Source organism: Hippoglossus hippoglossus, chromosome 19 (assembly GCF_009819705.1).
Source record: "Hippoglossus hippoglossus isolate fHipHip1 chromosome 19, fHipHip1.pri, whole genome shotgun sequence".
In the NCBI taxonomy this organism is placed as follows: domain Eukaryota; kingdom Metazoa; phylum Chordata; class Actinopteri; order Pleuronectiformes; family Pleuronectidae; genus Hippoglossus; species Hippoglossus hippoglossus.
Window position 1 is genome coordinate 7261038 of NC_047169.1, and position 121896 is coordinate 7382933.

A 121896-nucleotide genomic window follows, 5' to 3' on the forward strand; every position below is an offset into this window, starting at 1 on the left:
ACATCGGAACCCTCCCGGGTGGACGTTGCCGATTAGCGCAGCCAAAATGGCTCCCCCGGATCCACCTCAAGAAACAATACCACATGTGCAAGCTTATTTACGAAGTGCTGACACGAGGCCCTGAAAGAATTAGTATTCTGCTAGGTAAATGTTTTCCTCTGGGCCTTGTCTCTGCAACAGCTTACAGATGTTCCAGCCATGCAGAGAACGCACGGCTTCTCCCACCGCGGCGGGAATGAAAAAAGCATGTTGAAGGCTCTGCCCCGGCCAAGCTCGGAAGAGTGATCTACAACTTATACTCGGGTGCACTTTGCCGAGCGCTTGCCTCCTGCACCGGCCCCGGGTCTCCTCCGACACAGACGCTATTTAGTGCTGCTCCCGTGAACTCCAGTGCGTATTGTTCGGTGACTCTTTGGCGACTCTCCAGCGACAGATGTACTGGCAGCGGCACAATAAAAACAGGTCTGAGATTACACTGCACGGGAGCGTGAAGAAACACATTTAATGCATTTTAACAAGTACGTTCGCAACTTGTATATCCTGACTTATGAGTTTGGTTGTAGAGGAAGTGTTGACTGTTAAAAAGGCTACATTTGTTCCTCTGTCTCTCTATCACTGAGGAGTCGTATAAAAGCAAACAGAGGCGCTGTTGTTTACAAGGAGCAGCGTACGACCAGCTGACCGCGGCGGATGCTCGGGCCCAGCTTTGACTCCCATTTACCAGTGTAACAAACCGTCGGGGAGGGGAGGGAGGCAGGCGGGGGAAAACATTGTTATCAGCAGGCCAGATAAACCCCCTCCAGAGGTAGCGCTGATAGAGAGGCAGCCCCGCCGCTGGGCAAATAGAAAGATCCTATCTGGTCCTTGCACTGAGCCGGCCAATCAGCCCAGCAGAAGCACTGAGGCTTTCTCCAAACCGGTGGAGATGTGTGGAGAGAGGAGAACGGAGCACCGCCGGGTCGGCTTCTCCTTTTGAGATGGACGTTCAGAGGAGGCGCATGGAGTAGAGGTGGAGAGAGGCAGCTGCAGGCCTCTGGTGTGGGTCAGGGTGGGGTTGAAGGAGGGTGCATTTACAGTAAGAATGAAGTTTGAGTTATTTGAAATCCTCTCGTGGTCGTCATCTCGAGCTCTGGAGCCGCTTTGCAGAACGAAAATGGTCATTTGAACTTTTCCCGTTAGGTCTTATTGACTTGATACTGGACCTGGAGCCTAAGATCAATAATAATTGCGGATCAGCAAGATTTGATATTGATTCTTTGTATTTTTAAAATCTCTCATATTAAATATAGACATCAGTGGCGACGAAGGAGAAGTGCTCACATGCGATTATACTTCAATTATGACAAATATTAGAGAAGAATCTTGACCTTTGACCCCTCAGACGCAACCAAAACTAATATTTGATGGAATCCGTTTTGAGATCAATACTCCAGCTTCAGTCTGGGACCTGCAGTTCACTGTCGCCGCCGCAGCCCCCTCCTGTTATAGTACTTCGAAGGCAAGACTTTTTCTTGTTTGTATTTTTTGATAGAATATGGAAAACACAGGTTTTGATGCTGGAAATTTACTGCCCTGAAAAATTTACGATGTTATTCCGCCCGTCCGTGCTGTAATTGTCATTTCCCAAACTTGCTCGATGGAATTTCTAGCATTTCTTCTTTTTTTCTGAGTAATGGCTTTTGCGGGCGTCCCGATGTCTTTTAACTTAAAACATCTTTCTGGCTGTAGACTTCTGGTATTGTGACTGAGCTAGAAGACACAAAACAAGTATTTGATTACCTCACTTTAAAACAAACCAACAGGAAATTTTTCACGTGTTTCCTTTTACATTCTCCTCCAAGATTTCTCGCTTCTCTGCTTTTCCTTTTGCTCAAAATTTTCATAAACACTCGTCCTCTCCTCCTCACCCACGAGTGGCGTTAGCTTTCCTTTGGAGGAAGCATCACCCTCACACACCTCACTTCCCCTCTTATCCATGAGATACACTCAACACCAGAGGTATATATTAACCAGGTTTCATCTTGTTATTGCGTTTGAGAGGATATTTTTTGAGAGTAGCACAACCTTCTCTTTTTTTTCTGAGGGCCCTTTACCTCCCTGTGATTTATTTTAAAAGCAGTTTTCTCTCGTTTCATTCAGCTCTCACTGAAATCGTCTTTTTTTGCGACGACACCGTCAGAGAGGGGGGCACTTAGTGAAGTTGCAGTGATTGTACTTGAGTCAAATATTTCTGCTCTCCTACCACCTCTATTCAGCATTTTTGATATATGGTGGTGCTGAGAGGCCAAGTCTCGGCTGTGACGAGCGGGAGGCGCATTTCTAGAGGCAGAAAGGAAGGGCTGCGGGGTGAAGAGGCTACAGCTGTCATTGCTCATCTTAATGGCATGTACACACAATACACACATTCACACACACATGCACACGCAAAAAAACCTTACACACAAACCTACAAACATGGGGTAAATGACGACGCTTTGGATGTATTTTTGAAAAAGCACTTGGGTCGGCCTTGCACACACTCACACACAAAATGTACAGGAAATGAGGAGAGGAGGCTTTGGATGTACATAGAGAAACGTAAGTATTCATTCACGTGAATGCCTTCTCCCGCAGACATTCAAATGGAATCACATGCACACGCACATCCGCGTTGAGATTTTGTACACAGATGTACACGCTCTCACACAACATGAATATGTATTCCTTCACATTCAGGAGTGAGTACACAGCCGTACACGGGGGTAGCACAGAGTGTACGGCGTGCAGACACACCTTCACACACCAAGCATTGCCTGTGACAGATGTTGGCAGGAATATTGCCAGGAAGAAAGCTCTTTCATTTCTTTTTATTCCCTCTGTATTTTGGCATGCCTATCTCCGTACACAGTGTGGCCATGTCACCGGAGCTGTTTATTTCTTCCTCTCCCAGTTCCTCTGTAGCACGCTCCTTTTTCCCCCCTTATGTTATCGTCATGAAATTGAAGTCATTTGTGCCAAGAGAGATTAGAGGAGAACCGGGAAAGCGAGGGGGACATTAGCAGAGATATTTTTGTCAGTAATGAGCTAACTCTTTGTTATGCACTGGGCTAAGGAGGTCTAATGATGACGTTTGTACCAAGAGGAAGAAACTGAGTCTCCAGAGTCCACACAGCCAGAAACCACAGGCTTTGGTGCGACTCTTAACTCTATTCAATTATGCAGATGAGCCCGTTGGGCTAGTGTTGGCCGTCACTTTAATGATGACGTGGGTAAACAGACTGTAGCTTCCTTTTTCTGTCTTTAAAAGTCCCGCCCCACCCCCTCTGCAAACCCCTTATTTCTTATTTTGCACCCAGGAGAAAGTTAATTGTCTTAGTCATTAAAGAAGTATCAGCTGTCACGGCACTGACAAAGACATGAAGAGGAGGGAAGGCAGAGGGATGTGAGGAAGAGAGAGTTGAGAGAGGTTTATTTTTTGCCTTCCGGGCTGATGGCAAAGAATCTCCTAAGATGCAATCATGATATTTTGATACAGCGTGAGGACTGATCAACCTCTCCAGGCAAGGGCTCTTTGGAGATGTTCCCTCTGTTCTCCCCAGTGGCCACCGGGTGGCAGAAGAGCACAAGGAACACGGCTCAGCTTCGCTCACCAGAGACGGAGAGTTGAGGCTTTTTTTGCCTGCGAACAAACCAAACTACTGAAAACTACCCCAGCAGCCCTGGAAATGATTGTTAAACTCACAGTCAAGTGTGCAGATTGGCTTCAGGATAACACGGCTGCGGTCGCATTGGAAGCGAGGGCATTAGCATGCGAGGCCTTAATCCAACTTAAAAGAGCCTTTTGTGAAAAATGATATTTTTTGAATTGCAATAATGAACTCAAATGCAAACAGAGTCAATTAAAAGTGTTTGGGGCTGAGATAATGAAAGGCATAATCAAAAGCATTTACAACAATGAATCACACAGAGTATTTAGTATGGAGCTACCTATGATGCAGTGCTTTAAGGGCATAAGCAAAGTACATGCAAACTGCAGGAGAGAGCAAAGATAAAGATAAAATATATAATTGTTTGCATGAATAGCTCAACAATAATAATTGTCTTTTATATATATTAAAACAATTCATTACATCCACTGCACAATATGCAATAAAGCGTTTTGTACACTCTTTCAGTTTTAAAATAATAAAACTGATTCGGACATATTCCCATTGAAATATTTTACTTTGAAATATATTTAGAATGTGTGTGTACATTTACTACAATTATTTACAAGGCCAATAGATGCAAAAACTGACACGATAACTCGTCCTCTCTGTTCCCTTACAGATATTCTTGATATATTCTATAACATTTTGTGTGTGTGTGTGTGTGTGTGTGTGTGTGTGTGTGTGTGTGTGTGTGTGTGTGTGTGTGTGTGTGTGTGTGTGTGTGTGTCTGTCCAGTAGTGAAAGCTAACTAAAGAAATTGAGTCAATGTGAAGATATTGCATAACAACAGCCTCAGACTGATGCGTTGTCGTTGCGGATCTGAACGTACAGTCTCGCCTTTAGTTGAGCACTAATCAACCGTCGTATCAAAGCAACAACGTTATTCAGAAAGCAATTTTTTTTCTTTGTCTCTGTTCTGATTGCTCACTGGATGCCCTGAGCCCTTATGACTGAAGACAAATTAACTTGGGAATGATTGTCACATCAAAGTCTATCTCTCCGTGCCATTTGTTTAAGACTCTGGGCGCTGAGACCAAAGTTGTGTCCTCAAAGTAATAAAAAAAAAAAGAAATATGGCTTTGGCATAAGCTCCATATTATTGCTTGTTCCAGTTGTGTGTCCACTTGTATTTTTCTGGATTGCCCAGAGATTCTCAGGTCGCTGAACGCCAACGGTCAACACGGGTCACCTCCTCGAGACGTCCTTCCTCAAGTGGCCAAAGATCAAATGCTGCGTTTTTTTTTGTGCTTAGCAGTAATTGTTGCTGAAGGAGATATTAAGCGTTTTACACGAGGATCAGCTCCTTGAAAAATCTCGTGTTGCACTGAGATACACGCACACAGGGACATTAAATCCCACTCTATTTTTAGTTTGGACTTGTAGCGTCATGCCTTGCACCCAGATTTGCATCGCGCCACTCGCCACACAACAAAACAAACCTGCGTTCAGGTGACATCTTCCAAATCAGAACAACCTCCCTCCCCGACTCCCTTTCATAAAACAAGCCTCTGGGGAACAAATACTAAGTGAAAGCATGTAGGTAAGCGAGACAAACTGTGCAGGAGAGATGTGGCCGTTGCAGAGTGTTTATTGGACGCCATCTTCTTGTGATGTGACAGGGGGTCCGAGCCTCGTCTCTACACCGTGCATCTCGGCGCACTCAGCGGGAGGCTCGTGCTCCCCATCTCGCCGGCGCCACTGCCAGCCGTCTCTGCCGAGGTGGTGTGCTAATCATTTAAACAGCCCAATCAAAGGCAATGTGATGTTTCACACAAGGGAGAAAAAAGGAAAGGAGGAAAGTGATTATTAGTGTTTGCGAGAGGCAGCCAGAGTGATTGAGCTGAAGGGGACTTTGATTTTGGGGCCTCTCGTTGTTTTTCAGAATGGCATCGGGTTTAGCCGCCAGGCTTCAGGAGCTGTCAGCATATGACGGTTAACTTTTATTTTTTTTCACTCAAAGCCGCACACACAAAGAGATCCACTCTTAACAGTTTATTGTAGTGAGCCAGTATCAAGTCCATTCCTCTGAAGGGAAGAAATTAGGTTTTGTCTTTAAGGATTTTTTGTTGAAATTATTATTTTGTTGTTGTTATTGTTGTTGTTATTGTTTTTCATTCTCCGCTGCTCAAAAGGAAACAGAAAATTTGGGGACAAGTTTGAAAGAAAGAAAAAAAGACACTTTGACAGTCACTTCTAGCGAGTTGTTAAAACAGTAAAAATGTTGGTTTGGTTTGTTGTTAAGCTACATTTAAATCACTATCTGGAATGAAAACACACACACACTCACTCACACACACACACACATGCTGCACAGTCGAGATGAATCACCGTGGCTTGTCAAGAGGTTGGCTAATAGACACATTTGATGTCACGCAAAGCCCAATGGTGTTGAAAGAGGTTTTTGTTAGTGTGTTGATATCACCTCCTGTGCGTAAAGCTCCACTTAAAACAATAAATAGCAATGAGCGCATCCAAAGCCCCTGCAGTTTAAACTATATCCCTTTGATATGGGATACCTATTACTGTTGGCTTTATCTAATGGATTGGATTCCCACACCTCATCCCTCTGCTGTTTCAAAGCACGGAAACCTTCAAATGTAATGTGTTATCAGCACATGAGCTGCTCCGGAGCCTCTATCAGTGGCTAGTGCTTCTGCAGGGGACCATGTAGCACAGTTTGAAAAAGGGGAGCGACCTTTGAACTCCGCGTGCAAAGGAATCATGTATTTTCTTTCATTATTGCTTGGAACCTCGCTCACCTAATTATCAGAGTGGTCATTTTGTTGCTTCTGCTCGTTTTTGCTAAATGAATCTGTTCCGTTCTTTGTGAGTCAGAAGATAAATAAACTCCGTAAACGACAGTCTGACACATAAACACGCATCTGACGTGTTTCAGTGCTCAGATGCTTAACATACTTGTTTACTCAATTGGAAAATGACAGGAGTACAATATTAGTTAACCAGAAGCTGCAGCATGGGGAAATAATCAAATCCAGCTACGTTTCTAAAATCACATTTTGTCTGATTAGCCAAACTAATAATATGTCACCAAGAAAACTTTTTTGGATGACGGCAGCGTTAAGAATTCACATCTGCACCGTCTATCTCCCCAAAGAGAGTTTCCACCGAGTTTCAGCGGAAGCATCTGGACTAACTGAGCCGCAGCAGCTTCCTTCACGGACAGTTGTGTCTCCGCTGCTCCGACAGCTTTGATTGGTCATGTCCGCTTGTTATTAAATGCACTGTTTGAATAGTAATTCTCATTTAAAGGGCTTTTATTTTCTTAACTGTTGACATGACACAACACATTGTTGATTCAGACTAATTCCCTAATGGGACAAACTTGTAGTGAGCTAATTGATGAGTGGCTGTGGGGTTATTAACAACAATCATGTAACATCATTGTCAATTTATTGCTAAGTTTATACCGTGAACTTAAATGTGCCTGTATCATGATTTTGAGGACATTAGAAATAATAAACTATAGAAACAATAAACTAAATTTATGTAGCACCTTTCAAAACACAGTTACACGGTGCTTTACAAGTTCAAAATGAAAAATTTAAAGCAAACAATAGGAAACAGTTATAGGAATAAAGGAAAAGTACATTATCTCCCATTTGAAATTTTTGTTTTTAAGTATTTTTGTAGATCGAACTGACCTTTACATTTTTTGAAATTAAAACCATAATCATTTCCATCAGGGAGTCGCGCACTTAAATGTGAGGGGAAAAACTGTTCAACCTAAATCTTAACATCCAACATCTCACTTTTTTCTAGATTAACATACAGAAAGGAGCACTTCTCATCCGATATCTCGGGAGCGTTTTTATATTTGGAGATGACACGCTGACTTATCTTATTACCCCAGATTCCAGCTGTTTAAGTATTGAGCCAATTCAAACAGAGGCAGCTGTTAATGACCATCTAACCCCATGTCATCTGCTGGCTGCAAACTCACTGAAGTGCACAGCGGACACAGATTAAATTGTCCACCACCTGTAATTTTCCCCGGAGTGAGGCACATGTTTCGTATCTCGTCTGGTTTTGTAGCGGTGAACCACAAATATGTTTAGCGGAGGTGGCACAGTGGTTCTCTGTTGAAATTCCCTGTGTAACGTAGAGCACGGTTCTCTTTCTAACTTTTTCCTGACTTCTGTATTTTCCTTTCTGTCCGTTGTTTTTTTTTTCTAAATAGCAGTGGCGAACAAAAGGCCCATGCACGCTCCAAGTTTAGCACCACTCGGTAGCTTTGGTTAGCGACTCACTGATTCACTTTGAAATGCTCCAATTAAAAAAAGGGGCTAATTGTTAGTTTAGCTTCACAGCTTTTCCGTATTTGTGCCGTCGCCTTTCCCATCAGAAGAAAAAAAACAATCCTCTCTTCTTCATCCATAGGCCGTCGCTGCTAAAATTACACGCGTGACTGAATGCATGGGCTACGTATGTTTATCCTCTCACTAGAGTTGTCATTAGGAAGTATGCAGTGCATGTGAGGTCTTGCATGATAACAGGGTTAGTTGTTGTGCTGTCTGCGTAGCGCACTCTATATAGATCATGTCTCTGTGTGTGTGTGTGTGTGTGTGTATGTGTGTGCATTCTCCTGTGATTGTGCCTGAGCGCTGCAGCGAAGCGGGCGCACGTCTCCAGCAGCCGCCGCCAAACGGCTCCTGAAGGGGCCGGTCAGGCAGCAGCTGTTTGTTTATTTAGATCTAACTTGTAATTACGTCTGCGAGAGTCTGCACCACGTAGAAGAGACGTATTTGGCTCCGTTCAGCAGCCAATCGTCAAAGGCCGCTCGCTGTCCCCCTTGATTACAGCTGTGCACTGCGGCCGTGCCATCCCAATGAAGTGAGCCACCAGGATCTCACTTTAGAGGCAATTGTAAGTGACTCAACTGTTTGTGTATTTCTACATGACAGAGGAGCACTTTTATATTTCTGACCGTTGAATAACGAGGCTGTTTGTTAGCCGAAACGAAGCAGCAGGAAGAAACTGGAGCGAGTCGGCACACGGTGCTAAGACTTGTCCCCAAAATGGCAGAAGAGTCCGGTGATGTAACAACTCTTTGTCCAGGTCGAGGAGGATTTTTTTGCTTGTGATACAAACTGTATGTAAATGTCCCTTTTCTTGCTGCGGATGCTCGCTGTGTTCCCTCATTTGGCATTCATAAGCAGTTGTGACGACCTCATCAGTTAGATAGAGCTGACTCCAAGACAGACACGACAAAACCACAGACCTCAAAATGAGAGGAGCGGGAAGACAGAGACTCCACTTCACAGGAAGCATGAAAAACTCAACCAAATTCTGCCTCTCTCTCTCTCCCTCTCTTCACCCCGTCTCGCTTTTCTTCCCTCGCTAGTTTAAAGTTGTCCTGGCTTTTATTTTGAGAAATATTAATTTGGTAGAAGAGTGGTGTCGTATCTGAAACACAACACAAAGGAAGAAAAAAGAGAGAGGGAGAGTGAGAAAAGGGGGGGAGAGAGCGAGCGGAGGGGGGGAAAAAAGAGGCGCAATGCGTGCACATTTCTCTCGCTTGACGTTTTGCTGAAGTTTGTACGCCACTTGAGCCCGCCGTTTCCCTCGCTAATGATACCAGCGGAGCCTCTCTGGGGAATGGCGTCCGTCGTGCGCCTGGCTTTCACATTTCCAGCACCAGGTATTTTGGGATACGCAAGCGGGGACTATGAGGCACATCATTCCAAGAGCTCATCTGGTTCTTTCTCTCTCTCCCTCTCTCTTGCTTCCCCTCTCCTCTCCAATCGGCTTCACTCCTCTCCTCTTTCTTGTTGTTGTTGTACTTCTGCATACGCAGACATTCTCTGTCTCACTCTAGTTCTTTCTCTTTCTTTCTTCCTCCCTCCCTTCTTTTTTTTTCTCTCTCTTACTTTTTGATTTGGTGAGGATGAGTTCAAGTGTGGAGGGGAAAAAAAAACGCGAGCACAGGAGAGGGGAAAAATCTTTTTATTAACTTATTCATTGTATGTGAAATCAAGAGGTTTTTTCCTTTCTAGCCTCCGCTCCCTCCCCCCCCCTTCCTCTTGGTTAAGGCAAATGAATGTTTAAAGAGGTAATTTACTGGGCCCTGGCAGGATCCACATTGTGTATTACACAAACAGGCGGCAACAAAAGGAAATTCTAATCTAGACAGTAACACGACTGCACAGAGGATTCTCAGCGGGGGGTCCAGATGAATTATACAACAATCTGTGTTCTCCCTCGTTTAATTTAAAGGTCTGTTTTCAAGGCTATTGCCAGCTCCCACTTCAGAGGAGAGACTTGGCCTGCTTAGGTCAAGCCCATATTGACAAATATCAAGAGGCAAGAAAGGAGCGCCCAAAACGCAGATATGAATAAGTAAAGGCAAACTGATAAGCAAACATAAAGCAATAAGGGAGAGGGGAGGCAGGCAGACACAAGCATACACACAACATCTCATCGGCCATGAAACGTCGGGGCCCAGACGAGGTTTTTAAAGGAAAACATGAAAACTAAGCATGTGGAGGCGCTTGTTTAAAAAAAATAAAAAAGAAGAGAAATAAGCGTTTGTTTGATGGTGCCTGCGTTGGCTGTCAGGGTCTCGCTTTTCACACAGATATCACAGCGGAGAAGTCGTCGTCACTGACACTCCACCGTGCTCCTTGCACTTTGCCCCCGAGGTTTCGTCAGCAGAGGTGGAAACAGCGCTCGTGCATAAATTTGGTGAGACGGCGCTTCCAGAAACGGTCCGAGGCGTTTAATGATTTATTTTGTGTGTGTGTGTGTGTGTTACATAACGGATACGTGATTGTGCCAGGTACCTCGCTGGGCTTTTATTTTTAACTTCCACTGATGTGTTTTCAAATAGCTCTGAATGATGTCTGACTAAGTCTTTGAACTGAAATATTCCTGGAAGAACGGCCCCCTGCTGGACACATCCCCCCCCCTCTCTCCTCTCCGCTTTTCAACCTTCTAGTTTCAGAGAAGAAACGTCAGGTGGCGATGGAAGCGCGCGGCCGCCCCGAGTCACCTCGTGTCGCCACTGATTTCCTTTATAGTTCATGTTAGCCACACACTGCAGCCTCCCAGCCCCCCCCCCCCCTCCTCACAGTCCATAATACTTTGGTCAATCAACAGGTCACAGCCCCCTAACCCCTCCCTGCGGCTCAGCACCAGGCTGCTTCTGACAGGATGGGTTTGACCTCTGACCCCTCGAGCAGACAGCTCAATCAGCTTTTTACGGAGGAGTCATAGCGGAGAAAGAGCGAGCGCGGCCGGCTCTGAGGGAAAAGGACACCGACTGCCTCTTTGGAGTTTCCTTTTCTCATCTCAAGTCTCTGCACTCAGTCACGCAGCGGCTGTTACTGTGACACGGCAAATCACTTTGGGCATTTACACCGTTCCTCGCCTGTTACTCACTTCCTTTATTTTCCCGATTTCGTAATAAGTGTTCTTTAATAATCTGAGGCCGCTGCAGCTTTTATTACCCCTGCTCACGCCTCAAAAGTCATAGCACGGTGTCGAAGAATAACAATTTGATTGAGTGCGTGTTTTTTTATTAAATCACAAAAAGGGAGAACTCTGACGCAAATCTGGCCCCTCGTTCACAGCGGAACCTGCCAGTGATGTTTTGCTCCCTTACGTCCTCTTGAGCTCCACCACTGATTTAACCTCCAGAGATGAGCAGCCAGTGATCACAACGCTCAGAGGAAGTTAGCGGCCTCCACTCTCCAGAGGCCAGCACTTCCTCTTGATTTCGCCTGTTCTGTCAAGAAAGAAAAGGAAGGTAAAGATAAAAAAAAAACACCCCTGCTATGCTGTGTGTGTGGGCTTCACACAACTGTAAAACTGCGTCATCAGCACAAAGATGAAACTCTGAGTGTGTGTGTGTGTGTGTGTGAGTCGGTGTGTGTGCGTGCGCGCGTGTGTGTGTGTGTGTGAGCGTGTGTGTATTTTAGGCAAGGTGCCTGCCCTGGAGCTAGATAATGTGAACAGAAGCAGATGGGGAAACTTAAACGCACACCCACTAGGGTATAGCAGAGCTGGCACAAAGTAAGAAGAGGTCTTAGAACATCTCCCAGCCGGAGTGGATGCCAGCACTCTTGCTAGCACTGAGACTGGATGACAAAGAGAGTGAAAAAGAGAGAGCGAGAAAGAGACAATCTGTGTCGATGCTACTGTGTGTGTGTGTGTGTCTGTCTCTGCGTGTGTGTGTGTGTTTTGTACAGTACCTCCACTGTTTTGTTCTTTTTTGCATATTTATTCTTTCACGGAACTGTCGGCCTTCTGTTTTGTATCTCATCTGTTGTGCACCGGTACCGAGCTTGTCTGAGTTTGAGAAACACCATTCCAGTCAACATAAAAACACTCGGTGGGTATTTGTTTAAAACCGTAAAGAATGTTGGATTAAATGAAAACATGATGAAGTTCGATTCAGATTTTCACCCAAATACAACAAAGTATTTATCTAAAGGCCATTTTCCATTATACCGCGCAGTTCATTATGACAAAACCAAAGAGAGACATGACTTTCCTGCACTGTACATGTTTGTCCCACGAAAGTCTGGATCAAATGCATTTCCACTTTTTAATACTCACTTGCAGAAAACTAACAACATTTCAAATCGTCTCCATCATGCAAACAAAAAATAAAGGACAACACATTTAAGCCTCACTGTCTTGTCATTTTTCACAATTAATATGCTTTAAAAATATTTCCTTACACACCAAATGAGGGAAGAAAATGAAGATTTTATAAGGGAATTCACAGGTCTGGTTATATTTTTTGCACATTGCAACTTTCCAAAAGCTTAAACTTTTACTACTCCAGGGTTCACTGAAAATGTCTTGTTCCTGCAGAAAATGGCAAGAGTAATATTTTTATACACTGTTTAGTTAAACTATGTCAAATGATTTGTGTGTCCAATAAAGGTGATGATGTCTGAGGGTCTTTTTTTTTATTTAAGAATTTCAGCTGCTGCTTCACTTGGGACATAAAACACGACTCAACATTGAATTTTTCACATTTTCTAGAATGGTGACATCCCCGGTCTGAATAAAAACACAGGAGGCGTAAATCACTCCGACTCTGCCTCCTCAGCAAATCATGCAAAAAGCACTTGTGCCAGCCCTTGTTCATGTGTCACATTTTGCAAAGCATCCGGAGCCACTGGGGACCCATCTGTTAGGCCCATAAATCAGCACTGGATCTCCACGCGAGCCAGCCGAGGCAGGCCGGGGGTAAGAGGGGGCCAATGAGTCCTCCCACAATGAGATGCACATGTTGCTGCCTGGTGGGTGGGTGCTGGAGAGGTCAGAGGGGGTGTGTAGGTTAATAATGAGGTGAACTTGATCTTCTCCAGTCCCGGAGAAGACGGGTCGCTCTTCTCTCGCTCCCCCAGAGGGGATGAGACCATTATCTGAACAATGTAAGCAGAGGAAAGTGATGAGGGAGAGATTGGTGGTTGTTCTGGGCTATTGGGTCAGATAATGGCCGTGAGATTCTAGACAAATGGATTATTAGTGACGGTAGAAATAACAACAGTAGTGAAAACAGTCGTTGAACTAATAATAATCAGAAGGAAAAAACAGGCTGTGAGTTATTGCAAATGTTTTGATACTGAAAATATTTAATTTTGTAACACAAGCATAATAATTAAATCAACTTGAACAATAAAGCTGCTCCAAACTGCACACACTCAGATATCAGTCCTTTGAATTTGCCTGATTTTACTCATCAAGATCCATTAAATGTTCCCTGGGAAATCTCAGTACCTCACAATGTTAAAGAAAGTGACAAAGAAAATATTGTACCCACCCCCTGATCCAGATCTGCACCCAAATTGAATGGGTTCCTCCCTGATCCATATCGTGTTCTTCCACCAAGTTCTGTTGTAATCCGTCCAATAGTTTTTCCGTAATCTTGTTCACAACAAACAAACAAACAAACAAATAGAGAGGGGTTAAAACATCACCTCCTTGGCGGTGGGAATAAATTGAATGTACATACAGCTGCATTGTTTGAACTCTGGTACTATGACATGCAAGTTTTTGTATGTAATCGTAAGAAAAAGTTATTTACAGTAAAAGTCCATTGTCAGTGATTGTACTTGGCAAATCAAACTGAAGCAATTCTAATTCAAATATCAAGTAAAAGTTAAGTAAACGTTTTCCTCTGTGATTTCATTCCACCTGCCGGTCTTTCTGTTGTCTGCTGAGATTCCCAGCGGCGTCTCTCTGCCGTGATCAGCGTGGTTCCGTTGTGAGCCACCGGGCAAAGGTTGATCCCGGTGCCGGGGATGCTTTTGGGGAGAGCTCACCCCCGATCTCCTCAGGCACATTGTTCCAAAGCTTAAGGGTCCTGACAGAAGTGACTCCTGACACCCCTGACCTCCAAGTCTAGACTCCGGAATGACCAAAAGGGTCTTAGACTGAGGTTTGTATTCACGCATAGGAAAAAGTCTTCCTGCATTTCTCAGATCAAATATGTAATCTGTGATCTAGGGAGAAAAAAACACAGTTGCTGTAAACCACATGTCTGGCTTAATACATAAAATATTAAATGTTCAAATTATTATCAAACACTTCATATCTTCGGGAATTTCCATTTGGCAGAAGTTCCGTTTTTCCAATATCTGCTTCCTCCGATAAGACTGAAAATGTGCTGAGAATTATACTGAATCCAACAGAGAAATATTGTTAATCAGCAATTTCCGCGATCAGACAGGGAGAAATCCTCCAGCACCGTTTATGAAGTGATTACTTATCACCTGTTTTTTCTTCCTCCAGAATGTTTCCACTGAAGTTACTGAAGTTAGTTTCATGATAAGCAATCCCTCTAAAATCTTATATTTCAAAATTGAAGCTTGTACTTACTGAGACTAACAGGATTCAGTCCAAATACTGCGTTTTTGAACGTGAATGCAAATGTGGCGGCCGCTAAATAGTTGTTGATAATTGATTTTTAAAAGTTGGGATTAAAAGTATTTAAGGAAGTCTTAGCAGGCATAATATGTAGTGGTCAGTTACAGGATGTTATATGAGATATAAGTATTTTAAAAGAGCTGAAGGCACATTGAATCTAAAGCAGCTCTGGAGTTACTGATAGCAGAGGAAGAGAGGAGAGAGAGGAGGCTCCATGTAGGAAGTTTTGAAAAAAGATAAAAACCAAAAGCATTAGGGACACAAAATAAAAATAAAAAAATCTGAGTTTAAGAGAATAAAATTGGAATGTCACGAGAATTAAATTGTAATTTAAGCTACGTGTCATTTGGCTCATCAGTACCACACTATCATACATATCAGGACTTTGAAAAGAAAGTACAAAAACTGTGACTATTCTGTAGAAAGATCCACAGTTGCCTCTTGAAGGAAATGTTTAGTACACTCTTAGAAATAAAAGTGAGCAGTAGAACCATAATATAAATACAATACTAATAAAATAATAATAATAAAATGGTTCTTAGTGACACCCTTAGTCTTAAAAAGGAACCCTTGCAAAATGATTCTTTGCAAAACAGGTTTCATCAGAAGCAAATGGTTCTGGATAGAACCCATGTCCTCCAGGAACCCTTTTGTGACCCTTATTTCTAAGAGTGTCGTGGTTGACTCTGGTTACATCTGAGTGACATTTAAAGGGGTTTCGTAAGTTCCTGAAGAAACAGTGGGATTGGTTCAAGATGTTTAATGCAGGGGTCTTCTTGCTGGTTATTTCCCCCCCCAAAAAAATGTTCTTCTTTATTCTTGTAATGACTTTTTTCTAGTTAAATTACAACTTTATTCTCGTAATATTATGACTTTCTTTTCTATAAGTTTACAGCTTTATTCTTGTAATATTACAAAACTATCCTCAATCTCAGAATTTTTTCTAACGTCTGGCCCCAATACTCAATTGTATCTTCTGACTTCTTCAGGAAGGTTTAAATTTAAGTACAGTGTTTAGTATATCAGGGGGAAAAAACTCAGCATTATATACATAAAAAGTAATTCAAAAGTAACACATAGTGAATCTCTCTCATGGATAAAGGAGTAAGTCGGGTGAAGCCACTTAATGCTCTGCAGGTAAGAGCCAAACGTCTCTGTCTCCAGAAGACACACATACATAAACATGTCCCACCCCCTTGTACGAATGCTCAAGTTTGATTGATGAGGAAATAGATGGCAAATTGCAGTGTCCATCCTGATGGATGACATCATTTGGCCCGATGTGCTGATGGTGTATGCCAAACCGAACCCCCCCCCCCCTTCTCCTTCATTTACAATTGATCAGTGGTAGTTTTTGTACACCAGCCTCGTTTGAATTTAATGCATGAGGAGGGAGAGCAGTTGACGCGGCTCTTTGCTGCCTGTCCCGGTCTATCTGCCCCCCCCCCCCTCCTTTCTGCCGACCCATCCGTCTTTATCTCGAGGGGTCAGAGCCCTGACAGATCCGGTGGAGCTCCTGTTTGTTTACCCTCATGCGCAGACAATCACTCTGTGTTAAACGGCCCTTCTGCTCCTAAATGGATTATTGTTTACACAAGCTCAATTATAGAGGCTGTCTGAGTGGAGAGTTATCGAAGGGGAGACTAAGAAAGATGGGCAGTGATTGTCAGGCCTTGATATTTTCTGTCAGTGTTTGTTCTCATCATCAAAACCAGAGCAAACATCGTGGAGGCTTTCATCCTGAGCCACCGTGTTTGCCAAGGAATTTTGTAAAAGCCCTTTCAAACGAACGGAGTCAACAATAGAGACTGAAATTCATATTCAACCTTGACTTTTTGCCACAGGTTGACGCGCGGTACCTATAATTTGTAAATAAGACTGAAGAGGCTGGGGCGAGAGGGGTCGTCCCATCCACTGGCACAGGAGAGCTCCTCGGATTCCTCAATCAAATCTCCTACATGTGTAAACAGCTTTGCCAGGCCTTGTTCTCCCAGAGGCGGATTTTTTTCACGGAAGCCATCCAAGCGCCACCTCGTATTCAAATGGGGTGACAGGTGAAGAAGAGTCGGAGGGGACAGGGGAGGGGGTGGAGATGTCTTGATTGATGGGCCGACGGCGCGGTGGCAGCCGGGTTTATGAGCCAGAGCAAATCTGAATATTGAGAATGCGGCCATCGTGTCACACTCGCCATATTAAGAATTATTTGACAATGCGTTATGTTGGAGATCTGTCAGGCAAAAAAGATGAGCCTGCCCTCCCCCGGGGCTGAAATTACAACCTGTGGTGGCGAGAGGAGTCGCTCCCGGCTCCATTTGGTGAATTCTCTGTGGACCCACTGACAGAGGCCCTGCTTTACTTACTCAAGAGTTACTGGCTGACAAAATAAATCATAAAAAGCATCAGCATGCATGGATGCAACTGTTGTTTTGGGTCTTATTCTTGACCATCTACCCACTAATTCCACAAATCTGTCTGTATGTGGAACGCATATCTATCTTCACACTAAACTGGCAATAATATCTGACCCGTCTAATCATTTAAAACATTTTATTATTTTTATTTCACCATATCAGACATTCACCAGAGTCCTGATCTCCGTCATGGCAGCAACATTCATATATTCACTTCCTCTTCAGCAATTTATCTTCAAAGTAAAATCTCAATGTTTGTTTTGTTGCTGCACTGCTTTTTATTGGGCTGAATCACAGAGCGTTTATTTTGAAAAGCTCTTGTGAACTTTGTCCTGAAGATTGTGCCGACTGTGTGACTTCTGCGATGTATTAAAAAACAGATAATTAAATCTTTCAAGAATAGTATCAAGAATACATAAAGAATAAATAAATAAAGTATAAAGAATAAAGCCAATTCCATTTTATTTTATGAAATCTGGTTGTTCGTGGACTGCAAAGTCTTCACTCTGGCCCATACACGTTATATAAAAAGCTCTGCACACAACGTCCAGCACAAAACCAATAAAAAGTGACAGTATATTGTAGAACATCCCATGATTGTTCGCCGAGTGGCCGCAGAAAAACTGTCGTGAACTCTGAATCTGAGAGGAAACTCTCGTCTTGTGCCTGCTGATCTTTTAAAGAGTTCACAGCTCTGTCCCATGCTGCGGTTTACTATTCCATGGAAATGATTTGGCCTGTAAACATGCCACCACGGGTCCATCACAGGCTATTTTACGCTGTAAACGACATGGTGCTAACAAATGGCTTCCACCTGGGCCTGCTGCGTCAGACTCGTCCTCCTTGACTTTCCGCTGCGGCTAATCTTAGCTTCTCGAAGCAGCATGTGACCGTTTTTGTGACCATTAAAAGAAGCTTCATCTGGTTACAAGAGGCCCGGCTACACTGCTGAAATGTGACTGATGCCCAGGCTGGTGTGTGTGTCTGTGTGTGTTTATCAAATTACAAGGTGTCAACCTGTTTTGTATTTGGACATTTTAACGAGGGAATCGAACCCCGGGGCTGTTTGTCCTCGGTCCAACAGACACACACATGAAAGAAACATCTTCTGTTTTTTTATGAGTAACTCACCTCGCGGTGCGCGAACTGAACATGACAAAATCAAGAGGGAGCGCCGTAATGACTTCAAGGTGTTAATCTGATATTCATTCAGATGTGAGCCGCGTTCCTCCAAACGGTGGAGGAAACAAATCATTGGCCCTTTAATGATAATCAATGCCTGATCCCCCACCACCAGCTCCACCAGCACCACCCTCCTGCTTTCCCCGCGCATCATCTGGTGTGCTGTCTGTGTGTACGTGTATGCGGTGCGGTGTGTGGTGTTTGTAGGTGTACTCTGTGAGCCGTGTTTTTTCCTCTGGGGGTCTCTTTGGCTGACCCCCCGACCCCGCTTTCTCTGAGGACAGCCAGCTAAGAACCAAGCAACATATCAAAGAGTGGGGGGGCACAGCCAGGCCACTGGGTTTCTGGCAAAATCATCTCAATAAATAAATATCACAAGACACCGCTGGAGGGGAGAGCTTTGATGTGGGGGGGTTGAGCCCCATTCTCTCTTTTCTCGCTCACTCTTTCTCAACCTCAACGCAGGCGCTGCTCCTCTAGTGTCTTCACTCAGCACCAAACCTTCACCGCTTGCTCTGACAAAATGGCTCATGTGTGCGCCGCGATGCACATCTCAGCAGCACCAAACGTTCAGGGGCTCGCAGTTTTCCTCTCTGAGGAGGTGAGTCGGAGAAGCACAGGAGCTGTTATCAATAGATCCAGGGCGCTGGATTGGTTGGTGAGCCGTTGGTGCTAAAAGAGTTGGAGTGAAGCTTTTTCTTTTCTTCCCCAACGCAGAGAAGCTCGGGTGAAAAAACAAGTGTTTTCACTTTGAAGGGATATTTACCGATGTCTGCTTCAATTCAGTTTTAATCGTTTCCACAAAGTAAAACTAGAATAGCACTCGTATCCTCCGCCAATGCCCGACAGTCCCCTTGAATTAAAACAAATCTTCTAGCTGAGGCCACATTATGTTTCTCAGCTATACTTTGGTGGTTACAGGTTTTTAGCTCTATCTGTTATACAGCGGCTGAAAAAAAAATCCACTACGTATTTGGAGCTGCAGGAAAGTGCACACACTCGTCAAAATGAATCTTTTCACAAATTTAGAGTAAATGAAAAGTAGCGAGAAACGGTAAAGCCACGTCCTTATATCGACAAACATCCTCCACAATATAATAATCTTCATTATGTTATGATCCATATGAATTAAGTGTAATCTGCTTTTACATTTGACACATGACTGTCAGGGCCTTTGTCACCGGGATCATTTCAGTCTTGGGGAAGATAATAGCTGAAGAAAATGTCCTGATGTAAGCGTCCCAAATTTGTTCAAGGGGATTGCAACACTTTAACTGGCGGTTGCCTCAGTCTGTCACTAGACGGAGATGTGTGTGTTTTTTAGGGTGACCCTTAGGGGTGAATCACAATGTCTACTTCATGGAGGAGTAAATACACACACTGGACAGCATATATACGCTATTGTGTTCTTCCTCGGCAGAATTGCCTCATCCCCGTGTCTGCAAACACTGAACTTGAGCACTGAAAATAGCTGACTACCACTAAAACATCTCTGGGTGCACTTTCCAGAAAGAGATGTAGGGGGGGAAATTCTGTAATGTCAAACGCTGTCTGGAGTGAACGGTGGAATACAAAGCTGACAGCAGCATTGTCAGGTACATTGTGTGATGTAAAATGAACATACAGCAGTATAACAAGTGGTCGTCAGGACTTTGGGTCAGTGCACTGTTACTTTTCTCTGCTTTTTATTTCTGTAAGGATGAATCCTCCTCAACAAAACTACTACCAATTACACGCATCATTTAAAAGACAATAAATGAAATGATGATAATAATATCTCACGTTGAAGACATTTAAAAAGGTTAAGAACAACACTTTGAATAAACAAGACAAAAATTCATTGTAATGATTTATCTACTTTAAGTGGATTTAAATTATGATGGTTTGGTCACAATGTGCAATTATTCACAAAAATCCTGTTGTTTAAATCCATGTTTGTGAGTTTGTTAGAATGAAACAAAAACCGAATAACTATTGTACGCAACAGAGATTTATCTGATGTTAGACTGTGGCACACGGCATCAAACATTAATGTTACTGTACAACACTGAACCCTGCTCTGAAGGAACTCGAATGATAGGGTCAGAAATTATATCAAGTTAAAATCGGTCAATATTAATATTTACACTGAAAAATATAAAAATGTGTCAACTTTAAACAAAAAATTACATTGATTTGTTCAGATTAAAGTTAAGTTGTATTAAGATAATTGCTAACTTTCATTTCACAAAAATGTTATCCATTTCTATGCCACCAATTGAAGTATTTTCTATGTCGGTGAACTGTTTTATTTTTTCAGTGTGTCTCATTATTATTTATTTTACTATTTAAAGAGAAAAGTTTACAAATCTGAGATAGATTAATAATGTGTTATACCATTCATATGTTTACACAAGCATTATATACATATATATTCAAATTTTGTTATATTGCTAATAATGAAAATGATATTGTGATAATCATTGATTTTCTCTCTCAGCCCTACGTGATATAAACCCATTATTCACATGTTAGTATCTCACTCTCCCATCATGTCGGTCTCATAACTTTCCTGCCACCGTCCTCATCATTGTCTCGTGTAAAAAACGGGACGTGAATAAAAGACGTCATTTCAACACGATGAAAGCCGAGTGGAGGAGGTGAGAGCCGATCGCCTGAAGGGTGAAACCAAGCAACATTAACCCCAGAAATTGGTCAATAATAATTTCCTTTTAGTATTGAGAGGCGGCTGAGTGGAATGTGTGAGTGTGTGTGTGTGTGTGTGTGTGTGTGTGTGTGTGTGTGTGTGTGTGTGTGTGTGTGTGTGTGTGTGTGTGGGCTCTGATACACTGAGCTGTATGGGGGTTAAACTGTGTCTCTCTGGGGAACATGTTATTGACTGTTGACCAGCCCAAATTAATTTTCAACAAGCCTCTTCAGGGGAAGAATGGAGATGGATTATCATTGCAAAAGGACGGCCTCACGTGCTTTATACTCCAAGGTCCTCTGAGTGGGTGACTGGCCTCTTAATAAGCCTCCACCTTAACTGAACCCCACTGCCTCTGTTACCAACTGTTGTCTGTCACAGTTTTCATCCACTTTATATTTTAGCATCGGCGGCGTGTTGACAGAAAGATGCTTTTGTTACCTCCGTTTCCTTCCAAACGCTTTTTTTTTCCCGATGACACTGAGTGCAGTCATTATTTCCAAAGTCTGGTCCTCGCACGGATTTAAATGTGCCTGTGTAGTCGCTGTGCCTCTGCTGAGGAAGTCAAGCAGCCGAGTTAAACAAGAGGCCTCATTGTTAATTTGAGCATCCTGGCTTATTAGTTTGGTTTTGATCTGTCGGAGGCGTCTGGGTGTCATCCCATCGCTTGTTTTCCCTCTCCCACTTTGAATGGTACAAGTGACAAAAGGCCTCCCACACACAGTAGCTGGCGCAGTGTGATCACTGCACGCTGAGACACAGGGAGGTGTCAGCACTAATCTCCTTTAAAATGGCTCTCTTGTCTTACATCCGATGCTCGCAGCGTATCCTCTGCACTGTAATTGCGTCTCCTCGATGAGACTTTGCCGTCCCACTTTTACACCACTTTTCTTTCATACGGTGAGTGCGCGCCACTGAAGTTATATATGATACATTGCACTTGACTGAGGAGCTGAAAATCTTTTTTTTTTTTTTTACCTGCTATTCTCAGCCACATCTTTTTAATCTCCCATCACTAACAGAGGTAATAAGAAGTAATCTGCAGTACAAACACACAGCCTGCTCCCATTGTCAGCCCTACCATGAAACCAACTTGTTAAGTGTATACTCAGGCAAAGTGATTGAGACTTGAGTTCCACGCAGGAATACTAGCTGACGACTGTTTGTCTCCAGGGTTTATATATTCGGCACCTTAGAGGGAAATTGGAGCAGGATCTGTGGCTTTATCTAAAGGGCAAGTTCCTCAAGTGATTAAAGTGATATTTTAAATCCAGGTCTCTACTCTGTTCCAATACAAGCATCAGAAATACTTCGAGCCTGCCGAAAATGACGGGTTGAGCATCGCCAAGTACGTGGATCTATGTAACGATCCGATACCGTGTGTAAAGTGAAGTATATCATAACTCTTTTACTGCAAACTTAGCATGTGGACGCCGTTTTAAAAAATGTGGATAAACCTGCTAAAAAAGTCAGATTTTGTGTTTCTCTTTTTTTTTCTTTTTTCTGATGCGCCATGTTCAACATCACAAATGCCAAATGACTGCAGTTACCCAGGGAAACAAATCGGTGTCTACTGCGGAGTCAGTGGGTGTTGGTGGTTTTTTTGACCAGAGGAATTGGGGCTTTAGTTTCACCCCGGATAAAACCGCAATTTTCTTTTTCTATAAAATCTTCTTCTTTTCTTCGTTGTCTCCAAAAACAGCAGTTTCGCTGAACCGCCACTGGTAAGTTCTGCTTTTAGAGCAGCGAGGGAGAAGGGATCTCTGGTAACTGCAGCTTTAGCCTGAAATGGCTTCAGTTTTTGCACTTTGGCAAAATGTCACACTGAAAAGTCTCACAAGTACGAGTGAATGGACAAAAGGACGAAAACATTGTAAACCACATTCAAACTAAGCAACAAGTTCGACAAAGAAGGATAAATAAACTGATAATAATAAACTGTTGAATTCATTGTTGATCCTAGATATATTCACGTGTGATCTTTGTCAGTTATCACTATAAAACTAGATAATAAAAGAACTTCTATGACATTAGTCCTCTGTAGGTATTTGTTTTTCTAAGGGTTTAACCTGAGCCAGACTATTTAACAATGATATCACTCATCACTTCCATACAGGGTTAGTAACACACAGCTGTTCAAATATGTTATATAAGTTGTTATTTAACTGCAACGGTGTTGGATCGGTACTCGGAATCGTTCAGTAAGTCCAGGTATCAGAGTCGTTATGGGAAAAATGGCTTCAGCATATTTCTAGTCCTCGTATCACTGTTTTATCTGCTGTGGTCTCTTTCCTTCCTCCAGTTCAATGGCAAGTGGTTTTGTGTGAGGCCATTGGTTCCACTCAGCATGTTTGGAATCAGTGTTCATAATATAATCTCATTTCTATTTAATGTTGAATCGTGGTCCTGCTCTGTCTCAGTGGAGCTGTCTGGTTAAATACAGGTGATTAGAAAAGATAAATTTTTTTGTCCCCTCGCAACCGAGCGCACACAAAGTGGATCTTTGTGTGTCGCCTTCCTGGTGTGTTGTTACACAAGACGGTTCAGGGCCGGCTCGACAGCGGCGCGTCTCATGCAGGAAGGAGACTGTTAGAGAGAGGAGGACAGACGCCACGCCATTAATTCAACAGTGGACAGAGCTGCAGCCATTTGACGTTTGGAGAAGACCTTTCTCTGGAATTTGTCTGCTCCTAATCCCCTGGCTGTGAGCTTTAGGTTGCTGTGTCTCTGCACTAATATGAGAAAGAGGCTCATGCACAGCTGAGGTATAGTTTTCCCAAGGTCACAGCCAGTGATGATGAGGAGCAGAGCTGACTTTCTGCATCTGGACTTCATTACAGGAGGCTGGAACGCACCTCGCTATCATTCCTGCTATCTGCTGAGGGAGATGGAAGACAGGATCCAACTTAGCAGGGGTTGTCTTCCATCTTTCCTCGTGTTCGGGGGGGTTTTTCGCCTTCCACCCTCCTCTCGTTTCCCCCCCTTTTGTTATTTCGAATAACTTCATCTTCATCTCCACGTCTGCCTCTTGAAGTGCTTGTGTGCTTATGCAAAAACCCATGTTTGGTGCACTTGTCGAGACTGAAGTGAATATTGAAGTGCTTGTCAGTGCTTTCACTTCAAGTCTGCCTCGCTTGGATGATCCCCCTCCCCCCCTGCCTTTCACTTTGCCGAGAAAGTTTCCTCTTCCTCTCCCGTGCCTCGGTGGTGCCCCGGAAAAGTCAGAGCGAAGTCAGAGCTCTCCCTGTCTCGCCCCCAGGACAGAGAGCACCTAGCCACATGCCTCGTAGGCTCGCCAGGAGCTCAGCGCCTCTGAACTGACTGATTGCCTCTCAGAAAAAAAAGAAAGAAAAACCTCCCACACTGTTGCCGATCTGCCATTTGCTGCCATGTGAGCAAAACATGAAGCGCATCAAACGAGCATATTCACGTACCCTCATCAAGACACAATACACCCCGATCCCTGGATTTCCCCCATCGCACGCCACCGTCTCCTCCTGACTTCCTACCCACAATGCCTCTGTCTTCGCCTGTTTTAAATTTTGCAGAAATCAAATCAAACTGACTAATCTTCATTTGGGTTTCGGCGGCGGTGAACTGGACGATGTGGCTGAGAGGGAAAATCAATGTGGCCATAAGTGGGAGATCAAACTCAATATGTGGGTTTGGATTGAGCCGTGTTGTGTCGTCATTACACCAAATAAATCTATCATTGTGTGTGTGTGTGTGTTTGCGTCCACGTGTTATTTACGTCCATTAGTTTGTGTTTCGTACAGAATGAAATGTCCTCGTCCTGAAATGGCGAGACTTTTATTTACTCTTGAGCTGCCACTTCCTCTGGTCACCTTGCCAGAAAGGTGAAGGCTCTGGTTATTGTGTTATTCTGGGGACATAAATAATAGATAAATATATGCAGCCATGACAGCAAACTCATAAACACACCTTGCTTTTTAAAATGTTTGTGATTTAATTAATGTGAAGACCCGTAATCGAGCCGACGCTTCGTCCCCCGTCCTTGTCACATTGTCTCCCCCGTCGGCCGTAATGTACCGAAACGGTGAAAGCAGCGATTTCTCCAATGAGAGTGACACAAGTAACCGCGTCTCTGTCATTTCATTTGATATGTCATTGCTGGACCTTGTTCCACATCAAGAAACAACAGGGATCCATTATTGATATCTGGCAGCTAAAGTTGCGTCACCTTGAGAGTTCCGAAGGTGAAAAGCAACACAGCACAACTGGGTGTTCTTTTTTTTATTTCTTTATTTCTTTCTGTTTCCCTCTAGTGAGATGTCACATCAAAAAGAGCCCCGACCAAGGAATGTTATTATGCTGAGAGAATGTCAGCCGGTTACAATAGGCTGCTTAATGAGGTAGTGTGGCAAACTTTCAGGCCGGCCATAATATGAATTATTTGTCATTGACTCCGTGTGTGTGTGTGTGTGTGTGTGTGTGTGTGTGTGTCTTTGGAAGGGGCCAGTGTAAAGCAGGATGAAGGCAGGCCTTGATGGAGAGATGTGGCACTAGCCTGGGGGCTCGCTCCACTGTGAGGGTAGTTAGCTCGCTGCACACCGCCATCATTAGGGACTAGGGCACTTGTGCTGGGAAGGTGACACACAAGCCCACATACCAGACAGTGGCACACACACATAACACCTGTATATGTGCAGCACTTCTTCTCTCTCTCTCTCTCTCTCTGTGTGTGTGTCTGTGTGTGTGTGTTGGCCTCACACCGGGTCTCAAGGTAGTTTGGTTTTATTGTGACTGAGTCGCCACATGACTATTTAGCTGACGTGCAAATCTTAACGACACATTTGACGAGAATCGGGCTGTAAGTGAACTTTAAAAGTGAAATGACTGATACGATGAACGTCCGAGCAAAGAAGAGCAGCACAGTTCTAAATACCAGAGACCTAATGGCAGGGGCGGATACAGGGGCGAGGCCAAGGGGGGCACTGGCCCCTTTGCTGAAATGCGATTGGGCCCTGAATTGCCCCCGTCCTGTCAGGAATCATTTCTTTTAAATAAACCAATCAAATACTAACAATAAATATGACAAAGACCCCTGGTTTATACAAATCCTCGCTCCGCCACTGGCCACTGATGGTGCCTTTAAGAGCTTTCTGGATTTTCAAACACATTTCTCAGGCTCACACTTTGCAGGCTGATTGTTTCATGCTGAGTCGTCAGTATTGATTGTTGGGAGGAGGTCAACTGAATCGGCAACAGGGGTGAGCTGAGACAAGCTGGAAACACCAACATGAACATATGATTACAGAGTTCAGTTGATCTGATGAAGTCCAGTATTTACTTTGTCTCTTCAGCTGCTGAAAGCTTCATGGTGTTCAGCAGCTAAACTTTTTTCTCTCCGTTGTTTGGCTCAGTGACTTCAAGGTGATGATTACTATTTAAATAAGAGACCATGATCTTATTCGGGGTTTCAACTTATGAATATTTTCATTATTGATTCATCTTGATTATTTCATTCTGTTTTTTTCATCCCTGTCCATTTGTTTGTTGCTTTGTTTGTTTGTAAGCAAGATTACACAAAAAAACTACTACACTGATTATCAAGAAACTTGGTGGAACAATGCGGTTTGGGTCAGGGAAGACCACATGAAATTTTGGTATGGATCCAAATCAGGGGGTGGATCCAGGAATCATTTTTGGGGAGGGGGTGGGGGGGTTTTGGACATTTTCGCTGATTTCCCAGAGAATAATTCACGGATCTATATTTTTCAAAAAATCTGACCTATTTATGTCACTAATATCTATAAGTATTCCTTGTGTTGTCCAAATCCATATTTAAAATGACTTAAAACACACTGTTTACCTCAGCAGTCGTGCGAGCTGATTGGATGGCTGCTGTTTGAGTAGATGCGGCTGAACTAACACTTTAGAGTCTTTTGTACTTTATTCTAGTTATTGGTGTCGTTGTCCCGTTGGCTCACGAAGATCCGTCTCTTCTCTCAGTTCTCGGCGTCGTGGCCCAGCTGTTGCCTTTCCTCGTCCGTTTGGTTTCATCCATCAGACGCGGTGACGTTCATTCCGAAGGCGGAGCGCAGGTTGATGACTCTGTTCTGGATGTTCTCTCTCTCTGATGGAGCATCCCCGCGCTCCCTGTCGCTCGTCCCTCCCGTCTGTGCACTTGATCGCTGCTTTCATTGTCCCTCTCATCAGAATCTATTGTAGTGCAATACACACAATATGGCCTCAATGGGTCCAAAATCGTTCTGATTAAAGATGGCCTTGTTACTGGCACACCGTGGGATCGTCCTTTAGGGAACGCATTGTGGAACCAAATTGTACCAAATATTTTTTCCTTGTGTTGTTGCCCCTATTATTTATTTCTCAGATAAAAGAGGCACTTTCATGTCACCGGGAAGAGAAGAATCTCCTGAAATACCCACCTTTCATGTGCATCATTCTGTTCTTCAAGGTTAGAGGACAATTGTTACTGAATAAAGAGAGGGAGGGTTCTTTTAAAATTAGTTTAGAGAAGAAGCGGATATTTACAAGTTACTCAGTATTATGTATTGAAATGAATGAAAACGGGGGTCGGGAGCATTAACAAGCTGCTGACCTATGAGAAGAAATTTACAATTCTAAAAGGAAAAACACTCTCCTGGCTCCTGCCTCACTGTTTTATCATCAAGTGAATTTGATTTGCAGAGCAACATATGGCAAACATATAGCAACAGATAATCCTGCATGTAATTTCCCTGACAAAGAAAATTGGATTTGCAAAATTCATTTAAATGAGAATCTCAATCTTTAAAATGTTCTCATGTTTATTTTAACTGAACTGATGAAAGCCAAACAAGAGGTTCTTATCAAAGTGAAGTGGCACTGTACATTCTTCATTTGGGTTAATGGAGAATTTGGCGAGATCCTGGACTCTCTCTCTCTGTCAGATGTTTCCTGATAAGTTTCTCCCAAAAGCGCTTTTTAAAATGTTTCCAAAAGGCCTTTTTACCTGAACTCTGGTTATGTTTTTTAACAATGTTGGAACCTCTCTGTTCTGTCTGTTTTTTACAATCTCCTTCTTTCTCACCCTCTTCACCTACGCTGCTGTGTAACAAGTGTTGATGTGACCTCACAATCCTTTACCTCTGTGGTTTCTTTCTCCTGCAACCCTGTAAAAAAAATTCCATTTGACTCCAGTTCATACTTACGACACGTGACTCAAATTTTGAGCCGATGAGATACGGCCAACAACGGCACACACGGGGCAGTGGCTCACTTTTCCAACTCCTTAAACAATTACTGAAGTGCTTTCTGAGCTTATGGATTTTGTCGGCCAAGCAGATCTCGTGTTCAGGGGAGAAAGGAGTCACGAGGAGTGACGGCATCGGGGCTGAACAGCATTGGAGTTAGTTTCAACATGTTCTTTTCATCTCTCTACACCGCTCTACTTTTAACTTTGTATTAAACCTAACTGGGGTGAAATGGTGAGTATCAAACTAGAGGATGAAGTAAATCTGTAAATATGAAGCTGTACGTGGCATTGAAGATGTTTATGTTGGACAACATCCAAAACAATATATTTTTGTGTTTTGTTTGTTGCAACCTAGGGGACATATTTAACGTTTGGCATTGTTTTCGGATTTGTATGCTCGCCTGCAGCTATGGCCTTCAACATTGTTCCTCCATGCCACAGCGACATCAAAAACGTAATTTCTTTACTCAGGTATACAAAGACTTTCCTCCTTCTTGAAATGTAATAGAACCGTCACGGACGCTTCCGCGCTATACGTCGCCAGTCGGTTTATAGTTCAAGGGTATAGCCCACACAAATGCATTAAGTCTGCACACTGTACACATTCAAAGGGAACACAAAAAAAAGAGGCCCGCATTTGCTTGATCAATACTGAACCCATCCCCCCCGTTTCAGTTCTTCTTCACTCGGCATTCATTGAAGGACGATCTGTACATTACGACCGTGTTCAAATGCACCTTGATACTTTTTTTCTTTTTCCTTGTTTGCTCGGCTATTTTGTAGATTTTAAAGCAGGATAAGAAATCAATGCTGCTGTCCTCAGAGCACAGAGCCAATCCATAAAAATGTTGCATTCACTTGCGAGCGCGTCCACGCACCGAGAAAGTTTTTTTTCTTCTTTTTTAAGCAAAGCTGTTGTTGATCCATTGAGAACATCACGCGAGTGGAGACCGAAACAACACAGCCGGCTTTGACTGCAGTGTAACGTCTCCGATGCAGAACATTTGTGCACAAAACACCTCAACTGCTGATGGAGCAAAACACCTTTACAACCTCCACGCAAAATTAAACCATGGCTATGAAAAGACATTGAACAACAGTGCTGAGGTGCTCCGTGTGCTGAAGGCCGCTTTATGTTAAAATACTCAGGCATGAGGACGCACACATAGTAACGCACAATGCCCCAGTGACCTTTTTATCTTAACTTCAGCTCGTCTCTGAGCGTCTAACGGATCCAGAACTCAACTCTGTCCTGCACGTAGACAGAAGCAGGGGGATGGAGACTTTCCTCACGAGGATTGTTAAAGTTACACATTATTATTGTCTCAGCATGAAGGGTCCATCGGCAGGAGACATGGCCCAGTGTGAGGATTTGTCTGATTAGGTGTTAGAAATCTGCACATGAAGAACTTTGTCCTCCAGTTTCCATCATGTCTCTTGTATTCTTCTCTACACAGTTTGTATTGTTTCGTATTTTCCACTTTTTCAAAAAAAAAAAAAAGTAAATTTAGTCTTTCTTGGAACTTGACACTTAAAATAAATTTTGGAGATTCATCCGAGTGAAAATATATTAAGACGAGGTGAAACTATGATTAGGGATGAGTGTATATACGTCTTGTTCTGCAGCGTGAACAGAGCTGAATCCTGGAAAACACAGACAAAGTACAGTAAAGCTCCCAAATACAGTTGAGTTGCCTTCCAGCAGGTTTAACACATACATGACCGAACACTGACCACGATCCTTCGTTCTGTTTATGGTGCTGGTGTTTTTTTTCTCATTTTAATTATCTCCGCCAACGAGGTTATGTTTTCATCACTGATTGTCTGTGCCTTCGTTTGTCTGTCTGTCTGTCAAATAGCAGGATTAAGCCAAAGAAACCCAACTGAACTGATTTTATTGAAACTCGGTGGAGCGGTGGGGGGGGGGGGGGGGGGGGGGGGGGGGGGTGGGGTGGGGGGGGGGGGGGGGGGGGTATAGGCCAAGGAAGAACTTTTGGAGCAGTTTCCAGTAAGGGGGCGGATTGCAGATTGTTTTTTTTAGATTTGTTTTATTTCACATTGTGAGAAAGGACATTTTTGAGAATTTCTCGAGAAATAAGGACGAGATCGTGATGGAATAAACTAGTCGTACTGAGGGGACTGATTTGTATGAGCGTGTTGCAGTCTGGGGCACTTAGAGTGTAACGCTAGGCCTTGGTGGACGTCTGTGCTCCTCTGAGTGAAATTCTAGTTATTAAATAAAATCCTAACTGAGCAGAGATTTTAATCACAAGTGGCCTCTCATGATGCTCCTTGATACCTGGTGTGAGGACGTGTGTGTCTGATTACACACATTCTGCTCAGTGTTAATATCTGGACACACAACAGGTCCCTTCTAAACACAGTTTTCTAACATAAAGCGTAAAACAATGTGACAAAACCACTTTTCTCCTTTTTTTTTTTTTTATGATGGCCTAGCATTATAAGGACGTCAATAAAATGTGATACTTCGAGGGGTCTAAATACTCACAGGTTTACTCTTATGGTGATAAAATATTGCACTACTACGACACTATAGATAAATATCTTGACTATGTATATAATTAGATATTTATGGTATGTTCTCTGTCTCTCTAAAACAAAGCCCCTCACTCTGTTTGAGCGGATGAACTGTTTTACATGATTTCTGACTTTTAACTGCTGTAAATGCAGATCCAATGATAAACTAAATATCAGTAAATCGCAATTTGGTGAACATTAAAAACAACATCCACCTACACAACTGCTGTTTTGAGGTGATTACTCAATGTTATTTATTCCTAATGGGATAATTTGAAAAAGAATCTGTAAATATATGATGTTTCAAAGGCAGATAACTGTATATTATGTAACTGACCTCATTGTATTTAAGCATTGTGTTAGTCTGAGTTTCTCAAAGTGAACTAAAGGGTTGGGAAACTTCATTTTCTCAAAACAGTGTGTATTGGAATTTACAAGGTGAGGATAAGTTTAATCTCAGATAAGATAATATGTTGTTTTATGCTACAATTTACAATGTTACCGTAATTTGCACTTAACGAAACATTAAACTATATGTAATTTTTTTCAATTACATTACTGTGATCATAGACAACTGCTTTTCTTAAAACCGGTTCCTAGAAATCTAAATTACATGTGTTTATGAACCGTGTTCAAGAGGAGCCACTTGCCGAGACGCTGGTTCGACATGTTTCTGAAGCCGCTGCACCTGCCAGCGGAATAAAGGGAAGACGCAGATGTGCACATACTAAGTTGCTTTTATTAATACAGAACTGCATGCTACAGAGACTGTACAGCATAAACATTTATTCATTACAAAAAAACATGGTTTTGGAACCATTTAAAATAACAGGAAAAAAACAAACAAACAAAAAGATAAGAGCATAAAATAGAACAGGAACATCACAGCCGTTAAGGAAACATTCAAACTATTTATCATTAGCATCTTAATAAACCAGAGAAGAAATCGACAGATTACAGTCGCGTCATGTCAACTACAATGGCACCGAGTGGATGATTCTCTTGTAGCTTTTTTTACAGCCTCTTGCAACATCAACATGCCTATTTTTTCTATCTACCTATATGTAGTAGTGTACTTAAAAGTGGCAGTTTGTGTATTTTTTTGTATTTAATAGTTTTTTTATGAACCTCCTAATATACATAATTTGGCCCTTGTGGGTTTATACAGTATGATGTCCGTCTTTTTAAGTTTAAATTTTAATATTTGACAGTTTGCTACCAAACACATTTGTTATAGCAACATTTATACTACATACATAGCAATCTATGTAACGTCACAGCAAAGAATGGTATCGAAATAAAAAAAAAACAAACAACAACAAAACAAAAACGGAAAAAAAAAGAAAAAAAAGAGAGATCCCTACAGCATGGTTGGAGGGGCAGAGAAAATTATCACAAAAATTTGGCACGGAAAAATCTGTACACGAATCTACAGTCGGAGAGATGTGACTGTGCAATAAAAAAGAAGGGCTTCGGACACGTTTCCAACTACTGAAGACATGGTACCCACCGTCTCCTGGTTCAAGTTTTCTATTCTTCTTTTTTGTAAAATGGCTTATAGACGCATTTCTTGAAATGAAGTTGTGCATACTTCTGTTCATGAGATCTACACAGTACACTGAGTGGAATCCAGGTTTTCAGCAAGGAAAGAAATCAAAGAAATCAAAGAAAACAAAAACAAAAAAAAGAAAAGATTTTTGCCTTTTTAAAACCTCCTTGTAAAAATGGATCATTCATATATAAGTCGCTTACCTTAAGAAAAAATATTTGTACAATGTATTAAGAAAAAAAAAAAAAAAAAAAGTCCAAAAGAGACACGTACAAGATACAACAAGCAATCTCTAAAGCAATAAATACTACTGGTCCTAGCGTTGTGACATTTTGACTTTAATAACCCTCGACCCCCCCGCCCCACCCCCACCGCCCCTCAAGCCCACCCAACTTGCCTGACTCTGCCCCAAAGGTAAACAACAACAAAAAAAAAAAAATAGACAACGCAGTGGAAGAATGCATATTTAACACAGTAATCCCATCCCCCCCATTATTCTGTACATTTAAACAAGAACAAGTAACATCACAATTAAAGTTGTTCCTCAGAGAGGTGTCGCCGCTAGCCTCATGCCCTCCTAGATTTTGAACAGATGTCAAATGATTGGTTCGCAAGCTCGTATTTAATACAAATAAAGAAGTAGAACCAACTCTTTCAAGAAAAGGGCTCATTGAACAATCTACCTACCTTTTTATATCCGTCTTTTTAAACATATCGAAGTGGAACTAGATAATTTTTTCTGTTTGCACTGTTTAACGTTACAAAAAAGACAAAAACGAAAATCCATAAAAATTTTGGCAGATTCACAAAGCTATACTACAGCTCATTGTATCATTTCTTTATAATAATTAGATTTTTTTTTTGATAATGACGGGTCAAATATTGACCAATGAACCTCGATAAAACCAAAACTAAAAATTTCAACGCCTTATGGCACAGGAACAGAAAAAAGAAAAGAACCGACGGCAAGTGAGATATAGCAGAGAGAGGGCCTAGAAAGGTTTTGTCTGTTTGTGTGAGTGTGAGTGTGTGTGTGCGGAGCTAGAAAAGAGGAGAAGAAGAATAGGATAGACTATTCTATAGACTTGGTCACTAGCGACAGAGGCTGGGGGTTCGTGGAGGAGAGGAGCGAGTGGGAATGACACAGCGATGCCGAGGGCCGGGCCATTGAGGACGCCACAGAGGAGCCCGGCTGCCGCGAGGACGAGACGTCGCCGTGCTCCAGGGCTCCGTTGTGGGAGGAGGCGCCGGGCCTTTTGCGAGATGCAGCAGAGTTTTCCAGCGGAACCAAAGATGGCGGTGGAGGCCCAGCCAGGAGGTGCGGGTGGTGGAGTGGCTGGTGGGCCGGTTTCATAGTCAGTGAGAGAGGTTGCATTTGTTCAGTCTGAGGTTTGGACTCTTTTGAGGAGGGGGAGGGGACCACCGAGGAGGGGGAGGATGGGGGGGAGTCTAGTAAGCTTCCGTCCGTAGAGGGAGGACTGGCACAGCTGCCTTCACCTTGGATGTAGCGAATGCACTTTTTTTTTCTCCTGGGGGACAAGGCGAGAGACAGAGAAGGAGTTTTAGTGTCACATCTTCGAGCTGCATCGTCCTCTTAGCACTGCCGCTGACTTAAATGCACCTTTTGCCTTCCGAATTGAGGAGATCCACTATATCACAGTGGTCTTCACGCGACAGATTAAAATTCTGCAGGTGCATTTAAGTAGCTTCATAAACCTCGTGCTCAGAGGAAAGGTTGTAGAAGGGACAGATTCCAAAGACTAAACCATCAGACAGGACAGACATGGAGGAAAGATCACAGGTGAAGCACCTGGAGAGGAAGCAGCGGGGAAATGAGAAGCACACACATAGAGATGATGAAGATGATGATGATGAGGAGAGGATTAGATGTGGTGGTGGTTGCTCTCTGGATGTAAACTCAGCCTTTCTTACAGGCAGAGCTACAGCTGGGGGATCAGCCTGTTACTGGACCGGCCTCTGCCTCTATCTGGCTCTACTCTCTCTTCTCCTGAGGGGACAAAGTTTGGATACGAGGCGCAAAAGTCAACAAGACCCACACTACGCTGCTTCTGCCCCACAGACACAAGTGAGTGTATGCGTGTGTGCGCGAGGGGTCAAGGCATCATGTTTGCATTCCTGCCTGGGGTCAAGACCCTCCCCCTGCCTGCCCGAGTCCCGGGGCCAGGCCCGTTGCGCTCAGTGGAACCCAATGTGCGCACACAGGAGGGGAGGGAGAGGGGGGGAGTTAGGGAGTGCAGGGGGATTGTTGCATTTATCTGTGGTGACTCTTCAGCGAGGCCTGCGTTCAGATTTGGTTAAGGGGGAATCTCTGCCCACCTCATCTTTACTCTGACCCTGGCAGTGACCCCTCTCTCTCAGCTCTCCATTCTATCACAAGGATGCCTGAAGGCCACGGAGCATCAGTATTAAAGACTCACAGGGACAGGGAGTAGGTAAAAAAAAAAGTAGCTTTTTAAAAAATATATAAAAGATGGAGGCTCTTGGAACATGTGAGGCTGATCCAATGTTTTAAGTTAAGCTGTCAAATCAATCACTTCCCTGTAAATCTGAGGGGGAAAAAATTCTACATAAACACAAATGGAGAGAGCAGATTACTGAGGATGAAAAAAAAAAAAAGAGGGACAGCAACAAATCATATAGACAGGCTCATGAAGTCATGATCGCATGCTGGGCTGAGAGACAGGCATGCATTTCCAATAAGCTCAACAGAACAAGCACACAACACCAGACGGAATAGAAGACTAGAAAAGTCTAGGAGAGAGAGTGGGGGGGGGGGGGGGGGGGGGGGATACGGCTTTTAAAGTGTACGCTGCACCGATAGTGTGGCTTTGGGTGGTGCGGAGCATCGACCGGCCGTAAAAAGGTACCATTTTGCCGCGACGTGCACATCTCGCTCTCGATAACTGTCTGTCAAACCGCAACAAATGAGCTAATATCCATTTTTTTAACAGACATATCGATTCATAGTATGTGCCTGTGTACGTTATTGATTTCTCCGTCTCGGGGGAAATTACGACCAGATGCATCTTTTAGGAAGCGGAGCCCAGAGAGAACTTTTAACCTCTCGGCTCCTGAAACAAAGGCTGAGTTATCGTCCTTTCCTGTCTCCTGATGTCACCATGTGTTTTTTTTTTTATTGTTTAAGGAAAAAACACATTATTTTTGATAACGTGTTTGGCAGGAAGGGCGATAAAAGAGCCAAGTGGAAACAATGGCAGACTGTGTGGAGCTCGGTGAGTGTGATGTCCGACAAGTTTCAGTGAAGATAATATAATAAAACTATTTGTAATTGGTTAAATTGTCGCGGTAAATTCAATTAATTTGAGATTGTGACATTGATTTTTAATTGTCATCCTAAAATCATCTGACTAAACATTGATTTCCAGCCCGTCTGTAAAAACGGTATAAAAACAATGCAAATGAGACGTGTGGCGGCGGCGGCAGCGATGTGTTGTGATGGTTGGCGCCGAAGAGTTGTGTGGGGGTGGTGGGGGGGGGGCAGGGTGTGGGTGCAAGCCAGACACAGAGAAGGGTATTACTTAGCAGAAACAAATACCTACCATGAAAATATTCCCAATTCAAAGACTGCTTGTGTCAGAACAGAAAGACAACAGGTAGGGACTAAGTAAGGGTTATTGAAGAGGAGTTTGGAGGAAGAAGAGGTGGAGAAAGAGGAGGAAGAGGGCACAGAAAAGAGTGTCACTGAGCAGGCCCTCAGAGAAAGCAGGGCTAAATTTGTAAGCATTACATTGTTATTCAAAGGGCGCCAATTAGAACATACACGACAGTTAAGATGGGAGGGAATTATCCAGTGCCCCGGAGAGAAAATGGATTTCAGCCATGACAAGTCCAGATTGTAAGATTTTTTTTTTTCCAAATTGCATTAGGAAGCCATGATCTTGCTGCGAGATATTTCTTCCAGATAAATTTCGCTAATCTTATTTAGAAATCCATTTTCTGCCACTGGGCTTGAACCAAGTTGAATGAAGAAAAAGAACTGTGAGGGAATTTATAGCAGGAAGCTCCTCGAAGTGAGGAGGGGAGGAGACAAGAGAAGTTTTCCATTTTTTAGCGCACCGATGGAAAAATGTTTTTAGAGGGATATCTGAGCAAATCATCAAGGAGAAGAAGCTGCTCATTGTGGATGTCTTCCTCCCATTGCTACTACAGCAGTTATACCTGCATGGTTTGCACCATAAACTCAGCTGGTCAAGCCCGAACAAGGCACGACACTTCTTTGGGGTATTTGCATCTGTTAGCCAAAGAGGTAGACACAAACATACACACAGAGACAAAAAAAGGAAAAAAGAAAGAAACAAAAGAAAAATGGACACGTCATTGCACGGACAACAACATATAGCCAGGGCTTAGGTTCAGGCTGGCAACACTGGGATGTCCTCCATATTGACCAAACCATCAGGCTCCAGATCCTTCAAGCCCCGACCTGCCAGTTCTCTGACCAATCTCAGTGAGGCTTTTTTTGTACTGTACATCCTGCAATGAAACCCCTGTAGCCCCCAGAAATGAGTCTTTATCAACACATACGCACAGACGCCATTCATACAAACACTCTGGCATATGCTGTTAAAAAACCTTTCTTCCCAAACAGGAGGTAAAAAATCAAATAGTGGGACCCTACAGATAGACCGGCAGGGCGTGGGCTGGAGGGAGCTGAGAGGTCACGATAGCTTGGCGGGAGAGACTACGTGAGGGGAAGGGAAGAGAAGAGGAAGAAAAGGCAGCAGCACAGAGCGGAGGAGGAAGTCCCAGCGTACGGTTACCCAGCCTTCACCTGGCCCCGGCCAGTGCAAGCACACACCATACACACCTGCACGGGCCACACCAGTTATTCTGTTGATCAAGCCCAAAGCGCGCTCGACACTTCTTAGGAGCGCTCAGGTCTGATGCCGCAACAGGGAAGGGAAGCCAGCAGAGAGGAGGAATAGTACCCAAAATAAAATAAATCAAAAAACAAGGAAATCAAAAAAGGAGGAGAGAAACGAGGAGAAAAAACAGATTACAGTGAATCTATGAAGCTTGGCAGTGGCTCATTGTGCAAGAAACCCCCTAAAACCCCCTTAAAGCCATTCCCAAGTGTGCCTTTAAAGACAGGCCTGAACACAATTAGTGCGTTTCAGATATTAGTCAAAATCAAAATGCATGCAATGATTAAAATTATGGTATTAATATGGAAAGAAATGCTTTCAGTCGTGTGATCTGAATTCTGATTATTTAGATATAAGTGGAGCAAATGCAGATTGGGTTAATTTGCCGCTAGATGTTATCAGTGCACTACGATAAAAAAAAAAAAGACAAGGTCAAGGTGGTGGAGCTCTGAGGCAGCGGCAGCAGATTGCTAAAACAGCACGGTGGTGAGTTAGGCCGAGCCAGGGGAAGCATTAAAAAAAAAAGAGGCTGGAACCCGGAGAGGGGAACTACTCCTGAGACCTGGCTTCAAACAGCTGACTGTTCTCCGTCAGTGGCAGAAAAGCTGCCAGTCAACTCGCTCACTCCACACAATAATCATGTCGTCATTAGAGGTGGAGCGGCGTGACCGCGGTGCAGCGTTTGAGTCCAGGCCTGGAGTGAATAGAGAGATTTTAAAAGGAGGAGGAGGCCTAACTCATGCTGGCCTGTAGGAAAGGCACAGGCGCGGCTACTGAGGCGTATAGATTAAGGAGGTTTACCCTGACATCATCTTTCAGGTCATACTCCACAGTGATAATCTACCTTTAAATAATCACTTCCTCAAGTATAATAACTTTACCAAAATACGGGGAAAAAATGCTCCAAACTAAAGCAGCAAGATGAGATGGAGGTAAATTAAATGAAATATAATCTAGGCTTGAAGTCAAATAAACAATAGCAACAGTTTAAAGAAAGAAAGCAGCAAACAAAGCAAAAAAAAAAGAGAGCATATTTCAATAAATTTAACTTTAAAACCTGCCTAATATTGCACATTCATGGATGAATAAAATATACATTAATTTAAAAAATAAAGAAGAAGGAAACAAGTTAGTAATTTAATATACTCAAAATGACATTAGCACCTGTAATCGGAGGGAGTGAAAGGCAAGGGTTTGGAAAATATTCTCTGTGTTCTGAAAAAAAAGAACAGATAGAGAGGCCTTCAAGAAGAGATCCGTCACCAAACGAGCGCAAAATACACAAGTCACAAGTCGGCATTGCTGCTCACAATATGATCAGAAGAATATGAATCATGGGAATAAAAAAAAAAAGAAAATCATAGAATTAGCAAACCTCCTTAATTTTAAGATATAAGTGATTTTTTTTTTGGGGGGGGGGGGGGTTTATGTTGGTATAAAAGCATGCACGGAAGCAAGCAAAGGGGCAGCCCAACGAGCACGCACACACACACATGCACAGTCACCCGCACACGGTACAGTAGTGCAAGTCTATCTGCAGGGCACAGGCATTATAAAACAGGGCCACATACACAATACTGGCAAAGTTAATGGCTCTCACAATGCTTCAACTTCACATTCTCAAAAAAAACACACACACACACACATATCACAATACGAGAACGCTAAGGGGCAAAGTGGGGAGGGGAGGGTGGGTGTCAAGAGGGGAGGTGAGGAGGAGTGTGGGGGGGTCATGCATATTCAGTTGTTATTAGCTGGGGAAAATGGGAAAAGGGGGCATTACAAGCAACTCTACTATTTAAATATTGCATCGGGTAGCAAACTATACCAAAAAAAAAAATAGCCAGGCACAATAACACACACACACACACATACACACACACACACACACACACACAAATAAAACACAAACAAACTAGCTTGACTTTTATCTTGCAACATGTCACATCTGCCTGACACATGATGGGGCTCTTCTAATATGGGAGATAATTGCAGCTCACTTACCATTGCTCTCTGCTTGCTGCTTTTCCCTTTTTCTCTTCTTCCTTTTCCCCTGTTGGTTAGCCGCCAAAAAAAATAGAAAGAAAAAAATAGACACAGACAGGAACCTTAGTTATTATATAGCAAAATGCCCAAAACATGAAACGGAGAATAGGACTCATCTTTGTGTTTACTTATTTATTCATTCATTCTTTCTCTGCCTTTTTTTTTTTCTGCCTCTCTCTCTCTTCTCTACTGTCTCTGCCCTCCGGTTTGTAACAGCCACTGCAGGCCAGACCCGAATTCTCCCTCCTTCTGCTCGTTTCTTCTTGTTTCTGTAATCTTTTGTCTTATTTTCCTCTTTACTGTGAGAACATCTAGACGTCTTGACATGGGGCTTCTTGCTTTGGAAGGCAGATTTCTCTGAGGCGGCTGCTCGTGGTCAACTCGATCCCAAAAACTGGATCAGATTGATGAGAATGCGGCGCGCGCTTGTGTGTCAGAACAAAGTGTCGACAGGGCGCAGAACATTCACAGAGGATTCCTCTAATCAACATCATGTTCTGGCCTTTGTTGCAAATATTCCTTCATGTCATTACACGATGTAGCTTGGGTCAAGGCAATTTGTCCAGTCTCAAATATACATCAAAAGAGCATTACAGGAAAAGAGAGAGATCCCTCAGGCTAGGTAAGGAAAGAAAAGAACTCATCCTGGTCATGTAACCTAGTGAAGGGGTGGGGGGGAAGATCAGTCCGTTACGACTTGTAAACTTAAAAACTTACATAGTTGTCACGTGCTGACCAGCCGGGGTACAGCTGCATGTGGAGCTGTCGTTCTTTCCTGGCCAGCTCGTAGTACTTGGCCTGCTCCTCCCGCGATAGGGCGTGCCACTGTGCAAGAGAGACAGAACCAAGGCTTTTACCATGAACACAGAAAACAAGGCCATACAGGTTGTGAAATGGACGTCAATCTGTAATACTGGGCTATTATCAGGTCGTCTTTATGTCTCAGTCCAAATCGTGGTCCTAATTTCAGACTGTTAAATGCTTTCACCTTGAATCCCAGGTACCACAAAACAATGAAATCTGGTACAAGCAGGCGACTGATATCTACAATTGTGTTCATTTAGGTTCAGATCCACAGAGATGGAGGTATGTGCTCACTGAGTGTGGTACCTGAGCACTGGGATTCAGAACCACAGTGACAAGCCCTTGAATCTGAGTGTGTATCTGGGACTTACCCTCCGCCCCAGGATCTGGTTTATGGCGGCACTTTCCTTCAGTGTGCACTCAGCCACCACCTTAGCCCGCATCTCCTTCATGTAGAGCATGAAGGCATTCAGAGGCTTCTTTATGTGGACCTGTTTCTTTTTCTCCTCTTCCTTTTTAGCTTCTGACTGTTTCCTGTGTGGTGGGGGGGCACAAGACAGGAAGGTGAGCACTATCAGACAAAAGTTGCTTCTCTGGTAGAAATGATTACAGGCCATGGAAAGTCTACTCACGAGTTGAGGGAGCTGATGTCACTGTGGGAGGATTCCTGCTTGACGTTGGTTGTGACGATGGCCGGGTGTGGGATGCCCGTGGTGTGCAAACTGTGGTGGGGGGGCACCATGTGTGGGGGGAACCTAGAGGACAGAAGACTGTGTAAATCGTCAGAATGGACACGGGTGAAATGAGAAGATGGAAAACATTTATACACAAGACTGTACAGCTGTGGCTGAATCCCATTCCCTTCTTTCAATGACATGTCAAAGTGCTTTCTCAATTTTCTCTAAGGGGGGAACGGAATCAGCCACAAGAAATAAATGCATATACGCAAACATCCACATACAAAATATCCAGGGTTGATTCTACTTTATCATTATTATTATTATCATTATTATTATTATTATTAGCAACCAATTAAACTCAATGTAACACAAGTAAATCTGCACACAGAACCAAGCCTGGACAACAAAACACTTCACAGATATGTTACACATCAAATCATGACAAACCATCAGTAAAACATTTAAAAATCTATATTGTGTGGGAATAGGAACGTACCAAGTGCCTTTTTTTATATTTCTATTTAATCACAGCCTCATTGAGTGTCCTCTAATATGGGCAACAATCTGGATTTAAGGGTTTTTTTGCACCTTGAACTTTTCTACACATTGTTATGGAGCCCTAAATAAGAGGTTGGAAAAATTGAGAAGATCCACATTTTACTGACCATTTAATTTTCTGTGCTTCAGCTGTAGATCTCAAATGTGAAATAAAAATGTCAGGTTTTGATCGGTAAAGCTTGAGCCATTATCTCCAAATAAGGACCATTGAAACTAGATCAAAAATGTTCCATCAAAGTCCAGAGTCACTTCAGGTTCTTGGTCTCTTATTTGCTTCCTCTTGTTCTTTTCTGCCAATTCAGCAGCGTCAGCAGCTCTGACAGTTTTATCTCCATCCCTCCACACTGCTCTCATCATTTCATCATCACAGCTCCACAGAAACCCAGAAAGAACCTTATTTATGAAATTTGTTCCACTGGCAGAAGACACCGCTGCTCCGTATGTATGACACTGATTATTTAGTTTGAGATTATTCGAACATCCGTGTGTGTGTGTGTGTGTGTGTTTACAGCGCGGTGCCTCGGCTCCACGTGACCACACAAATTTAAGAGAAGAGAGGAGGATGAAGGAGAAGGGGAAAAAAGAGGAATAATGCTCCTTCTTTTTTTTTTTTTTTAAAGCAGCTCATTATCCGGCTGTGTCTGGCTGCATGGCTCCGAGCCAGAATATAATGATGAGGATAAACTTGCCAGGAACAACTAGTTTCTGTTGGAGGCCATCTCAGGGGAGTGCCAGTGCGCTCCCCCCTCAAACTCTTTCCCTCTTTTTCTCCTTTCCCCTCTTCTCCCTTCATCACTGACACATTGGTGTTTGTGCCATGTCATCCGTTGATGGGGAGCTCGGCAGCAGTGGCTGCATATCGCCCATCATTAGGGCTGCCGCATTTTCTTCACTCACTCCGTTTCCTCTCTCCCTGTTCACCTTCCCTCCTCTCTCTGTGCACTTGTTAAAATTTCCTCTGTTCTGAGATCTATTTTTTTTTCTTCTCCTCTCCTCCTTCTTCTTCTCTACTCCTCCTTGTCCCCTCGCCACCTCTGCGCTCCTCCGCTTCCTCTCTCTCTCTCTCCCCCTCCCTCTCCTCTTCCCGCTGCCACTGCATGGCCCAGGTTATGGTTTAAACATGACGGCCATCCCTTTGAAGCGCGGGGGCATCATCATCATCATCCGCGCTCATCAGTAGCGAGCGGCGCCTTGGACCAATTTAACCAACACAGAGACTGAGACGTGGAGGAGACCCCCAACCCCGGGGCTCCTACGTCTCAATCTGAAAGGTAAGAATAGCTGGCGGTGTTGGGGTAGGCGTGCGTGCGGGGGGGGGGTCACTGGCGCAGCAAGCCCAGTGTCAGCCAGTGCCATTTAATTGCCAGTGCGAAGCAGTAGCCCCCGTGCCTGTTTAATGTATAATGATCCGGCCAGTGCACTTCTCCTGTTCCCCAGGAAAAGAGAGGGAGCAGGATGATGGGGGAACATATCAAAGGGCAGGCTTAAGCATGAGGGGCAAAGGGGGCCTTCAAATCCTCCCACCTGTCACACATACATGCACACACACACACACACACACACACAATATAAGGGGACCTGCACTGGCTCCAACCCCATTATCAAAATAATGTCTTTCATTTGCTCCGATCACTGTCTCTCTTCTCTCCTTGGCTCTTTTTCCCTCCCGTCCTAAAACAATGTATTTTAAACAGGACCTGGGTGTAAGGTGTTCATCGCAGGACGACGAGCTACCAGACTCACTCCCTGCATCCTAATTCAGCTCAGGCTTCGGCACAGGGGACTGATACCGAGGCGGCGCTCGCCTGCAAAGACCTGGCTGCCGACAAGAGTACAAGGCCAGGATGTCTTATTCTCTCCGGTTTCTTCCAGGCAGCGCGGCACTTGACAAATGGTTTGAGCCATCACAACACTCTGGTCCTTTCTTTTGAACAAAACCAGCTAGCTGAAGGCTATGTGTGAAGGGACTCTGCCGTTCTGCTGACACAATTAGACAAATTAGGACTGGATTACATTTTTTTCCCTCTGCCCTGTCAAAGTCAGAATTTTGCTGTTTTTTTTGGTGAGGAGGTGGGAGTGGGGGGGGATAAACCCTCCCGTTCTCCAGAGAGCTCCCAGAGCCCTCCATCTATTCAGTTATACTAATTCAATTAGGGGCCTCATCACAGGGCATTAGCTCTTCCCCATGGCCAGTCCCCCCCTACACACACACACACACCCCCGCCTGTATATTCAATTAGCAGCACTGGAAATAAGATGATCACAATGTAGAGGCTGCCATTAAGGGACCAAATTAGCAGTCACTTGAAGTCCAGGTCGGCCGGGTTACTGCTGCCAGATGCCGATGTCTGGACAGACCCAGCGTCTGACCCTTTGCACCTGAGACTTCCTCTGGGTTTTGGGGGGGGGGGGGGGGGGGGGGGGGGCGTCTGGCTCTTATCCAGACACCACTTTCCAGAATAACTTTGAAAGAAGATGCAGGACGGTATTTAAAACCTAAACTAAACTGTCTGGGTGAGTTTACAAACTCTTTTCTCTTATTCTCTAAGCTTTAAAAAAACAAGAAACGCCACTACCCCCCTTGTGACTCCTGCCTGCCTCAACATGATCCATCAATGTCACAGAGGTGTAAGCACGCAGCCCTCAGGAGCTGCTTTTCCAATCAGGCTGTAATTAAACTGAAGCTCGGCCTCCTCCCAAGACTCTAAACCCGGCCACGTCCAAAAATCCCCTGCTGCAAGTGCACATGGAGGAGGGGGGGGGAGTGGAGGGAGGGAGGAGTGGAGGGAGTGGGGAGAGTGGGAGGGTTGGTTTTTGTTTTGTTGTCAGCCATCTAAAATGAATTATTTTCACTTCCCACACAATATAGAGGACATTACTCCCTCAAGGGAGAATCAAGTAGTTTAACACCGACTGACAAACACACAGACATGTATACAAGATGGCAACGAACACACATACCCCCCATGGGTGCATTAATGTCCACAGCAGCACTTGAGCTGGACCCTAATGGGCTGGACCAAAGAGGCAGACAAGTGCCAGGGCCCCCCCGACTTCTATCTAGTCCCCTTCAAAGTGTTGCTGTGTTTGTTTATCTGTCTGGCAACTGAAACTCACAGCAAGGACATGCCCCAGCTCATTTCAGATCTGCCTGACATGCAGTGGGGGTAAATGTTCTTCAGGGGCCTCATTAGAAAATGATAAATATAATTAATATTTGAGTACGCTAGCTAGAGCCCCCCACGCTGGAGAATTGCCTTTTGAACACGGGGATGGGGAGTGAGAGCTCTCCTTAAGGGAGAAGTTGCTGCTCCCTGTCTCTGCATGCGAGTGTGCGTGTGTGTTGCTTGCGAATTGCCCTCACAGCCAACACAAACACACACAACTGAATGAATGAGTGAGTGTGTGTGTGTGTGTGTGTGTTTTAAGCTCCTAGGGCTCAACTCACCTTGACATGGATGCGTTGACAGTGAGCGCAGTTGGGTAGGGGTGTCTGAAACCCCCTGTTGTGATTGGATAAACAGGTTGACCTTGCCTGGGAAGGGGGAAGAAAAGAAGAAAGAGGAGAAGGTAAAGGAACCGGGTTGATGGAGGAGGAGAAGGTAAAGCCCTCTGTCTCTCTCTCTCTCCCTCCCCACCGTGGGCCTCTTTATTCTCATTTGATCAGGACAAAAATCTGGGGGATTGCAGAGCGCGGATCAAAGGGAGGAAAACTCTGAACAATTTGAATGCCACAAATCTTGATAGCAATGGCTAATTAAATTTCATAACCCTTCGCTCTGTGTCGACAGAGTGGGGCCCTGTTCCTCCCCAAGCTGGAACTAGGTGTTTTGTTGTGATAATTAAAGACGAAGCGCGGGTCTCTTTAATGGAGCCATCACGCTAATTGAGGTCTACACATCCAAAGACAAACAATAATGAATGTAAATTTATACCAAAATAAAGTGCAGCAAATCAAAGGGCGCCATGGCTGCGCTTGGGGCCTCTCTCGCTATTTAGATCGCGGTGAGAAAACATTAAATTAACAGAGCTTAATTTGTAGCCTTTTGTCATATTAACAAGTGTTGACAAGAGTTACCAGGGGAGAGCCCCCGTGTGGAATTGTGGGTAAAATACAGGCAATCACGGTTCATTACTCTAATTGGACCATACAGACACATGCAAAATAGGATTTGCCACAAAGTAGCGAGTTGAGGTTGGTGAGGGCCCGAGGACGCTGCGATGGGCGGCTGTGGTCCAGGAGTGAGTGTGTTGGAGAGTTCAGGGATCAAGTTTAAGTTTGTGAGAGGCACCTAACTCAGAGAGAGGGGCCCACGCTGGGGACCAACAGGAGACAATGACAGCTTCTGTAATTGACTGTGTCTACATAAAGACCAACATCCTGCTGCTACAGTGTTACACAGCAGTAAGGTAATATCTGCTACAGTTGTATATTGTTTTATTCAATAACAATTTGCATTCATATACAATTTCTGCTAATTAGTCATTACAATATGTGGGTGTTGCTAAGCTTTTCACACAACTCACATGACAATATAGAAAGAGTAATAAAAAAGGTTTCACTTACTGTGGTACTAACCATCCTAGCGGATGGGGGATCTGGCCGACAGCGCCGGGGGACAGTGGGTAATAAGGAGATATATCTGGAGGATGTGGAGGCCTTGGGATTCCTGCGGAAGAAAGAGGAAGACGGGAGCAGAGAGGAGGTGGTCAGACGAGGAGATGATGACAACGAGAGAACCAAATCTTTGTCGGTGATGAATTCACTCTTTGTTGAGAGTTTCACATCTGAACAGGGCAGACATCACAGGAGTGCAGATGGGAGGAAGAAGGGCTCGTTGCTCGCATGTACACAGTGCTAAATCACACTCCCTGATCAAAGGCCTTTGAGGCAGCGGCGGCGGTGGTGGCGGCACAATGTGTTGGAAGAGGCAGAGGGGAGAGAGGTGAGGAGAAAACACCAACACGATTCTTGTCACATTTGTCTACTGAATCAGAAGATTAATGATATAAAATGACTGAGGTTTAGAAGTTAACGGAACACAACAATATAATTAAAGGCGTCTCTGTGATCACAGAGCTTTCAATACCAGGCTACAGTTTGAGGCTGCCGGCTAATTTACACTGGCAAACCGGCTGGATGCATATGCATTTCACCTCAAGCTATTTTAGAAATAAGAGCTGCAAGTTGGGACCAATTAAACTATGAGGTCTTTGTGCTTTTGACTGAGATAAATAAGAAACAAGGAGTAAATCTCCATTTGTCCAAGTGATCTTCATGTTAAACATAAAAACAGCAGCGAATTCAGTTTGTTATCCGCTTCAGACAAACGTCCAATTTAAGGACAGCTCTCGTCGGGGGCAGCGCCGAGCAATTGCGGCGTCTGCGGTGTTGCCTTTACAATCTGTGGCAGCTGACAGGCGATTGCATCAACAAGCTGCCCTGAATGAACGCCTTGAAAAGGTCTCGCACGCAGCCGGGTGTAAAAATAACTTTCTCTCTCATGATAAACTTGAAACAGGGAACACTAGACGTGTGTAAAAGCGCAGCAGGGAGGTGTGTGTGTGTGTGTGCATGCTCCGTAGATGAGGAACTGAGGGACTTTTAATTTTGGCTGTTGTGTGTTTCTTCCACACAGCTGGCTCACACAGCGCAGCTGTCATCGCAGATACATTATCTAAGTCGGTGCCAGCACATGTATGAGCCAGTTCAATCTCCGCAGATCAGAACTTGGCCCATGGTTGTGGTTACACCCCGAGTTCACGGCTGATCCAGGTTATCCAGGAACGGACCCTTGAGACGGATCCTGTTACTGATGGACAATGTGCTGTGCAGCAGTTTGTCTCGAAACCGAAAAACATAAATTTTCTTGGAAACACAGCAAGTTCTATTAAAAAGGGAAAACATTATCCAATCGCCACCCAGTGCTCAAGACCTAATATAGCTCATTAATTAATACATTAATTTAACACTGAGCCCAATTAAGCAGCCCCATTAAGCACTACATTAAACAGCAGCTGGCATATTATTTCCCCCTTTGTACGGACCATCATAATAAGGGAACATTATTACCTAAAACATTGACTGAAGCCTCCGGAGAGCCTTGAAAAGCCTGAAATAATTCGCTGCGCCGAGAATGCATTAACCTGAAAGGACGGCGCTGAATGACAGTTAAACAGAATGAAGCGTTCGGTCAAAGATGCTCACGGAAAATGAATAGAATCGTCTTAAAATGTCTGCTGAGCGGTTGCGGGAGTGGGAACGCGTGGGCAGACTCTGACTGCTAAACCTGGACACCCTGAGTCTGCAGGATCAACAGGCTGTGAAGACATAACTGCAGATCTGACAGGCGCGGTGGATGATCAAAAACATTGCACAAATCCAAGTGCTCGGGTCACGTCTCCCATTTTGAGGTTTTTGTGTACAGACATCATCTCGAGGAGCCAGCCTTGCAGATTCTGTGTGTTTACTGCTCTCTGGTAGTTGGATGTGAGGTCCTCCAACTACAGTGGCGGTCTTGTTTGGAGCCTTGGCAGTCGGAGTAACAGTCATAAGACGTGGAGGTTGTTTGCTGAACTCCATGTCTTACAGGGGTTTTACCAGCCACTGTTTAGGTTCTTGTTCTCTAACGTGACCAAGATCGAAAAAACAATAAGTAACAGATGAGAGTTTACTTAGTCCCACTATACTGCGTAACAGAAGATTCTAACAAAACATATGGGTGTTATATATTTAAATAGTACAGTACAGTTTACTCTACACAATACCTGTACTGTAAATATGATGTCGGAGTTATGTTTGAATATTGGATTATTTTCACAAGAATGTGTCTGCAGACAGACAGACGCCATTAAGACAAACATTACAGGTCCTGTACCGGGGAGCAGGGCATAATAAAACATTTGCACACCCATGAGTGCAAACACTTTCAAAGACCTGAAGTGCCTTAACTGAGGAGAGCTGCTTCTGTGCAGTTCTACTACTTGTTTTGTCCTCTGCCAAGGAGGTTATGTTTTCACCCCTGTCCATTGTAGGGGGTGGTTTTCTATTCACCTTCTTCAACATTGCGAGATGGGCTATTTTTTTTAATTCCCCCCATTTTACCATGTAATCATTCATGGATTCTGATAAAATAGTGAAGTTGAGTGTGTGAAGTTAGGTGCAGATGGGAGGGGACCTTCCTTCGTGTATCCCACCTACATGAAGGATATTTATAATGTCCACAGGCCTTTCAAAGATGTAAAAGAAACTTATTTTTTACCTGTTTTGGGATCCACGTCTGTCTGTAGGTGAGGTGGGGGGTTCCCCGGTGTGAAGTGCTCATTGCTGTAGGTGATCAGAGGTGTGAGAGGGTGCACATGATGAGGGTGCTGTACCACTGGAACCTTATTAGACTGTGGAAAAGAAGAAGGATACAGATGGACAGGGAGAAAGAGAGAGAGGGGGAGAGGAAAAAAAAGGAGGTCAGGGTGTTAATATTTGGGTTAGGGTTTGGAGAATGCAGGCGTCTGCCACAGAATTATAACTTGGGTTTTTCGAAAGCCCTCGAAAGAAGAGCTCGAATGCTGGGTACTCCCGAGGCGCCAAACCACCAAGCCACAGTGAAAATAGTGTGGTTTGTAATTAAAAACACTTCTGCGGTGTCACCCTTGAATTCGGTAACACAATCTGCGAGGCTTGGGGGGTTGCCAGTTCGCATTTGGGCCTGACGTGTGATGAGGCACTTTTAACCACGGTTGCAGTGAAGTAATCGATCATCTGTAAACCACGAAATCAAGGCAGCGCGTGTAAATCCACAGTCATTAGCAGCTCCAGTCAGCGCTGCGCTCAACTCTCCTCCTCCTGGTCTCCCCTCTTCCTCGCTCCCCTTCCCTCCTCTATTCCCCAGGGGCCCGGTTCATAGAGGGTCGGGATGTATTGTAATAAAAGGGTTAGGAGAGAGGAGGTGGGGCTGAAAATCCATTTCTGCATTTTTGCCAAATTAGTTTTAGCTATGTAATCTTCTCTTTGTGCTCCTAAGTGGCGCAGGCCCCCTTTTTTCAATTACCCAAAGATTACAGTGGAGCTTTAGGGGTGTGCTGCCGTGGGCCCCTGTGTTAACCGGCGCTCAGCCCCTCTCATCAGGCCAAGCAGGGACAGACACTAATACACACAGTCCCAGACCACGAGATAACCAGATTAGAGCTCTGCTGTAGATTAGGCTGGTGGCAGAGGCTGCTCCTCGCCTCTTTAACCACACAATCTTATCCTGCCCTCAGCAGTCAAAGAAGCAGCACTAATCAGGCTTATCATAACATGGATGATATGTTCAGGGGGAGAGGAGTGAGAGACCAAGCCGCTTGTGTGTGTGTGTGTGTGTGTGTGTGTGTGTGTGTGTGTGTGTGTGTGTGTGTGTGTGTGTGTGTGTGTGTGTGTTCAGTCTCCTCTCTCATAGGCCACACACCCTCATTAGTGACTTTAGCCCATGCAAGAAAGAAAAAAAAAACAGCTCCACTGTGGCACATTTCCAACAGACTTTGAAAAACATTAATAGGACAAGATGTTGGCAGGAGGGGGGGGGGGCATACATACATAAGATGCTCGGCTGCCCGATGCTCATTGATAATACAAATGCAAAGCTGTGGGCCCAGGGCGAGACTGACGTGAGAGGAGCTTAATGCTGCAAACTAATCATCTGTGTGAGTCTGAAGTTAATATCAGGCCCGTGTGAGAGTCAAATACAGCAACAGCTCATTCAGGAGCCCGGCGCTAAAATTTCCAGTACGTAGTTGTCCATGTGTACGGCCCGTGCAGATCTCTATTTTACAGTGACGGTGGTAAGGGAGCGGGATTGGGGGCTGGGATGATGGGGGGTGGGGGGGTGGGGGGAGGCGGAGTGGGGGCATTCCCTATTGCCATGGTCCCAATGAAAGATTAATGAACCCCAGCAGAACTCCAGGGAGGCAGAGAGACTCCTGGGACTCATTCACAGCCCTGAGCTGAAAAGGCTGGGGAGGGGAGGAGAGGAGGAGAGAGGGGCTGGGGGGGGTGTTTGTGTGTCGGGGGTGGAGGGGGGGCGGTAGGTGGAATGGGATTCGTTAAAAAGAAACACAAACCAAGACACTTCTTGTTGCATAGGGGCTCCCGATCTGATCTGCACATCGAGAATAGAGGGATGAAAAAGAAACTGGTAGAAACACTACCAGGGTGGGGGGGGGGGGGGGGGGGGGTTATGACAGCTGCCAAACGCAGCCTGATGAGTCGGCAGCTGAACGCGAGAAGATGGCCTCTGCTTTCCCTCCCTCTTTTTCTCTCTCTCGCCACCCCTCCTATCTCTCACCTCCTAACCTCTCCCTGCTCCTCCCTCGGGTAATGATGTGAAAGAATGTTGTCAATTCTTCATCTCTCTGTGCTGAAAAGCTTTAGTGGCCATTTAAATGAGTTCTTTTGTGAAGGGGCCCCGGCCATTGAGAAGACAGTTCAAAATGCCCATCCACTGAGTCCACATTTAGACGAAGGGTGTTAGAGAGGGTGTGTATGGGACTGAGAGAGAGAGGGAGAGAGAGGGAGAGGGAGAGAGAGGGAGAGGGAACTAGAAGCCAGCCGATTTACATCATAGTCACTTGTGGTCTTAGAGGGTTTGCTTTTTTCCCCTGAAAAGCCCCAAAGTGAGGCAAATAGCAACAGGCCGGCCTGAGAGACTGCTGCCGCCACAGTCCACTCTGTCCTCTTCAGTCTATGAAGGCCAGAAAGGAACGCAATAACAGAAAGTTGAGTTTTGGTTCATATGTTGCAGTAGATTTCTTAACCCTCTTTTATATTTCTTGCCGAAAACTCAAGGAATCCATCAGTCAAATCGCCGAATGCATATATATGGTCAGTCAGCTGCTGTGGACTTCCTGTGGTCTGATGTCTTCAATCAGCACACACGCTCGCTCTACATGCCGTGTGATCATCGCACACGCTCTAGCCTCGACTTGGCCTCGCCGCTGACGTCAATGGCGGCAGCGCTCGGTGGTCCCAGGAGAAAGGAGGCCCCGCACCTGCCCTGTGGCCACTGCGGGACAATGCGTGCCCGGGAATCGTCTGGCAGGCTGCTGGGTGCTCCAGCCGCACAGAGAACCGCAGAGCGCAGCGAAACAAAAGCAGTCGACGTGGGAGGCTTCGCTCTCCCCGCTCCACAAAAGCCAGGGGAAAAGAAAGAACATTTCCTGCCCCTACACCCCCGCTGACTTGCATCCTTCCCACCACCTCCACCATTACAACAAACAAATATAGCAGGAGAGAATCAGGCACACAGCTCTCTAGTCATGATCACCAGATTTCCAAGCCTTTAGAAAAGAAAGAGAGATTTCGCATTCAAAAGACCCCGAAGAAGAATTTAAGAGCGCACTCTTGTACGAACATCAATGAACACATTGACTCCTTCCACATCCAGGACACATACGGCGCCTGCTGCTGAGGAAGGGCCAGTGCTGTGAAGTGCAGGCAGCACACTTTAACACAGCAGACACAAACAGAGGCAGTAGCTGCTGCCTCTGGTTATGTTATTGATATTGCCTCTATTCTATTCTATTCTTTTCTATTCTCAGTTTCCAGCTGCGAGGCTCATGTGCTCAAAGAAGAGAAGGTCCATGTGCCTGATTGTATTTCATTTTTTATTTCTTTGATAACCATCTTCTCACAATGGGGCAAATCTACAATACCTGTTAAGTACTAACCACCATCACTGTTTTTGGTCTCAAATCTTCCAACAATTCAACTCTGCAGGTGTTAAACTGCTGCCACCTGCTGCGATGCTGCCATGACCAGAAAATGATCTCAAGTACAAATATCTTTCCTGTTCTAGCTGGTGACTAACGCTGTTCTGCCACTGTCTGAAAAGAGCCTTGTGGAAGAAGACAAGTCAGACCTCTGGGGGGGGGGGTCACAGGAGAAGGCAGAAGGGGGTGAGAAAGTGACAGCAGGACGGAGTGAGACAAAGAGAGGGAGACAGAGAGGTGGAAGCCGGACAGGAAAAAGCTGTTGGCCTTGCATTTCCGCCTGGTGGCACCTCGCTGGGGCAATTTGAGCCCTAAATGTGAATGTGGTGACCTTGCTGGCCGGGGGCCGGTGGGGGGGGGAGAGGGTGTAGCCTCTGTCTTTCTGCTTTATGTCATGATATGATGAGTTGTCACAACAGCTTGCTGGGCGCTAATGAGCTGTACTGAGGCCGGGGCAGGGAAGGGAGGCCAGGCAGGAGAGGAGAGGGATGCAGGGATGACAGTGGCGTGATGGATGGGGGTCCTCTCAGGCCTCCACATTCCAAAGCAAGCAGAAAAAAGCTGCCAGAGCCTCTCCCAGAACGTGCAAGTGGCCCACGTCCAGAGGCACATGGAGTGACACCACACGACAGTGATGCAGAGGGGGAAAGGTAATTTGTTTAAGTGTGTGTGTTGTGAGAGAAAGTGCGCGCGAAAAACTAAAAGTTTCAAACTGCGTTGCCACCGATGGAATTAATCGTTGAGTATCGGTGTCGTCCCGCTGCAATTTGTTTACGTACAGGACGGCTGCTGTTTTCCTCTGGGAGGAATAGAGTGCCCCCTCCAGGCTAAAGATCTTCATCTCCAAGCAAACCTCATATCATACCAACGCACACACACACAAGCCCTGTTAGCAGCCGGGCAAATCAATCCTCAAGATTCAAGCAGACAATCTAAGGGAATACTTAGAGATTAACGGCAATGGAATATGAAATGTTCGACAAATTAAAGGCTTATCAGAGCCACGATCCTCCACAGCCACAGCCACACTGATTAAAAAAAATATTTCTTGGTTAATCATTGGAGAGAGAGAAAAAAAACCTCACAATATTAAGAACCTGGGAATTGTAAGGGGGTGAAATGGAGAGGGGGTGTTAAAAAGCAGATATGGAGGTGTTGATCAGTTTTCTCTTGCAGAGAAGATGCGTCTCTGAGGGCAGGAGGCTCCTGAGACCACAGTATATTTAAAAGTTAATCTATTCACTTTGCTGCAGTGACATGCCGACTGCTTGATCAGAGCGCTGAACAAAAATATTATGTGGGCCAGAGCCTTTGCTCCCCTTCCTCCTGCTCTCTTCGCTAGCGCTCAAGTCGTTCGTCACCATTTATTTTTGCTTCCCATCTTTGATAGTCGGCACATCAAATGGAATCGCAGAAAGGACGTGTTCTGATATGTCACGGATAAATAAAACTGTGCACAAATAGCTTAAATATGAAGTGGTATTTGGCAGAACTGTTGTATTCTGTGAAGACAAATCGCCTCTTAGACACACACGTGCGTTTAAAGCTTTTCCCTTTCAATGTAAACAGCCTCTTGAGCTCTCGTACCTGAGTTAAAGGGGCTTCGCTGAGAGGTGATATTGTGTCGCAGTGTTAAGAGCCAGAGTGAATTCTGCCTTTTGAAATGCAATCAGCCCCTCAGAATTTCGTTTGAAAGCCGGGCAATTAAGAATTTGAATTGGATGGCAACATTAACAAAGGGATATGTTAATCGTGAAATCTTATTTTACATTTCACGGTTAAGAGTTTGCTATATCAACTAATGTTTTGTCAAATAAATAATATTCCTCTTGACACAATAATGTATTTTTTTCTAAGTTGAATTAAGTTGTTTTAAATTAATTTAGATTTGTTTAATATTTATTATATAGGCCAATTCAAAAGTATTTAAAACAACACATTTTAAAGTGTGTGACAATAAGGAGTCTATAGATATAGCATGTGTGTATAATACATTTAGCATGAATGTACATGAACACACACAAGAAAGTTTCTAAAGTGGCCGATTACAGACTTCAGAAATCCGATGACCACGACTCCCTCAGCCCAAATGCCAGCCCGCCCCTCCCTCCCCGTCACCAACCTACGACCAACCTGCACCACAACGCCATCAACAACCTGTCAGAGTGAAGCTACGAGGCCGTCGGGGGTAAGAAACAAAGCGAGAGAAAGAGAGAGAGAGAGAAAGAGAAGAAGCAGGGGAGCAGTGCTGCGTTACTCACCCAGCTGCTTAGATTGAGGGGCCAGCAGCCCACCTGCTGGAGGAGCGAGAGCCCGGGGCCCAGGACTCCTGCCTTGGCTCCCGTCTCCTCCGGCCCGGCTGGAGCTCCATCCCGCGGGTACATGACCCCCTCCGTCCCACCCCCACCCTTGTCTTCTCCTCCTCGCTCCACCTGGCCCCCCCAGCTCCTCCTTCCTGCTCTATGCCGGGGAGAAGCTCCCTCGCTTGTCTTGGCCGCTTGTTTCCTTCACTTCTCCTCCTTCTTTGTCTGTTTCTGCCTTGGCTCCTTCCTCCACTGTGCACGGGTGTGTTGCTGGGCATGTGTGGTGTGGCTGCATGTGTGTTTATCGTCCCCCCTCTCTTTGCACTTGGCGCGGTGGCTGGCTGACCGTCGCTCCCTTAGGTTTTGTCATGAGAGTGTGTGTATCTCTTGAGGCGTCTAGAACAGGCTCAGGGTCTGAGGCCTAGTTTCATACACACACAAACTCACCACAATCCCCTCCACCCACCCACATGCATCCCTAAAAGTAAAATCCCCCAAATCTTTCACTCTAACCACAGACGCGCTCGCTCTTAGCCAGTTGCAGTCTCCTCTTCTCTGCTCAGTGAAAGTTTTGATGCTGGTGACAAGATGTAGAAGAAGTGAGAGCCAGAATATGGACAGAGAGAAGGAAAAATTACTGTGAGCAGCTTTTCAGCACTGCAGCTTCCCACTAGCAATACTGGAGAAAAAAAATATATACTCGCAAACACACACACACACACACAAAACAGTTATTACCCAAATCCCTGCTGTACTTTGGGCCTGTGTGTGTGTTTCTTAAGAGTATGTGTGTGTATGTGTGTGGGCTCTGCTGTGCCTCCAGGATGCCCAGAGACGAACTGGCAGCTTGAAAAGCTTTGGCTACAAGGTAAAGCGAGCAAGGCAAGAGATGGAGACAAAGAGGAGAGAGCAGGAGAGGGAGAGAGCGAGCGAGAGAGAAAGGGAGAATAACAAAAAAGGAACAAGACAACAACATCCACAAAGGGAGGGCAGGCTCAGCAAAGTGTGGCCAACAGTCACTTTATCTGTGTGATGCTGACAGTCCCCTCTTCATGCCCACTTTCCGGAGGGGGGGGGGTGCAAACCGAGGAGAGGGAGAGAAAGTCTTCACTCTGACGTGGATGTGCCACCTTTCTTCGCGATCCTTTTTTAAATATTTTTATTTTTTTCCCCTTCTCTCTCGCACCCTTTTTTCCAAACAATACCTTAGAGTGCAGAACAATTCCTTTCTTAACCCCCCCCTCCTCCTCAGGTCTCTCAGGTCTGTCTCCATTCAAGGTTCATGTGAACAAGGCCTCGACGAGCCCCCCCCCCTCCTCTTCCTCGCCGCCTCTTCTCTCCATTCTCTTTTTTCTCCGCAACTATTTCACCTTCAAATCCATTATACTGCTGAATACTGAAGTCAAATGATAAGCTTCACGTTGTCAAGACTTTTTTTATTTTTTTACAACAGGCACAAAGAAATTCAATAGATCTGTTGTGAATACGCAATAAGGAGGAATTCCGTCAAACACAACTTCTAATTTGTTATTTTGTATCACTTAACATTTTAAAATTAAATAATATGCAATAATTAAATCATTAAAAAATAAAAGATGTTTATCATTTTTCCGGAAATTGCTTAGAGAATTTATTTTTTCCCCACATTAAATAATTAATATTAGGGGATAGTTATACATTAAAAAAAAAGGAGCAAGAAGAAAATATTAAACTGAGAAAATCATCTCAGATTAAAAAAAACACCTAATTTTTATTTTTGTATCTATTTTATTTTATTTTTCATTGCAAAAAAATAATCAGCTTCCAAATCTAAGGATATTTTTCATTTTTACATTCTATAATTAACTGGACTTGTCATCCTTTAATTACCTTTTATAACCTCTAACAACCTGAACCTGACTAATGACCATGACAAATTAAATATTTATAGAATAAATTACCTCCATCCAAGCGCAGTAATATTTAATATATTTTTTATATAATCTGGCGTAGGGTATTGAGGAAGAAAATTATCTTTAAAAAAAAGCAAAGGAATTTAGAAATGTTGGATATAAATCAGAGGAAAATATCTATATATTCTTTTTTCTCTCAGCTGTATTAAGGCATTTTCAAACTTGGCAACAGAAACAACTAGAAAAAAAAAACTGAACATCGGCTTTTCTCTTAATGCGCTGTTCCTTTCTTTTTTCTCCTGTTGTCGTTCAGCCTCTCCGTCACTGTTAGGACCCTGCTCTTCCCCTGGCCTGCAGCAGGCAGTCCTGAGGCCCTTAAAGCCAAAACAAAGCCCTGGGAATGTCCTTTACACAGCGTGGACAATAGCGCCGGGGCTCCAGCTTGACAAGTAAAAGAGCCCCGACAAGGCGGTGGCTAATTGCCTGCCCTCCCTCCATTCAGCCGGCCTGCCACACTCCTGCCATCTCCCTTTGTCCCACGTGCACTTTCTTAAGTAAACTGCCAGTTCGCCAGCGAGTGATGGACAGCTCCCAATCACCCGGCCACAATGGCATCAACGCCACAACACAAGAGAGCAGAGGGGGAAGAAGAGAATACTCTATTCCACTCCACTGTCCGAGATGTTCGCACGAGACCCAATAGTGTGCGTGAAAAGAAAAAAAAAGAATGAAAAGAAAACAGAAAAGTTTGACAAAACAACGTAGAGAAAGAAAACAACCTATGACCTTTATACAGTCATTGTTTTGTCAGATAACTTTTAACAGTGTCAAATAAAAAGGCAAATAGAAAATACTATCAACATGGGAGTCTTACTTCAAAGTCCTGGATGCCTTCTTTCAGCATTTACTGTGATAATTACAGTATAGTGAAATTATCTACAATATTATAATTGATTGGAAATAAGAGATACTTCAATATTTTAGACATTAATAAAAAAATACTAACCCCGCTTTATTAAAGGTAACAGAATCACAGTCATAGCAGACGTGACGTATGATCAAAATTACTTAAATGCTAAAACAATATATAAAATTTAAATTCCACCAGTGTGAAAAATGGCATTTGTCAATTTGATTTTATATAACTGTGCTTTACAATACAATAAACAATAATCGTATTTAGTTTGATGTCGTAGAATAATACACCCCTGTCAGGCTGTCAAGACAAAGCAATCAAACACTGCCTTTCATTATCCAAATTGTCAATCTGTCACTTAGCAACATAAGTGTTATAAATTGCCAAACAGAAACCAGAAAAAATATCTATGAATAAATTCAATCAAAACATTATATACAAAGCCAAACAAGCAGTAGAAAATAAAGCACAGCTGTAATTAAAATGTTGAAAAGTCTTACCATTTAAAAGAGCTGTATTTGTGATGCTGCTCGGTTCCTGGTTAAAACAAGCATGCTGGCACTCGTGGTAGTGCACAGACTCCAAGCAGACTCCCACCACCATGTCAGCCACTAATCCACTGGGGGGCAGCACCTCATCTACGGCAGCCCCTCACTAACGCCCGATGGGTTAAGCCGATAAGATAGCGGCCGGAGGACCGGGCGAGAGCCAAGGTACGCTGGAGCGACTTAGGACGGTAGCCCCCCAGGTCCCTGAGCGGGGAGGACCGCGAGCCGGCGGCCGGAGCTGGCTGCTCACTCTCAGCCCCCTCATGCATTCATACGCACTCTCAGGCTGCGCTGCTCTCCTTCGAATCTGACCGAGACTCCCTCTTTCCCCCGTGCCCATCTTCATATCCCCCCTAATAAGCCCTTTTGTGTCCATCTCTCTTTCTTTGATAAGTTGAAAGAACAACAAAAAGAGGCAGAGAAAGAGAGAGGCTTTCATTCAGCGGCTTGGCAGACATAAAGGTAGTGGAGTGCCGTCTATAGGAGTTGCCCTAACTTGGCTAAACTCAAGCAGCGGGGTGTCTCTCGTCATGTCATTAATCCCCAAAACTAGCCACGCTCCATTCACCACTAGTCACACTAAATTAAATACAAAATCAAAAAACACAAACGACAGGCAGAAAAAGTGTCAGGAGAAAAAAGCCCATAGAAAAGCATTCCGATCCGGGGCGAAGGGTGTGTGGCGCTGCAACCGCGCCGCACCGCAGTCCTGCCCGTCGGTAGCCCCAATTTTTAACGTAGCGAGCCCCGGAAAAAACAGCCACACAAAAGACCAAAAAAAAAAGCCCCAGACATTTATCACCGAAAGAGCCTGTCATTGTAGAGCAGCTTTTTGCACCTCCAGCTCTCCCGCCTGAACTCTACTTCAGACTACTGCGGGGGGGAAAAGGAGCACCCCAACTCCAAAGTCAAACCTGCCACAACAAGCCAACAACAGCAGTTAAAACAATACCAAAAATACCAATAAATGGATACAAGCCTCCGCACGGTTTTCAGGAGCGCTGGCAATAGAAAATTCAACCCGGCCAAGTGGTGGCTTGACGAGAGGAAGCCCACTCTTAAAGCCGTGATCCGACCATCCACCATACCACCGCTGTGAGCCTTTTAACCACAGCGGAAAAAAATGACTATTGATCTTCAAATGGCGATAATTGAAAAGATCAAAACGATTAAACAAAAAATTGAGAAAGTGCTGACTTACCATGTTGTGATCCTTTTTTGTTGCGAGTTTTTGTTTAAGTAGAAAAAAAAGAAATCGGCTCAAAGATGCAGCACTGGAGGTGTCAAATTTTTGTAGCCGTCTCTTGATCGTATTACTTCCACAGTCCTGGTTTCCAATGCGTCTGAACTTTTTCCCTTTCTCTTTTATTTTGTTTGTGGTACCTAGCCTTTTTTTCCCCTGCTTAAGACTTTAAAAGCCTTCAGCTCAGTAAAGCAGCACAAATTATCTTGCCACCTTGCTCAGCTCTGATGCTTTGGCCGCTAACTTTGGAAGGCCCTTTACTACTGCATCAAAATTAGCATTGTCAAAGCAGTTAATGAATATTAATATTGTATTTGTCATTGGAGCTGGCCCATTGCTGAACTCCAAGTCATCCATCAGGGACAAGATTAAGCACACAATTATTTCTGACTGACAGGGACCAAATCTGGAAGATTTTTTTTTTTTTCTTCCAACAATTTAAAGAAAAAGACACAACATCATCTTAAGGTACCTCCCATGAGACGAGGCGAGATTAATACACTTTTAATGAAGCAAGATTTCATGGTGCACGAACAGCAGGAACCTCGAGAAAAAAAGGAGAGGAATAGAGAAATATTTCGAATCTTAATTTTAAGGATTGGGAATCATAAATTAGAAATCATTTTGATCACGGCAGACAAAATTTAAATCCAAAGAACATCCCTTTTTCCCCCTTTCTGACGACTTACAACAGATTTATTCTCCTTGATTTGACATTTTTACAAGATCTTGCATTTTTCTTTTTCACCTTTCTTGGAACATTAGGAGAAATAAGATGTGTATGAGCGCAGCACCGCGAACAATGCCGCTGCTAAATTTAACATGAAACATTCATTAAAACGCATGGACCTCCGGCGCTCGCGGCAGAGCCTGGCGGAGCACCGACCGCTGAGGACCACACAGGCAGCCTCCATCAGCACCACCCGCTGCAGCGTTTCAGCTCCATCCAGGAGCTCTCGCCTCGTCTCCTCCGCCACCCGCTTCACACAGTAACAACTTCACACCAAGACGCACAGCGATGTCAAACGCGGCTCTCTGCACAATTTCCAGCCATCATCGGATATGTCACAATGCACAATATCCGCTATTTTCTAAATTATAACGCCATTCCAAAATAATTTCTGGTTTTGATAAATATTAAGGTATCACTTGTCTGAAATATTTGCCTGATCCAAAAGCATCCCACCCGGCACCTGTCTTGAAAAATTAAGCCGACGACACAACACATTCTTCAGACTCCTCTGCGCCCAAAGCTTCATAATATCGTTTGCAAACACTTTTCTCTCATATTCTAAATTCCAAGCAACACAACGTCAAGGCTTTCCCAGGCAGCATCCATCCTTTTTTAAAAACATTTTTATAACATTGATCTGATTCATTATCTCACTTCAATTATTTCGGGCGGACTAACGGCCGAATGCGAGATCTTATTTGGGTCGAATTAAAACTTATTTTATGCTTGCGGACCCCTCGAAGAATACACTATCAAATAAAGTGAAAGGCATTGAGGGGGTTGCACAAAAAAAAATGGCAGATGTGGGGCACTAATGCCAGCAGCCCAGTGAATTGGTGTGAGTGCGGAGGTCAAGCTGCGGGCTCACCTTGGAGCGCCGGGCCCCTGCTGACCACCCTGCCGGCTTCCTAATACCATTAGCAACCCTTAGATGAACATACTAAATTGCCCTTTTGTTCTCCAGGTGCCGATCCGACCTCACCAACTCGCTCTTATCCCGGCACCAAATACAGATGGTGCTGCTTTTTTCTTTTACTGAAATGAATAGCGCGCATAAGAAAGCGCTCCGATTTCCTGATTTTCCCGATCTCAGAAAGCCGTCGGCTTTGCCGTATTTATTTTTTCCTTGAGCCGCATTCACATTTAAATCTAAAACTCCATCAATTTGATTACTTATATTAAAATGTTACCTAGATGTTCATTAATATACACATTATTTATTATTATATTTTAGAAGATCTCACAACGAGACATCTAATGAATGAGATTTTATCCAATTCAGTAGAAATAATAAATATTGATAAATATCATGTTAATAAAATTTGAAAGACAAACTGGAATAAATCCAAATTACATCTTATATTAATTTAAGTCTTTCAGTAATTGTTTTTGAGCCAGATCAAATAATTTATTGCACAGAATAAAATATCTACATTGCAGCTCAGGCAGCATTATTTCACATAATAGATATTTTTTCTATATCATAAAAAATGTAATATTATGGATGTAAAATATAGATCTCAGATTTCTAATGGCGTGCATAAGAATGCTGTAAATACAATTCTAATGAAACAAATGATCTTTTAATTGTTGTGACACAAGCACAGACACTGATTAAGTGTTCACGCAAGGCTTCCGATGAAAACAGGCACCAAACACAGAATCCCATCGTGGCTTAATTCAAGTTGAGAGCCTAATACAGGTCCAATCTAGGTGAGGGGGAGAGAAGGGAAGGGAGAGACGAGAGGGAGCAGAGCAGGCGGCTCTGTGGCCCAGCGTGATCACATCAGCGCTACTATCAAATTAACTCTCCGACTTTGAAACTTATTGATCTGCTATTAAGACACTAGTGAACTTGATGAAGTGAGTGCTGTAGGTGACTCTGGGACTTCAAAGTCTCGCGCCAGCCACATAAAACAAGCCACTTTGATCCCCGCTCCGTTCCTCGGATCTGGAGAGGGGGCTTCAGAGGAACCCCCCAATTCTGCTCTCCTCTCTTCTCCCACTCACCCCAGGCCCGGGCTCCGTCTCTCCCTTTTTTCAGCTTCCCATGTCTGCTGACGCCCCGAGAACCGGCAAAGCAACGGTGCCGCGCATTGTTCAATCACACTATATTTTACAGAACAGTCAGCAAGTTGAGAGCACAGTAGTGTACAGTGGTGCAGACAGATCTCCTTTCTGATTCACACAGGAAAAGAAACAAACCAACACACACACACACACACACACACACACACACACACACACACACACACATAGAAAATGCAATATGATGTCAAAACAACTACTAGAATAAGGCGGCCATGTACACGTATTGGCATTAAAATTCAGTGCCGATAAGAAGGGGATTCTTCATGCCAAATACGGCATGTAATAAGGTCGGCGATGAGCGAGACAATGCAGAGAGGGAGATAGCGGTACTATTGTGTTGTGAATACATCCCCCTCTTCGCTTACGGCAAGTCTTCCCACTACATTAAATACTGTGTGCTGCCAATCACACCTGCCTTTTTTTTTCATTTTGTGCCACTGGGTGGAGGTAGTAGTTAATGTTTTCAACATGCACCGCATCACTATAATATACTGAAGCAGACGCGAATCACCAACAGCCCACAGAATACCTCTCCTGTCTTCTGACTGAAACCATAATAAGAAAAATGGAAAAAAGATATTGAATAAAAAAAAAAAAATAAAGCAAAACAAGAATTTTTTTTCCACTGCTAATTTTGCAACATGACAAACTGAGAAACCAGATCTCAGGTTCACCCACCACTGAGCTGCTAACTTCGCGGGACATAGCAAAATAAATATTAACGACTAAATTAATCATCGGCAGGACACAGGGTTTGCGCTCAGGCTCCAGTGCTCACAGGCAGGGTGTGTGTGTGTGTGCACTTGGAGTGCCGGGGCTAAGCTGTGTCTGTTTAATTAAGAGGGGTAAAACAGATGACAAATGCGAGACAGTTAAACATTTAATGTGTGCTTATCTCCCCCCTCATTTACTTAGTTGGGAGAGATTCAGAGTGGGTGGTGTTGAAGAGTGATGCGCCGGCGAAACGCTGGCGGAATTAGAACGCAGCCTTGTGTGCCGTGACAAGTCAGCAGGCAACGCGCAGCCATTTCCTGACAATTGTTTTGACATTCTGCAACTTAATTCCGTTTGATGAGAAAGAAAGGGATTACGTGATGAATCAAATAAACACAAATACGGATTCTGCTACACAGCTGTCTGTGAAAGGCAACAAATACAAATAAATAAATGAGTTTCAACGTAAATGACACTTAATTATGGACGGGGTATTTTTAGCAGCAATGCCTAAATTATCAAAATAAAGCATGCAATTAAAAATGTAGCCGTATCAAAGGCCTAGTTTCTCCTTCATTTCACCTGACAAAGATTTCATGTTTTTTTTCTGAGTGATCCCCCCATTGTGTATCTGGTGCTGATGCACATTGCCTAGAGTCAATGTCAAATCTCACCTCCAATAGTCCCACAAAAAAATACAGAACGAACAGCGCCCGCGGCACGCACGCACGCACACACACACACACACACACACACACACACACACACACACACACACACACACACACACACACACACACACACACACACACACACACACACACACACACACACACACACACACACACACCCCTTTACTCAACCCACTTGCAATATCTCACCCAAAGTTATCGCTTCCAGTGTGACAATGTTAAAATGAAAAACAAAAAATTGCATTTTATATATATATGTATATACATAAGGATATATAGGGGGGAGGGAGCGAGAGAGAGAGAAAGAGAGATGGTGAGAAAAAGATTAAAAAAAAATGGGTGGCATGGGTGGGTGGGTGGGTGGATTGGGGTAAAGAGAAGCTGAAACTAAAAAAGTAAAAGGAGGGAGAGGGAGAAAAAGAAGAAAAGGAGGAGGAGGAGGTGGAGGGGAGAGGAAAAAAAGCCCTGTGCCACGAGCATATATAAGAGAAACCTTCACCAATTAGTGGGGAGAAACGGGAGAGGGAGCTGCTGCGGCGTCGGCACTCAAAGAGCCAGGCCTCGCGGCGAAGCTGTCATGTCGGCAGGATTGATCAACAGGCCTGCTATTTCTAATGGCATGTTGTCATGAAGCTGCAGCCATGGGGAGCCACCTGCCTCAGTCCTCGCACAGCGCTGTGTGTGTGTGTGTGTGTGTGTGTGTGTGTGTGTGTGTGTGTGTGTGTGTGTGTGTGTGTGTGTGTGTGTGTGTGTGTGTGTGTGTGTGTGTGCATGAAAGATGGGGTTGGGGGTACTGCAGCAGCCATACCTATTCTGTGCCCATATATCTTTTACTAACAATTTGAAAACAGCCTGGAATCCTCCTCCCACTCTCTGGCAGTCTACCTTGCCTATCCCTGAAGGTGGAAGAAATGTGCCATCCTGGATTCTTCTTTATTCTCACAGCAGAGCCAAGCTATTGTAAAACCCAACACAATAGATACAAATGCACACTGTGTTGTAAAGAGGGACAGAGTAAACGAACGATAAAGCGTATATATAGGTTTAGAATAATTATTATATTAATTCAGTACGAATATAAAATCCTGGCTTTATTTCTTCTATTTCAAATCAATTTCATCGTCTTCATGAGGAATATTTTCAGCGTACAACTAATTAATTCCTTTGTCACACTGTATGAAACAGTACATTACACGGCCAAAACTATCCTGAGTTATCATCTAAAAGGCATTGCATTTGATTACAGCCCAGTTCCTTTTTATGAAAGAAGCTGTCAAATAATCTGCGACAATTGAAACTCGTCTGCAAAATGCCATCGCAGGAAAAAGCACAATCAAAAACAAGGAAATTGCTTTATGAAAAAAAACTAAAAAACTGTCATGCTATCCCCATTTTTCGGCGATACTGCAAAAATAAAATGGCTTCGTTTTGTTTTTTTAAGCTACGGCAGCCAAACAAGCTCGGCCTCGCTAACAATAAAAAGTCAAATAAAAGTTACAGAACTTGAGAGTTCAAGGTAGCGCGGGCTACTTGGAGTGCGTGTCACGTACAGTTAACCTTTTTATCGAGCATGCCTGTGGTCTCATCAGTCGATGAAATTCTTTGCCCGCGGCGGTGGCTTAGCCGAGGGACACGGACCAATAGAAAAATATTTCATTGTGTTAGCATTTCAAATGGCGAGTGGAGGGCGGAGAGGAGGGCATTTGGAGGGGCGGTGGGGGAAGAAGCTCTAACCGATCGTTGCCAGCGGAATTAATTGCCTATTCTGAGAATAATGTCCCTTATCCACGATCCTCGGAGGGCCGAACGCTAGCTGAGGCCACTTTTTTTTTGTTTTGTTTGGTGTCTTCAAAAAGAAGAGCGCTTAGGGGTACTGGCCGTATTAGGGGTTTAGCTCAGTCCCCTTTAGGCCGGGAAAAAATAATCAGAAGCACTGAACCAGACTCGACTAATCCGCGCCCCAATTAAAATCGCGAAAAAACAAAACACCTAGCGCTAATGTGAATCAACAAATAAATACGTTTTTTAAAAATTATACTTTTATAAAAAATTGCTAATTCTGTCCAATAATTTAATTATTTAATGAAATTTACTTTAAGAGAAAGAACACGAGAGCTAAAGCGGCTACGTTTGGCTTTCAGCCAGCATTCGATAAATGGCTCAAGATGGAGCGACCCCGGTGGTGCTTCTATCCTTTTATTTAAGGGGATTTAAGTTCAGGCTCTGTTACACATTGGCCAAGCATATGCAATGACCCTAACTGATATTGGTGCATCTTTAAGCCACATCTTAATCTAACCTTTATAAAGCTCTGTGGCTTTTCAGACTCAAAACAGCATTAAGAACGAGTATTGTTTGGAGCGAGGAAGGAGGCAGCCCTGGGAGACGACTCGACTGAATAGCTGGGCCCGGGCCGGGGCAGGAGCCCTCTGGAAAAACAGCTGCTTATGCACTCCAATCAGTGGGAAAACAAAATCAAAACCCAACTGCGAAGAATGGAGGAGGGAAAATAAATTCACGATTTTTTTTTTTGAGGTGGAGGGGGCATCCAAAATGCTCCATCCCTCCATATCGACCTCTACGGGCCCATTCGTGCTAGGTGTCGATTTCATCCCTCGGCAGATGGACGGGCGAATTCGCAGCAGTCCCCATTACACGCCTCTCCGTCGCTCATTGTGAATTCAGTCAACGAAGTCAATCTTATTAACTTCCGCGCCGGTTCACACATGACATTTTCTTCAATTTTCTCGCCGACATCAAAAACATCAATTAGCAGCTCGAAAATGGGAAGGAGCGAATGACAGAGTCCGATAACGCCGACTTATTTGAAGCCGAGGGTAAATCTATTCTCCAGTTTTGAATGTGTTCATTACAATTGCATTTTCAAAGAAGACCTCCAAATAGCAAAGAAATTAAATTTATCTCCTAGAAATGTCCAGAAATTGTTTTTTCCCCCCCTCTTTCTTTCTTTTCTTTTTTTTTAATCCTGTGTCTATCTCTCAGCCTCAGTGGGTGACACAAAGTGTTGTGGTGCTGCATTTTCTTTTACTTATTAGAACAGATCACAACTCCCACAGAAGTTGAAACCCTATACTGTAACCTCTGGTGTAACCCACGTAAAAAAATATTTAAAAAAGGAGTTCAATGTTTCTTCGGGATGAAAAGGAGGTGATAACGTACACTGCCAGTAACCTAGAGTTTTAACAAAAATACCGGATGATAATAAATGCAGTTTCTATTTTTAACCAACGAGGGGAGCCATTACCAGATTATATATTTATTTATCCATCTTCAAATTCAATCTTCACATGATGATCGATCATTTAATTTTCAGAGGTTTAAAAAGTTATTACTTTTTTTGTGTTGCACCAATATTGTCAGAATTATAATCGTCTATGTAAATAAAAGAAATCTTTTGTTCAATTATTTTAAAGACAATATTTCAATTAAGGTTTTTCTATCGATACTGTTTTTCTATCAACACATTTAGCAGTGCATCGTCTAAAATAATAAACATTTAATAACAATGAAAAACTATTTATTTTATTTTTGTGTCTAACATATTTTAATGTAGTTTTATTTGCATCTTATTGCATAGACTAGATTTCAAAAAACATCCATCTAAAACTACAATTTTATCCACAGCCTCATTGATCATTTCCTGCTGCTCCACATCACCATTACATCAAAATGTGAAATATAAACCTGCACATTAACGAAGCTCGCTCATGGCTCAACTCTTCTGCCTCCCATCACCGATGATGAACGTGTAACTCAATAAACCTCGGCCCGTAACCTTTAAGTAAAAAGCTATTTTTTGCCGATATCCAAACATTGTCAGACGGCTTCCTCATGCTTGAGTTACATCTCCGAGGGGGTGCACAAAAGCAACTTTAGTGGCTGTGGAAAGGCACTCGTAATGCGGGACGGGGGGGTAGAGCGGTCGCACACGGAGCCGTGAGGATCACGTTCCTCCGGCCCATTGATTTCTGATCTTTTGACATTATTTAGTTGCTTTATATTTTCTTGCCCGTCTTTTCTTCCATGTCACAAAAGACAGAAATGTCCAAACAAGTGATATTGGGAATATCTACTATCTGTCAAAAGAGCAGGCCTTTCCCGGCATTAAAGCGACCAAATGCTCTGACCCAGTGCCGAGAATCGGCGGGATGAAAATATCACTCTTTATAATGGAGGCTAATCAGATTTCGAATGTCGTTTGCCTTCTAGCTAAAAGGAGATTGAAACGCGCTGAGCAAAAGGCCTGTAACCAATACACTCCGAGTTCATCGGCATCCTGATCTCAAGACAAAAGCACTTTTATTTCACACACGTGATCTCATTGTATATACAGCCAAGAAAAAAAGGGCAAATTCTACATTAATAGTAAAAGTAATTTTTGTTTTAAATTGGATCGACAGAAAGGAGAATGCAGGAATGCTAAGTGCAGAGAAGAGAAGAGATGCGGCTGTCGGCTGGATTTTGAACACACAGTAGTGATCAGTTCCATTAAGCAGGGATTTGATCATCTCCCTCATGCGCTTACACAGCCCGGCTTCAGATTAGATCTCTGTGAAAATGGTCAAATGGTGTGTTTATCTCTCTATAATTATTTCGATGCAGATGACAGAGATTGGTTGTTTGCATGTGGCTTGATGAGTGTGCACAGTGTGAGCCAAGACACGCACACACGCGCGAGCAGACGCATGCTGGCGTGGTAAAGAGCTGAATGGTTCCTCTCAGTGCCATTAACCCATTAGATAGCTGCAACAAAGGCCTGAAAATATTAATTTTTTTTATGTGCAGGAAAAAAAATACAGTGCACGTGCAATTACTGCACCACAATCCTTCAGTTATGACTAATATTAATGTTCTTGTTGGGTGATGCAAATGGACTTTCAATGAGACCGACACAGAAAACAATGGAACACTACTAGACACATCTTACTTTATAAAGCTTTGGTCGCACTATAATAAAAAAAAACTATTGTCGCAACCACACAAAGAGATTTGAGAAGAAGTGACCTGAAATTATTTGCAGGAACAACTCTCCTTGTCTGCGTCATTGAGACACAGAGTGAACTGACCTCTCCTGTGTGAAGCAGATGTTTCTGTATTTCCAGCTTTGGCGACCTTGAGTGAAATTGTCTCAATCCTGACAGCTAAGATCTACTGCTCACTGTTCCCCCTCCGGAGCCGATAATATGATCAGGAGTTTTTACGAGGTCATCTGCGTGATGGATCCTTTTCTCTCCGACTGTCCTCCTGTTCTCGGTAATCATCTCTGTTTTCTAACTTCACTCGAGTTAGGCTGTGTCACTAGATTACTGGCCCTTCGTATCTACCTTTCCAATTACTTTCAAGAGTTTTGGATGGACAAATTTGCCCTTTCATGTCCCGTGTTAGCGGATGAGTCGTTGCTTCTGGCCATGAAAGGGGAGTTTTTAATGAGCCGAGGTGAGGTTAATTGGTTCCCTAAGATCCTCCGAGTCATGTGCCTCAATATAAAATTAAGTCCATTTCCTGGAGTTTCCGCGGACGTGTTTAATAACAAACACTTCAGCCCAATTTTCATTTCCCACCAAGAGCAGGGGAGATGGACGTGTTGGTTGAGAGAGGGGAGGAGAGTTTGCTTGTTTGTGTTACTTGCCTTCACCGCCCCACACTGCAAACGCTATCTGTGTTTTTGTGTTTTCTTCAAAGACCAAATGTGTAACGTCAGATCCCATTATCCTGTTGTTTATAACACGTACCTGAAAACTAATTACAAACCCCTTTTTTTAAAGGTTTGTTTTTAAAATGGACATATTGCACGAAGCCGGACACTGTATTGACGGTAAGTTACTCTAAGTTACACATAACAGACACTCCTCACTTTGGATTGAAGTTCTTCATCTGTGCAGAGGAAAGATTTGTCCCTCACTGCACCGCATAATATCTTTTTACAACTTCAAGTTTCACTTAATCAATTATACCAATTGATCATTATAACAAAATAAAACTGGTTTCTTACAGATATGTATTCTGCAGCCATTGCCGTCTGCAAAATACATAATCATAGAGCATAAACAGCTTTTTTTCAAATTACTTCAACTTAATTTACATGTTTTTTATCTGAGTTGAAAAACCAAAAATAGAATGAAACAATTGTGTATCCCTAGCTCTTTAGTTTATATTTAAATCAGCAGCTGAGCGCTGTGGTTCAGATGAGTCGTCCCCGTCTCTCTGTAAATGCTAACAATGTAGTATAAAGGCTAGTTTAAAAAACATGATTGCTCCAATGTATTTTTTTCTTGACAAAGCTTTTGCTATTGTTGTATATTTGCTACACAATCAGGGTTCGCTTGCAGCAGGGTCGGCAGATTTGATCGCTGCTGTTCATTTAATGTTCGGGAACCGCAGCGTACACGCCACGCTAATCCTCCACAGATCACCGGGCCTTTCACTTGCCATTAGGAACTACATGATGTGAATCTGCCCAGACTAAAAGACCTTGTAATCAACACTGGTGCAAATGTGTTAAGTTCAGTGTCTCGTTGAGGGGGCGGGTGGGGTTCAATGGTCCTGACAGTGTAATTACGGGTTGCCACCACAATGCAACGGCCAGCGCACTCAGCGCTAATTCAATCCATCTTCATTTCCAAGAGCAACGCCCCTGCCATTGATGGATAGTTATCATTAGAGTGTGACAAAGCACTGAAACAACTGAGGTGTGAGCAGCAGAGGGGGGGGGGGGGGGGGGGGGGGGGTAGTGTGTGTGCGTGTGTGTACACACTGGGTGTTAAGTCATGGAGCAGGACGTGGATGTGTCCTCAGATACACACAACTACCCTAGACAGCGGGATTATATATTATGACAGGGATGAATACAGAGAGATGGGATGGGTAAAGAGTGGAGTTGCGTCTTCCAACAACACACACACACACACTACAAACACATAGAATACCCACATAGATTGTGTACGTGTTCACATTCACGCACGCACACACACTTTGGCTCACCGTGACCCTGACACACAGAGAGGCGATGGCTCAACTCACCAGCCTGTTATAGCATGCTGCTCAGACTGCTGACACACACACACACACACACACACAGTGAGTGAGAGAGAGATGCACACACAGACACACACACTCTTGCACAGGTCTGGGCACTGTCTGCAGCCAAACACTTAACCACAGGCTGTGATTGAGGCCGACTGGTCTGCTCCTCTATACTTTCAGTCTATATATTCAGTCCACCCTGGGCTGTATATCTTAATTATGTGCTCTGCCTCCTTTCCTAAAAGACCTGACAGAGTCTGCGAGTCAGGCACTGGAGCAGCAGCAGGCCACTGAAATGAGGCCCTTCCAGTCTTTATGGGGCCTCCAGCTCAGCCACTGCATCATTACATGACTTTTAAGCTCGCAGCAAATACCTCGTTCCCCCCATGTCTCTCCTGGCATCGCGCTCCCGCACGCTGCACACAATAGATATGATCCTGTTTGTGGCATTTTACGCATCGAGCTGTATGCCTTCAAAACAAACCGGAGTTCCAGAACTTTTCGGGATGACTAACAAGCTGTGAAAGGCTGTAATGAGTAAACAACTCAAAGGGTAGAAGTGTGTGGGGGGGGGGGGCAAATGGCCAGGAGAAATTTAGCACAGCGCTGTGCTCAGTGTGATTATCTCTCCTTTTTCCTTGCGGGTCGCAGCTTTAGGGGTCACCATTGTTTCTCACACACACACACACACACACACACACACACACACACACACACACACACACACACACACACACACACACACACACACACACACGTTAGGCTTTGCCATTTCAATGACTCAATCGCGTCTGCAGCCCTCCATCGATTGTGCTCAGTGACCCAGCAAAGGCCCATGTGGCGAGCGTCTGCCCCACCTCACTGAATAAGACCGCGTTCGAACGGGAGCCGCGGTGTCATGGTCGTCCCCGTCCATTAACCAGGAGGTGGTGCTACTGGGATGTGGAGCACTGCTTCATCTTTTTTCGCTTATACCGCTGGAAGGCAGGTGGGGATTTGTTTGGTCGGGGCTTTTCATAATAGTGGGGATTTAAAAGGCTTTTCTGACACATGGAGTTGTAGACACTTCCTCAAAGACAGAGACGTATTCTGTTTTACAGTCGGTGTCGGTTTAGCGGCGGAGAGAGCGCACAGAGGTTCACAGTCGGGTGATGCTGCCTGCGTGAATGCATAAGATTCTCAGACTTGTGAGCTCTTGTTGAGTTGGCTCCCTGTGAGGAATGAATGGTTTGCTACATCCCTCCAACCTCACTGCACATACACCCACATGATTAAATTCGATGCTTACTCATGCACATTCCTAATGCGCTATTATACACTCCCGCATTTGCCGTACGTACAACGGCGCTGGAGATTTGCACGCATGCATGCAGGCATGAGCTCAGCGCCCGCGATGTGCTGCCGTAGACTGGCTGGCCTGCTCGCAGACCCTGCAGTTTGTTTAGCAACACTCCTTTTGACGACGCCCGAAGGGTGCAATTAAGCCCAATTAGAGCCTGTCGGTTTTATTAAGAGCCACAGACTGGCCAGGCTCGGGGGCAGTGAGGGGTAGAGGAGGGAGAAGAAGGAGGAGAGGGAGGAGGAGGCTCTGCAGCACCATGCTATTGCTACTCGTGAGAAACTGGGCAAGAACCACAGAGAGGAAACTGGTGTAAATACAATGAACTAAACGGATGTAAAACTGAAATGACAGCTGTGACAGACAAAATGAACTGGCGTGACCAGTTGTGGACGAGGGCCTCGTCAGGTCTTCATAAGCAGGTTGGGTTCAGAAGATAACTTCAGGTGCCCGGTTCAAGTACATAGAGATGACGCTTACGATGCCACATAAACACAACTTAAAAGTACAGTTTTGAGATCAGAGAACTTGAAGGCGTCAATGTGTTGCAAAACCAAGTCGTCTATAAATACTCACTGGCTACAGTGAATGCAGACATGTGTGGATGCAGATGTCACAAAGCATTTTCGGAAGGGGGTTAGGGGGTGGTGGCTGTGTAGTTATGTGAGCCAGCCCTGATATATTAGTGTGGTTGTGAATAGAGCAATACAGCTGGCTTGGAACAAAAACTGCAGCATCTCTTTCATCATCAAATCAAAAAAAAATAAAAAATAGAACGCAAATGAATGTATCATTTTCCCCCCTCACAATTCCTTTTCCGTCGACCCCTCGACAGAGATGTTTACAGATAGCTATCATTCCCCCTCTTTTTCACATTTGCGCTTGGACATGTTTCAAAAGACTGGGCCTTTTCATCTCCCCTCTCGCTGTGAGGAAATTTGCTCCTTAATGGCTTTCAAAACAGGAAGCACAGACAATAAAAAAAGGAGAAGTGAGAAGAACGCTTCGCTCCCCCCAGTCCCCTCCCTTCAGTCGACGCATCCTTTGCGGGGCTGAGTGCTGCAGCACGCTGCTACTGTGCCAAGGTGCCAACTGTGCCAGTCACACTGACCTCCATCTGCAGGCAACTTGATACCATCTCTCCAACCGCCGCGTACTCCCACTGAATGGGTACGCTCAGTCACAGTGAAGCCTGAATGCCATTCAAGGCTCAGGCTTGGAATTGTGTTTCGAGTTTGTGTGCTATTGTATTCTTTGTTCACAGCTGTTGTGTAAAAAAATCCTTTATCACTAAGCTGAATACTAAAAGGGTTGTATTGGAGGAATGCACACGGGAATACATTACTACCAATGTGCAAATCATTCCACTATCAGGCAAATTAGAGCCGATTTTTCACAAGTCTTTATCAATGACCCTCAGAAGAGGAAGGTTGAACGGCTACGGACCAGCTCAAATTACTACTTAGAATGGTCTCTTGCCAAGTACCGAGCTTACTATTTTAATAGTATATGTAGGTGTCTGTTTACTCATGTTGTATTCATAATTCCGCCTCCTGCAGGGCATTCGTGTCCACTGAGTGCCCTTGAACATGCCATGAGTAGTCTTTCTGCGCCTCAACTAAAAAGAGACCTGAAAGACAGCTACACACGCTTCCGCACAGTTGGATAAAACAAACCTTAACCACACAACTCAACCTCACCAAAGAACTCGCTTTTTTTCAAAAGATGTTCAGAAGAGTGTTTTTCTCTCTCCTCGTCTTTGCCGTTTCTCTCCCTGGGTAAGACAAATGCATAATTTTTCAGTAAAAAAATAAAAATAAAATAACTACTCCCCTCCCTCCCTCCCTCCCTCCCTCCCATTGTGCCATTTCCGTGTATGTAAGTGTTCCCTCCCATTGATTTTTCTCCCAGCCAGGGCTCTACCTAACGCGAGCTGCTTCCTTGCTGGTGTCATATCCTCCTTCCTTTTTTTTTGTTTTACTGTGTTTTACTCTTGTGGCATAATGTACAACTGCCAAACGGGAAGTGGGGAGGAAAAACTGATACATGCGCTCCAAAGTTTCAGCTATTGGTTCTTTTTTTGATGCAGATGTGGGAAAAAAAAGAATCGTTCAAAGCGCCGGAGAGCCATTTAGTAATGTTGTTGGTACTAAGGATTGTGAGTGTTTGTCTGCTTTGTGTCCTGGTTCAGCCTGGGATCCTGAGCGGTCAGAAGACTTATCAAATGTGGTGACCAACTCGAAGTCTCGTCAAGGCTTGCCGGTGTGCTTGCATCATTAATATGCGCAATCGCCTGGAGACAGTGTCAGTTCCGATGGAGAATGTCAAAGGGGGCAGATAAGGCGTGCAGCTCCCGTCTCATAAAAATACAAGAAAAAAAAAAGAAAAAAAAAAGAAAATGAAGTCTTGTGGAAAAATAAAACACAAGTATGGGCAGGAAGACTCATGGGAGTTGCCAGTTTTACAGAGCTAAGGAAGAGAAGCCGTGTGCATGTGCAGCACGATGAACGAGGGAACAGTGGAGAAAAAGAGAAACAGGATAGTGGAATCAAAAGGCAAAGAGAGAGAGCTATGTGCAAAGATCCAGAGATGGAGGGAAGAACTAACAGGAGTATTTTCCCAGCCACCGCAGCTCCTCATCCGCAGCTTCAGCTCCCCGCTCTGCCGGCCCTCTGTGATGTGTGGCTGTGTCCACTGGGGGCTACAATTAGCCCATCAAACTCATTCCAGCCGGGAATCCATGCTGCCTCTCCAATCCCCTTTTCTGGCTCTGCGAAGCCCGGGTTCCTCCAAAGAGACAGGCAACTTGTAAGACGAGGGGAGGTAGTCTTTGATGTGCCAGGTTCTGTCGAGGCCTCCCCTTTTTTGCACATATCAAGACTGAGGAGATATAACAATTAAAATGGCGGGAGAGGCAGGCCGACGCCGCAGTATGCAGCTCACGTGCCACGCGCACGCCTGCGCACCCGGGACACTGGCCTTTACAGGTAGGGGGTGCACCTCAGTATTACAGCATATTCCCCAGTGACTGGTGAAGCAATAACGGGTCACATGCCAGTTTATGCTGGTGCTATGAATCCATCTTGTGGTTTCTCATGGCTTCTGATTGGCTGGCTCTGTTTCCGTGTCAGTTAAGTGTGTTCTACCCTCCAGCATTAGTGCAGCATTTCACAACAGTTTTCTGGCCAGTAGCCCTACATTTACTTGTGTGTTCAAAAATTTGCATTTAAATCAATTTGCCAACATAAAACTAATCAACAGTTCTAATTATTTAATTACAACTTGTGAAAACGGTTTCCCCTTATTTGCTGAACATAATCACAATTTATTCCCCTAATTATTACCAAAGTTATCATAACCCTTTATTTTTTTATGAGTTTGAAGCTCACCTGAAAACCTGAGTTTGTGCGTACACTTTAAATATTTTTTTCTTTTTATAAGATAGATTTAAATGTATTCATTTTAATATGCAAGTCATTAGAATCTTCCACGACCTTCCACACTCCCAGAGTTCCCGTGTCTTGTCCAGACCCCAAGCTGAACAAACTCGTAGGTTGTGTAAGACACAGCTCCACTTCTGTCTCTGCTCCAGTGGCAGACCGCCAGGTCATTTCGCAGCACTGACTACCAGCCTACTACCACACACACATACACAGGAACACGTATTTGCATTCACAGGGTACAATAATCACACAACCCCACCTGCACATACACACTATCTTCCTCCCATTCTATCCTCCTCCTCCTCCTCCTTTTAAACAAGCCCAGCCAAACACGAGGAGTCCATTATGTCAAGGAGGATCACAATGACTCCAACCTGACCCTGTCTGCCGCTGGCGTGACTGCGCCTGAATTTACTGTTTGAGGTTAAAGATTGTCCACAGTCTAAACAGGTGTGTACTTATGCAGATGCGCAGCTCAAACATTTGGTTTGCATTAGTTGCTGCAGTGGAGCCAAAGTGAGCTTCGCCTAGAGCAGTCACGTCTAACATGTCATTTGGGGACGGTGATCAACTCGCTTTCAGTTCCTTGAATTCTGGAAGTGGCTATTTCCTCAAAAATCCAAAGGTTGAATACATGAATATCATATTTAGTATTTTTTAGTGGTGCATATATGAAACATATGGAATTGTGAGTATGATGCTCTACTCTCTCAAACATTTAGCCATTTTCTTCTGTCTGAAGGAACTAACGGAAATTTGCAGGATCTATTTACACGATTGAGTAATAAGCAGGTTTGCCAATTAACCAAAAAAGAATAAAAAATACAAATGCATTAGTGTTTCGCCTGTTCAGTCCGCCACATCACATTTAAACATTTGTTTAATTCATTTGCTTTCGTCCTGATGCTCGAACGTGAAGGTTCACAGAGACGCTTGTATGACGTCATTTCTTTACCCCCCTTGAAACAGCTTAACATATCCAAACACAATGGTGCCTAACAGAGTCATGACTGCCACATCGTCTGAAGACACTTCAAAAAGTCACTTCAAAAAGCAGATATTTTAAATTATCTTTGGGGCTGATTCCAATCTGCTTTTGTTATTCTTCACTAATCCCATCAGGCTTATTTGCTTTGATTGAGTAGAATGTAAAATGAATAAATTAGAAAATCAAGGGTGCAACGATAATTCATTATGTTAACGTGATTATTTCCATTCTCACGAGCACATTAACGTTTCAAAACCAATAGTTGACGTTGTGAAGTGTTGATTCTATGAACAACAACATGGGTTAGTGGTTTCATTCTGACATAACCAAAACCCCCCGAAAAGTGAGTTGGCAAAAACAGGACCAACAAAAACAAATGGGAACTCATGCTGGAGGGAGGCTGGAGGTAGAATCTCTCTCCCCTCTCGGTTATCCCGAAGAAAGAATCCTGTTTTTAAAAAAATGTCATGGATTCCAGTGAACGCCAGTGAGAATCAAGCGAGCTATTCATGCTGCCAGTTGATTTAGGCATGCCTCACTACACACCAATCAGCCCGGCCCCGGCCTCGCCAGCCACTCACTTGTCTGCCATTCCAACACAAGATGGAGACAGTGCCAAAAGTTCCAATTAAAATATCCATTTGTGATGTCTGTGCAGAAAAAAAAAAAGAACAAAAAAATAAACAAGCACCAGGCTTTTTCGATAGCGTAGGAGAAAATACAACAAAAGCTGCCAAAATTCTGTGGACAATCCACATACTTAAGAGTTTTTCTGTCTACACAAACTAAATAAGTGCAAGGAGTGTGTATGTGGGCAGAATGTCTGTGCACGAGGTAGAGAGACAGACAGAGCGTGTGCGTGCATGGGAGTGGGAGCGCCTTGTTATGGAGGAACAGAGCATGTTGCAGATAAGAGGGCGACGCTGTTCAAAGAAAAAGGCAGGCCGGTAAAGTGTGCGCCGATTCGACATCATTGCCTTACTGTCCCTTAATGAGTCTGGAGAGGAAGTCTGGTGTCCATGGAATCCGCTCCTGTCTCGCTCCAATCACACTGCCGGGCTTCTTATTCAAATCTCACACCCAACTGTCACGCAGCCAGTCTGGCCGCGCTGTTTATCTTACTCCAGGAGGATGTTAACAAGACAAATGAATGAATAAATACACAAATAATGCGTTTAGGTAATGTTAATAATGTATGAAATGGAAGCTGCGTTTTGACAGAAGCGCTGCACTAAGGATTCTTCCACAACTTCGGTGACAGGCTTGTTTATTCTTTTCCCAGCATGCAATTCTCTGCATCTTTACGAGGCGATGTCTGGCCAGTGCTGAGCGTCTGTGGCACATCTCGCTGATGAGGAAAAGTGGTGTGACACATTAGTTTAGACTCCTCTTCCATGAAAAACAGCCGATACGCCGGGAAGACTGAGCCATCTCATCTCTGCCTTCATCCAAAAGCTCTAGTATGATGATCCTCCTTAATCTCATGGAATCCAGGTCTTCTTTTCACCCCATCACACTTCCCTCCTGCTATGACCTGACTGATGCCAGTGACGGTTTAACAGGCCATTCAATTAAAGGAGTCTTTCCTCTTTTTTTAAAGGCTGGATTATAAATAAATACGAAAGCATGTTCACACCTGCACAGGTATGCAAGAGCAATTCACACCACAGTCATCTGCCTCGAGGAAGTGTCCAAAAACTTCCAGGGGTATTAGGAGGGAAGAAAGCAATAAAAATAGAATAAATAAAGAGGAGCAGGGAATAAATGCTCAAAGAAACTGACTGGGTAAGAAAATAAGTCTCGCATCAAATTCCTTCCCCGGGCCGAGACAAAAGCAGGGTCTGGCACTCAGACACCGTCGACTACACAAGACTTAGAAGACGGAGAAGAAGAAAAAAAATAATAACAACACGCACATCAAAACCGGAGCCAAACAAATCCAAGAAAAGTTCAGATAGGTCTTCATTGGAACTGCCGAGAGGGAAAGAAATCAAATAAATTGGGGGGTGTTAGTCTCGTTCGGGCTGGCCCGACAAACCTGAAAACACTGTTTAGAATATACGAGGAAGGTGACGGAGGACGATGCTAAATGACTCAGAAAGCAGATACCCCGTGTTTACCCCAGCGAGCTCCAGAAGAAAAGCCCCTCTCCTGTTATAAGGTGGGTGGGAACAGAAAACCGAATTCAAGGCAGCTTAAGTGCTCGCCGGAATCACTCAGCATTCCACCGTGTCTCCGCACACACACATCTACAGAGTTCAGATTTGTCTGTGACAGTGTATTCATCCATAACTGTAAATTGTTCTTTGGGGAATTTGGCGGGGGCTTCGTTTTCCACCCCATTTTTCCCTTACTCTAGTCCCCTTCTTCCCTCCCTCTCCAAAAAGCTGTCTCCATCACTCTCATTCACAAGCTGCTCCAACATACTGTACGTCGCTCCAGCAATTGTGGGATCGCTCAACAACCGAGTCTTGACGAAACCCGATAAGATTCACGAGGCCACATAGTGATGTGGAGCGTATACTAAAGGATGCAACAATTACTTGTTTGGGGCATCCATGACAGACTGATTATTTATCCCTCTTTTGATTTTTACATCCGCCAAGGAGGTTAAGATTTCACCCGTCCATCGGTTTGATTGTTCGTTAGCAAGATTACAAAAAATCTACAAGACGGATTACCACCAAACTTGGTGGAAGAATGCGGTATGGGTCAGGGAGAACCCCATTGAATTTAGGTGCAGATCCATTTATTTTTGGGGTTTTAATGTTTGTTAAACATTGCGTGATTGGGTGTTTTTCAACATTTTCCTTGATTTCTCAGAGAATATTGAATGGATCTTGATAAAAAAAATCAGTGTTTAAGGGATTGATATTAATGAGCATGTGTAATTTTGATGCATATCCAAATAAAAATCCAGATCTAGTGAATTAAAATGTGGTTTCATACCGGGATTAGCGGATGTACTGCATGTACTCTACTGAATGGCATTCCAGTTGATTGTGTTTTTAAAATGTTTTAAGTGCTCCTTGAATTCTTTATAGGTGATGTGGTAGAAGGTGTAATTATTAGGGCTACGGTTGTTTAAATATTTTGTAACAGGATTCCTGCTTGGTGACAATACAAGTAGTGTTTGGAAACCTTCCGACTGACTGAAGTGTTCCAGCTCACATGTACAGCGCATGTTCCTAAAAGCCTAATTACCTCAAGACCAACATCTTCAAGTCAAAAGTCGTGCTGGAGGAAGCATCCTCGCTCCTCTCAGTTTTGCAAGGTGCATTAAGCATCTACTGTCTTGGAACAGCATGTCACCAGTTTATCTGTTGTGAACATTACTTATGCTCAAGTCCCTGATATTAAACAGCTCAAACAAGACATCCAGAGCGCTGCTAACACACTAAGAAGATCAGACGAACCGTTATCCCTCAACTTCCCCACTGCTACTTTCCTCACTTTAACTCTTGTTGTTGTTGTTGTGTCGTAAACTGACAGCTTCCTACATATAGAGAAAGCCAGACTTTTATTTGTTGGCTCAAATACACACAAAAACATGCATGCTCCTCTAGAAAGTAAAACTTTCTTCTACTTCAGAAAGGCTGTCAGATTTAAAGAAGCACAATATTGCAAATACGACCTCACAAGTTCAATATTTTTTCAACCCACTTTTTTTCAGGGACACTGATTCCATGGTGTTCCACGTGTCTACAGAACATGCATGCAACAATGCCGGTGTGTGCACATGTGCGAGTGTCATAACACTCAGGAGAGTACTCCAAATTCTGCAGGCCACCCCTGGGATATTTACTAAGTCACTTCACCCTGTTCTCACAAGTTCACTTCCAAACTTCCTGGAAAAGAAAGAGCAGATATTTCTGAGGAATAACAAAGAGGGTTAGTGCGAGCAATAACATTGTGTTTAATCCCACACAAATTCTGCCTCGTACCGGAGTGAGAACAGCGAGCCAAAAGGGACTTGCAGCAAAAACAAATTAGCTCTCCCGCAGACGGATGTGTGTTAGCAACGCATAACAACAGAACCCAGAGTCAGAAGTTTGTCTAGTAGGTGGAAAGAAATGCCACAAATTATCTAAACCATGCCTCATCATCCTAAATTTGGGTTAGGTAAAAAATAAATAAGTTATCATGTGTTTTTATTCTGCCCCCTTCTTTTTGCTGCGTAGTTCCCCTCCCCTCTGCAGCTTGGTTCAAACTTCCATGCTGCTGCTGGGAAGAAGAAAAAAAAAAGAGAAACGAGGTCACGGATCGCCTTACTCCAGCCTCCCTCCGTATGGTCAAATCCCCCTCCCCTCCCTCACCTTCCCCTCTCACTCAAAACCTCATTCCTTCACTGTAGCCAAACCCCCCCCCCCACCACCACCACCACTGCCTCACTCCACGGTTTAGTTTCTTCCCTCCCCACTTCTCCACTTCTCCACACCCACCCCCCACCCTTCCCGTGCCCTCGGCCCAGTGCTAATTGGTAAATCTGTTGAACCATGCCAGCCCCAACAATAAGACACCTGGAGTTCTGTCAAAACAAGTTTCTCAGTGAAACGGCCGTCAGTGTTAATACAGTAGCGCGGGGAGCTGCCGAGTGTGTCGTCGCTCGCTAGGCTGGAGGAAACTTCCCCGTCGGGAGGCGATTTGTCATAAATTTGATTATTTGTCAATATCGTTTCTGAACCTTCGCCCTGGTTCTTTGTGCGAAATGAACTATGATCAAATCACGATTGCCACATCTCTCTAAAGCCTGCCGGGTTAAATTGTTCAAATCCTTTGGCTCAGCGTTCGCCCCGCTGCACGTGCACCGCCGTAAGTCAGATCTAATAAGTTCACATCATCGTATGTAAAGATTTAACCCGACCTGACCTGGCTCTGACTTCATCTAAAACTCAGGTCACACCTACGGTACAAGGACACTACATATGTACTATTGTAGACAAAGGTGTGTTTGTATGACACACACACACACACAGATACACACACAGAGAAAGACAGACAGGCACACCCAACAATGATCCTGCCAGACCTTGTCAAACAAGTTCTAGCAAAGGCGCTTGTATAAGAACGAGAGGGGAGGGAGGGAGGGAGGGAGGCAGAAGTTAACACAGGGAGAGGAATGTTTTTGTTATTCTTTTTTTTTTTCACTCCGCCATCATATCATTAGCTGTTTGCACAATCAAGCATGGTTTACCTTCCTTATTTCCCTCTCTTTCTTTTTTTTTTGAAGGACTCGTGTTATTTACCGACAACAAAGGCCCAGCAGAGAGTGAAAAAATCAACAAGCAATTGATTAGTCAAACAATTCAAGTAGGCAAATCCACAGAGCCACAGTCGCCACCTAGGAGATTAATAAGTTCCCCTCTGGGCAGCGTGAAACCAGCCTCTTTCTAGCTTCACAGAGCCTGAACTGACACAAACCCGAAACAAGGCCTGTTGATGGCATCAGCTCCCCAGTAACAATCGAGACTCATTCTACATTCATGTTTCTTTAAATGACAGCTAGCGTTCGAGGGATTTATTAAGAAGTTGCGGCGCTTCTGGACCGTAACTCCGCTCTGAATCAGAAGAGGGCACGAGAAGTGTGTTACCAAGAGACATAAACCGTGTGTGTTATTGCTCCATCTATTTCTTTGTTCTAATATTCAGAGCCAGATGTTGTGGATAAAGAGAACTCTTCAAAACAGCTGCGCAAAGAGACACAAACTCCTGCTGGTGGATTGTCAGTTTATCCAAGCCAAAGTGCATCCACATTTCTGAGACAATGGCACCCCAAACTAAAAAAGGGATGTTTCCATTAAACCAGAACTGTGCAGAAGCCAAGACCCCGTAAGGGAAAAGGACGAACAGAGAAGGGAAAACAGCAGTGGAGAATTGTGTTGAAAGCTGAACAAGAAAACAACATGACTCTGGACTGTGGCCCGGTTCAGACCTGGTGTTAACATCCATCCTGAGATCCGATCACAAGGGGACAACGGTAAGTTCATCTGTTCATACTTGGCACTAAAACGTGTCCTGAATTTGTCTCCTGTCTTCACTTACGATTGGGTCTCACTTCCCTGCTCTATATGCAAATAATCACGGCCGTCATTTGTATTTGCGAAGATCGAATCAAACTTAGCAGGTGTACATGGGTTTTTCAAACTGATTAAAAAGGGGGATTAACTAATTTTCCGTTGCCAGTAGAGGAGTTTGCGTCTGTTTGTTTTTTTCTCCCCCCGCTGCGTCATGTTCGATGTCACAAATGCACAGGAAACGGAGAAGCTCTCTCACCTCGCTGTCTTGCCAATTTGGCACGTTCATCCGGGCGTCACGTTTCCATCGCTGCCAACTGGAGTCAATTAAAACCCATGTCTACTGCTAAATCACTTGACCCGGGAGTGAATGCCAATTGTATCCATTCCCATTGCAGGCCAGATGTGTGAGCGGGTGTTAGTGCGTTTGTTTACCAGCGGAGAAGGGACTTAAGTCAACAGATCCCAGGACGCATGTATGACCTCAACTTAGCGCAGCTCACTTGTGACCGGATCAGTCAGGACAGATGTTAACAGCAGGTCTGAAAGGGGTCCATCTTTGTTTAGCGTTTACAAAACTCCATTAAGCACTTTGGTTCACCACTCTGACACGAATATCCCATCACCTGCATTGTCATTTCATAAATTAAAAAGCACATCAGCATCAAAGCAGCAGCACGGAATCAGCACAAAGCACAACACAGCATGATTATCATCAGCAACAGCAGGATTTAGTTTATTTTTTTTTTCATTCATTATTTTCTTTGTTTCAAATCATCAATTATCAGTGGTTAATTTGTGTGTGGAATCAATCAAAAAGAAATAAGATGTAAGATATTTTTGGAATTCAAAGGTCTCTCACCAAATGAAATTGGTGAAGGCTCAGATCTGACTGTCCGGGGAATTCCCAGCAGAAGGGCCCCTGAAAGGCAAAGATGGACGGTCCCAAGTCACACAATTATATCAGCTCTCCATCTCTCACACATCTGCACACAATCCCAGCCAACCAGGTTCTATGCAAAAGCAACATGCTCTCTCAGGAAATAATGCATCCCCTGGCTTTTAAGTTATTTAAACTACCACCTCATCTCTGCTGGCTCAGCTCTCCCCCAGGTGCATGTTCGGCCCCATTATTACTAATTTTACACAGAGAGAATAGGAGAACACCAGCTCTGAACTGGTGGACGTGGCTGCTGGTACTGGCTGGCTGGTTGTTAGAACAGTATTTCACTTTAGTACAACAGTTAACCTCCTTAGCATCCAAACCTTCACAGATGTTCGGGAGCAATCAGCTGCTCTGGGGATCCTCCGTCACTAGCAAGGAAGTGAGATCAAGCAACAGAGAGGGTGAGTGCCAGGGTCATGTTCTGGATATTAGTGCTGTTAAAAGACATGTTATAAAATAGGTTTTAAATAAAAGCAAGAAAGTGTGATGGCTACAGGTCCCCAGAGCAGTCATTTCTTATATCACTACAGTTGTAATTGAGAACTGCCTCGTCTCGTCTTTCCTCCCTGTTTAAAAAAGTATCTTGGGCATTCAGAGGTTTACCCGATCCAGATTTGTATCTACTGCCCTAACAGCAAAAATAAATAAATAAATCTGATCTCTTTGATAGATGCCTGGACATGACAGAGGACAGGAAAGGAAGAAGGTAGAGGGAGATATAGATTTCCTAAGGAAGCAAGGACACGGTAGCAGAAGTCTCAGAACATGCAGAGAAAAGCAACAAGGCCTTTAGTTCACTGAAGGGCACCAGTGCATAAAAAGCTACTGTGCAGATCGCTTTCTCTGCACCAAGATCACTGGGTTCTATTTGTACTTGTGCTTGAACCTGGGGCGAGCGAGATAACTTTTCATAACACTGTGGTTATTGGTGAAACACACCACACACACACAGACACACACTTACAGATACAAATATGTATTATCCTTTTAAATGTGCGTGTCCAACACAGAGTCACACATTCCCTGGGGTAGCTCAAGTTCACAGGGGTTATGCATCGGTCAAATACCACAGCAAGGAAAAAAAGACGACAATGCCCCTCCAGCTATTCACACGCACAGAAACACAGAGGGACAATACAAAAAGCTGCCATTCACATCCCCTACAATCAGATGTTGTAATGCTCCTTAACAACGATCTTCACAAATTCAATATACACATGCGTGGGGGTTTTAACTTTAAAATGTTACGGTTCTTCTGTTGAGTTCATAAAGGAATGTGAAGACTCTTCAGTCACTGCTGTGGTATTGTTGCTAACTGAGTCAACACTGAGTGGATTGTCTGCGGGAACGAGCGGCCGCCCAGACTGCCGGACAGATAGAATGACTGAGGTGCTCTCATTTTCATTGTCACGGTTCCCGGGGCCTGACGCCACGTCTCGACGGCCTCGGATTTTGGCCAGAGCGGATGATGTAAGTTTGAACCCTTGAACAAACGTCTTGTCTGGGGAGGACTGCGAGAGACAGCTGACAGGCACGGCGGTCGCTAACTGTGGCTATCTGAGGTTTGGATCACGCGCCTAAGAGAGCCCGGGCGAAAGAGATAAAATCTTCAATTGTGGTAGATGCAAATTTAGATTTACATACCAATACAAATCACGATAAGGGGCGAATGTCTGTTATGTTACACAATCCTAAATGCAAATAGCGTTTTGCAACTCTAGATCCGAAAGTAATAAATGTGAGATATATGAGATATGAGCTTCGTCTTGCAGCAGAGGTGACGGATGGCTGGAGGGATGGATGCACAGAAAGAAGACAAAAAGGAGGGGGAGAGGTTATTTGGAAAAAGGCTTGAAATGCAGAGGGAATGAGCAGCTTAAGGTCGGCGGGATAGAAAGAGCCCTCTAGGTAAAGCCGATGGACGGTGTGTGGGTGGTGCTTGCTGACCATGGGGTCGCTCATTAACAGCTGAGGAGGCCAGGCCTCCCAGAGTCCTGAGCAATTGTTTGGCCAGCCCAGGTGCACAGCCCATTCAGACCACAGGAAGCCCCTTTTATCCCTGTTCCTCCAAAATGGACAGAGAAGCAGTCAAGGAGGGTGAATGTGATCCGGGCTCTGTCTTTTTCTAACACTGACCTAGAGTAGCAGTCGCATGTGGGGATCCGCAGAGTTATTGTGGCATGTCTTTTCTGAACGCTCGGCTAAAATGCTGAAAAATGTTCCGTTTTTAACTTTGTATCAAAAACATATCGGCCCTTTCACACAGCCCCTTCCCAGTGCACATTCTTCAGGAGGAACAAGTGAGAGTGAATGGGAATAAAATCAGCATGTTCAGTCGTTGTAAAGGCTCAGGTGGGAGGTCTTCAGGCCGTAAAAATGGCCAGATTCCATCACTTCCTCCACACTAATTACCATACACTTGGAGCAAGTGCCCTCCCTCTCTTCATCCCTGAGCCCATGCTTCACTACCTCTGACACACACACACACGCACGCACGCACGCACACACACACACACACACACACACACACACACACACACACACACACACACACACACACACACACACACACACACACAGGCACACACAATAACAACACAGTGAGCCACAGTTGGGAAATGGTTAACACTCCAGCCGTCCCCTGCTGCCAGTGAAAGCCCACAAAACAATGGAGACATTGTTCGGCCAGGGCTCTGCTCTAGACTCTGAGGCTGTGTGTGTGTCTGTGTGTGCGTGTGTATTTACTTGAATGTCAGTAAAGTAATTTTTGTGTGTAGGCTCTTCACATGTGCATGTTTCTGCCCCAGTTCCCAGAATGGCCAATTCAGCAAAAAAAAAGAATTGCTTTTATATCTCATTCTGGAGTTTCTGTTCTTTTTAATGAAATTGAAAAAAAGAAAAAGGTTGATCAAATAAGATGAGACACCTTTCAGCCAAATTATGTCATGACATTACCAACACGAGCCTGGACTCCTGCTGAGTCCTTTGCTGCACCGCTGTTGATGCTATCGCACATAAAGTGGTGGTTTTACAAAACAATCGGGTGTGTTATGTTGTGGGGTTAATGCAATAACCACAGTCTAAATTACAGTCAAAAACACACACATCACTTCGGAAATTCATCCACCAGCTGCAAAGTATCCGCAGACGCTCCTCGAGTCTAACACGTCAAATTAAACCATCACAACAAAATGCAAGTTGACAAAGTGCGAACTGCTTATGATCTTTCCCTCAGGAGCTTTGTGAGGCATACGAGTGTTTGTGGGAATCTGTCCCTCAAAAAAAATATACATCAATAGGTGGATAAATATTGAATAACTTTCAGCCAATGGCATAAAAGTTCAGCAGCGGCAGGTTTCCAGGCTGCCTGCGGGGCGGTCAGCAACTTCAAAAGGTCCAGCGTGGCCCCCTTTGAGGGCATGATAAACAGGGGCATTCAGCGTGCCCTCAGAAAAACCAGCCTGCGCGAGGTCACTTCCTCTTTTCTCGGGCCGATCCTCTAGTATATTCCACCTCGGCTGAGCCCTGCAGCCAGAACTGCCTGTCTGTATCTACGTCCCTGTCTGTCTGTCTCCTCTCCTCCGTCCTTCTCCTCCTTGGCCACAACTTTCTAACAGACTGTATCTGCAGCCATCTATCTCCCTCCCTCTATCTCTCACTGCCTTTCTATTGTTGTTTCAACGGCGTCAGGGTCACTCAGGGCCCAGATCGCCGTTATCTGGCAGGCCAATCGACGGCGTCTTATCGGCGCCTATGCAGACTGCTCGCGCTGCAGACGGGGAGAGGTCAAGGTGCCTGAGTGTTTCGTCGCATTTGTAAACAAAAAGAAACCAGCGTTTACAGCCCAATTTATTGATAAGGGGATCACGTACTGGAACACGCAGGCAGACATCTTGTAGTAAAAAAGAAAAAAGCTCGAGTGATTGAGTGACACCGGCGGGAGTCCGTGTGGGGTTATCATTGGCATTCACAATGCTGTCCAGAGTAATCTGTCTTTTCTATATGTACGACAGCCGGTATGATGCAAACCAGGGAAACATTCAATCGCACTTCCTTCTCAGTCAGAGGTGGATGCCGGAGCAGGATGGAAGGAGCGCCAACAATACAAGCTGCATTTCACATTCAATTTCATCACTTGTGCTAACAGCGAATTGTGTGCCTATGCAGTGATGCTGCAATGCCTCTGATCTTAGCAGCCTGTGTACTCTATCAAACAGATCACACTAGGGCTGGGCAATATGACCACAAATATTACAATATATTCCCTCATATTGATCAGTGTCAGTGCTAATCACGATGCACGTTTAACAGCGCTCCCACTGCTGCGCTCGGCTGTTTGCCTCCTCTCTCTGCTCAGAACGCAGAGGGTTTAAGTTTCAGATCCTGAGATATTCATCGCCACATCCAACTGTTTTCTTGACCTCACAAAGACGTCTTTAAGTCTCTTAACTTCATTAGTTTCTTAGGTTTTGCTGAAATTGCCTCATCGTCTGTGGTCAGGAACTTGAAATCCCAATCATGACCAAATCAAGTACGTCATTCCCCTACCCGTCTGTGCAGAAATCCAATAATGGATTAAGTAAAATTGTGTTTCAGTTTAACCTTACCATTAATGTAATATAGATATTTCATATTCATATTAACGAAAACATAAAAGCATCAGCATCGTCCACTTACTGTTAACCACTGTAGCATTAAACTGAGCCTTAGGTTTATCTTGCCTCACAAACTTGTACTTTTCCATTTGAGGGAAGTCAATTTTGTATGTTGCCATTTTTTAAACAAACATGTTCACTTTAACATCTCACTAATCTGCCATAATTCACCAGATTTTGTTTTATCTCATGTAACTCAATAACTACAGCCACATCATTTTCTAATACTGGATGGGTATATATACACTTCAGCCAAGCAAGCCTATTTTTTTTCAATTTGACTGCTTGTCCATCTTTGTTGTTTCAAGTCTGTTTTTCGCCCCGTAGCCAGTTTCTCTGTTTTGTGTTGAGTTGAGCTGGTGCAGCCTGTTTGTTCCCAGCCTGTGAGGCTGTGAACCTCACTGTTTGCACTGCAACTGTCTGTGTACATTGTGACGAACACGTCCTTACGTTTTCTGTCTCAAATATAACATTCAAGAGTATGTTGTTTTAGTTACAGTTCATTTACCACCCAAGGCACCATTAAGTAATCAAAACAAATGTGTCTATAACAACAGAGATGAATATAAAAATGGGTTATGCCATTACTCGTGCGTTCTAGAGTTGCAGCTGCAGCCATTACACTTAACTTATGCTCCAAAACTTCCTTTAAGACTCAATCGTGTAACAGGAGTTTCGATGGAAGTGAGTATTTACAGCCACATGACTCATAGCAGGATAAAACCTCAAGTATTTACCTGCAGCTTTTGCTTCCTACAACCAGTTTAATGACTTCATAGGAGCTGGGACTCTTTCAGCGTCTCCTAAAATAACAGAGTACGAAGAGGCCCCTGAACTCTTCGGTATAAAAATAACAGCAGCATCACAGGGGAAGATAAGGAGGGCTTTAGCTGGGCTTGTTTTGTTCAGAATAACACTTGTCAACGCTCGTGCTTTGTCTTAAATACAACTTTTGACAAGGTTTCTGTTTGGTATAAACAACCTTGTCGACTCCTGCTATTTTGAGATGTGCTTAAATTAAATGGACAAAATAGCAAGGAGGCTTTGGCTCGCCAACTGTTTTTTTTTTGTTTCATTTTTTCAGACCATAAAAGCATCTGAGATGATCAAATGTCAAATGGGACTCAGGGATATGCTGTTTCTTGATAGAGTAATTTTTCGCTGTAAAAATCGTAACTACTTTCTGTGAGAGCTCTGGAGCCATGATGTCAATTAACCGCAGTGTGCCCATGTACCGAGTACATAAACAAAAAAGGGTCAGCTGTGTATTATCATCTCCAGCACTGCACTTTCACCACTGGAGTTACAGTATTCATGAGCACACCAACTCGGAAGGCTCCTCCATCTAAAATCGTTACATGTTCTACAAATTTTCATTTTCAGAACAATATGTAGAAGATGCACGACTCCAAGACAAAAGTAGCAACTGTGCCAATAATGGCCGAGGGCATTCGTGGTCACCTCATTAATTCTGCTCAGTCCCCACTCTCATTGATTTTCCTGCGCTCGCTAACCCCGTGACCACATACGCACACCTCCCTATGTTCAACCTTTCCGCTGACCTCGTGAAAACTTTATGCCTGTGGCTAACTGCTAAGTTCATATTCAAGTGTTCCTTCTAGAGCTGCTGCTATCCTCTTAGATATTGACATGCCTGGGGTGGACGCTCCGTTACGTGCATGCGCTGCGTATGCCCCTATGGCTGTCCAGCCGACTCTCCTGCCAGAGTACTCCTCCAACTCCATGGATAGGCTAATCAATGCTGAAGGAACACCCACACTTTCCTCAAAGACAATACCGTGGCATTCCAGCATTAGCTCTGAGCTGGGAGTTATCATTGACTCTGGGATTAGAGGCGACGTGGCCGTCCAAAGAATAACTGCTCCACCTGCCACAATGGCAGCCCCCTGCACCATTGACCTCCGGATCATTAACAGACAAAGACTCTACTTTCTGCAATATACAAAACTTTCATTCTCAAAATTTGCCCGTCTAAAGCAAGAAGTTTACATAAAACTTGACTGGAGCTTGTTAGTGACTGTGATTTAAGGGTAAATGCAAACAAATGTGCATTTTTCCTATTAAAACATCCATTCACGGGGAAAAGGGAAGGGCCTTAACCCTGAAGACGTTTTCAGGATGGATGAAAGAAGCAGAGAAGGGTTTGTTTGTTTTCTCTCTGTCATGAACAAGGGAAGAAGAGCTGGTGAAAGAGGAAAAGTACCGAGCAGAGTGTTACTTACAACGATGTGTGCCGGTGACGGGGACCTGGCATCTTTAAGTGCTTGTCTACTTTGAAGACCTCCTTGTTGAACATCTAGCAGGGGCCATTTCATCTGTAGGTACTGAATGGTAGAAAGGAAACAGAATGGAAAGAAAGAAAAGAAAACATGTTAACAATGCAGAAAGCAAAAACCAAAAGAACAAATTAAAAGTAAGACAAAAAAAGGGAGACGACATTTCTTGACGGGGGTGTATGGGTGTGGAGACTCAAAAACATGGAAAAGCAAAGAAAAGATCTTAAGGCGGGTGGTGGATGGGATGAAGATCGCCTCAAGAATGCATCTGCGAGTCCAGCAGGAGGACACACAATGGTTGTGTAAATGACACATTATTTCCACAGAAATATACAACAAGCTGTTTAAGGAACCAGGCTCATTCACAGTGAAGGAAAAAACTATTTTAGTTTTTCTAAAGTGGCTGGGGAGTGGATTTCATTAGGTCACTGATTCAGAGCTGGGGGAGGGCAGTGGCTTGGGGAAGTACTGTAGAGAGCTTACGGCTTTAAGATGACCTAATGTCATGAATATGACTGTTGTCACAGTTTTATTGGAGCCCATAAAGAGGTTAAAGCGTGGCGTCTCACCACGCTTCTCTGAGGCTAAACCTCCTGACTGCCCCATAAATGATTGACTTGGCCCCTATCAGAAGTCTCTCTTTTTCTTTTTCTCCACCCTCTCTCTCTCCGTGTATCTCTCTCACTCACACACATAAGCACAGGAGAACAGATAAGCAGAAAACAAGGGTCATGAGAAACATCTGTCTGTTATAAACTGGGTGGAGTCTTTTTTAATTTGATGACATGTGCTGTGTTGACTGTTCTACAAAAAAGGATTTACTTTGTACCTGCTTAAAAGGAGCAGAAAAGGCTCTTGAATTCTTCTTTGAGTATTCAACCATAATAAAACATGACAAATAATAATAAGAAAAATACTTTGCCCACATTCTAATGGAAAATACTCAGTGGCCATCGAGCAAATTCTCTGTGGGTTTTAGCCACTGACAGCCAAGTGTTGACCTTCATGCAGTATGTGGTCCAAACTCTGCTTATCAATGTCACAGCCACCCAGTTTGAGGGGAGAGAGGTCACAGCAGCTGTTTCAACTCGGAGGCCTTTGGAATAGCTTCGGCTCTAAGAGGTGAAGGGTCTAGAAAAATGTGGAAAGGACAAACTTGTGTGGAACTTAATATCAGGGGCAACTGCTATAAATGGTGTAAAACCAAAAGACCTTTGGAAAAACCATTTGCTCCACGCCTCCAGCTTGGGAGTACAACACGTGGATAGCAGTTTAAAAAATGCATGAATCCTAATGAAATCCTAATTTTGACAATAAAAGGTGTGGATGATTTCAAACAAAAGAAGAGGAACACAGATAGGAGCAGTGTTTTTAAAAAAGGGTAAAGGGGGTAAATCCAGTATTAATGTACTTGGACTTGGATCTATGCATGTGATGCCTTTGTTGTTTCACTTCAAGATGCTGTCTGACTAGTAATAAACTGTATTTCATGACATAAAACCAAAGAGTTTGATGCAATCCTGTAACATTTCATAATCATCTCACCATAACTATTGGCCCAGAGCCCAGGATCCCACTAACCCTAACAATTTTGGCACTGGGTGTGTTATGAATTACAACCACTCGGTGCAACCATGGTCCAGTCCTCTAACCCTGTCTATGAAGTGCTGAGGGAAATTTAAAAAATCTTCTATATAGAGGTGCAGGTACATTTATTTGTATGAATGTCCAAAGTGTGTGTTTGTGTAGTGCTTGTCAGAGAGTGTGTCGTGACCCTTCCTGATACCATGTCTAATTCAGCGGCTTTGTCCCTCCCTCTCAAATCACACACACGTAAGCAGAGTAAAAACAGATAAGCAGAAACAAGGGTCATGAGAAACATCTGTCTGCTATAAACTGGGTGGAGTACTTTTTTAATTTAATGACATGTGCCGTGTGGACTGTTTTACCTCAAATGGCCAGCGTTATACCTTTTGAGATGAGCAGGGAAAAGCTCTCATCGTCTTCCATTAATTCAACCATAACAAAACATGACAAATAATCAAAAATTTTGCGAAAATACTGCGAATAATATCCTGCCCGATGTTGACCTTCATGCAGTATGTGGTCCAAACTCTGCTTATCAATGGCACAGCCACCCAGTTTGAGGGGAGAGAGGTCACAGCAGCTGTTTCAACTCGGAGGCCTTTGGAATAGCTTCGGCTCTAAGAGGTGAAGGGTCTAGAAACATTTGGAAAGGACCTTAAAACTAACAAAAGTTTTGCTGTGTTATAAATAACAACCACTCAATGCAACCATGGTCCCGTCCTATAACACAGTCTATATATCTCCCTATGAAGACATCCCCTGTATGGAGATGCAGGTCCATTAATTCAATTTCTTTGTGCTGCCATCCAGCAAGGGTGACCACTAGTTTGTATGCATGTCTGAGTGTGTGTGTGTGTGTGTGTGTGTGTGTGTGTGTGTGTGTGTGTGTGTGTGTGTGTGTGTGTGTGTGTGTGTGTGTGTGTGTGTGTCAGTGCTGGTCAGAGAGTGAGTGTGTCGCGACCCTTCCTGAGACTGTGTCTAAATCAGTGGTAATTAGCGAAAAGTTCACTGTGGGGTGCCTGCCAGTGGTAGACGCTGGAGGGAGTTATTGACTCCTTGTCCTCGGTTACAGCCCCTGCAAGGAAAAAAAATCTGCTTGCTGCCTGGTCTTTCTCCACCGCTACCACTCATTTATGACCCCAAGACGACTTTTACTGCTAAAAAAACTGGGTTTGTTTATGCTTGTTTGTATGTCCTGAGAGTGGAAAAGGGAAAGGTTGTAAAAACTCCAGAGTTGAGGTCTTGTGGGTTTTTTATGGACCCCCCACACTGGTTATTAATTGCCATGAAGGGGCGCGAGGAGGAGGAGGAGAGGGGGGCCGTGTTGTAACAGTAAAAGAGGAGGACGAGGGTGACAGTGCCGCTGTCATGTATGAGCTAGTAATTTAAGACGGTGTTCATTGACACCAGAGGAACCAGTGCTGAAGACAAGTGGGGGTTGGGGGGGTTGTGAATGTAGTCCATGAGAAAGTCCTGCCATTGCATGTGCACACATGCTCACAAATGCAAATATTCAGACACAGCTGCAGCTGGCAGAGGGGTCGAGAGGACATTCTGAGGAGGTGGGTAAGGAGCGTGAAGGTGACACCCCTGACTGTGGCAGTGGGGTAGAGAGACTTTTGAAAGACTGCGGAGCGAAGGAGGGTGCCGGAGCGCATGCCCTGACAAGTGGCTCCTCTTCAGCCCTGCTATTGCAAATGTTCTCACACACTAATCTCTCCAGCAGGTTTTACAAGCATGCCAAGGAAAACGGAGCCCTGGCAAGCTCTGGGCTTTCCGACCACCCCCTTCTTGGCCTCCTTCCTCTTTCTGGTTCTCGCGTTCCCTCCACCCTCCCGTCTGCCCTGCTAACGGACACACCGCCTGGGCTTGAGTAGGCCCATGGCCTCTGACCCCTCTCCACTGCTCAAAGCCCCTCCCTCTTCCCCACTCTGCGACCTGAAAACTCTCCTGCTATGAGGGGGCCCCCCGGGTAACTCAAGAGCCATTCCAATGTGACAAATTGCTCTGGAGTTCCAGGATAACTCTCTCTTCCCCTCCGTAACTCTTCCTGCCCCCCCCTCCCACACACACAAACACTAACCAGCCCCCCTTGACAGACCCACCCTGGAAGAGCCACCCAGCGGTTGAGCTCCGACACCCGGTTGTGTGGCAGACGGCTTCTCCTTCTCCCCCCTGCTCCGTTCTCTTCCCCAACCCTGCGCCCCTCCTCGCCTGGCCAGTCCCACAATGGGAGCTGAATGACTCAATTGTCTCTGATGAAGTGAAAGACAAGGGAGTCCTCTAAATCCTTACAGAGGGATGAACTCACTCTCACTGTCCTGATTTCCCTGTCAACTACTGCGTTCCCAAGCACAACGAGGGGGTTGGTGGTGGGGGCTGTTTGCAAGGGCTTAAACAATTATTAGTTTCATTATTGATTATTTTGTCCCATTTGATTTGTCTATAAAATCAGTAGGCCTATGCAAATAAAAAGAGCCCAACGTCCCGAGGTGATGTCTTTAAATTATTTGTGATCCAAAACCCAAATATAATCCATTACCAACATTCATGATTTAATACATTTATTGATGATTAATTATCCATTGATTCATTAATATCTAAGCTGTTTAATCATGGTTTTGCTATTATACTATTTTTGAGCATGGCACTTCCTTCTTGCATGCTGGACCACTCAGCCCATACATGAGTGACTCCTGCTGCACCAGGGTTTGGCATGTTATGAGCTACACCGACTGTCATTGCAGTTAAAAAAAAAAGAAGCTGGGGCCCGGGTCCAGGTGTCACTCCTCGTGGCACAGGAGAAGCAGGTTGAAGACAAATGGAAGGGCAATCCCGAGCACTCACACATCATCCTCACACGTCCACACACCAGCTTTCCACCACTGTTGTTACTAATTCAACAAGCAGCAACAGAAGCAATTTGACCTAAAACACTACTTCCTGGTACTGCTGCTAGACTCTGATCTTCCAAAATAAACCATTTTTTCCACATCCCATCAAACATTAACCAAACGTCAATACATGCCATTGACAAAAAAACTGGGAGAAGTCTTGCTCATACATTTTTTAGTGTGAACGACGGACACGGAAAGTGCAGCATTGTTCTGCTTGTTTCTGGTCAACAACCAGCTCCTCCTTCCATCAATCCCCCATCTGATGTATTTATCACATGCGGCCTGGCGGCTGGAGCAGCAGCCACAACACAGCTTGTTCATTTTGTTTTGGATTAAGAGCAGAGGGCTTCGCACCAATCAAACAAACAGAGCTCCTTATGTGCCAATATGGCTCCCAAACACTGGTCCCCTTTCCAGCAAGGGACCAGGGACCACAGATGATGAGGACCACTGGGGCTCCATCAAGCATCCCAGCCATGTGAGGCAGTTCAGGCAAGGAGGGGAGACAGACAGATAGCAGCTTGGGTTTAAAGTCAGCATATGGATGCTGGGTGCTGTTCTACAGAGTCCAGCAGATCTTTAGCCCATCTGTGGCCTCCTCATATCACAGATATGACATAGCTTTACTTGCATATTATCCTCGGTGTGTACATTCACAGAGATCCCCCTCCCCCCAAACATACTGTACATGTACTTACATATGCACACCTGAACAACAATGCTAACCGATATTTGTACATCCTGTGGTCGACAGGCCCGGCAGCTCCTCTGGGAGTGCGCTCAGAGATGGGATTGACAGCTTGCAGATTAAACCAATCAGACTGCTACTATAAAGAGCTTTATTTAAGGCTGAAATGATCAAGGCTAGTAAGAGGAGCCCATTCAAAGCTCTGCGAGTAAACTGCACAGAGCTTAAAAGATTAGTTCATCCAGTTTGACTACAATTTTATCCCTTTAAAAAACGAGAGCCGAGCATATTGTCTTGATCTGTTGCGGATATTGCCTGCCGTCTTTGTCCTCACTCACAGGTGCAAGAGAAGAAGCCAACACGTGGTTGTACAAGCACGTAATTTGTTGAGGAGGGGACGGTAATTTTCTGTAATTGAGGGAGGGAGAAGCTTAATGCAACACAGACCCTTTGAAATCCCCTTGGTTAAAAAACATACTAATAATAAAAGCCACCAGCCCACTCAGACATGTGATACGTTGTTGTGTCTGTTGAAAGAGTTCAGTGTAAACAAATGGATTTGTTTGTTTACCGGCAAGTGAATGGAAGTAGCCCAAAAGAATTTCTCGACAAAACTGGGAGAAAGTTAGCAGACACAAGAGGGCCCATCATGGCAGCTTTGATTCTACTAATGCACATTTTATGAGTAAATATAAAAAAGAAAAAAAACACCCCACCTGCTCTGATAGCCAGAGGCATTTTGCAACCAGGAAAATAAAAGTGGAATGTGGGAAGGCCTGGGGTTTGTGTGCCCTGGGGCGGGAAGGGGTCCGCTGGGCCCAGATTTACTCTAAAGCCAGAACACCTAGGGGGTTCCACTGGCCCTGACAGCACTGAGGCAGCCGACCTGATCCAAAACCTCCCCTCCGCACCTCCTACCCTTACCCCATTTGCCAACAATCTCCACCTCCACCTCAAACTCCCCTTCTCACTCTTTCTTGCTGAAAAACTCACCCTGACACTCTCATGTAAGCCTTTTTTCCCACATGGAGCATGTTCACGTGACCTCTTCATCCTCTCCACGAAACTCAGACTTTACTCGCCCTTAAAAAGGAGGCTGAAGAAACAGGCTTATGAAATACTGATGTTGAAGACATCTCAGAAAGTGATTATTAAAAAGAGAGAGAATTGCTTGGTTTGGAAAAAGATGTGGTTTGGTGTCTTATTTCCATGAACACTTGACTTTTATCTGGCCTGTTCTGGAAGTTAGTTCCGCTCTTTTAAACACCGGTTCATGAGTGTGGCTTTGCTCTGACACTGTTTGCATAGCAGGTGTGGACAAATGTGCTGTTCAAACACCAGCTGATTGACCGGAAAGTTTTAAACGGTTGCGCAACACATAGCCGACACAAGTTTTTTTGACAACAATCACAGAGCCAAAATTGCTCACTAGACCTAAGTTTAGCAAAAACACAGCTCACTACCTATAATTAAAGTGATTGGATGATGACAGACTGGCAGCGATTACACCTGAATGCGCATACACGACAGCATTCTCAAAGGAAGTGTGAGGGTGACATGATTGCAGTCCAAAACACACCAGCTCCTAAACAAGGCTCAGAAAGTAAACACCATTCAATTCTGACTTTTGCACCCCCTCCCCCCGTACCCACTGTCCCTCTCCCTGTGTCATTAAGAGTATCTCTTGGCTGCTCTATAAATAGTGGCAGGGAGGGTGAAGGCCAGCAGGGGCTGGCTAGTCTTCCATCAGCCTCGCTAATGAACAGGCGCTCTGGCACCTTTAGCATCAAGCTCTGCTGCAGAATGCCTCTGCTTTAAGGTGGTTCTCCTGCTTCACAGAGCTGCACTGGCTGCTCTTCTCTGTGCATGATTGTCCCTCTTTCCTTCTCTTCCCTTACTCAGTCACAAATATAATTTGGACTCTTAGGCGGTTTCTTTCACTTCCATAATAAACAAGGTGGGTTAATTGTTATGCAGCTGGAAGCTAGGATTATTGCAATGGTAATATTTACATCCTAATCAATGCATCTTAGATACTCACATTAAGACGACAATTAGAGTTAATTTAAGTGGGATTACAAGTCAATACTCCCTAGTGTGGTTATTATTCTTTGATTTTGTGCTCAAGCTGCAAAGGCTACAAGAATACCGCCTTGTGGTTGTATGCCTACGCCAATCAGTGGTGAACTTGACTTGAGACATGCGATCACCACAGTCTTATCAGGTCATCCTTGAATCCGAGCGAATATTTATGCCAAATTTAAAGACCTTTCCTCCAAGCAATTCTAAGATATCAAATTCAAGAGGCCAAAAAAGTTTGTGAACTTTGACCACCGAAATCTAATCAGTTCATCCTCCAGTCCAAGCAGTGTTCCTGACATATTACGTTCACGAGACTGAAAATAAGTTTTGTGAGTTCACACTGACCTTAAACCACAAAAGTTCATCTGTCAGTCAAAGTGAACATGTTTCGCTCAAGACATTCGCACTTTTTGTTCATGTGTTAATGCTGCTAAATAATGCATGTTTGTATTATGGTGCTGCTTTCCATGAATACTTTCAGTCACCCAAGTAACAGGATATATGTGCTGAGTCAAAGGCAACTGGATTTACTGGTTTTGTCACACGGATGTTTTGCCACTTACCAGTTAAATGAAGGGTGAAACATCGTAAAGGTTAAAACAACAAATCAAGTATTTGTCTACACACTCTACTTGCCTGTTCGTTTTCTTTGTGTTAATGTGTAGGCTACCACACAATCCCCCCCCCCCCCCCCCATGTGTCAACGAGTATGAAACATCATCTTGTGACATTAGATGATTAAACTCTTACTTTACAGTATCTATTATTTGTGTGCATTCTGATATTCTGTGCATTACTGATGGTAATCAGTAGGTGAGCCGCATCTAATCGGAAGTAGGCTGCTGGATTGACAGGGCAAAGATCAGGTCCTGGACTTCCCTGGCTAGAGACTCGTACACCCTGACCTACTTAGAGGCTACATGGGGGTGAACAGGCACGTCTGCGGGCCTAGGTGTGTCTGAGCCCCTTATGCAAGGCTAGACCAGAGGCTGGGAGGAGAAGAGGTTGGGCAACTCATACTCTCACAACACGCTTACCGTTGCTTGCAGGAAGCAGGGTTAGGGGTGTGGAGGGCAGAGTTAAAAAGGTGAAAGGCAGATGAGCTTTGCTGAGGGAGAAAAGTAGGCTGATTGCAGCGCCCACGTTCTGCCGGTGAATGCTGTATTTGGTATTGTGCTGGAGGAGAGCTGAACGCTGCCCTTGATGTTGGGCGTCTGGTTTTGTTCTGCGAGAGTTCACTATGAATTAGTTAAACGGTAGACTGGATATAAGGAAGCTATGAAACATGCCTCAGAGGGAGAGAGTGTGTACACTCACAGGCTTCACAGAGACTTCCGATATTCTGAAATCACTACGCGCTATCACACAATTCCACCTACGCATATTCATCAATCAGAAAGCATTAAGTCGAAGGCATCACACACAAATACCAACAGGCAATTAATCTTCACAAAAGCATCACATGAATGCAACAAACACTAAGTCTGTTTGGTTTCTCTTTCGTACTTGCACATACACCTTGAAGCAGTTCGACCTCTATATTCATGAGGCCTTCTCCCTCAGCAAGCCTAAAGCCCAGAATTTTAAAGCTTTCAAAACAAATCTCAAATATTGTTTCAGGTGATAGATTTGTAACCCATCCAAGCAGGCTCATCTGTATTAGGTTGAATTTGCTTTTACCTAACCAATGATTGCTGTTACGAAACAGTCTTTGCTATGATATCAAGCAAGGAAGAAGGAAAGAATAAATCTCACACGAGCAATTACATGCACACTCACACAGCAGGGTACTGCCGCTTTGCCACGGTAGCTTAATGAATAAATAAGTAATAAGGGCTTGGTTATTGGAGCTCATTAAAATTGGAGATGCTTCCATGACAATAAGACCTGAGGAAGGTCAGGGGAGGCATCTTTGTGGTTCAGGCCAGAGTGGGTGCCAACACCCCCACCACTCCTGTCCCACCCTAATCTGACCACATTACCGTAAGCGGCTTCATGCTTGTACGCATACAACTGCAAGCACAGGCTTAAAAAAAAGACACACACACACCTCATGGTTAATTACCACTTAGCTCAATCGCACAGTGATCCATCCATAAGAGACGCACACCCCACACACTCACCCCCGCAACACAAACAGCAGCACACATGCCAATTATTGATGAATCTTTAATACGCCGTTTTACAAAGTCTCCATCTCATTTCCTACCACTGAGCAGATGATCACTCTTCCAATAAGACAAGCAATTTAAATAGAGCTTTTGTATCTAAAATATTGCATGCACGGGACTGAGAAAGTTATCTTAGCGCAATATCATTGCAAAATTGAAATAAAGTGGCCTGAGCGATTTGGCTAACTTTTTATTTTTTAGTTTGCTCCTCCTGCCTTGCATCCAGCTCTCTATGAAACCCCTGGACAAAAATCCCACACTGCAATAACATGTCAATAATGAGCTGAGGCCATCTATTGATCAGCTTAATTTTGCATCTATTAGCTAGGGAACGGCTTGCTCCGGGGGCGAAGGAAGCCAGGCGCTAACACGCACCGACAGGCTGGATGGAGATCATTACAACTGATGTTCACACACACGCTGTGATTGACATGGAGATAAGGCAGGAGAGAGCCCGGGCTCGCACGCCTCCCCGCACACTAAGCTAATGATACACCAAACGTGAAACGTGTGCTTGGTGTGTGTACTGCCGTGTGTGCCTGTGTGTGTGTGTGCGGTGCAAGCGTCTATCTAGAAACAGAGTTGGAGCAAGAAAAAAAAAAGAGGAGAAGAAAAAGCAGGCCACACGCCTTTGCTAATTGGCACAGTCAGACAGGGAAGCTCATAAAAGACGAAAAAGCATTTAGTGGAGCACCTCAGCTTTCTGCATCGCAGAAGTCTGTGTCATTTAAATACGGTTGACTATACCACAGAAAAACCTGGCTTTGACCTGGAATGACCAATTTCATCTGATACTTCCTTAATTTCGAGAGTTTGCATAATAAACTCAGTTGAGACGCTCATTATGAGAATTGTTTGTTTTCCTGAGAACAAATGAATGCGTACTTTATGTTCCCCGTGTCAACACAGCAACCAAAGCAGCTGAAAAAAGCAAGGAGAAGGTCGTTCTGCCTTTGTGAGCGTTTCCTCTCATTTTCTCACATTCAGAAGAAGTGATGTTGAGAGGATGGATGGATTATTCAAACACAGAGAGAGAGCGTGCAGAAAACAATATGGTGTGTTGCCCTTTTCCTCCAGCTAACCTATCTAGCACCGCTGCGGCAACAGGGCCTGGCTTGGCATTGATGCAACCAGCTGCAATATAGGATGCTGCTGCATGGTATCCACACAGAGGGAAAAGGGATGGAAAGGGCTGGGCACTGGAACTGCACCTATTACCACACCGTCAAAAAGAAACGACTGAATCTTTGTGTACGCCATCTGTATATCTGAGTTTTTACGGGGAGGAGGTCTTGTTTTATGCCAGATAGGTTATATGGAGGTGAGGTCAAAGGCGCTCACACACACACACACACACACACACACACACACACACACACACACAAAAACACCCTTGGCTGCAAACTGTGTGTTTTTGTCAGCTGAGGGATGCAGCGAAGGGATCGAGGGAGCAGCGGGAGGAGGGAGGGAGGTGAGGGAAGAGGGGGGAGGGGAAAAAAAGCCCTCAGCCAAGCCATCAAGTTGAACATTGAACTTCACAGTAGTAGCTGCCTTTCTATGCCTCTCCTTTTGATGTTACCTCCAAAGCAAAGGATCAAAGGCTTGGAGTGTGGCGTGGGGAAGTCCCAAGCTCTTAGCCTGCCAGCCTGTGATATATGCAAAAGTCTACGCCAAAAGAGAGAGAGTGGGGCCGAGAGAGAGACAGGAAGAAGGAGAGAGCGTGCTCGAGAGGGGTGGGGGGGGAGAGGAAGCTTGCATGGAATGTGGCTAAACAGTATGTTTTTTGTCTAATGAATGACAAGGGGATGACGCAACCAGCCCCTTGGTTACAGGGTGACGTAGCGCAGGATGAAATGCACACACGTGAGTTTTGGAGAGCAGGCGTTTGACACTGAGAGAGGGCTGGGCATGGAGACAGGGGATGGGACTGAATGGGGCGGAGGTGGGGGGGGATACTGGCGGTGTTTGTTGCCCTCACAAATTCCCCCCCCCCCCCCCCTATCCTCAACCGGCAACGGGGGACAGCCCTCACCCCCATCACGGACCACTTTCGCCTCACACCAACCCCAGGCACCCCCTCCAACATCAAGGGCGCGAGAGGCTGTGTCGTCTCGACATGAATATACAGTGTGCCGTTAAAGCGAGGACAACAGTAAACACAGTGCGCATGAAATCCTGGTTGTGTCTCACTGGAGCACAAACACACACACACACTGTGGGCTCAGCTGGGCCAACGAGTGGAGCAGAGGTGTGCTAAAATTGACAAATCTCTGAGAATAACACACACACACACACACACACACACACACACACACACACACACACACACACACACACACACACACACACACACACACACACACACACACACACACACACACACACACACACACACACACACACACACACCCTTTCCCCAAGGCTGTAGGATTAAGAGGTCCAGCTGGCTGACAAGCAAGCCCTTCCTTCCCACGTATCCCTTCGACCCCCTCCTCCCCCAACACACACACGTTTGTACTTCTATCTTAGTGAGGACACTCATTGACATTATACATAGCCCCTTACCCTAACCTTAACCATTCAAACTAAATGCCTAACCCTAACCATAAACCTTATTCTTACCCCAACCTTAAAACCCATTGAAAAAGTGAGGTATGGTCCTCACAAAGATATAAGTACAGGGACACACACCCCAACCTGAGGTCTGCCAGCCATCCAGCTCACCGAGCATGCCAGGAGGATGCACCTGAATTTGACATGGATCAACCCTGAACCCGTCTCACCCCTCCCCCCTACGCAAAATGTAACCATGGCTCGGCTAGTCTGGACTTTTGGATATGAGAGCATCCTTAGGAAGAGACAGCGTGCAAGCAAAACATTGGCTGACATAGGCAAATCATGGTGGCACTGGTTGCATTCTTCAAGACAGACATTCCTTGAAAGTCATGGCATTCAGAGATGGAGAAAGAGTTGGGGAAAATGAGTAGTTGAGGAGGGTGCTGGAGGTAACATATAATGACCCCTGTTGATGAAGAAACTGGAGAAAGTGTTACCGAAAGAGAGAACTGGAGTAGACCGAACTATATAAGCCTGACCAAGCTCTTTGCCCCGCTCCCTCACTTCTCAACAGCTGCCAGGTCGCTTTACGAATGTCTAGAAGAGTATATGCGGAAGGGTGTTGCTTGAGTGTTATATCATTTTGTTGACAGCGAAGTATGTGCACTCCAATGTGCAAGAAAAGAAGCGTTCAATATTCCAATATGGGAGATAACCGAAATCTCAGATTATGTCATTGGAATCGGTTTAACACATGTTTCGAGATTTAGAGATCCCAATATGACATGTCTTTTCCTGTTCTGTACGATAATTTCTTGTTACACATCGGCTCATATCTCTGCGATGAGCTAAAATCTGCCAATAGTGTCGCCCATGTCCGTGTATCAGTTCTATAAACATCTCACTCTACCCGAAACAAAGAGCACGGATTTTAAAAGCCTCATGTCATCAGAAGGTGAAATTCGAGGCTGCTCTGTTGATTTAGAGGAACCACAAAATGTAAATGAGCTTCAACCAAGAAAAGGGGCTATAATGTCAGAACCAGAAAAAAAAGAAGCCATATCACATGAACATCCCCAAGGGTTCTGTCATACTCACTTTCCCCAGCAAGGCCCTGTCATTTGTGTTCACCAATATTTACTGGAAAGTGAGAAAAAGCATGTGAATTCTTAAATGTCCTCCTTATCAAGTGCTAGAGGCCAGTGGAAGTTCTAATGTGGAGAGAAGACGGGGCCCGATTTCAGCAAAGTTTGGACAAAGACAAAACAAGAGTGGCAGCGGTGGGGTCTTATTTCGGTTATGATCACGACCAGCGGATACTAAAGCCAGGCTTGGGGCAGACTGGTCCCGATGGATAACTAATGAGAACAGAGAAAAATCTATCTGGCAATTGACCATGATACCATCGACGGGGGATAAATAGCTCCCACAGATTGTGTTGGGTGGGTTGTGCAAGGAGAAAGAAATGAGAAAAAATATAAAGACAGACAAGTCAATGGTGTAAGGAAGGAATAAGAAGCGAGTGAGAAGTGGAGAAAGGACAGAGCAAGAGATAGACGGGAGGAAAATAAATTCACAATGATGACACGTAAGTGCAAAGGGCGATTAAGGATTTACTTTCAAAAGGACTCGCATTGATCTTTTTTGATAGACCTGCAATAAATCAAACTGGATTGACTCGCATGAGAACCAAGCCTAATCCTTTAGTCAGATCCAGAAGAACTCCAACCAAACCAGCTGTTAATTTAGGCTTTACAAGATAAAGCGGGAGAAATCCAACCTGATGTACCCTAGGGCAGCGGCTTACATCATCTCTGTAAAGCAATCAACTTATTGCCAGTTTGGAGAGGTAATCAGAGCACATACTGAGAGAGGAGAGGCTGCGCAGGGAGGGATTTCTGGGTGGAGAGAGGGAGGTGGAAACAAGGCTGAAGAGGTTAAAGAGAGAGCAGATGAATACGAATGTAAGAAACAACAGAAAATGAAACTTAAGAATATTTCAAAAGTGGACTGATTCAAAAAAGAATAACAATTTTTTTTTCCTACATGCTGGGCGGATACACAGGCCTTCTGACTGAAACAATGAAACGTAACGGTGAAACAAAAAACATGTTTACACACACTACATTCCCAATTATCCCCAGAGGGCAAAGATGAAACAGTGAGGAGCTAGCTCGTTGCAAACAGTAGCTCTCTGGACTGACAGCAGGGAGTGGAAGGCAGGCTTCATCCCCAGCCCTCTTCCTCCTCCTCCACACCACCCTGTAATTTCCCTGGAGGCCGGCCCGGGCCTCGTCCCCATCCCCAGTGGCCGGTGCCACCTCAGCCGGGTCCTGCCAGCCATGCTGTGGCTGCAACATAGCACAACCATAGTGATTAAAATGGTTATTTTTGTTTTGGGGGGGGACAAGAAGGATTTATTTTCCAAGCTCTGGACGGAAGTATTATAAGACACCATCCTGCCCACACGGATGTATTTTTCAGTTGCATACTCTGTATTTATGTACGTGTTTGTACTGTATGTCATCAGAGTTCTGCAGAGATTTTGGTTTCTCTTCTTGATCAGGAGTGTGAGACCACAACAGAGGAAGATAAAGCCTGAAAAATCACATAACCACCCTCACCGACACAAAAACTCATTAGCTCACCGTCTCCCCTGTCTTTAAGACCTTGTTTACAACGCCAAACAACCAGATCAGGACTGAAATCCAATCACAGAGCTTTGCAGGGCTCCTCACAACGGCCTCGCAGGAGAGCTGAAGAGAAGCAGGCCTTGTAGTCTCTGGACACTGTCCAAGAGAAACCAAACCTCAGGAGTCCAAACAAAACCACACATAAAATCGGAGTTAAAACAGCAGCCCTCCATTCAGCCCGTCGTGACCCCACCGGCTCAAACACACGCGCACTCTCATTGGCCACAGCGTCTCCATCCTCTCCTGGTTACACTGTGTGCACACAGGGATCACTCAGACTTCAGCTGGGCTCCTCTCATATCACCAAATTGACTGAGGCTTGGCGACTTGGGCTTTGACACGGGTTCGTTGGTGTGAGATACACACACACACAAACACACACACACACACACACACACACACACACACACACACAGTACACATCCATGTAAAGGAGACTGCCACTTAAGCTCAACTCACATCAGCCTGTGCTATCTTTAGTAGCTGGGGTAAACTGTTTAAACCGCACAACAACTCTCCCCCGTCCCAGCCAGCATCCCCCCCGACTTCAAATAAGACGGCCTGGCTCTTTGGCGGAGGCTGCCCACTGGCACCTCCCTCCACGGCCGCAAGGTCACATGTTTAATTACACAGAATGTAGTAATCTCACTAGACAGATGGCAAGCAGGACGCTTCTCAATTACTTTATGCCCAATTGAATCATTATTGATGTTATTTGCTAAATTATGCCACAGAGAAAAAAAACACCACAGAAGCTGGATTTGTGCTACAAGTGTGTGTGTGTGTGTTTGTGCGTGTGTGTGGGTTGGATGATGGAGGTTACAGGGTCGGGGCACTGTTAGGACAGAGGCAGATGTGCCGCTTGCCAAGCAACTGTGACAGAGATCAAAAAGGCGTGAAGAATACAAGCGCATGACTGTGTTAGCTTTTGGAAAAAATTGGAAGTTTAATACCACAGTGATCAATGCCAGAAAAAACAGACCCTTATTTTTCTCAAAACCCAAACTGGTACAGAACATTGGCCTATGTGGAAACAGTCGGCTCCCGGCAGCCCAGTTGAGGAAACCGCATGACAAGGCCAATTTAAAACGTGAAGAAAGTGTCTGTATCTTAAAAGTGAGCCAGGGAAGAAGAAAAAAAAAAGTTTGGTTTTGCGGAGTTATTTCTCTTTTTAGGACAACCAGTTTGGGAGCATCCCATGAGCTTGACTTCTCTCCTGAAAAAACCTGAACGGCAAGTGTGAGCAGTCTCGTCTCTGTTGTTGCCTCACTCATCATTTCTCAGCCCCCCCCCTGCCAATGGCTTCTGTGAACAATTAGAGGTCGACTTTCCCAGAGTCTCAAGACCACAGCATCTCAATCTCTGGCCAGGGAGCTCCAGCAGTCAAGCTTGCCAGCAGAGGAACACGATTCTCCTCAAATTCAGGACTGAGTTTTTGCTATTTATTCATCATTGGCTGTTGGTGAGGCATCTTCTCTCTCAGCCTGTTTATGATTTAACACAACCGCAGAGCTAAATAACAGCAAAATAACTGGGCTGACTGGCCTCATTAATATCAAATGAATTGAGTGAGATCACTTCTAAATGTGGGTCTAACAATAATGTTAACTCAATTACCATAATTTGGAACTTGGACATAACATTAAAACCATAATGCTTTGGTCTGCATGACTATAAACAACTTGGGCCTACGTCATATTAAACTTAAACTTAATGTCCCATGCCAGGACCATGCTACGTTTACTTCTAAATTTACCAAAGCACAAGAGGAGGATGATTAACACGTTGGTTCAAATGCTTCATTAACTTTACAACTAAGCCACGGTGTATGAAACTAAACGTAGTGGTAGTGAAAAACATTTGTCACACCAGTTACCATAATAAGACTGGCAGCTCACCACTAACTGGGAACAGTTGTGCGGGGAGGCACGTCTACTGATGTAAAACGATCTGTGGGAGCATATAGAAAACTTCCATTTTTTTTTTTCTCCCGTCGGGGTGAGGAATTTACTGGCCTATAGACGGCAGGCAGCAGTTGTTCTCCCATGAGGGTGGGCAAGCATCTGGGAAGAAGTGAGCAGGCGGATCAGAAGATGATGACGGGATCTGCATATGTACAGTTCGGGATTTTCAGATTGCAGGACTTAAAAGTGATCCCAAAGGCAAGTGTAGAAAGTGAGAAGAGTGGGTCCATGGAAGTTCCCCTGAAGGCTCAGAGGACTTACAGTAATGGCTCCCAGGCACATCCACAGCCCCACTATCCTGGGAGAACGGGGGAGGTTTCCTGTTCATCCTTCCAGTTGTGCCATTGCTCAGCTCGTGAGAGAAGCTGCACTGCTGCTTAATACCTCAATGTTCTCAGTACTGTAGGAGGTTTGAGACATAAAAACCCGTCCAGAGGAGGATTGAAGGGGGATTTTCACACGATGATTCAGTTACCAGTTAGTCTGCAGTCCTAACACTGTTCTGTTCTGGGTAAATTAACTTCAGAGTTCAGATGAAACTGCAACAAGGAAAATATGAATCTGATAATTACACACTGAGGGAGGATCAAACCATAACTGAATTAAATCTTTAGAAAACATTTAATTAAAAAAATTAATTAATAAAAAAATAAGGTCTTTGTAATACTCTGCAACAGTGAACACTACAGTGAACTTGTGGTTGCTAGTGTTCACTGGTAGATGAACTGATGTCATTCTAGTATGTGTGCATATCTGTTGCCCATCTCTCCAAATTCAAAACACTTTCCAGATTAAAACATAATTCCATGTTCATCACACTAAAACATAAGCAAAGTCAAAGTTCATTTCAGAGCACAACCATCATGTAGCCCTATGGAAGTGCAAAGACAAGAGCACAGAATGTATGGTATTCCAAGTGGCTAAAGAAGGTGCATGCCACAGGCGCATATAGCATGTTGGCTCCTTATGCCAGAGGCCTGCCTACTTTCCCTCAAGCAGTGAATTCAAGCTGATGCCATGTCCCAAAGGGCCCACACTGGACTTGACCGTGTGCCTTGCACTCTTCCCCCAGCTGCTATACGGCAGGAATGGGCGGCAGAGCTGGCACCTGTCTTTGACAAGCCTCGGCATTCACACTGACTCTGGTTTCCTGAGGGCGGCTGCCTGCCAGTCAGGTGACAAATGCTAACACACACCGTCTCTGACACAGACTGTAAACATGCGTGCAACACTGGCAATCCACATCTACTGAACCGAGAGGCACTCAAGTATGATCCCGACCACTTTCAAAGAATCGGCATCATAGTGAGAGAGGTCTTAGCCTCTCATGTCTCTCTGTCTGATAGCAAACCCTGCCCTGATTTAGGCTGTGGCTTGGAGCTGTAAACCAAAGCTTCCCACAACGCCTCTCACCAGCCTGGCTGTGCTCTAACCACTGTTTTTGCATACCGCTCAGCTTGTGTAACCGTTGAGTGGTTTTTGCTCCAGCGAAACAATGGCTGTGTAACAGACTAAGCAAAGTGAGGCCATCTAATGTCAGTGCCTTTCAAGAGAAGATAAACACAGAATATAAAAAAAAATTACTTGGAGCATCAAGCAAGCAAGGAGCTTTCATAAAAAACTAACTAACAACAACATAGGTGAGACTGCTAGCAGCTGGGATAAGATTTCCCAGGTGAGCCTGAGTCATTGTGCTTAATACCTTCAACCGTCAACCACTGGCATCCACTACTTTATTACTCAATTTTGAAACTCTGAGTTCATAGAGAGCATTGAAGTCAAACAGGGTCAGAGTAACTTGTAATGATTAATCAACATTAACAAACACCCTATTGCTCCTATGCATTATGTTCCACTCATTTCTAATTACATAATTACATAGAAATTACGATGTTTGTAAAAAAAAAAAAAAACACTTCTTGACAGATTGACACCAGAACCAGAAATTAGGTTACGGATCTTTTCTTGTACACCATTTAATTACTATGACTGGTATCAGCGTGGCCACGACTGCTGCTTAAAAATGGCATTTATTTAACTCGCAGGATGTGGCGGTGCCGACAGGAACCGGATTGAGCTCTCAGTACGGCAAAACATGCTGGAGCCCAGCGGACCACAGCCACATTTTCCCCACATCATTTGCAAAGCAATCCCGCTTCCCTCCAACTCAGTGCATCTTTTTGTCATTTCCACGTCCAGGCTCCATTTGTTTTGTCCACTGAGACAGCAAAGGGAGGGGGGGGGGGGGAGAAAAACTTAAGTAAGCACCCATAGGTCTCAAGGAGACTGCACTGCAACCAAAGAGCATCTTCACATGTGGTCCCCCAACTCCCCCCCCAAAAAATACACACCCACATCTACCCAACCCATTGAGCCAACACACCCACCTCCCCCGCGCCTGACTAATGTGCCCTGACACTCGTACATCACCCGTAAATTGGCCAAATGAATTAACCACGGCCCCTGCTTAGCTTTACGGGCTTTAAATGGATTTTCTCCTCTCCAGGTCTGCCCAATAATTGCATTTATCCATCTTGTTGAAGCCAGGTTTACACACTCCCGATGATCATGCCAATCCCCGGATGCATTTTCCGCTCTGGTGGCAAGAGTGTGAGAGATTTGTCATCGAATCATAACAGGTAATTCAAACAACAATTAGCTTGACGACTCCGCCGTATGTCAATGTCTGGCTGCTTGTTGGAAGGGACCTTGGTTAGAGCAATGAGGTGCCTTTTATCGCTTCATATGTCCGTATCTCTCTTGCCCTTCCCTCAGTGTGATAAATTGAGCCTTGTTACACTTTTTTATCTATCATCCAAGCCTCCAGGTTAAAGCAGCAAACACCCACAGTAGGGTAGAAAGTAGAGGCTACGAGTCTTCATTGTTCACACACGCTTTCAGACAGAGAGCAGACGCACGGTGAAGGCAGAGCCGTGAACGTCGGCATCAGTGGGGGTCATCTCCACACTTGTGAATGTTTGAACAGAAGTGCATTAGACACTGGGGGGGCCCAAAGGACAATTCAGCTAAGTAAACATGCAGCAACTTCCTTCCCTCCGCTCCTCCAGGCCCTGCACTGAGACAAGCCACTGTTTAAACAGCACACACAGCATTCCTGTGCCGGGGCCTCAGCCAGCTGCTGCATCCTCACTGCAGGCCTGCCCGCCCGCCCGCCGGAGCAGAGACAGATACAGGCCTTACAACAGCAAGGGTCATCCACAACAGACAAAGGGCTTTTATAGACATGCAAAACTGGACTCGTCGACTAGAAATGCTCCTCACCCTTTACTCTGGCTACTGAAATGCTGACAGCCAGAGTTTACAATGACCTGCCACGGAAGGAAGATTAGCCAAACTGATCACGTCGCTGAGAGATCCACTGTGAAACCACCTGTTGGGATATAGCTGGAAGTTTATCTTTATTGATATTTGAAATATGTTAAGTGTGGTGGTCAATAAAGATACAAGAGGCAGTAAAGAGGAGATAAATAGCCTCCTGGTTCCAAAGGGCACAATGACGAGCATCACATGTCACAAAGGCCAACCCTGCTTCATGATGCCAGCCGGTTATCTCGACTTTCATTATGACTGAACAGGTTTCAGACACACAGTACCTGACATCAACCTTTCGCTTACATGCAAAGAGGTGGTAAATGAAAGTGACCACCTCAGGATTATGTTTTTAAGTTCCCAGCATAGGTTTTTCATACATGCCATCACCTCAGCAATTATACTCCTGTTAAAAGATGTTATGGAAGTTACAGGCCAGCGGTTCCTTACTCGTTTACCCACCAAAGACAAACGTTGGTATTTTGTGGTGTTAATATTAGACTTTGACTTAAACAGCTTCCAAACCAAATATGAAATTCAAGCTCTCACTCCAACAGTTTTGAAAAGAGACTCCCACAGGGGAACCTGCTGGAAGAAAACCATTCTGGGTCAAGACCCGTCATTAGAAAAACCAGGATGTAGAACAATCGTCCTGTGAGCCTTCCTGTGCCAAAGTATGTAAACGGTAAGTGCAGAAACATCAGCAGGACTGATCCACATTTAATATTTAACACAGAGATCTACTAAACCAGCTGTCATTCAGGACAAGTTTTATTATAGGAAAACTGCAACAGTCATTGCTTCCTCTTGGTGTCAATGCCTCAGCGGTGGACACCATCAGCGCGGCCAATGACAGTGAACTGCAGGTCGTTATGTCAATCAAGCAGTCATTTCAGGGTGACTAGATTTCATTGTTTTCCGCCTCAACAGTGCCACATTCTCTCTTGCCTATCTGTTTGTCTGCCAGTTCATTTGGTTTCTCTGTCTGTCCGTCAGCTCGTACCCCCCTGGCTTAATGGTAAAGGCCACTCATCGCACTCCGGGACAGTTGTCCAAACAAGACACTCCATTCACTCTGACCCCTCGAGGGAGGGAGGCAATTGACGGTTCACTCAGTGCTGTGAGTCAATTTGTTCACTTTTGGAATTGACCCCGAACACTGCTGACACACCGGCCTCTCACTGGGCTGGAATGAATACGTAATGCTGAGGACGTGGTGGAGGGTGTGGGAGGTATGTGTTTTAAGTTGAACACACGCTTAAACAATGTTCAGACATGTGTTTTGAGTTTTCAGGGCAACGCAACATGAGTGCAGTTAAAAATACCAAGATTCATTCTAGGGGTATAAAGGAGGAATGTAAGTATTTTTTTTGTCTGGGTTTGTTTGTTAAGTCTGTCTGTTAGTGAGCAGGATTACACAAAAACTACTGGATGGATTAACACAGAACTTGGTGGAAGGATGCGGTATGGGTCAGCGAAGAAACTCATTACATTTAGGTGCAGATTGGGATCAGAGGGTGGAACCAGGACTTTGCGAAGTAGGGCAGAATTTCAATTGATTTCTCATGAGATTAATTCATGGATCTTGATGGAGAAAAAGCTAGCATGCTGAGAGGACTGATATTTACGAGTGTGTAAAATTTGGTGTAGATCCTATTAAAATCTCTGACTGTTCAGCCTTGGCGGAGGTAAACACTCTTCTAGAACCCTTCTAGTTTAAAAAGTATACAGTCCGTAGAATAGAAATTAAATTGTTATCTTTTTAAATTTACACAACCAATCATATTCCCAAACACTTAGTGCACCCCATGCAGTATTACCTGCACAATAGTAGGCAGCTCTGTGCTCATGCGCCAGGCGTAGACCATGTGTGGATGTGACAAGCTGTTCACATGAAATGTTATCTCGTGCTGTACACAAGTTGACAGCTGTCTCTTTACAAAAGGCGCATTATTACTGTGTGTAAATAGGTTTCTAACAGCTGGTTAAAGAGCTAAAACAGGAATTTACTCTTAATCTGTTTTCCACTGGAATTGGTTCATCAGCGAGAGAAAAAAAAAAGAAGAATCTAACACAGCTCCACGCCGCAAGTCAGGGTAAAGGGGTTACATTTTATTAGCCTTGTGCATTTCTAAGTAATCTCGCCAACATTTCTCTTTTTCCGCCAAATCCGCCCATAATCCGCAGATTAGTAGATGATTTTATTTCTGCTTGCACTCTTAAAACCTCCCTCACCTTTTTGCAGGCGGGTATGAATCCACCACCTTTAACGACAAACAAGCAGACGATCACCTCATTAGCCGACTCGCTCCGCTTCCCATACACACACACACACACATAATCACGCACACTCCTTGGAGATTATCCTGCTACAATTAAAAGTTTAATTAGTAGATTAAAAATACACGGACTGGAGTTTTATCACCTTAAACTCCTCCATTATGTGTTTAGCACACACAAAGTGCCTCCGTCCCATCTGAGCCATTTTGAACAGATTATCTGCATACAGATTTTCCCTTGACTACATTAAGACTGGAGAAACAGGCCGAGTAACACAACAAGACTGCTGAATAACAACTTCTGCATAATGGGCTGTATGTAGCTGCACACATTTTGATGCTGCATATAGAGTTTGACATTATTTATGTTTATCAAAATGTTGCAGAGCATCACAGACTACACGTAGGAAGAGATATCTCCTTTTCTCCTTTTATTTTAAAAACATTTTCGGACGAATGAGATTCTTCTTCTTCTGTGGTGCGTCCCAGAGCATTCTACCACATCCATGCAGAGGCTGGTGTACCACAGGTGTTCACTGCACACTGGCACGGCTAGTCATTATCTAGCTGGACATGATCATTAAGAGCTGTGATGGCAGTGTGGCACCTCCTTCCTGCATGCACATATACACACAAGCTTGGGAAAAAGACTCCAATGGAGACTCAAGCCCTTCCTATCAGTTGTTGTAAAAAAAAAAAAGAGGGTGGGGGGGCTAAGAGGGGAATCTCCTTTCTCAACGAAAAGCATGTCAGCGCCAGTGCACTTTGACCCTTCCCAAACACACTCCACAATCCAAACAGAAGGCCGGCACCACTAGAATTCCTCCAGCGTCACAGCGGCCCTCTCACCCAGAGCTTTTAAGGCATTTTTTTTTTTGATAGCGACGAGGGTGGGAAGCACTGAGAAGCAACGTGGAGGACTGGATGAAGAGGGGAAGGGGGGGGGGGGGGGGGGGTGGGGTTCAGAAGCAGAAACCACATACATGAACATATGCGTGCTCGTCAAGCGTGGCTGGAAACAGCAAAACGTGCCTGCTTAAATCTGTGTTCCTCTCTGCTTGGGCCCTGCTGCTGTCCTTCTTTCTTTTAAACGGGAAGATAAATGTGAAGCCCAGGGGCACTATTGTTTGGACATCTAACCAGGAACTGTCGCTGCTCTCATTGCCCTGGCATTAACAGCAATTATGCGCTCTATTCAGAAGGCTTTTGTGCGTCCGACCCCCAGCTCCCTTGCCGTCGCCCCTCCGTCCCCCTCCACTCACTCACTCTCACACACACACACTGAGTCCTAACACACGTTTCCCGCTTTTCTCTGCCCCCTCCCACCCCGTCATTTCCCTCCCACTCAGCTACTGGTGAACTCATTTGGCTACTGGAGCACTCTGGTCCCATTATGAATGAAGTTACAGAAATCTGCACATTCAGGCAAGGAAACGAGAAAAAAAGTTAAACTCACATACCAGAAGTGTTTCTGGGATATTACCTGAGCTCTGTTTGTCCAGCTCAATTCTTCACATAATTTCTTTTCCTCAATCAAAAATTAACTTATATTTTTTTTATTAAATGCACATTTACAGGAGGACATATTTGAGAAATTATTCAAAACTCAATAAATGTACTATAGTTTTTAGTCGCTTTTATAAAAATATAGATTCTAAGCAATCATATCTTGAAACTAGCTAATCCTAACCACAGCCTTCATATCTAAAAAGATGCGATCAATAGTCATTTTAACCTTATCTTCTCAGCAGGCGCAGCACAGCAACACTGCCAAGAAAATCCCAAATCTCCAGCAACCACTTAGAATTATCACCATTTTCAGTAAATCTTTATTTGAAACGGTTCAATGAGAGTTCACGCTATTGGCTGCAAAGTGAGAGGAAGCTTCGCGTTCGACCAACCAACGCTGTCAACATGTGTATTTGGCACCGGGGGCCACTTAACATGCAGGGATGAATGGGTCAGTTAAACAAGGCCCCTTAAATTTTGGAGTATATTCAAGTGACAGTTTGGAAAACTGCAGACTTTTTTACTTTAGAACGAGAAAATGCTTAAAAAAACAAAAAGTATAATCTGGTTCTGTGCATTCGCTGCTTTTGAAATTAAAAGGGAACTTGCCAACAATTCTGGTGGCTTTAAAATGTGCTGTCTACCATGGAAAAAAAACATAGCAAATACAAATAAAGCAATACGTTCTGTATGCTGACAAAAATTTAACTGGTGGCTACATGCACGTACACACACACACAATAATTCAATTTCCATGTTTCAGGGAGCCCCAAGCCCTGTGGGCCAGGAGCAGAGCTATAGCCTATATTTAACAGATGACAAAAGTTGCATTCCAGATGTACAGTACTATCTTTGTGTTGAGCTCTATAGAAATGCATGGGAGAAAGACGGAGAGAGAGAGAGAGAGGCGGGAGGTGGGGGGGGGGGTGTCTGGGAGAGGAGGGGGTTACACTGGGGGCTGGGAGGTGGGGGGGGGGGGCACCAGTGCACAGCTGCTAAACTAATGCCTTTTTTTTTTTTCTTTGCTCAGACACAGAAAAGCAGAGTGCGGTGGCTCACTGACAGAAACAGGGAGGGATACAGGAGGCAACAGTGGATGTACCCATACGGAGAATAATGTACTTAAATAAAAAATCCAGGGCTGTGCAGTGACTTAATGAGTAACAGGCATAATCTGTCACATTGAAGTCCAAATTAGGCATCAGATTAGCCGTTATTACATTAAAAACACAATGAATGCAATGATTTAATTAAAAAATGTGTTCAACTCCGAACCAGCTGAATGTCAGCTACACCCAAACGCAGCTCGCACCGCCACCAGGGAACCACGACTCCCTTTGCACGAGTTAAAAATCTGATTAGAAACACACCCACAAACTGACTTGATTTTTTTTTTTCTTCCTCTTCTTCTTCTCCCCTCTGTGGTGTTTCAAGCAGAGTGACAGATCGACGGGCGCGTCTATAAGCTCTCGCACGGCTCAGCCTGCCAACATCATCAGCATTAGACAATTAAGACCCACAAACTAAGCGAGAGAAAACAACATCTCCTTCGTAAATATTTACTGCACAAATCTTTTCCATTTATTCGCCAGGCACTAACAAAACCTTACTGTACTCCTGCTCCCTTCTCTCTCTCCCAGTCCCCCTCCACTACACACACCCCCCCTCTCCCTACATCTGCGATTCATTGACTTTACAATTTACCACATGTCGAGATGGGAGAGGTCGAGCCTCCATCTGAATCACGGCACAAATATGCAAGTGATTTATTGTTTTAAAAACCCGGGGCCGATTTAGTGCAACTCCACTTTTCCTGAGCATTACTCCTATTGGCAGACCATGAACAATTACAGTTCGTACTAATTAAGCTCCGAGAATGTGCTGCGCACCGCTAATGTCTAGCAGGCCTCAATTTTAGTTTAATGGTGCCAAACTTTGCTTTCCAGCCCCCCTCCCCACCTCCCCCCACCCCCAACTTAACTCCTCAAATCCAAAGCAGATTGTACTTTTTATGACTGTTTATTGAGTCGAAGAAAAAAATAAAAAAATAAGGACCGTTTCTTTCCCCTTCTCCTAGCATAGGATGAGAGAAACAGCAGAGAGAGAGGAGCACAAAAAGGACTAGTGGGAGGGAGAGAGAGAGAGAGAGAGAGAGAGAGAGAGAGAGAGAGAGAGAGAGAGAACGCAAGAGCCGCTTCCGCCATACTTTGTAAACAAAAGTGATTTGCAAGACAAAAGGAGCGCAACCTTCCGACTAAATTCAGAGTCCATTTTGCGGCTGGAGGCACAAAATGCACTCGCGTCGTGCCACCAAACCCCCCGCGGACACCAATTAGGCCCCATTAACATGTAAAGCCAATTTGATAAGGTGTGGGCCCTATCCCATAAATCCGTATTAAACTATCTTTCCTCTTGTCACAGCCAAAAATCCATTTACAGCAGCCGAACACACATAATCCATATGATATACCATTGTTATGCTTATGCTGCTGCCACGTTCAGGAAAGATACTGTCTGTCTGTGTCAATTACAACAGATAAGGCCACAGCGATGTGTGTGTGTGTGTGCACGTGAGCACAAAGGAGCTAGTGTTGCATTCATTTCTGCATGTTCATTATAGTAATCTGACCAGAAAATCCCCCATTATTTCTTCCCTGAAATAAAAAAGGGAAGGAGTCTGAATGAAAGTGGATTTATTTTGGGGTTGGTTTTTTTTGTTGAGAAGGTGAATCTGCGGCAACATGAGCACGACAACATGACTGAAACAATAGAGGAAGAAGGGGAGAAACGCTATTGTTTCAACTACACAAAGCCTTTCCACCCTCTTTTAGTAGAATCGCCACAGGTTCTGAGAGCATCTTTTTTCACTCTAAACACAGCAGTAGACGCTCGGTGTTGTGCTTTCGCCCACCCCCACCACACACACACACATACACACTTTTCTTGTTCTTTTTTAAACTACTCGTAATTATAGGTCGAAACTCAAAACCTCCGCCAAAAGTCTCCAGGCCTGGAGAATTATGGGGCCAGGGGTGGCGTCAAATATCTTAACATTCATAAGTCCGAGAGGCAGTAAATAAAGCCAGTGGATTTACGGCCCTACAGCCCCGATGCAGGAGAGCTGGACGCCCAGATCCCGTCCACCCTCCCTCAGCCTCCGCGTCTCCAGACCTGTTGAGGTGTGATGTTAGCCCACAGCACCGGAGTTAACCCATCGCCTTTTTTCACAAGCCCCGTGTTAGCATCGGCAGGAAACAAAAGGCAGACAGAGAGAGGAAGGGAGGCAGAGAGAGCAAAGGGAACAGAGGGGGGAAAAGTGAAAGGAGACAGAAAAACTGGGGTGAACTGGCCAGGCCACTTCTCCAATTCAACCTACACCCGGTGATCCAGCAGGCCTTTGTGTGTGGGGTTTGAGGAGGAGGGAGACGGCAGGGAGAAGGAGAAGAGGAGACGGGGGCAAGAAGGCTTTTAAAGCCCGGGCACAGCGTCATGTCAAATTGCTAAATGATACTAAATTGTGAGCCTCCTTGGACGTAGGTGGTTGGAAAAACAAATTCTTACAGGTTATTGCTCCCAAAGGTTCAACAAATTATAGTAACTGCCACATGCTGGAAATTTTTCTTTTCCCCTCAAGTCATGCAAAAACAGAAATTACAGAAACAAGGTAATATGTGCAAACAGAGCAGGATGACTAACACTAAATCAAAATCCATCACAATTTTCCAGATAAATACTTAATAATTTTGCCACTAAATCTAAATTTAAAAATCATTAATAATGAATAGAAAAATGCACAGAGTTAAAAGGCCTAAATCCATATCTTGAAAATAATATCACAGCATCATCCCAGGCGAGAGGAGCAGGAGGAGAGAAATGGAGGGAAAAGCAGCGAGAATCAAAGCCTTTCATGACAAGACAGAGAAAGTCTCATTCCAATAATACTAGCAGTCATATTCAGTGCCTCTCATGACATGTTAGGGAGCAAGACAGCTAATCAATGTCCAGGTGAATTATTTATGCCAGCTTTAAGTCTAATACATTTATATTACAGCGACCGCCGACTTCAAAGCTCTAATGGCTGGACACACAGGGCGCTGCAGACAGTGGGGGCCGAGGCTGTACAGTAAGACGACCACTGCAAACTGAAAACCATGTTCATCTCCAGTCGCTGCGCAGGTACATCTGCGAATCAAGCTGCAGTCTTGTCTAATGAAAGTCACCAGTGGGTTTTTGATATTTCTAATGAGAAGAAACGTGGCATTTTAAAGGCAACCATACAGATAATTTTTTTTTTTTAAATGAGGGAACATGCATTTAAAAAAATAAAAATAAAAGATCCTTCCGTTTGGTCTGGAAATAGTATTTCAGGGGTGGAATTAAGAGAGCAAAGGTCAGCAGCGTCTCGCCGCAGCATCCTCCGGCCACACTACACAATTTACTGCTTTTTCTAAATGCTGCATAAGCACAATGAAACGAGCGCTGCGTGGACGAGTACAGGACACAGTGCTGTGACAGTCACAAAGAAGTCTACAACCCTCCGCCACTGACACAAGGAACTGCTTCATTTTCAAATCATGTGTGTGTGTGTGTGTGTTTGTGTCAAGTGATGATGAGCGACTAATTCCACAATACCAGCCCCAGTAGCGTTAACAAGGCTGAGTAAGGAGGAAAGAATGGCAAAATGTTCTCATGTGTGCATATGCTGGGAATGATAGTAAAATCTTTTTTTTTTAAACTATAAAATACACACACACACACACACGTAGGGAGAATTGTGTAAGCAGCTAAAATTATTTCAAGTGAAACCCTGGGTGATCATGTTGAACTCAGAAGCAGAAATTGTGTCAAACACAAAAGAAGGCATTATGTGTCAGATGTGCATTTATTTTTCAAGGTGTGCACAGCGCACGAAAAAAAAAATGGAGGTAACAAATATCAGTTTCGTTAGGCAGAGCTGAGGTGGTGGTGGTGGTGGTGGTGGTGGAGGGGGTCATATTTCCTAATGCCTGGTCTTTGCCTTAACCTTGTAAAATGAGATGACAGGTCCTAAAGCGCAGACTTGTAATTGCAACCGTTTAAAATAGGGGGGCAGAAAGACACCCATGGTTTGGGAAAAAAAAAAAAAATTATGCTGCTTAAGGATTGCAATTGCCCAGTGGGACCAGTGAGGTGCTGAGCAAATGAGTAAGTGAGCATAATTATAGCACGGCTGATTGTGTCTAAATAAATAACATGAATTTATTTATAACTATGGGTTTGCATGGCTTTATTTATATTTTTAAAAGGCAATGATGCACATGCAGAGCTTCCATTCAATAGATCGCACTCCTAAAATAAAAAACATATATACATAAATAAAAATTAAAGGATATTTATAATAATTTAATGCTTTTTTTAGGAGGGGGGGGAACACCCGTCAAATTTTAATGCATGCGCCACTTTTCCCCTAATGTCTTTACACGTTTTGACACATGCAAATCACTTTGAAAAGCACATCTGCATATTGATTTCATTTGTGTGGATTTACATTGCTTCACAGTGCTGTACAGCGCGTGTCAGGGAGCCGGTGGTGTGAAGGTCTGGGTGCTGGGTGCAGTTTGTGTTAGAAAAAAGGGCATTTTTGATGAGGCTGTGCAAACACCAGCCAGCTGCATTATTCAGGGAGGGGTGGGGGGGTGGGGGGGGGGCCTTAAAAAACATGCACTTGTAGGCTGGAACCCAGCAGAGTCTGCACAACAATAAACTGCAACTGCTACTAATAATAATTATTATAATTATAAGAATAACAATAATAACTTTGTTATGCATTTAATTTAAAAGTTGTACAATTTAAATTCATAATGCATCGTTTCAGTAAAAAAAAAAAAAAAAAAACATTGTCACGTGCACATGACCTGCCATAAAACCATTATGTCCTTTTTCATTGCATTGACTCCTAGCCCTGTTAGCATGCTAGCTGCTGCACATGACACAGACACACACACACACACACGCTGGACATGCACAACATGGCACAGTAACACACTTCATGGGCAGTTGCAAAACTTGCCTCTGCATTATTATTATTATTTTCTGATCGCCTGCACTTCTGGGTGACAACACGGCAGGCTGTCTCATGTGTGTGTGTGGGGGGAGTGTGGGGAGTGTGTGAGAGAGTGTGAGAGTGTGTGTGTGCACATAACAGTTGTAAATAAATGCAACTTACTGTGCGTGCTGTTGGAGAAAGTGATCCATTGGGGAGGTAGGGGCTTGTGAGATCGGGGATCATTATAAACGGATAGCCCGGGTACGGTGGGCTCTTGAACAGCCCTCCATCTTGCCTTTTCGCAGCTAACATGGCGGGGGGGGTGGGGGGAGAGAGAGTAGCAGTGAGAGTTGAAGAGGAAGAAGGAGAAAAAGGGAGAAAAAGTTTTTTAATAAACGTGAGGAATAAAGCGGGGAGGGGGGGCACATTCCCTCCGCCACACTCACAGTAATGTCACGGTGCAGAAAACAGAGGCGGACACACTCACCCTCCTCTAAACTTTCTCTTGTTTTGTCCCTGAAAGTTTCGGATCTAGGCGGAGGCCGTCTTTCCGCCTTCAAAATGCAATGAAACACAGGGATTGCGTTAACAATTTAAAAAGGTGCAGGAGCGTTTGCGTGCACCGCGAAACACACGCGGGGCCTCTTTTTTTTTAAAAACTTTAAACTTTACACGAAGCCCCCTCGCCGGGGGCTCGAGTCCGGAGCGTGCGCCGTCTCTCCGGAACTTACCTCCGAGTCCGACGAGCTGTTCTGGTTCGTCTCCGACTCGTTCACCAGCGACGATTTGACATCTGCTAAATCCCTTTCTGCCGACGAGTTGTCCGAAATCTTTCTCCTCCTGCTCGCCTTCGTCTTTGAACGCGATCATTTCATCGTTTGCGCCGAGATCGTCCCCTCCACCGCCGTTCAGCTGCGGCATTTTTCCCCGAGCGAAAAAATATCTGTCTTCTGTCTCTTTGCCCCCTTTTTTTTTTTTTTTGTTTGTTTCTTTTTGTAGAAAAACGCGAGCAGCAAAAAAAAAACAAAAGGACACAAAAGTTTTTTTTTAAAAAAGAAGAAGAAGAAGAAGAAGAAGAAGGAGGACGAGAGAGAGAGAGAGAACCCCCTCTTGGTGGATCGAGAAAAGTCCGAGTTTTAAGTTGCTTTTTCTTGTCTCTTTCTTTTTTTAAAGAGGGGGGTCTGCAACTGGCGTTTTCCAAAAAAGCTCTGGCGGGGTTGTCGGTGTATAAAAACTCAAAAAGAAAAAGGGGGGATCTTGGCAGGAAAAGGAAGCCGGAGAAGGAGGCGAGCCGCTCGGATTGAGTGAGTTGAAGTTGGTCGGAGTGGTTTTCAGTTCAAAGGCGGCGCTGATTGACAGATAGAGAGGGATGGAAATAGAGAGAGTCTGGATTCAGGATTATTGACAGGGAGAAACACACAAGAAACTAATGAGATTCAAACAGGGAGGGACTTGAAGTGACGTTTTCATAACTAGGAGGGAAAAAGAAGGAGAGAGAGAGAGAGAGAGAGGGAGAGGGAGGGAGGAGGAGGAGGAGGAGGAAGAGGGAGGGAGAGAGAGAGAGACTGGAGGAAGACGGCTGCGGTGGAAAAGCGACGCGAGGAGGAAGAAGAGGAGGAAAAAGGCAGTGTTTTCGCAGCAGGACAGTGATGGTGAAATAGGAGGAAGATAGGAGTTGCTTGCAAATGTGCATGAAACGCGCACATGGGCGGTCTCTCAGTAAAGAGGAGGAAAAGAGAGAGAGAGAGAGAGGGAGAGAGAGAGAGAGAGAAAGAAAGAGAGGAAAAGAGGGTACTTCCTCTGGCTGTTTGACTCCACAGCTCCACAGCCACACATTCAATTCATATAATATCTTACATTTCACTTTTATTTTGATTCCACACATCTGCTATAACCTAGTTTATTCCTGCTTACTAAATACCAGAGGCCTGTTCTTCTTTTCTTTTTTTATCACCTTCAGTGGGGTTTTTTTTAGATCTATTTTTTATTTTTTTATTAGATAATGTTTCCTCAGATCTATTTTATTTTTTTGTTTTTTTTTAATTTTGGGATGGAGTGTGTTATTGCATCCTGCTTTCTTGACAGGTGTGTTGTCCTCTGGGAGGAACCTGGATTACACACACTTACACACACACACACACACACACACTTACACACACACACACACACACACACACACACTGGGCTGTTTTCATTCCTCTCTTCTCCCTCAGCAGCAGCACTGGACACAAATAACTCGTGCTGCACATTTGGACGCCCCAATTCTCTGTCTTGTTTTGTAATATATATAAATTCAACCTTTTCCCGAAGACATAAAAAGATAATTTGCTCTGTGTTGCTGTT

At 44.4% G+C, this 121896-nt stretch overlaps 1 protein-coding gene across 1 annotated transcript; it reads right to left on the minus strand.

Annotated features, from left to right (window-relative positions):
• Positions 1 to 31346: 31346 nt before the first annotated feature.
• tcf7l2 (transcription factor 7 like 2) lies at positions 31347 to 121346 on the minus strand. Its single transcript, XM_034571519.1, is given in 16 exon segments — positions 31347 to 33705; positions 37026 to 37098; positions 38248 to 38298; positions 39088 to 39136; positions 39847 to 39954; positions 40305 to 40467; positions 40566 to 40688; positions 44620 to 44706; positions 45739 to 45841; positions 48434 to 48566; positions 82737 to 82796; positions 89719 to 89820; positions 119734 to 119858; positions 120041 to 120107; positions 120285 to 120386; positions 120388 to 121346. Coding segments are annotated over 16 exon segments (1890 nt in total). The 5' UTR covers positions 120475 to 121346; the 3' UTR covers positions 31347 to 33248.
• Positions 121347 to 121896: the final 550 nt, after the last annotated feature.